This window comes from Oncorhynchus gorbuscha, linkage group LG19 (genome assembly GCF_021184085.1).
Source record: "Oncorhynchus gorbuscha isolate QuinsamMale2020 ecotype Even-year linkage group LG19, OgorEven_v1.0, whole genome shotgun sequence".
NCBI classification, from domain to species: domain Eukaryota; kingdom Metazoa; phylum Chordata; class Actinopteri; order Salmoniformes; family Salmonidae; genus Oncorhynchus; species Oncorhynchus gorbuscha.
The window spans coordinates 33,814,574-33,947,565 of NC_060191.1; the positions used below are offsets into that span (position 1 = coordinate 33,814,574).

At 43.5% G+C, this 132,992-nt stretch overlaps 6 protein-coding genes, 1 long non-coding RNA gene and 1 pseudogene across 12 annotated transcripts; 5 read left to right on the forward strand and 3 right to left on the reverse strand.

Moving 5' to 3' along the window:
* The first annotated feature begins 11,634 nt into the window (after positions 1 to 11,634).
* On the forward strand, positions 11,635 to 16,709 carry LOC124005057. Its single transcript, XR_006833556.1, has 6 exons — positions 11,635 to 11,955; positions 12,069 to 12,214; positions 12,467 to 12,583; positions 14,981 to 15,118; positions 15,265 to 15,319; positions 15,896 to 16,709. It is a non-coding gene; the product is annotated as an uncharacterized LOC124005057 (long non-coding RNA).
* Positions 16,710 to 21,173: 4,464 nt separating this feature from the next.
* Positions 21,174 to 24,843, reverse strand: LOC124004718 (transcobalamin-1-like). Of its 3 annotated transcripts, none has more exons than XR_006833516.1 (5): positions 24,722 to 24,843; positions 22,860 to 22,895; positions 22,634 to 22,778; positions 22,032 to 22,350; positions 21,174 to 21,861 (listed from the first exon to the last, which is right to left on the reverse strand). XR_006833516.1 is itself a non-coding variant. In XM_046313440.1 (5 exons), the coding sequence occupies exons 1-5, from the start codon at positions 24,765 to 24,767 to the stop codon at positions 21,817 to 21,819; spliced, it is 408 nt and encodes a 135-aa protein (XP_046169396.1). In that variant the 5' UTR covers positions 24,768 to 24,843; the 3' UTR covers positions 21,176 to 21,816. The 3 variants fall into 3 exon arrangements, 2 of the variants coding, with proteins under 2 accessions (XP_046169396.1, XP_046169395.1); XM_046313440.1 differs by having other exon boundaries at positions 21,176 to 21,861; positions 22,215 to 22,350; XM_046313439.1 differs by having other exon boundaries at positions 21,187 to 21,861; positions 22,211 to 22,350.
* Positions 24,844 to 45,931: 21,088 nt separating this feature from the next.
* Positions 45,932 to 62,587, reverse strand: hmbsb (hydroxymethylbilane synthase, b). Of its 3 annotated transcripts, none has more exons than XM_046314788.1 (14): positions 62,388 to 62,587; positions 53,915 to 53,968; positions 53,614 to 53,686; positions 53,409 to 53,458; positions 53,192 to 53,247; positions 52,507 to 52,584; positions 52,192 to 52,269; positions 52,008 to 52,083; positions 51,737 to 51,850; positions 50,594 to 50,632; positions 50,296 to 50,415; positions 49,439 to 49,492; positions 49,250 to 49,336; positions 45,932 to 49,124 (listed from the first exon to the last, which is right to left on the reverse strand). In XM_046314788.1, exons 1-14 carry the CDS (start codon positions 62,409 to 62,411, stop codon positions 48,951 to 48,953), a joined length of 1,077 nt encoding a protein of 358 aa, XP_046170744.1. In that variant the 5' UTR covers positions 62,412 to 62,587; the 3' UTR covers positions 45,932 to 48,950. The 3 variants fall into 3 exon arrangements, with proteins under 3 accessions (XP_046170744.1, XP_046170745.1, XP_046170743.1); XM_046314789.1 differs by lacking the exon at positions 62,388 to 62,587 and adding an exon at positions 54,171 to 54,274; XM_046314787.1 differs by lacking the exon at positions 62,388 to 62,587 and adding an exon at positions 54,161 to 54,267.
* Positions 62,588 to 68,389: 5,802 nt separating this feature from the next.
* LOC124006070 (coatomer subunit delta-like) lies at positions 68,390 to 75,722 on the forward strand. Its single transcript, XM_046315825.1, has 10 exons — positions 68,390 to 68,603; positions 69,781 to 70,044; positions 70,316 to 70,495; positions 70,603 to 70,805; positions 71,863 to 72,024; positions 72,194 to 72,359; positions 72,620 to 72,767; positions 72,893 to 73,001; positions 73,623 to 73,827; positions 73,967 to 75,722. The coding sequence occupies exons 1-10, from the start codon at positions 68,601 to 68,603 to the stop codon at positions 74,054 to 74,056; spliced, it is 1,530 nt and encodes a 509-aa protein (XP_046171781.1). The 5' UTR covers positions 68,390 to 68,600; the 3' UTR covers positions 74,057 to 75,722.
* Positions 75,723 to 83,627: 7,905 nt separating this feature from the next.
* lxn (latexin) lies at positions 83,628 to 91,571 on the forward strand. Of its 2 annotated transcripts, none has more exons than XM_046314174.1 (7): positions 83,628 to 84,170; positions 89,206 to 89,367; positions 89,636 to 89,695; positions 89,943 to 90,117; positions 90,264 to 90,400; positions 90,712 to 90,774; positions 90,861 to 91,571. In XM_046314174.1, exons 1-7 carry the CDS (start codon positions 84,018 to 84,020, stop codon positions 90,978 to 90,980), a joined length of 870 nt encoding a protein of 289 aa, XP_046170130.1. In that variant the 5' UTR covers positions 83,628 to 84,017; the 3' UTR covers positions 90,981 to 91,571. The 2 variants fall into 2 exon arrangements, with proteins under 2 accessions (XP_046170130.1, XP_046170132.1); XM_046314176.1 differs by lacking the exon at positions 83,628 to 84,170 and adding an exon at positions 88,840 to 88,977.
* On the reverse strand, positions 86,559 to 98,213 carry gfm1 (G elongation factor, mitochondrial 1). The gene is made up of 18 exons (XM_046314173.1): positions 97,782 to 98,213; positions 97,460 to 97,612; positions 97,167 to 97,299; positions 96,775 to 96,979; positions 96,563 to 96,679; positions 96,257 to 96,407; positions 95,905 to 96,059; positions 95,610 to 95,694; positions 95,324 to 95,461; positions 94,966 to 95,067; positions 94,781 to 94,837; positions 94,500 to 94,637; positions 94,227 to 94,309; positions 88,489 to 88,651; positions 87,741 to 87,885; positions 87,475 to 87,635; positions 87,298 to 87,351; positions 86,559 to 87,113 (listed from the first exon to the last, which is right to left on the reverse strand). The coding sequence occupies exons 1-18, from the start codon at positions 97,854 to 97,856 to the stop codon at positions 86,982 to 86,984; spliced, it is 2,247 nt and encodes a 748-aa protein (XP_046170129.1). The 5' UTR covers positions 97,857 to 98,213; the 3' UTR covers positions 86,559 to 86,981.
* Positions 98,214 to 100,745: 2,532 nt separating this feature from the next.
* On the forward strand, positions 100,746 to 121,317 carry LOC124005092 (annotated as a pseudogene).
* A 4,842-nt stretch (positions 121,318 to 126,159) lies between these two features.
* On the forward strand, positions 126,160 to 128,877 carry LOC124005587 (U1 small nuclear ribonucleoprotein A-like). The gene is made up of 7 exons (XM_046314985.1): positions 126,160 to 126,298; positions 126,657 to 126,732; positions 126,854 to 127,026; positions 127,168 to 127,344; positions 127,517 to 127,684; positions 127,861 to 127,949; positions 128,181 to 128,877. Exons 2-7 carry the CDS (start codon positions 126,660 to 126,662, stop codon positions 128,338 to 128,340), a joined length of 840 nt encoding a protein of 279 aa, XP_046170941.1. The 5' UTR covers positions 126,160 to 126,298; positions 126,657 to 126,659; the 3' UTR covers positions 128,341 to 128,877.
* The last annotated feature ends 4,115 nt before the right edge of the window (positions 128,878 to 132,992 follow it).

Genomic DNA, 132,992 nt, shown 5'->3' on the forward strand with positions numbered 1-132,992 from the left:
GGGAGGAAGTGACTGAGCTTTCTGCTTACTGAACACCTCACCCAACTCGTGATATGTTTCAGGAACCAGGGACAAATCAGGAGGAGCAGACACACTGACCCGACTGGGGACAGCATGAGAACAGGCAGTCCTGAGGCAGTTAGCATGGCACTCAATGCTCCAACTAGTTACCTTACCAGTCACCCAATCGAACGAAGGATTGTGTTCTCTTAGCCAGGGGTATCCAAGAACCAGAGGAACATGGGGGGGGAAGCAAAATGAAAAACGAAATAACCTCAGAATGATTCCCTGACAACAACATCTTAACCGGTTCAGTCCTCATAGTGATCCGTGCCAGACTACTGCCGTTCAGAGTGGTTGCTTCAATGGCTTCCGGTAATTGCTCCTTGGAAAGCCCCAGCTGTTCCACTAAGTCGGCATCAATGAAGCTGTCATCGGCACCTGAATCGATGAAAGCGTTAATCGCTAAACTCTGATTCTTATTTATGAGGGTAGCAGGAAAACGAGGTCTGACGGGGCTCTTGAGAGGTTGAAACTGGCTCGCTAAGAAACCTCCCAAACTTAACGAGCCGAGCAGTTTAACGGGCGCTGAGGACAAACGGAGATGTAATGTCCCGAGCTACCACAGTAGAGGCAGCTGTTGGTCTCACGTCTACGTTGGCGCTCGTCCTTAGTTAACCCGTGCCACCCCACTTGCATAGGTTCAGGATCTGGCGGCAGGACTCCTCCACTAATCCCGTGTGAGGGAAAATTAGCAACCCGTTCTGGTCCACTTCCTGACCCGAATGGTAACCGAGTTGCTGATTGATTGGATGGGCCCCACTGCTTCTCCCTCCTCTCTCGGACTCTATTATCTACCCGAATAGATAAAGTGACCAAGCTGTCTAGGTCACTTGGCTCTGGATAGGATATCAGCTCGTCCTTGAGTTGCTCCGACAACCCCTGGTAAAAAGCCGCTTGTAGTGACTCCTCATTCCAACCACTCTCCACAGACAATGTCCTGAACTCGATCATAAAGTCTGCCACACTGCGAGCTCCTTGGCGAAGAGTGAACAAACGTTTAGCTGCGTCCTTACCTCGGACTGGATGGTCAAAAAGCTTTCTCATCTCTCCCGTGAATTCCTGGTATGAAGCCATGCAGGTCTCCTGTCGTTCCCAAACGGCTGAAGCCCATTCCAGAGCTCTTCCACGCAGCAGTTTAATAACAAAGGCTATCCTAGCCTTGTCAGTGGCGTAAGAATGGGGCTGCAGATCAAACACTAACCCACACTGCATAAGAAATGAACGGCATCTTCCCAAATCCCCTTCATATTTATCAGGCGTCGGTACCTTGGGTTCACGGAAGGAAACCGCACCAGACACGGCAGGTGAGATGGGTGAAACAGGTGGTGAATTAATCGCCGGCAAACTGAGCTGATCCTGGATTTGTGTCAAGCTAGCAGATAAGTTCTGGATTGAACCCGCTATCTCCTGTAGCGCCGTCTTGTGTTGTCCCAATATCTTCCCCTGCTGGGTAATGGCATGGCAAACGGAGTCCAGGTCCGCTGGGTTCATCCTTGGCCGGATCGTTCTGTCACGTTCTTTCAAAATCGAACCCAGAATCAGACCAGGACAAGGAGAGTAGGAAGAAGGTGAGTATTTATTTACAAGTGAATGTGAATGGGTAGATATATCCAGGTGGCGTAGCGGGCAGCGGTGGTGAGTTGATGGGAGTAAATAGGTGGATCCAATGGGGTAGCGGAAACCTCCGACGACCAGGCGGGAATGGGGTAAATGATCCGGGTGACTAACTGAAGACAGAACAAACGGAGATAAGTTCAAGGCAAGCAATACGTAAAAAAACAACAAAACAAATTCTATCCAACTTGAGGCTGATACTATGGCACAACATACTGTTCATGGCTAACGATCCGGCAGGGAATGGATGTCAGGTTAGAACTTTTGAAGGGGAGAGGTGATGATCAGGACAGGTGTGCAGATTAATGATGGGATACAGGTGCGGGTGAACATCGATCTCCCAACAAGCTAATTCGCTCGGCAACCAGACAGGGTGCGTTCCAGGACACCAGAAACACACTCCAGGACAGAAACACAGGCAAACCCAGACTCAGGAAGCGGGATTCGTGACACCACCTTATTTTAAGAATGTGAAATGTCAGAATAATAGTAGAGAGAATGATTAATTTCAGCTTTTATTTCTTTCACATTCCCAGTGGGTCAGAAGTTTACATACCCTCAATTAGTATTTGGTAGCATAGCCTTTAAATTGTTTTACTTGGGTCAAACGTAGCCTTCCACAAGCGTCCCACAATAAGTTGGGTGAATTTTGCCCCATTCCTCCTGACAGCGCTGGTGTAACTGAGTCAGGTTTGTAGGCCTTTCAGGTTATGTCGATATAGGACCCGTTTTACTGTGGATATAGATATTTTTGTACCTGTTTCCTCCAGCATCTTCACAAGGTGCTTTGCTGTTGTTCTGGGATTGATTTGCACTTTTCGAACCAAAATACGTTCATCTCAAGGAGACAGAACTTTTCGCCTCCCTGAGCGGCATGATGGCTGCGTGGTCACATGGTGTTTATACTTGCGTACTATTGTTTGTACAGATGTACGTGATACCTTCAGGCGTTTGGAAATTGCTCCCAAGGATGAACCAGACTTGTGGAGGTCTACAATTTCATTCTGAGGTCTTGGCTGATTTCTTTTGATTTTCCAATTATGTCAAGCAAAGGGGCACTGAGAAGAACTGAAGAGATTGATGGAGGAGTTGGAAGGATTGAAGGAGAAGATGAAGGAGAGTGAGAAAGAGGTAGAGGGTTATAATAATAATAATAATATATGCCATTTAGCAGACGCTTTTATCCAAAGCGACTTACAGTCATGTGTGCATACATTCTACGTAACCATGGACATGGACATGGTTAATGGACATGGAGAGCAGGGTCAAGAAGGAAATGGAGTTGGTGAGAGAGAAGGTGGAGGGAGAAAATGAGAGAGTGAGAGAGATTATGGAAGGAGAGGAGAGACTGAATGAGGAGAAAAAGAAAGATAAGGAACCATACATGGACGCAGTGCTGGAGCTGAAAAAAAGGACTGGAGAATGTAAGATAAAACCTTGAGGGGGGGGGGGTGCGTGATTGTGTGAAGAGGGCCTGAGATGTTCAAATACATAGCAGAAAGAGAGAGCAGATGAAGATGAGCTATGAGTTAGAATCGAGTTACAGGATGAGAGGAGGGAATTGATCCACAGACTAATCAAGAAAAATAAACCGACTGGACAGGTACAGGCACTCCCCATAACAGGTAGTTCACTCAAATGACCTTCTATATATGTCCTGTGTTTCCTTAACTTAATAGTATTCTATGAGAGATTTAGATCCATATACCCAACACTGCACATAGCCAGAGCCATATGAACAGAATAATGATACTATACAGCAGAGGAAGCTCCTCAGAAGAGGAAGGGGAGGACCATCCTTCTCAGTGAATTTCATAAAATAAAAACAGTGAAACATTTAAAAAGTTATTATTTTTAGATAAAACTACAATAAATATATTCACATTTCACCAAATAGATTAAAACACACTGTTTTGCAATGAAGATCTACAGTAGCCTCAGCAGCACTCTGTAGGGTAGCACGATGGTGTAGCTGTAGGACAGCTAGTTTCCATCCTCCTCTTGGTGAATTGACTTCAATACAAAATCGAGGACGCTCGTGGTTGACACCCCCTTCCATAGACTTACACAGTAGTTACATGTATGACCACTTATGCTGCAAATACTACGTCCAAAATAACACCTTTTTTACTGCAGTAATTTTGCAGTGTAACTGCAGTTACAGTGCAGTATAAATGCAGTTCACCTGCAGTACACTGCAGTTATTCTGCAATCACTGCACCCAAAACATCAACTGCAGATACTGCAGCTTCAAAACTTTTTGTAAGGGCATGATTGTAGTGGTTTACTAACATGTTCGTTCTAGTAGCTCTGTTGACTTGTAGTTAGCTTATGTTTACAATGATGTAGGCTGTGTGCAAAAGTTAGCGATCATGATATGAAGGTTTGGCTTGGAATGTTTTTTTCGGGCTTGTCACAGACAGCTGATGTGTTTTGCACTGAAGTACACAAACAAAGGGAAAAGGTGAGAGGAGAGCACCTTGGTGCGAAAAGGAATTGCCGAAAAATCAACTGGGGTCGTACTGTTTGTATGTGGCTGCTATGAAAGCGTTTTAATATGCCACAATAGATGTTGGCAAAATACCTACCTGCACTTCCAAACTGCAAAAGCTGCAGGAGCAGCACTCGGAGGGGATCAACATACAGCCCACACTTCTCTTTACAGACAAGCAAACTAGACAGTTGTGTTATTGAGACCGCACATCAAAGACTCAAAGAGTACAGCATGATTTAGAAACTCTGTGACTGACTGGCATGAAAAAGTTGCTTCCTGGCACCCGAAAATAGGTTCTTCCGATCAACAAAATACTCGGTTCATCATTGTATCCAGAAAATTGCCCATATCCGTTACAATACTCGTTTTGTCCGACTACTCGGCACACCCCTATATGAAAGTGAACTGTGTTTGCGTGTGATCAGGGGTGTATTCATTCAGCCAATTCTGTTGAAAAATATTTATTAGAAGGAAGAAAATAGAATGGGGATAAACACATTTTATTTATTTAACTAGGCAAGTCAGTTAAGAACAAATTCTAATTTACAATGACGGCTTACCCCAGCAAAACCTTAACCTGGAAGATGCTGGGCCAATTGTGCACTGCCCTATGGGACTCCCAATCACCGACAGTTGTGATACAGTCTGGAATCAAACCAGGGTCTGGAGTGACACTTCTAGCACAGAGATGCAGTGCCTTAGACCTCTGAGCCACTCAGGAGCCCAAAAACATACCTGAATTTGTCTAATAGAAACTCTCGTTTGCAACTGGTGGACTAATGATTACACCCTAGATCAGCTAGATGTATGTAATATTGTGAAATGCGGTATTCACTGTGTCAATGTCTGTCAACTTGATTATTCAAATTTCTCTACACCTTTGCACCTGCGTTGTAAACTTTCATTCATAGGCTAGGTTGTGGGAACCTCATGGTGGGTATAGGGAAAAGTCGAGGATCGTGTAGTAGCCTAAACCTGTCAATGTTACATTGAGCTGGGTGAACGGGATATGAATTACATTTACATTACATTTAAGTAATTTAGCAGACGCTCTTATCCAGAGCGACTTACAAATTGGTGCATTCACCTTATGACATCCAGTGGAACAGCCACTTTACAATAGTGCATCTAAATCTTTTAAGGGGGGGGTGAGAAGGATTACTTTATCCTATCCTAGGTATTCCTTAAAGAGGTTGGGTTTCAGGTGTCTCCGGAAGGTGGTGATTGACTCCGCTGTCCTGGCGTCATGAGGGAGTTTGTTCCACCATTGGGGGGCCAGAGCAGCGAACAGTTTTGACTGGGCTGAGCGGGAACTGTACTTCCTCAGTGGTAGGGAGGCGAGCAGGCCCGAGGTGGATGAACGCAGTACCCTTGTTTGGGTGTAGGGCCTGATCAGAGCCTGGAGGTACTGAGGTGCCGTTCCCCTCACAGCTCCGTAGGCAAGCACCATGGTCTTGTAGCGGATGCGAGCTTCAACTGGAAGCCAGTGGAGAGAGCGGAGGAGCGGGGTGACGTGAGAGAACTTGGTAAGGTTGAACACCAGACGGGCTGCGGCGTTCTGGATGAGTTGTAGGGGTTTAATGGCACAGGCAGGGAGCCCAGCCAACAGCGAGTTGCAGTAATCCAGACGGGAGATGACAAGTGCCTGGATTAGGACCTGCGCCGCTTCCTGTGTGAGGCAGGGTCGTACTCTGCGGATGTTGTAGAGCATGAACCTACAGGAACGGGCCACCGCCTTGATGTTAGTTGAGAACGACAGGGTGTTGTCCAGGATCACGCCAAGGTTCTTAGCGCTCTGGGAGGAGGACACAATGGAGTTGTCAAATGTGATGGCGAGATCATGGAACGGGCAGTCCTTCCCCGGGAGGAAGAGCAGCTCCGTCTTGCCGAGGTTCAGCTTGAGGTGGTGATCCGTCATCCACACTGATATGTCTGCCATACATGCAGAGATGCGATTCGCCACCTGGTCATCAGAAGGGGGAAAGGAGAAGATTAATTGTGTGTCATCTGCATAGCAATGATAGGAGAGACCATGTGAGGTTATGACAGAGCCAAGTGACTTGGTGTATAGCGAGAATAGGAGAGGGCCTAGAACAGAGCCCTGGGGGACACCAGTGGTGAGAGCGCATGGTGAGGAGACAGATTCTCGCCACGCCACCTGGTAGGAGCGACCTGTCAGGTAGGACGCAATCCAAGCGTGGGCCGCGCCGGAGATGCCCAACTCGGAGAGGGTGGAGAGGAGGATCTGATGGTTCACAGTATCGAAGGCAGCCGATAGGTCTAGAAGGATGAGAGCAGAGGAGAGAGTGTTAGCTTTAGCAGTGCGGAGCACCTCCGTGATACAGAGAAGAGCAGTCTCAGTTGAATGACTAGTCTTGAAACCTGACTGATTTGGATCAAGAAGGTCATTCTGAGAGAGATAGCGGGAGAGCTGGCCAAGGACGGCACGTTCAAGAGTTTTGGAGAGGAAAGAAAGAAGGGATACTGGTCTGTAGTTGTTGACATGGGAGGGATCGAGTGTAGGTTTTTTCAGAAGGGGTGTAACTCTCGCTCTCTTGAAGACGGAAGGGACGTAGCCAGCGGTCAGGGATGAGTTGATGAGCGAGGTGAGGTAAGGGAGAAGGTCTCCGGAAATGGTCTGAAGAAGAGAGGAGGGGATAGGGTCAAGCGGGCAGGTTGTTGGGCGGCCGGCCGTCACAAGACGCGAGATTTCATCTGGAGAGAGAGGGGAGAAAGAGGTCAGAGCACAGGGTAGGGCAGTGTGAGCAGAACCAGCGGTGTCGTTTGACTTAGCAAACGAGGATCGGATGTCGTCAACCTTCTTTTCAAAATGGTTGACGAAGTCATCTGCAGAGAGGGAGGAGGGGGGGGATTCAGGAGGGAGGAGAAGGTGGCAAAGAGCTTCCTAGGGTTAGAGGCAGATGCTTGGAATTTAGAGTGGTAGAAAGTGGCTTTAGCAGCAGAGACAGAGGAGGAAAATGTAGAGAGGAGGGAGTGAAAGGATGCCAGGTCCACAGGGAGGCGAGTTTTCCTCCATTTCCGCTCGGCTGCCCGGAGCCCTGTTCTGTGAGCTCACAATGAGTCGTCGAGCCACGGAGCGGGAGGGGAGGACCGAGCCGGCCTGGAGGATAGGGGACATAGAGAGTCAAAGGATGCAGAAAGGGAGGAGAGGAGGGTTGGGGAGGCAGAATCAAGAGATAGGTTGGAGAAGGTTTGAGCAGAGGGAAGAGATGATAGGATGGAAGAGGAGAGAGTAGCGAGGGAGAGAGAGCGAAGGTTGGGACGGCGCGATACCATCCGAGTAGGGGCAGTGTGGGAAGTGTTGGATGAGAGCGAGAGGGAAAAGGATACAAGGTAGTGGTCGGAGACTTGGAGGGGAGTTGCAATGAGGTTAGTGGAAGAACAGCATCTAGTAAAGATGAGGTTGAGCGTATTGCCTGCCTTGTGAGTAGGGGGGGAAGGTGAGAGGGTGAGGTCAAAAGAGGAGAGGAGTGGAAAGAAGGAGGCAGAGAGGAATGAGTCAAAGGTAGACGTGGGGAGGTTAAAGTCGCCCAGAACTGTGAGAGGTGAGCCGTCCTCAGGAAAGGAGCTTATCAAGGCATCAAGCTCATTGATGAACTCTCCGAGGGAACCTGGAGGGCGATAAATGATAAGGATGTTAAGCTTGAAAGGGCTGGTAACTGTGACAGCATGGAATTCAAAGGAGGCGATAGACAGATGGGTAAGGGGAGAAAGAGAGAATGACCACTTGGGAGAGATGAGGATCCCGGTGGGGTGTGCGAGAACACGTGGGCGGACGAAGAGAGAGCAGTAGGAGTAGCAGTGTTATCTGTGGTGATCCATGTTTCCGTCAGTGCCAAGAAGTCGAGGGACTGGAGGGAGGCATAGGCTGAGATGAACTCTGCCTTGTTGGCCGCAGATCGGCAGTTCCAGAGGCTACCGGAGACCTGGAACTCCACGTGGGTCGTGCGCGCTGGGACCACCAGATTAGGGTGGCCGCGGCCACGCGGTGTGGAGCGTTTGTATGGTCTGTGCAGAGAGGAGAGAACAGGGATAGACAGACACATAGTTGACAGGCTACAGAAGAGGCTACGCTAATGCAAAGGAGATTGGAAGGACAAGTGGACTACACGTCTCGTATGTTCAGAAAGTTAAGCTTACGTAGCAAGAATCTTATTGACTAAAATGATTAAAATGATACAGTACTGCTGAAGTAGGCTAGCTGGCAGTGGCTGCGTTGTTGACTTTGTAGGCTAGCTGGCAGTGGCTGCGTTGTTGACACTACACTAATCAAGTCGTTCCGTTGAGTGCAATAGTTTCTACAGTGCTGCTATTCGGGGGCTAGCTGGCTAGCTAGCAGTGTTGATTACGTTACGTTGCGTTAAAAGAACGACAATAGCTGGCTAGCTAACCTAGAAAATCGCTCTAGACTACACAATTATCTTTGATACAAAGACGGCTATGTAGCTAGCTATGTAGCTAGCTACGATCAAACACATCAAACCGCTGTGCTGTAATGAAATGAAATGAAAATGTGATACTACCTGTGGAGCGAAGCGGAAGTTCTATTCGGTAGACGTTGGCTAGCTGTTGGCTAGCTAGCAGTGTCTCCTGCGTTAAGGACGACAAATAGCTGGCTAGCTAACCTCGGTAAATTAAGATAATCACTCTAAGACTACACACTCTAAACTACACAATTATCTTGAATACGAAGACAGCAAAGACAACTATGTAGCTAGCTAACACTACACTAATCAAGTCGTTCAGTTGAGTGTAATAGTTTCTACAGTGCTGCTATTCGGTAGACGGTGGACGTTAGCTAGCTGGCTAGCTGCTGGGCAGAAAGCAGTGTAGACTACGTTAGGACGACGAAATACGATAATTACGGCTATGTAGCTAGCTAAGGAGAAATTGCTAAGATTACACAAATCAAACCGTTGTACTATAATGAAATGTAATGAAAAAGTTATACTACCTGCGGACCGACGTGCAGATGCGACCGCTCGCTCCAACCCGGAAGTTCCACGGTTATTATCTATATATATAGTGACTTTAACTATACTTACATGTACAGTACATATTACCTCAATTACCTCAACTAACCTGTGGCACCTGTTCAATTACAAACCTAGTGTCACATCTGCTCCTGCTACGCCCTCTGGTGTTCATCCTGTGTCTTCTTGACCTGCAGTTACTCCCCCTGTACACTCTCTCTCTCTCTCCCTCTCTGTGTGATTGTGTGGTTGGAGACAGGTGTGCTGGAGTCAGAGCAGATCCCTACCAGCTGCAACTCGTTCCATAATCAAGACCTCTACAAATACTCAGTCCTGCCACTTCCACTCTGCCAGATCGTAATCTTTGCTCAGGCAGTTCATGATTCTAGCCATTTATGATTGTTCAAGATCCTGTTACACTGCTGTGCCTGTTTCCCTGCCTGACACCGTTTATCTTCTCATTGCAGTTTACCTCTCTGGCTCCTGTCTCCCGTTCCACATCTCACCACCCAACTACATTGCTCTGGATTTTACTCACCACCACTACCTTGGATTCATCTCAGGACCTGTTTACCCTGTTCTACTCAGCTAATTCCAACCTCAGTCTCCACATCTGGTTTTTCTGCAACTCATCCAAGCTTCTCCGGATATGCACTCCATTTCTCCCTTGGTTCAGTCATCCTGCTTCCTCATCTGAGTCTGCTCTTGGGTTCCCCTGTGTCGCTCCGCTTAACACCTATTTGGTTTAGTCATGGGAAAAGACAGAAACCTTCCCGCTTGCCATGATTGGCCGAGATAATGAGTGGGATGAACATGCCAAGAGATGAGTTCGGATTGATCTGCCATGTAGCACGCTTCTGTCTATAACATGAGCTGCCTCAGTATGTGTTGGTAATCCTTTCTAACGTGGTTCAGTCAGAATGCGCAGTAGTTTTGTGTTTTCCCAACCTTTTCCCCACTTGTTAGATACTATGCACATTGATAGCAAACATCCTCGCCATGTGATTTATCATAGTAGCAGGCAGCAGCAACCTAAATGATCAGACTGAAAACATGAGAGGAAATGTGATCGGGTGAAATTATGAAGCTAGTGGATGGAAAAATACAGCCTCACTCTATCCAATCAGAGCAGCAGAATAAATCAAAGTACACCCCACCCTTCTCTTTACACACAGGCAAACTAGCCAGTTGAGTTATTTAGACCGCACATGACTGACACAAAGACAGTACAGTATGGTTTAGAAACTGTGATTGACTGGCATGACAAATATATTTGCTGGCACCAGAAAATATGTTTTCCTCCAATCACAGATATTACAAAAAATACTCGGATCATCATCGTATCCAGAACATTGCCCATATCCATTAAGATACTTGTTTTGTCCGACTACTCGGCACACCCCAATATGAAAGTGAGTTGTGTTTGCGTGTGATCAGGGGTGTATTCATTCCTCCAACTCTGTTGAAAAACATTTCTTAGAAGGAAGCAAACGGAACGAAACGGGGATACACATACATTCATTTGCCCAATAGAAACTGTCAATTGCAACTGTTGGATTAATGAGTACACCCTAGATAAGCTAGATGCAGGCAATATTGTGGAATACGGTATTCACTTTGGGTGAAACTTGAAGTTACTAGAGTTCAAATTCCTTCTCAAGTGAATACTTAATCAGTAAGGCCCGACTGGGTGTGGTATACGGCCAAAGATTGTTCTTAGGCAAGACGCAACGCGGCGTGCCTGGATACAGCCCTTAGCCGTGGTATATTGGCCATATTCCACAAACCCTTGAGGTGCTTATTGCGATTATAAACTGGTTACCCACGTCATTACATCAGTAGAAATAAATGTTTTGGCAAACCCGTGGTATTTAGTCTGATATATCACAGCTGTCAGCCAATCAGCATAAACCACCCAGTTTATAAAGAAAGCCGACACACTATCTAACATTAAAGTGTTATCCCATCTACTATATTGTCATGTGTATGAATAGCATAAGTTCATATGGAGATATTGTAAAAGGCTGTTAGGTTTGAACATTATTCACATGTTTAATTTAACCAACATGCTCAATTTCCTAATTTAAATATATTATTGAGCGTATCTCGATTGATTTGTAGGCATGTCCTTCTACAGTACTTTACCTTTTTTTGTGGCCCTCAATCTAACTACTAAATGGTGACCCCCGGTGGTGGAACAGTGAAACTGAAGATCCTCTATAGGCATCTCACAATTGACTATTTGGCATTACAATGCCTGACAATGAGTTGGCATGATAGGACTTGTAAACAGATTGGCACTTATGCCACATGCCAGTTCAAAACATGTGTTACACATACATTACACAATAACTTGAGAAAGAGGGAAGAGGAAATACATTTCTTTCCTTGTCAGAAACTCCCCAGATAAGGAGTGGCTACCGGTTCAACATAAAACGTAATGTATGAAATGAGTCCTGGACACTTCCAACAGGACCTGAATACAAGATGAGTATGATCATGGCATCTTTTCTCTCCGCACCTCTGCTGTTGCTGGTTCCTGGGATCCTGACTGAAAGTCATGTAGAATATATATATTTACTTTACGTCTTTGTAATGTCATCTCTATCACCTATACACTACAGTATAGTTGACATTGTAAATGACAATTTAAACAGAGTCTTCCATTGAGTTGGTGGTAGTCAACAACATCTCAAACACACCCAATAAGACCTACAGTACTAATGTCGCATTCAGAGGTGTCCTTATCGGTGCCATGAGAAGACTGCAGGAGACCACTGCAGGATTCAAGTTAGTAGATTATTAAGTTAAATTGGCTCATTGTTAGATTCTCGGCAGTTGGTGTGTCAGTGAATTTATGTTATGTAGTCAGGTGTCATTAGTGAGCCCTGTTGTTTTTGCAGTTTCACCTACACAGAGGACTGCAACTATGGTCCCTTCCTGGTGAGTGTGAATAATGTAGCTGGGAACAATAATGAGAACAATTTCTGGCGAGATTCCTGTTCAAACTGGGGGTAATGGTAAACCAACTACCATTGACCTGATGTGGGTGAGTAATGATAAAAAGTCTCTCTCTGCAAAGCTACAGAATTAAAAACATTTGTTGTTTGTTTGCTGAGGGACAAGTGCAACACATTGACACATTGAACATATTATCGTCCGATTCAAATAAAGGGAAAAACATGCTATTGACCTTAACTTACATTCATAAAATATAACAAGTCCTCTGTCACACAAATGTTGCACATACTGTACAGTATAACTACTCACACATTGACCTATTTGGACATTATTTCTGCAGGTATTGGCTGTTACATCCCTGAACCAAATGACCGCATCATCCTAAAATTTACTGTGTTCATCTTGGGCTCGCACTCCGTGAGTGGCAACGGTCAGAAATTCTGGGAAGCTGACAGAAGTACATAATTATTTTTTTTACTTCTAGTTGAATCGAGTACAGGCTTACATAAATGACAACAGAGACAGAATGCAATATTGACAAATAAATACTCCCCTAGATTCATGCCCAGTGTTTGAAAGAAAGGAAAGTGATTACTGTACGAGTGAGCCCATAGGTTAATCTGCATTGCCTTAGTGTGCCATGCTCATAGGCTAAAGTTAATAGGCGAATGACATTCAGCACACTTGCTAATAGGAAAGGAGGAAGAGAGACGTGAAGCTTAACTGATGAGTTAACATTAGACACTACCAATGATACCTGCTATGCTAAATGAGGTAACATTATAAAGACTACCCTATGAATACTTGCTATGCTGATGAGGTAATGTTATAGATACTACCTGCTATGCTGATGAGTGAGAGAAAGCGATGTGAGTTATGAGTTTACGAGATTCATGAAAAGTGACGGTCCATTCACACCATCCTTGCTGATTGAACTTTGTAACTACAGAACATTTTTACCTCTTTGCAATGTCATCACCACAGTATTGACATTGTTGGCAACATTGTTTTCAACAGCCATGGTTGTCAACAGCCATGTTGACAACCATTTGTGGTAGTCAACAGCATCAAATTAGTAGATTATTAGCTTGTGTCAAATCAAATGTTATTGATCACAAACACATGGTTAGCAGATGTTATTGCGAGTGTAACAAAATTCTTGTGCTTCTAGTTCCGACAATGCAGTAATATCTAACAATTCCACAACAACTACCTAATACACACAAATCCAAGTAAAGGGATGGAATACTAAGATATACATATAAATATATGGATGAGTGATGACCGAGCGCCAAAGACAAGATGCAATAGATGGTATGAAATACAGTATACAGATATGAGATGATTAATGCAAGATATCTAAACATTATTGACTAGTGATCAATTTATTAAAAGTGGCCAATGATTTCAAGTCTGCATGTAGGCAGCAGCTTCTCTGTTTTAGTGATGGCTGTTTAACAGTCTGATGGCCTTGAGATAGAAGCTGTTTTTCAGTCTCTCGGTCCCAGCTTTGATGCACCTGTACTGAACTCGCCATCTGGATGTTAGCGGCGTGAACAGGCTGTGGCTCGGGTGGTTGTTGTCCTTGATGATCTTTTTGGCCTTCCTGTGACATTGGATGCTGTAGGTGTCCTAGAGGGCAGGTAGTTTGCCCCCGGTGATGCGTTGTGCAGACCACACCACCCTCTGGAGAACCTTTGCGGTTGTGGGCGGTGCAGTTGCCGTACCAGGCGGTGATACAGGCGGTGATCTAGGGAGTTTTTCCCAGCCACCGTGCCTCTACATCAGCATTGCTTGCTGTTTGGGGTTTTAGGCTGGGTTTCTGTACAACACTTTGTGACATCAGCTGATGTAAGAAGGGCTTTATAAATACATTTGATTGATTGACAGCCCGACAGGATGCTCTCAATTGTGCATCTGTAAAAGTTTGTGAGGGTTTTAGGTGACAAGACAAATTTCGCTGTTCGCTGTTGTGCCTTCTTCCCCACACTATCCGTGTGGGTGAACTATTTCAGTTTGTCCGTGATGTGTATGCCGAGGAACTTAAAACTTCCCACCTTCTCCACTGCTGTCCCATTTTTGTGGATAGGGGGGTGTTCCCTCTGCTGTTTCCTGAAGTCCACGATCATCTCCTTTGTCTTGTTGACGTAGAGTGAGAGGTTGTTTTCCTGACACCACACTCTGAGTGCCCTCACCTCCTCTGTAGGTTTGATTGAGTTGGAGGCGTGCATGGCCACGCAGTCATGGGTGAACAGGGAGTATAAGAAGGGGCTGAGCACGCACCCTTGTGGGGCCCCAGCATTGAGGATCAGCGGAGTGGAGATGTTGTTTCCTACCTTCACCAACTAGGGGCGGCCCGTCAGGAAGACCAGGACCCAATTGCACAGGGCGGGGTTGAGACCCAGGGTCTCAAGCTTGATGATGAGCTTGGAGGGTACTGTGGTGTTGAATGCTGAGCTGTAATCAATGCACAGCATTCGTACATAGGTATTCCTCTTGTCCAGATGGGATAGGGCAGTGTGGGTGTGATGGCGATTGAACCTATTGGAGCGATTTGCAAATTGAAATTTGGTCTGACAGAAGTGAGTGCTACGGGTGATAATCATTTTTGTCATTGTCAGATGCTGTAGATCGTTAAAAGTGCATTCAAATCATTAATGTTTGAGCAATTGTCTTGTGTAGAACCTTTCAGTGACCATTAACAGACAATATTATGTAGTGCAAGGTGTCATTCATTGCATGGCATAGAGTGATACTGCATTTAGCACCTTCTTCACTGTCGAAAATAATTGTGATATTCTGGCATTTCACATCTCAAATGAAAAATAAATACATTGTTCTGTTGTTTTTGCAGTTTCACCTATACAGAGGACCCCAACTATGGCCCCTTCCTGGTGAATGTGAATGGTGTGGCTGGGAACAATACTGAGAACTTTCTGGGAGATCCTTGTATAGACTGGGAGGAATGGGACCACGATCAGACCTGATGTCGGTGAGTAATGATGTAATGTATTTCGGTCACAGTGAGGAAAATAGCTATTTTCAATAATTCACTTTCACAAAATTTAACAACAACTGTCACAAACATTTTGCACACACTGTATAACTATTCACACCATTTAGACATTATTTTCACAGGTACTGGTTGTTACATCCCAGAATGAAATGACCACATCATCCTGAGATTTACAAGGTACACCCCAAGCTTGCAATTTGTGAGTGGCAGCGATATGAATCACGGCTTGTTGTTGTTTTTGGTGTGTTAGTTTTTTTGTATTATTTATCTAAGCCTAACCCTTGCCTCAGTGACTGCCATACCACACCCTAAGTCCCTAACTAACAGCTAAATTGCTAGCAGGGAGGTTCTCTTGCTTAATATGTGGTTTGGGCTGGTTTCTGAGACAGTGATTTTCAACCAGTTGTAAAAGTTATTTTGTGTGATCATGTTGGAACAGACAGAAGCTCCTGATAAATACAGTTTTGTGATTTGAAAATGTGCCACAGTTTGTGCTACAATTTATGCTTTTTAACAAAAAAACATATGAATTAAATAAGTCTCTCATTGTTTGAATTACACGATACATCCAGGCTATATCACAACCGGCCGTGATTGGGAGTCCCTTAGGGCGGCGCACAATTGGCCCAGCGTCGTCCGGGTTTGGCCGGTGTAGGCCGCCATTGTAATTTGTTCTTAACTGACTTGCCTAGTTAAATAAAGGTTAAATAAATGAAAATATAAAAATAAAAAACATTTCATTTCATGTTGAAGGTTTACCCGGACATCATAGTAAATACGCTGCAAAGGAATGTGCTCCTTGTTCTTTCTTGCTGAAGACTAAGAAGAATGAAGATTGAAGATGAGGATGTAGAAAATGAAAACACCTCTTTGAAGGCAGTTAAACAGATGTGGAACTGCTAGAAATAACAGCGTAACTGACGTTGCCATGACAAAGACCAAAGCCGGCGGGAGTACCGTTGAGGATACTGGTGTCTCTCTATCACAGGTGAGCTCGATGAGTTGAAACAGGACAATGCCAAGATTACAGCAATCTGTAAGTCATTGAAAGAGGACATCAGTGCTGTGCTTGAATCCATGATAACAATGACGGATAAATCATCTCAAGGGATAATCAAGGCGGAATAATGGTTGTGGACGGAATTGCAAAATCTCCATGAGACCGGGACAGAGGCTGAGGACAAAGTGAGCGAAATGATCTCTGATAAATTGAAGATGGACCACAGGAAGATTGAGGTGGAGCGTGCCCATTGGACTGAAAAACCCACCACTGGCCCGGGTGACAAGCCCAGGCCAATAGTGGTCAAGTTCCTGAGGTTCAAGGACAAGGTAGCTGTTCTGGAGAGAGCCAAGAACTTGAAAGGGAAGTATATCATCCTCAACGAGGACTATCCTGAAGCTGTGTGCCAGAAGACGAAAGAATCCCAGCCATGAAAGCAGCCAGAGCGTGTGGGGACATTGCTTACATCCGCTATGACAGGCTCATTGTCCACCCTCCCTCCCAGAAGCCTGGAAGGGATGAGAGAGCAAAGCCTATGGGTTCGTAGCTTCAACCCTGCAGCACACACACACCAATTATTTGGACTTGTCACGCCTTGGTCATTGTATTTTGTGTTTTCGTTATAGATTTGGTCAGGCCAGGGTGTGACATGGGGTTTTGTTGTTGTATTTCGTATTGGGGTTTTTGTATTATTGGGATTGTGAAATATTAGGGGTGTGTCTAGTTAGGCTTGGCTGCCTGAGGCAATTCTCAATCAGAGTCAGGTGATTATCGTTGTCTCGGATTGGGAACCGTATTTAGGTAGACTGAGTTTCACTTTGTATTTTGTGGGTGATTGTTCCTGTCTTTGTGTAGTGTTCACCAGATAGGCTGTAATAGGTTTCTCGTTCCGTTTGTTGTTTTTGTATTTAGTTATTTCATGTATCGTCACTTTTCATTCATTAATGATCATGAGTAACAAACACGCTGCATTTCGGTCCGACTCTCTTCCTTCAACAGACGAACGCCATTACAGGACTGCTGAATGTAAAAATAAATATCTTGCTTTGTTTGTTCTTTTCCATTTTATGTCTATATCTGATGTCGTGACGTTGTTATCGTTAATGTGATGACGTGCTATTTATTGATTAAATTAATACTGTAACCATTAACTCAGTAACCTGGGGCACCACAGAAAAAGTTTGATGAATTACCATTTCCCGAATTGACTCAAAGAATATCAGAATATCGATTTCACAGCAGTCACTAATTAATTCATTTCATCATCAGTCTCATTCTGAACGTCGCATAATTCATACATCTGCACAAACCCGGGACTAGGTAAATCATTCCGTACCACACCAATTGAGTTTATTATTTATTTACTAACAAGATAAATGATAATATAAGATACACATACACAAACAGTCTAGGTTTTTGATTAGAACTTAATACAATGGCAGCAGGTCCCTAGCGGACTAACACAATATGACATGTGTTACACAAGATGGAGATTTAAAGAATGAGAGAGAGAGAGAGAAAGTGCATGAGAGAAAAGCACACTGGGATACATTTGTAAACTATGCTTAGTTTAGCCCTAACACCTTGCCCCGAACTGCTGCACTTATGGGTCAGAATTATTATGAATGCATTTACTTGTTGGGTATCTCTTCGAGGACCAAGGTACGCTTAGTGGGATAAGTTTGGTGAACGCGTCTCCTTCATTGCCGGGTGTAAGTCTCTGATTGTCCACACGATGTCACAATATCCTTTCTCTTGGTTGTCTGTTTCCTTGCACTCGTTCTGTGAGAGTAGTCTTCTTAGGAGGCTAATCAGCCATGTCGACGCTCCCAGCTTGGGTAGGAGGGCCGTGTAGACAACTGATGATCTGAAGAGAATATCTGGTTGGTTCTTTTTGAATTAATCTTCTTAGATACAGTAATCAACCGTAGCCTTGATTGTTAAGAGGTTCCTTTGTCCTCTTCCTCATGTTGCGTTTCAGGGTCACGACTAGTCGTAAACCTCGGCTGCAGCGCGTGGTAAACTTAGACTGCATGTAAATGATTAACTTGCATGTTTTATACCCTTGGGTCACAAAGGGGTGTTTCCGTCTTTATGACATGCTTTCTGGGTTCCCTGGGGTGTTGCTCGTTACACGGCAAGGTATTAGAACTTACCAGAAACTCGTTTAGACAACTCGTTTAGAAAACAGTTCATCTTTACAATTACATTATCTTTGCTCTGGATATTTTCTACACAACGCACAGAATGTTAACGTTATGTACATTTTATGAAAATTCTTCAAGTGTACATTTTCGTTACAAAGTTATAATTGAACTTTTAATAACATATCAAAAACTACATTAATTTTCCTATTCCATCTATCATTGTTACCACCATTTTGGCTGATGAAATATAATGTCCCAAAGTCCATTTATTGTATGTTACCTTTCTGAGGTAGATTCTCCATAAGCCCCACACAGACATTCCAGTCCCAAACACTAACAGGACAAAGGATTTGTCTGCTTCCTTAAGATTTACAATGTGCATGAGGCATCATAAACCCCCTCCATCAATCCCTCTATACCGCTCCTTCTCTGCGGGAGGGAGAGATATCTCTGTAGAACTGTGATCCACGGTAAACTGATCCTCACAGGCCAGTCATGAAACTGATAAGCTACCCAGGAAAGGGCTGAAAATAGCCCATATGAATATATGTAGCCTTCAATTTTTTTTTCATGAAATCAAACTTGCTATCATCAGACAACATTCATACTGTACATTAGCCATTTCTGAGACTTACTTAGATAATTCATTTGATGACACAGCAGTAGCAATACAAGGATATAACATCTATAGAAGAGACAGAAATGCTTATGGGGGAGGTGTTGCTGTATATATTCAGAGCCATATCCCTGTAATGCTTAGAGAAGATTTTATGTCAAGTGTTATTTAAGTGTTGTGGTCGCAGGTTCACTTGGCACATCTAAAGCCTTTTCTTTGGGGTTGTTGCTATAGGCCACCAAGTGCTAACAGTCAGTATCTAAATCATATGTGTGAAATGCTTGATAGTGTATGTGATGTAAACAGAGAGGTCTACTTTCTTGGGGACCTGAATATTGACTGGTTTTCATCAAGCTGTACACTGAAGAGGAAGCTTCTTACTGTAACCAGCACCTGTAATCTAGTTTACGGTTATTAATCAACCTACCAGGGTGTTTACAAACACTACAGGCACTTCAAATGTATGCTTGTGAGTGTCTATATGCATGAGTATTCTTGTATGATGTGCATGAGTTTGTTTGTGTTATAAGATAACTGTTCAACAACTTTCTACGTTTTTGCTACTTTGCAACTACTTAGCATGTTAGCTTTCCCTAACACTTACCTTAACCCTTTTATCAAACCCTTCCCCTAACCTTAACCATTTAACCTAACTCCTAAACTTAACCCTAACCTTGACCCCTAGTTTAGCTAACGTTAGCCACCTAGCTAGAATTCGTAACATATCATACATTTAGATTATTTTTTTCTTTACGTATAGTAAATTTAGCAAATTAGTAACATATTGTATGTCGGGGCTTGATATGTTTTCCAGTTTCTTGAAATACTTTGCAAATGCAACTTATTTTTATGTGAAAAAGGAAATGGTCAAGTCATTCCTCTCACATTTTAGTTGATGCTCGTATCGAGAGCAACTTACAGTAGTGAGTGAATACATTTTTACACGGGGGAATTGAACCCACAACCCTAGCGTTGCAAGCGCCATGCTCTACCAAATGAGCCACATCATCACAATCCACAGGACCAAGGCGCAGCGTACGTAAGAGTTCCTCATCTCTATTACAAAGTGAAACTTCAGCAAAACAAACCAATGAATACCGAAACGTGACTACATGGTGCACATACACAAAACAATATCCCACAAACATAGGTGGGAAAAATGGCTCCCTAAATATGATCCCCAGAGGCAACGATTACCAGCTGCCTCTAATTGGGAACCATACAAAATACCAACATGGAAATATCGAGCTAGAACACCCCCTAGTCACACCCTTACCTACTACACCATCGAGAAACAAGGGCTCTCTGTGGTCAGGGTGTGACAATTATGCATTGTTTTTCTTTGTGGTGATGAAGTCTACAGGTACAAACATATATGACCGGTTTTTAGTTTTGGCTCATAACTTTGCACAACTTGATATAAAATGTTTGAGGACAAGGTTTTGTTCTTTATGGATTCCATTACAATGAAGATTGTAGAGAAAAGGACAGGCTAACAACTTACAATTTCAACTATTGTATCCTTCAAGATGATTCTTAATTATACAACTACCTTTTTTTTGCCAAAGCAGTGATGCTGATTATTTTTTTGCCTGTGCTACAGATGTCAATTATTTTTCAGTGGGTGCTGCAGCACCCTCACCACACCTACTTCCTGCAGCTATGTGAAAAAGGCTGTCCCCATTGGGGCTGGTGTTTTCAGCCAGTCTGGAGTGTGGTTGTTATTTAGGCTGTCTGGTCTATCCGGGCTGGTGATGTGACCTTGCAGCAGAACTTGTAGAGCCAAGTCCCGACAACAGTAGAGATAACCCAATCTATAACACATTTTCATAATCTCCCATCATGTCGTAGTCACCCAGACACATTTCGTAATCTTTGGTCGCTGGACAGTTCTTCTGCGGGGCAGCGGTGGCGCAGAGAACACACAGTGGGTCCAGGTAATTTGAAAAGTAGCAGTCAGTGTCGTATCCCCATGGTGTGCTTCACTTGTCTACAAATCCCTGTTGTGTTTCCATTATCAGATATTGCACCAGTGTTTACAAGCTTTTGTTATGCCACCTCAGAGGCCTGTTCAATCATCTTGTCTCCAGGACCAGCTGGAAATGTATTCCTATGCTTCTACTCTTTGGTATTTTTATACACTATTAGACTTGTTGACATTCCAACAGAGGTGCACAAGCCATAGAGTGGGTGTGCAGAAAATAACACGGGGAAATCACTGTCAATGATTGATAAGACTGATTTAAGCTCATGCATAGTATGTTAAGCCCTTTACTGAACAGTCAAACATAATATTGAAATGTTGCCAGCCATCAGCCAAGGTCACAGGCAAGTCAGCTTGTAACCTTAGTGGACTACTAGTCCTTAAACCACCAAGTGCATTTTGTAAAACAAACTTGGTTTATCAAATAATCAATGCTCCATTTCCATGTAGAACCCTCTGCAGAAAGGGTTCTACGTGGAACCAAAAAGGGTTCTACTATGGGGACAGACAAAAACCCTTTTAGGTTCTAGATAGCAACTTTTTGGGGTGAAAATGTATATATATACACGCCCACACGTGAGTGTAAAGAATATGTACAGTAATTTCTGAAATGATCGTGTGCGCACGTATAGGTATACTGTTGCAGTCATTTTGTTTCCCCGTACAAATGATACTCCAAAGCTACTTTTACTTTATTAACCTTTGACACAGTAATTACAAATGGAATGTTATTTTACAGTAGTTTGGGTATATAACAGTATCCTGGTGAAACTCGATTTTTCATTCTAAACAGTCTAAAGGTTGGTCATTACTACCTTACTTTTTCCTTGTTATGGCACATGTGCAATTTATGACAACAGCACTTTTCCAAATCATGAACCAGTATCAGGCAGGCGCTTCTTCTGACTGTTTACCATTTTGTAAAATTCAGGATGATGTGGTCATTTGGTTCTGGGATGTAACAGCCAATACCTGTGAAAACAAGGTCCAAATCATTCATTTGTGTTAACACTAATGTGCACAATTCATGTGACAAATACATTGTAAATAACACTAGCTTTTCCACTTAATGCTATAGCTTTGCTCTCTGAGAGAGTTCTAAACACAGTCTTAACATTGTGTGTGAGACTACTACTCCTCACCCACATCAGGTCTGATCACAGGTCCATTCTTCCCAGTCGGAACAAGGAGCTCCCAGTAAGTGTGCTCACTTTGTGTTTACAGTATGTGCACAATTAATGTGACAAATAGATTGTTGTAAATAACACTTGCTTTTGCCCTTAATTCTGTAGAAAGAAACATATTCTAAATCATGACTCGCCCACGTCAGGTCTGATCACAGATCCATTCTTCCCAGTCTGAACAAGGAGCTCCCAATAAGTGTGCTCAGCATTGTTCCCGGCAACACCATTCACACTCTCCAGGAAAGGACCATAGTTGAGGTCCTCTGTGTAGGTAAACCTGGAAGAACAATGATCACTGACATAAACATAAAATCTTTGACACACCATCTGCCAATTATAATACACCTTACCCATTCCAAAAGCAAAGAATACCACCATTACTTTAGACATTGAAAACATGAAAATGACGTACCATTCCTTGCCATGCAATAAATCACACATTGAACTACAGAAAATTGTCTGTAAATTGGCATAAACTATTGCTCAAACTGTATCATCGATATTGCATATAAATGAGCTATTCTAGAAAACCAGACAATGGAATCTAAATGTCTACTCACTTGAAGTCTGCATTGGTCTGCTGCAGTCTCCTCATGGCACCGAGTAGGATCCCTCTGAACACAATGTCAGCACTGTAGGTCTCATTGGCTGCATTGCCGATGCTGTTGACTACCGTCAAATTGATGGGGTTTGATCCATGTTCCTCTGTAATAAAATTGTAATTAAAAATGTACACTATAGGTTATAAAGAGAACATTAAAAAGATGTACATATATTCCACATTACTTTCAGTCAGGATCCCAGGAACCAGCAACAGCAGAGCTGTAGAGAGAAAAGTTGCCATGATTAAACTCATCCTGTATTCAGTTGGAAGTGTACAGTGATGCAATCACTCCTTTTTATATTAAAACTTGTAACCACTCCTTTAGTGAGTGCATTTTCTTTATCTTGGCAACATGCTGGCTAGACTGAAAATAATCTGATTTCTTTCCTTTCTCTTGCCGTAGTGCTTGACCTGTACGTTTTGTACTGCCAAACTCAACATTTAGTTTGTCTCATATCTTGTATGTATCACCATCAGTCAACTGTTTCAGGGGACTTTAAAAAGGTCAACTTGACCACAATGACCTTGTATTCAACTTTCATAGTTTACTTATTGTACCGACCTATAGTAGCCTGAGTACCAGTCTCTTTAGTTAACGTTCCACTCCTTGTCATTGCCAATGAGTGCCAATTCCTCTTTTCAGAGGTGCAAACGTTTGTCGGAAGATAAACATTTGACAATCCTACCAGTGTGTCTGAGCTTTTATATTCTAGATCGCACCTTTTTTTTCAAAGAGCTCTACCAAAGTAAAAATCTTGTGCAGTGACTAGCCCAACAGCGAAGGTCCTGAAGTGGGGTGGGGACCCCAACCAAAACTTCCTTATGGTCCTGAAAAGGCTAAGGTCTGTGAACAAAGGATACATTAAACCTTCAGCTTCAGACAACATAGACCGTGAGAATGGATAACATTAAATCAGTAATCTTTGAAAAGTTGAGTCACTGACTATCAACCTTCTTTGTTTTCCTTGTGTTCAAAATATTCACAAAAAACATAACTGTAATAGAAGCTCCATTGTTATTCTCAGAGTCCGTATTCATGTAATAAGGAATTCCCCTCAACCAAAAATTGGGGAAAAAAACATTATATTCCATTGACCCCCATTGTAAGAGCTAACTTCTTCATAGATTTTTTGTTATACAGACATTAGTACCAACTGGTACTTTAAAAAAAAAGTAGATAGCCCTTACACGGGCCTTTGTTTCTACTGCCCTGGGGAGTGTTGAAAGAACCCCCAATACAGTTCCCTTCTTTTTGTTGAAGTCACGTCTCTGCATCTCATTTTGTGCCATCCCGCTCAGGATCGTGTTAGTGAATGGGTATGGTCTTTGACAATTATTTTTAATGGAGGCTATCAAATCATTCGGAATGGTTTTCAACATCACAGAAAAGTGATAGGGTTGCGTCTTTTGAATCCGGTATCAGGAAGAATAAGCCTTTAATTAAATTCAAGCAATAAATGGTAAATGCAATTTTCGTATATACGGGCTCTCTGTCCCACCTCGCAGGGCAAACAGAGAACTGACCAGATGTTCGTAAACAGTTGTTCTTAGACATAATTCCAACCCGTCTGTTGGCCTATCACAGTAGAGGCTGAGCGTGGTTTTAGACTTGCTCAGCCTATCGCAGGCGCTCAGACTAGTCCTAGCCTCTTGGCGCTCCTTGGAGCCAGACATCTGCTATTGTGTAGATTAACTCTGTGTTGGTACCACACTCTAGTTGTAACAGTTGCTCAGTTCCTGCTATTGTGTTGTTCAGTATTTTTCCATCTCAGTTAAACCTTGCGATGACCACCCCTCCCTATACCTGATTAACCACAACTTTAACATGCAGCAAATCACACCATGTGCTCAATAGTCACACAGACAGGCAAGGCAAATGTAGCAAACAGTACACCGCTTTGCAACATGCAAGTCACACCATGTTACTCAGTTCTTGTCACACACACACACAAAAACAGATAAAGACAAAGCAGCTGTTGTTCAAACAATTCAATCTTAAGTAATATGGTAGCGAGTTTAAAATGCATTAATCCTAAATCCTTACAAAAGACATTTGAAAGTTCCAATACTTTCAGCAAGTAAAGCATCATAACGCGCAGTTACCCCTGCAAGCTCCTTGTAGTTGTCCTTGTTAACGGAACTTTCCCTCTCATTGTGTCCTCCTAAAAGCATATTCTTGCATGCCCTGCTTTTGTTGACGCTGAACAATCAATGTTCTTCAGGTCACTGCACCCACCTTTCGACCAAGGCTGACTTACCAAATAGACCAGCAATACAGGCGACCTGATGAAAGGCTCCCTGCTAACCATCTATACTTTTGATTCAAGTTAGTATTGAACGCCCTCAACTTTTCATCAGTCTTCATGAAACTGATCAAGCAGAGGTCGACCCTCGCTTTTAAATTTGCACCTTTTCCGTGTACCCCAGAGAATGAGAGGGTTCAACCAAGAAGTCCACAACATTCGACAGCGTTGGCCATTCTACCATTCTGGTAGAGAACTACACTTGTGCTGGTAGCTAGCAAATAAATTGCACTAACACAAAAATAAAGTTATAAAACCAAGAAAACAATTTATAATATACCTCCGTCTCCTGTAATTTGAAAAAACGACTTTGAATAATATCCCAATAATGCTTAACTATCACTCTTCACTCGTAATCTCTATCCAACAATGTCACCAAGCTTCTCAACACATAGAACCCACATATTGCTCTGTGGCACAATCCCAATACAACTCACTAGGTTTGTTCTCTGATCCTAATTCTATGATTGGATGGACAACATGTCAGTTCATACTGCAAAAGCTTTGATTGGTTGGAGCATGTCCTGCGGGAGTGGTCATAATTACCATCTATGTCCACGGAAGGGGGTGAGGCCTACGAGCCGCCTAGATTTTGCTTTGAAGTCTATGTAGCCAGAGGACAAAAGCTAGCTGTCCTCTGGCTACACCATGGCGTTACCCCAGACAGTGCTGTTGAAGTTACTGTAGACCTTCCTTGCAAAACAGTGTATGTTAAAGCAATTATTTGGTGACATGAATATTTAGTATAGTTTTATCTGAAAAGGATAACTTTAAGGTTTTCACCATTTACATATTTATGACATTTCACTGAGGATGGTCCTCCCCTTCCTCTGAGGAGCCTCCACTGCTGTACACACAATAATTTCAGAAATATCCTTATACCACACACACACACATATATATATGACTCGGTAGTGAATTTAACAATATGTCTCAAGTAAAAGTCTTGGGTGGTGAGTTGGTACAATTCCAAGTCTGGGAAGTTAAAACCACCCTCAGACTTAGAATAAAAAGGAATGTTTTACATCTATGAGTTTTATTTGCCCATATAAAGTCTTATGGCCGAGTATACAATTTTAAAGAATGTCTTCAGTTGGGTAAATGGTATTACCGAGAATAAATATGAAAACTTTGGGAGCCGTGCCATTCTGAAGAGGGAAATTCTACCTGTAAGAGTTTCAGGAATATTCTTCCATTTAAATAGATCTGCTTTCATTATGTTGAGTAATGGGATAAAGTTATTTTTTAATGGTACACTTAAAGAATTGTTGTATATCAAGAGTTATTATTTTTTTACCTATTGCCATTACTTCAGTTTTTCCAAATTCATTTTATATCCTGAGACTTGAGTTCAGATTTATTTATTTGAGAAAATTTAGTTCTCAATATTGGTCAGGTATATCAGGAGATCGTCGGCAAATAAAATGGTATATTTTTACGTTTAGTTTGGTAAACAAAGACCGATACGTGTTACGTTTGGGTTCTGTCTAATTCTTTCTAAGCGGTTTTATTGTCAGTGCAAACAGGAGGGGGAGTGGGGACATCCCTGTATTGTGCCATTTCTAATGCAATTTCTTAAGAAAACATATTTGTTTATATTTTTTCTTGAGGATATTTATATACCATTTGTATTAAATGTATTATTTCAGCTGGAAAGTTCAAGGCTTTCAACGTTTGTATTAGAAAAGGCAATTCAAGACAGTCAAAAGCCTTTTTGGCATTAATACCATTATTGTTAAGTCTATCTTTTTTATGTATTGTATTATAAAGTGTTCTTGTATTTGCTTGTCTATTTTTAATAAACCCTGTTTGATTGATATGTATTAAGTCTTAAGACTTGCAATTCTTTTGCATACACTTTTATATTACTTTGTTGTTGCAATTGATTAGAGTTATGGGTCTTTAATCAGCAGGGGACTCTACAGATGTTAATATAACTGAAATAACTGTTTGATACATGGAACTAGGAAGTACTGAATTGAGTGATACAATACATGAACAAAAGTATGTGGACACCTGATTGTTGAATATCTCATTCCATAATCACGGGCATTAGTCTGGGTTGTACCACTTTGCTGCTATAACAGCCATTCCTGGTGCTTTTCTCTGCGTGAATGTTTTAAGACTGTCTATTTTTGGGTGATCTCTATTTTACCCGATTTGTCTGCTGAGAGTTTTTTTCAGGGTTGTCGATTGAGGCTGTAGGATCGGTCCAACTGTTTAATAATGATTTATATAGATTTCCATACATTTTTTTAAGTTGTTAATCCCGTTGTGGTTTCTAATTAACTAACTTGTATCATCATCTTAAAAAACTGGTTTGAAGTGTATTGATTTTGTGAGGGTTGTGTAAGGGTTTCAGGTTTATTTGCTATTAAGTAGTAATTGTCATGTTTTGTCATTGATTATCATGTCTTGTCTCTGTGCTTCCCTTCTATTCGTTTCCCTCTGCTGGTCTTATTAGGTTCTTTCCCTCTTTCTATCCCTCTCTCTCCCCCTCCCTCTCTCCCTCTCTCGCTCTCTCTCTCTATCGTTCCGTTCCTGCTCCCAGCTGTTCCTCATTCTCCTAACTACCTCATTTACTCTTTCACACCTGTCCCCTATTTTGCCCTCTGATTAGTCCCTATTTCTCCCTCTGTTTTCCGCTTCTGTCCTTGTCGGATCCTTGTTTGATGTTCGCTGTTCTGTGTCCTTGTTCCGCCCTGTCGTGTTTTTGCCTTCTTCAGATGCTGCGTGTGAGCAGGTGTCTATGTCAGCTACGGCCGTTGCCTTCCCGAAGCGACCTGCAGTCTGTGGTCGCGTCTCCAGTCGTTCCTCTCCACTGACGAGTGGATTTCAGTTTTCCTGTTTTGTATTTACCTAAGATAATATCCAGGATTATCGTTTTTGTTTAAGACTGGAATAAAGACTCTGTTTCTGTTAAGTCGCTTTAGGGTCCTCATTCACCAGCATAACAGTAATTTGAGTTTAATCTGTCTTTGGCTTTGTTCAAATGTTAAAGATCATATTCCTGCTTAAAATTGAAATATATATTTTCTTCTATAACTTGAAATAAATAACTATCTTTAAAAAAAAACATAAAATCTTTACTTTAAAAAAAAAAAGATAGTAATTTAGTAACTCAGACTTAACCTTTGAGCCAGTAAATTGTTGAGTGCATTTTGGGAGGAAAAAAAGTACATTCTTGAATAGTTTGTTTTACTTTGAGAAAAAAAGGAGTAGTCTTTTGTAGTTGTGCATAATCTTCAGGTGTCATGCAAATTATTTGTAGATATGACATTTTTTCAGCCTCTCATTGGAGGCTCCTTGAATTTGCCTTTTTTATTGCCATGTCTGTCAAATTCATTGAATGTGTGATTAAGGTCATCTGCTAAAATAAATTTGTCTGGATTTGATAGCTTGAATTCTATCAACAACCCCCCAATAATTGCTGCTGGAGGGATATACAATGAGATCAGTGTATAATTAAGGTACAACTCAACATAAAAAAATTGCCTTTTTAGTCCGCTTTTTGATAGACATACATTTATCTGTACATAGTTTGTGCTCTGTTGCGCTACCATAGCAAACTTGGGTACTAAATCAGCTTACTGCCGGTTCCGAACGCATTCCCAGTACAAGCAATATAAAGAATGGCAACATACAGATGAGCTTCATCTTTCTTACTTACAAGGCTTTGGATAAAGATCCGTCTTTAAGTAGGCACCTTTTGTTTGAGTCACTAGTACATGCTTTCATTAATTCAAGTTGTACTTTCTAGAATAAGTATGTTTTTACCTAGCCTTCATGATGATGCTAAACTAATGTGTGCTAACTAATTGCCATAGAAAATACATTGGGTGTTAGCCTTCATGATGATGCTAAACTAATGTGTGCTAACTAATTGCCATAGAAAATACATTGGGTGTTAGCCTATCTTTGACACGCAACTTCCTGTACTTTATCTGGCTAATGTGCATGCCTAGGAATCTTTCCGTTACAAGATGATACTGTTGTAATTATGTTGTATGCATACATAGTACGCATATTGCTGTTTTAGTCATTTTGTGGCACTTTTCTAGTCAGGTACATTTCTCCTTTCTGCAACGTTATTTTGGCAAGCTAGGCCTATTGACTATCATGAGCTTGTTATAGTTAGTATATTGGGTCAGGATATTCTTTACGTGTATGCAGTTGTGTGAATGTGTGCAGATAATTTTGCAATAATATTTGCTATATTCTGTACTTTACAGTTTTACAAAAAGTAATGTAACTAAAAGATGAAAAACTAAACTAAAGATTAATCCTGCCTCCGGGCTCTTTAATGGGATTTGTCAGCTTTTTGCCAAGCTTTAAATGTACACATATTGTGAGGGCATAACAATACATTTAAAAAAGACTACACAGCAGGACCAGCCAAAGGAAGAGTGGATCCCTTCTACACGTCTCGATCCAACCTCTTTAGCCATCAGACTCCACAGAGTTAACCCAGCTCATTATGAAACAACAAGATTATCAAGGTAACAGACATCCTTCAGCATTCAGACTCAGAGGACAGCACATACACTCTGGGGACCAGGTCATGGTGCTCAAGCTTTAGAGACTAATATATCTGATCTGACATCAGTTAGTCCTGAAGACAGACCTAAGCGCATTAGTTGAGACATTCGAGCCACTAACCTGTCATCAGCTAGTGCTGCAACCACCAGGGCTCCTATGCATAGGCTTCCTATGCAACAAGGGAAGCTGACATGATACGAGAACAGGGCTGCATAAAAGAGCATCATAGGGTTACAGCGGAATTAGCTAGAAGAAAAGCTGAGGTAACGGCACACTTACATATTCTCAAGTAGGAGAAAGCTGCCACAGCAGCCATAGCTGAAGTTCTCGGAGTAGCCGGCGATTATTTAAACAGAGAGACCCGCTGTTTGTTAGAAACCCAGACAGCACACCTCTCAGCGTAACGCACCCGTGAGTATACACTGCTCATCCACCTCATAACACAAAGCCATTGAGACCATCAAAGGTCCAATTAGCAGGGGTCAACTTTGATAGTCAGACTCTACAATACAGAACCAGACCATCAATGCGAAAAAGTCGAGCCTACCTACCCGTCAGTCCTACAGTTCATCCTAAGCGAGCGAAGACGCGCAGCGATCCAAGCCTCACCTTCTTGAAAACAGGCGGCTCCAACTCCACCCGAGAAGCATAACAAAGAACACAGAACACCAGTGTCCATACGGAAGACAGATGTCTCATCTGAGTATGAAGCCAACCAGGCTAGTTTCTCAGGGAAGAAAGTTGTCCTCTGCACAACAAGCCTCATCCGCTGAGAAGATGCTGCAGCTTCAGGAGCAAGACACTAGATTCGTATCTCGAGGACAGCCACGTGTTACAGTTTCAACCAGTCATCTCACAAATGATTGTGAAAAAGTGTTGCTGTGCAAAGAATGCAACAGTGATAGACATCCACCCACGCTGCATCCGGGGCCAGCCTGATGGAGAACAGAGAACTTTGCTACCAAAGAAAATCATGGTTTGCCGCAAAAGGAGAGTGCAACACGTGCAGTAACCTCTAAGTGCACTGAGATCTGTAGAGATGCAGTCAGCTCTAGCTCATGCGTCAAGATATGCTTAATCAAAGTGTATCCTGCTGGCCACAGACTGTACGCTCTCTTAGACAAACAAAGAAACAAGTCTTTAGCAAGAACGCAGCTCACTCTCTCCAGTCTCATAGAATGTGACATGATGCCAGAAGAACGATCAGAGATCCCCTCACCTGAAGTTGCACTTAATCACCCTCATCTGAAGCCAGTTGCAGACAAGATTCCAGCACTGGACTTAGACGCAGCAATCCTCCTCCTGCTTGGAAGAGATACTGAGAATGTGCAAAGTCAGAGAACAGTACAACGGGATGGACTATACACCCTACATGCACCCTGCACCCTACATGATTCCACACTCCAAGACTGCTTCCATCACGTGGACAGGGATATGTTTCGTATTGTGTCAAACAACATTTTGCACGCCCAATTTTTCAGTTTTTGATTTGTTAAAAAAGTTTGAAATATCCAATAAATGTCGTTCCACTTCATGATTGTGTCCCACTTGTTGTTTCTTCACAAAAAAATACAGTTTTATATCTTTATGTTTGAAGCCTGAAATGTGGCAAAAGGTCGCAAAGTTCAAGGGGGCCGAATACTTTCGCAAGGCACTGTAGCCTTTACACTGCCTGGAGGTGTGTTGGGTCATTGTCCTGTTGAAAAACGTATGATAGTCCCACTAAGCCCAAACCAGATGGGATGGCGTATCGCTGCAGAATTCTGTGGTAGCCATGCTGGTTAAGTGTGCCTTGAATTCTAAATAAATCAGTGTCACCAGCAAAGTACCCCCACATCATAACACGTCCTCCTCCATGCTTTACGGTGGGAAATACACATGCAGAGATCATCAGTTCACCAACTCCGCGTCTCACAAAGACACGGCGGTTGGAACCAAAAATCTCCAATTTGGACTCCAGACCAAAGGACAAATTTCTACTGATCTAACGTCCTTTGCTCGTGTTTCTTGGACAAAGCAAGTCTCTTCTTATGATTGGTGTCCTTTAGTAGTGGTTTTGTTGCAGCAATTCGACCGCGAATGCCTGATTCACACGGTCTCCTCTGAACAGTTGATGTTGAGATGTGTCTGTTACTTGAACTCTGTGAAGCATTTATTTGGGCATCAATTTCTGAGGCTGGTAACTCTAATGAACTTATCCTCTGCAGCAGAGGTAACTCTTGGTCTTCCATTCATGTGGCGGTCCTCGTGAGAGCCAGTTTCATCATAGCGCTTGATGGTTTTTGCGACTGATTTGAAGAAACTTTCAAAGTTCTTGAAATGTTCCGTATTGACTGACGTTCATGTCTTAAAGTAATGATGGACTGTCATTTCTCTTTGCTAATTTGAACTGTTCTTGCCATAATATGGACTTGGGCTATCTTCTGTATACTGTGTGTTTTTTTACCTTTATTTAACCAGGCAAGTCAGTTAAGAACAAATTCTTATTTTCAATGACGGCCTGGGAACAGTGGGTTAACTGCCTGTTCAGGGGCAGAACCACAGATTTGTACCTTGTCAGCTCGGGGGTTTGAACTCGCAACCTTCCGGTTACTAGTCCAACACTCTAACCACTAGGCTACGCTGCCACCCCGTCTTCTGTATGTGTCCAGCCTACCGGAGTCCTAGCTAGCTAGTTAGTTAGCACTCAGTCGTCCTTTGCTACCACCTGCTGAACACCTGCCCTTGAAATCGTTAACAGAACTGGGGAAAACAGTGCCCGACAGACGGGGGTGAAGTACACTGTCTATCTGTGTGCTAGCTAGCTACCCATCCCACCTGCTGTGTACTGGAGTCCTAGTTAGCTAGTGTCCTTCACTAACACCTGCTGAACATCTGCCCTCACTGTCAATAACAGAACTGCAGGATAACAGTGCCCAACAGGAGGGGGCGAAGGACATGGTCTACTGTTGTCCTAGCTAGCTAGTGTTGTCACCCTGCCTCTGCTTCTGTGGAGTTTATTAGTGGTTGGCATCCAACGTCATGGAGCATAACCCTGAGAACTTGTTTCACACACAGACTATAGAATGGGAGCATGTCTTCATTTATGTAGTGCTATTTAGCCTTTGTCCTACCTTCATTGGGCAAAAAATGGTCCCTCTGTCACGTTCCTCCTTTGCAATTGCATTCCAAATTTGTGCATATAGCCTGTCTGATAATTGCCCCTTGACTCGCACAGTTTTGCATGCTCTTTAGGGCCATCCACACCAAGGACGATAACTAATGATAAACTATACAGAACTATCCCACTGGGCACAGATGTCAATTCAACATCTAGAGTACCACAGTGTGACTCATAATACCCATAAAACCTAGCAGTCAAACAGGGAAATGGCTCCAATCGTTTTTCCACCATTCATTTTCCCATAGGTGTTTTTAGAAACACTTAAAATAAGGGCTTACCCTGGAGTGAAGTTTTGATAACCATGTAAATCTCTCGGACAAGGTGACTTTATCAATATATCCGCCTGTATTTACCCACCCAAAATAAAATGCAAATTAGCTGCTGATGTGGCTATCATAAAGAACTACAAATGCCATGATTATCTGACAAGACTGACGAATCGAGGAAAGGTAAGAATCTCAGGATTAACTATCTAATACTAGCTAAATGAAGTAATTCATACATTTTCTAGATTTCTTTAAATGGACAATTCTGTGAAGTTTTAAATTTACCCAATATCTGTTAGCTAGAGATGACGTGGAGGAGCTTACAGTGATTTGTAGTCTTGCATGATGTCTACTTTGATGCTAATTGGCATTTTAGAATCTGAGATTAAATAGAGCCGAATATATTGATAAAACTCACCTTGTCTGAGAGATTTACGTCACGCCAGGGCAAGCCTACATGAAATACAGCCCTTATTTTAAGTGTTTCTAAAATCCCATAGGAGAAAAATGAATGGTAAAAAAACTATTTGGAACCATTTCCCTGTTTGACTGCTAGGTTTAATGGGTATTATGACACCTCCACTGTGGGGCTCTATTCCACATCGGTTCAACATCATTTGATTGAAATTATGTTGAAACAACATGTATTCAACCAGTGTGTGCCCAGTGGGATCAGAGTGTATAATACACTGGTGGTGAGCATCCACACTAGATGACAGGACAGGTTATCGTTAATCGATCTTCAGTAGCCCACACATGTAGGCCTATCAATCAACTAATCAACTCATTCTACTGCACGCTAGCCTATACAGTGTTTCCAGACCAATCAGTGCTTTCATGGTGGTCTGTAGACATTTTCTTAACGGCAAGTTATACTGAAATGTACATTAACTGTAATGAAAGTGACACTTTAAACCTTTATGTTGACCTTTAAACAGGCTGCGGGGCCAGACGGATTACCAGGACGTGTGCTCCGGGCATGTGCTGACCAACCAACATGTCCCTGATTGAGTCTGTAATACCAACATGTTTCAAGCAGACCACCATAGTCCCGGTGCCCTAGAACACAAAGACAACCTGCCTAAGCTGACTACAGACCCGTAGCACTCATGTCCGTAGCCATGAAGTGCTTTGAAAGGCTGGTAATGGCTCACATCAACACCATTATCCCAGAAACCCTAGACCCCACTCCAATTTGCATACCGCCCAAACAGATGCTACTGTTATTTTTCACAGTTTTTTTTACTGTTGTTTTTATTTCTTTACTTATCTATTGTTCACCGAATACCTTTTTTGCACTATTGGTTAGAGCCCGCAAGTAAGCATTTCACTGTAAGGTGATTTGATTTAAATGATAAATATAGCAATTCAAGCACAAGCGCCATGTGGCCTGCACATCTTTGTGTCAGCATGTAAAAGTTAATCGTTGCATCGTGCATGCATCTTTGCTCAAGTGGATTGCGATTTCCATTTTTCTAATGGTTGTCAACTCGCCTGGATCTTATCATCAATTTATCATCACCAGCCAATGTGATCAAACCATTGCATGCACACTCTCTCCTTTCAAACTCCCCACCAATTATTTTGGATGCTGTAGACCTATTTTATATTCAGAAAGCAATATTATGCTTGCATCTCTCCTTGAATATGCAATTACTAAAGAAAATGCTCAAAATACACTATATATAGAAAAGTATGTGGATACTCCTTCAAATTAGTGGATTAGTCTATTTCAGTCACACCCGTTGCTGACAGGTGTATAAAATCGGCACACCGCCATGCAATCTCCATAGACAAACATTGGCAGTAGAATGGCTTACTGAAGAGCTCAGTAACTTTCAATGTGGCACTGTCATAGGATGCCATATTTTCAACAAGTCAGTAAATCAAGTTTCTGAAACGCTAGAGCTGCCCCGGTCAACTGTAAGTGCTGTTATTGTGAAGTGGAAATGTATAGGAGCAGCAACAGCTCAGCTGCAAAGTGGTAGGCCACACAAGCTCACAGAACAGGACCGCCAAGTGCTGGAGTGCGTAGCGCATAAAAATTGTCTGGTCTGCAGTTGCAACACTCACTACCGAGTTCCAAATTGCCTCTGGAAGCAACGTCAGCACAATAACTGTTTGTCGGGAGCTTCATGAAATGGGTTTCAATGGCCGAGTAGCCACACACAAGCCTAAGATCACCATGTGCAATGCCAAGAGTCGGCTGGAGTGATGTAAAGCTCGCCGCCATTGGAATCACGCTTCACCATCTGGCAGTCCGACAGACAAATTTGTAGTGCCAACTGTAGAGTTTGGTGGAGGAGGAATAATGGTCTGGGGCTGTTTTTCATGGTTCGGGCTAGGCCCCTTAGTTCCAGTGAAGGGAAATCTTAACGCTACAGCATTCAATGAAATTCTAGAAGATTTTGTGCTTCCAACTTTGTGGCAACAGTTTGGGGAAGAACCTTTCCTGTTTCAGCATGTGTAACAGTATAACTTTAGACCGTCCCCTCGCCCATACCCGGGCGTGAACCAGGGACCCTCGGCACACAACAACAGTCACCCACAAAGCATCGTTACCCATCGATCCATGAAAGCCGCGGCCCTTGCAGAGCAAGGGGAACCTCTACTTCAAGGTCTCAGAGCAAGTGACGTCACCGATTGAAATGCTTTTTAGCGCGCATCACCGCTAACTAGCTAGCCGTTTCACATCCGTTACACATGACAATGCTGTCAGGACCCGATTACGAACCCGGGTCTCCGGAGTGAGAAACAGTCACTAAACCAACTGAGCCACGAATAGTCGGCAGAACCCAGAAGATGAGGCAGACACAGCAGTACTTGAGACGGTGTATTTAATGAAGTAAAAAGTGAAGTCCTTCAGGAAAACATGTAACTCCACAACCTTAAAAGGAATTCCACAAGAACAAAGGTAATCCTCCAAGACAAAAAGGTAAATCCACAAGGTGGTAGGTATAGCATAAAAAAGCCTCAAAAGATACTCAAAAATAAATAAACAAGAACAAAAAACAGAATTCCACAAGAGAGTCCTCCGGGATCAACAAGAGTTCACAGAATACTAGGGCTGGGTGCTAACATACAAACACAGAGCAAAGAACTGAGGAAAACTAAGGGTTTAAACACAATCAGGGGAAACGAGGCACAGGTGCAAATAATAATGGGGATCAAGGGAAAACAAAAGGTCAAAAAGCACAATGGGGGCATCTAGTGACCAAAAACCGGAACAACCCTGGCCAAATCCTGACAAATGCCCCGTCCAGATCAGTCCAGATCAGTGTGGAAGAACTTGACTGGCCTGCATAGAACCCTGATCTCAACACCATTAAACACCTTTGGAAGGAATTGGAACGCCAACTATGAGCCAGGCCTAATCGCCCAACATCAGTGCCTGTCCTCACTAATGGTCTTGTGGCTAAATGGAAGCAAGTCCCCGCAGCAATGTTCCAACATCTAGTGGAAAGCCTTCCCAGAAGAGTGGAGAATGTTGGGGGGCCAACTCCAAATGAATGCCCATGATTTTGGAATGCGATGTTTGACAAGCAGGTGTCCCCATTCTTCTGGTCATATAGTGTAAGTGTCCAACAAGCTATTGCAATTTAGCTTTTCCTGGGACTGCACAAGACCGAAGAGAAATAGCATAGGCAGGCTTGGAGGCCAAGTGCGTAATTGGGCTTAAGAACAGTGAAGACAGACAGGCTAAATATGTGTAGCTTAACTTAGAGTATGCACATTAACCCATCCTTCATTAGCTAAACTCTGCAAAGCTGCTTCTAGAGCACCATTCATCACGTGGAATATATTTACATCTTTGTAATGTTATCGTTATAACCTACACAGTGTAGTTAATTTTTTATTACAATTTTATTACAGAGGCATATGGACCAAACCCCATCGAGTTGACGATAGTCAACAGCATCTCCAATTGCACCCAATGAGACCTACAGTGCTGACATTGTGTTCAGAGGGATCCTACTCGGTGCCATGAGGAGACTGCAGCAGACCAATGCAGACTTCAAGTGAGTAGACATTTAGATTCCATTGTCAGATTGATTTACATTTACATTACATTTAAGTCATTTAGCAGACGCTCTTATCCAGAGCGACTTACAAATTGGTGCATTCACCTTATGACGTCCAGTGGAACAGTCACTTTACAATAGTGCATCTAAATCTTAAAGGGGGGGGGTGAGAAGGATTACTTATCCTATCCTAGGTATTCCTTAAAGAGGTGGGGTTTCAGGTGTCTCCGGAAGGTGGTGATTGACTCCGCTGTCCTGGCGTCGTGAGGGAGTTTGTTCCACCATTGGGGGGCCAGAGCAGCGAACAGTTTTGACTGGGCTGAGCGGGAACTGTACTTCCTCAGTGGTAGGGAGGCGAGCAGGCCAGAGGTGGATGAACGCAGTGCCCTTGTTTGGGTGTAGGGCCTGATCAGAGCCTGGAGGTACTGAGGTGCCGTTCCCCTCACAGCTCCGTAGGCAAGCACCATGGTCTTGTAGCGGATGCGAGCTTCAACTGGAAGCCAGTGGAGAGAGCTGAGGAGCGGGGTGACGTGAGAGAACTTGGGAAGGTTGAACACCAGACGGGCTGCGGCGTTCTGGATGAGTTGTAGGGGTTTAATGGCACAGGCAGGGAGCCCAGCCAATAGCGAGTTGCAGTAATCCAGACGGGAGATGACAAGTGCCTGGATTAGGACCTGCGCCGCTTCCTGTGTGAGGCAGGGTCGTACTCTGCGGATGTTGTAGAGCATGAACCTACAGGAACGGGCCACCGCCTTGATGTTAGTTGAGAACGACAGGGTGTTATCCAGGATCACGCCAAGGTTCTTAGCGCTCTGGGAGGAGGACACAATGGAGTTGTCAACCGTGATGGCGAGATCATGGAACGGGCAATCATTCCCCGGGAGGAAGAGCAGCTCTGTCTTGCCGAGGTTCAGCTTGAGGTGGTGATCCGTCATCCACACTGATATGTCTGCCAGACATGCAGAGATGCGATTCGCCACCTGGTCATCAGAAGGGGGAAAGGAGAAGATTAATTGTGTGTCGTCTGCATAGCAATGATAGGAGAGACCATGTGAGGTTATGACAGAGCCAAGTGACTTGGTGTATAGCGAGAATAGGAGAGGGCCTAGAACAGAGCCCTGGGGGACACCAGTGGTGAGAGCGCGTGGTGAGGAGACAGATTCTCGCCACGCCACCTGGTAGGAGCGACCTGTCAGGTAGGACGCAATCCAAGCGTGGGCCGCGCCGGAGATGCCCAACTCGGAGAGGGTGGAGAGGAGGATCTGATGGTTCACAGTATCGAAGGCAGCCGATAGGTCTAGAAGGATGAGAGCAGAGGAGAGAGAGTTAGCTTTAGCAGTGCGGAGCGTCTCCGTGACACAGAGAAGAGCAGTCTCAGTTGAATGACTAGTCTTGAAACCTGACTGATTTGGATCAAGAAGGTCATTCAGAGAGAGATAGCGGAAGAGCTGGCCAAGGACGGCACGTTCAAGAGTTTTGGAGAGAAAAGAAAGAAGGGATACTGGTCTGTAGTTGTTGACATCGGAGGGATCGAGTGTAGGTTTTTTCAGAAGGGGTGCAACTCTCGCTCTCTTGAAGACGGAAGGGACGTAGCCAGTGGTCAGGGATGAGTTGATGAGCAAGGTGAGGTAAGGGAGAAGGTCTCCGGAAATGGTCTGGAGAAGAGAGGAGGGGATAGGGTCAAGCGGGCAGGTTGTTGGGCGGCCGGCCGTCACAAGACGCGAGATTTCATCTGGAGAGAGAGGGGAGAAAGAGGTCAGAGCACAGGGTAGGGCAGTGTGAGCAGAACCAGCAGTGTCGTTTGACTTAGCAAACGAGGATCAGATGTCGTCGACCTTCTTTTCAAAATGGTTGACGAAGTCATCTGCAGAGAGGGAGGAGGGGGGGGGGGTTCAGGAGGGAGGAGAAGGTGGCAAAGAGCTTCCTAGGGTTAGAGGCAGATGCTTGGAATTTAGAGTGGTAGAAAGTGGCTTTAGCAGCAGAGGGAGTGAAAGGATGCCAGGTCCGCAGGGAGGCGAGTTTTCCTCCATTTCCGCTCGGCTGCCCTGAGCCCTGTTCTGTGAGCTCGCAATGAGTCGTCGAGCCACGGAGCGGGAGGGGAGGACCGAGCCGGCCTGGAGGATAGGGGACAAAGAGAGTCAAAGGATGCAGAAAGGGAGGAGAGGAGGGTTGAGGAGGCAGAATCAGGAGATAGGTTGGAGAAGGTTTGAGCAGAGGGAAGAGATGATAGGATGGAAGAGGAGAGAGTAGCGGGAGAGAGAGAGCGAAGGTTGGGACGGCGCGATACCATCCGAGTAGGGGCAGTGTGGGAAGTGTTGGATGAGAGCGAGAGGGATCAGGATACAAGGTAGTGGTCGGAGACTTGGAGGGGAGTCGCAATGAGGTTAGTGGAAGAACAGCATCTAGTAAAATGAGGTCGAGCGTATTGCCTGCCTTGTGAGTAGGGGGGAAGGTGAGAGGGTGAGGTCAAAAGAGGAGAGGAGTGGAAAGAAGGAGGCAGAGAGGAATGAGTCAAAGGTAGACGTGGGGAGGTTAAAGTCGCCTAGAACTGTGAGAGGTGAGCCGTCCTCAGGAAAGGAGCTTATCAAGGCATCAAGCTCATTGATGAACTCTCCGAGGGAACCTGGAGGGCGATAAATGATAAGGATGTTAAGCTTGAAAGGGCTGGTAACTGTGACAGCATGGAATTCAAAGGAGGCGATAGACAGATGTGTAAGGGGAGAAAGAGAGAATGACCACTTGGGAGAGATGAGGATCCCGGTGCCACCACCCCGCTGACCAGAAGCTCTCGGGGTGTGCGAGAACACGTGGGCGGACGAAGAGAGAGCAGTAGGAGTAGCAGTGTTGTCTGTGGTGATCCATGTTTCCGTCAGTGCCAAGAAGTCGAGGGACTGGAGGGAGGCATAGGCTGAGATGAACTCTGCCTTGCTGGCCGCAGATCGGCAGTTCCAGAGGCTACCGGAGACCTGGAACTCCACGTGGGTCGTGCGCGCTGGGACCACCAGATTAGGGTGGCCGCGGCCACGCGGTGTGGAGCGTTTGTATGGTCTGAGCAGAGAGGAGAGAACAGGGATAGACAGACACATAGTTGACAGGCTACAGAAGAGGCTACGCTAATGCAAAGGAGATTGGAATGACAAGTGGACTACACGTCTCGAATGTTCAGAAAGTTAAGCTTACGTAGCAAGAATCTTATTGACTAAAATGATTAAAATGATACAGTATTGCTGAAGTAGGCTAGCTGGCAGTGGCTGCGTTGTTGACTTTGTAGGCTAGCTGGCAGTGGCTGCGTTGTTGACACTACACTAATCAAGTCGTTCCGTTGAGTGTAATAGTTTCTACAGTGCTGCTATTCGGGGGCTAGCTGGCTAGCTAGCAGTGTTGATTACGTTACGTTGCGTTAAAAGAACGACAATAGCTGGCTAGCTAACCTAGAAAATCGCTCTAGACTACACAATTATCTTTGATACAAAGACGCCTATGTAGCGAGCTATGTAGCTAGCTACGATCAAACAAATCAAACCGTTGTACTGTAATGAAATGAAATGAAAATGTGATACTACCTGTGAATGCGACCGGGTTGTTGAGTTCTATTCGGTAGACGTTGGCTAGCTGTTGGCTAGCTAGCAGAGTCTCCTACGTTAAGGACGACAAATAGCTGGCTAGCTAACCTCGGTAAATTAAGATAATCACTCTAAGACTACACACTCTAAACTACACAATTATCTTGGATACGAAGACAGCAAAGACAGCTATGTAGCTAGCTAACACTACACTAATCAAGTCGTTCAGTTGAGTGTAATAGTTTCTACAGTGCTGCTAATCGGTGGACGTTTGCTAGCTGGCTAGCTGCTGGGCAGAGCAGTGAAGACTACGTTAGGACGACGAAATACGATAATTACGCAATTATCTGTATGGCTAAGGTGTGTCCCTCCTCCCTGTCCCAAGATCGGGAGCATATAGAATAGCTCATATATGCAATACAGATGTTAGTTTGAGAAATCTATTTACATTCTAATTTACAGATACTGTTCTGTAGTTCTATGTGTCAATTCTTGCATGGCATTGAGTGATACAGGATTTTTCTGTTTACAATGTGAAAAAGTAATGGTGGTTTTATTGCTGTTGCAATGGATAAATGGTATTATAATTGGCAGGTGGTGTGCCAGTTATTTTATATTATGTCAGTAGTCAGTGAGCATTGTTCTTCCAGGTTTACCTACACAGAGGACCTCAACTATGGTCCTTTCCTGGAGAGTGTGAATGGTGTTGCCGGGAACAATGCTGAGCACACTTATTGGGAGCTCCTTGTTCAGACTGGGAAGAATGGACCTGTGATCAGACCTGATGTGGGTGAGTCATGATTTAGAATATCTGTCTCTCTCTCTCTTTCTACAGAATTAAGGGCAAAAGCAAGTGTTATTTACAACAATCTATTTGTCACATTAATTGTGCATCTACTGTAAAACACTACTGACCTATTTGGACCTTGTTTTCACAGGTATTGGTTGTTACATCCCAGAACCAAATGACTGCATCAATTCTGAATTTTACAAAATGCTGAACATTCAGAAGCGCCTGACTGATACGGTTTTGTTTTAAAAAGTGCTGTAAAGCAATTTATTATTTTTGTCATGAAAGGAATAACGATTCCAATCATTTGCAGTACACTATTAGAAAAAAGGGTTCCAAAGGGTTCTCCAGCTATTCCCATAGGGGAACCCTTTTTGGTTCCAGGTAGAACTCTTTAGGGTTCCATGTAGAACACTCTGTGGAAAGGTTTTTACATGGAACGCAGAAGGGTTCTACCTGGAACCAAACCAGTTCTACCTGGAACAAAATGTTTTTTTCAAAGGGTTCTCCTATATGAACAGCTGAATAACCCTTTTTGGTTCTAGATAGCTCCTTTTATTTCTAAGGAAGTAATGTTAAGCCCGTTTTTAGAATTGAAATTGAAAGCGTTTCACCCTGACATAATTATGTTATTGTTGTTTTAAAAGAACATTTGGAACAGAAAATAATGGCCAGCTACAGTTTACATCCCTCAGCCTATACCAGAACTATTGTAACATTACATTCTGTATGTAATTACTGTGTAATAGGTTAGTAAAGCACCTGTATCTATGGAGTACAATTTGTGTGTTCACTGATTTATATTTACGTGGGAAACAGATTTACAGCAATAGTGGTATGTGCTAGGGATTAACACCAGGATCCTGGGACTGTCCCGGGACTACTCCCGGGTCCATACATTCCCGAGATAAATGTAATGACAAAACCCAGGAAATTACACGGCACATTATGCAATCATGTTGTCGCATGGGAGCCTTTTGACTAATTATTGTTTATATAGGCCTATGTGTTTGGTTACCTATTATTATTTACGGTTTTGTTTGGGACAGCGGCGTCGCGCTGCTTTTAGACAAGCGTGGGTGACTCTTATAGATAAATCAATAAATGTCAGATTTTTATTTTATTTTCACTGAATCTCCGTTTGGATATTTGGCAATAATTAGCCTGGGGAAGTGCTACTGATCATCTTTATTTAGTTTGGTCATATATTAGCTTATCAAAATATTTTGCTACCATATTATAGGCCTACAAGTGGATTTTGCGCTTCACTTGTGTAAGTAGCCTGTCCTAGGCTACTCCCGACCAAAACCCCGTGACTTGTCTGATAATCAATGTGCTTTTGTTTTACTGAATCTCTGGCTGGACAAGCGGAAGTGGTAGCTCATTTATTCGTTTGCTCATCTACGTATCACTGCAAAGGAAACTTTTAGCGTACACTTGATTTAGTCTACATTATTGCAAAATGTATCTACTGACTCAGGTAGTAGATTTATATCGCCTTGTATAGAGCCTAGGCTATTTCCCTATCGTTCCTGTCCCACTGAAACCCCAAATGACTAACTTTATTCGGTAATCCATAGGTTGCATTATCAAAGCACGTCTCTCGCCTACGCATGTCAAAATACTGCTCGAACGTTCCCCTTGCGCTGTCTCGTATTGCTGCACATATGAGAGCTTCCATAGAGAATGTATGATCAACAAACGGTTTGAGCATATATATCGATTTTGTTTTTACACAGTTGGTCCCGGTTAAGACACTGTACCTTGATATTTTAAAAAATGCCCTCTATTCATCTCCCTGTTATTCATGGGCTGATCTGCTATCTGTATAATCAGCAACTCGAATATGATATATTATGTTGTTCGTTGGAGGTTATCTAGCAGGTATAGCAACTTCGGTAATTTGACATTCGTTTGACTGCGGTTACAAAGTTTGTATGACTCGACACCGCTATAGCCTACTCCGGATGCCTTCTGTGTGGGTCTTGAGTTCGCACTCTTTGTGTCGATAATTAATTGAGCATCATAACTAAGCAAATAATTTATGAACGGCCTGTTTCGCAATTCACAACAGTGTAATTGGCGATCAAAGTTATTATATCATTACTAAATATCTGTTTCACTTGCTGTGAAATATTTACATAGTGGCGCAGGCAATATGGAGCAGCAACAATCTTATTTTGGGAGAACCCTGGCATAATGACCATATCTTTGGAGTAAAGGCTATAAATGGGCACTTCTGATTTTGCGGGATTTCTTGGGACTTTCAGATAAAAATGATTTTTTTCTCGGTATTTAAACTTAGTAGATTTTCTGGTAATTAAATAGCATGTGCTAATAGTTGTACACACACAGCTTTGTTCTTTTTTTTTTCGGAGTAAAAATGTTTGACCATTAAAAATCCTATTTTCCCTAACTCTAACCGTAACTCCCAAACCCATAACCCCACCCCAAAACCTAACCCTTAAACTTAAAATAACATTCAAACAAATTGAGGACATGAAAAAGTCCTGACTGTCAGGACATTTGGGTGAACTGCTAGGACATTGGGTTCCTGATAAGGTAGGAAAACACACACACACAGTCTTGTTCAGCTAACCTTGTGGGGACACACAATTCAGTCCCATTCAAATTCCTATTTTCCCTAAACCTAACCCATACTCTTACTCTCACCCTAACCTTAACCCAAAAACCTAAATCTTTAACCCTAACCCTAAACCTAGCTCCTAACCCTAAACGTAATTCTAACCCTAACACTAACCCCAAAATCCTCTAGAAATAGCATTTGACCTTGTGCGGACTAACAAAATGTCACCAGTTGGTCAAATGTGTGTTTGTTTACTATTCTTTTTTATTTTACCTTTATTTAACCAGGCAAGTCAGTTAAGAACACATTCTTATTTTCAATGACGGTTCTTGTAGGGACTTCTGGTCAAATAACTTCATAAATTAACTTATACAGTACATGGTCATTTAATTTCTATGGTTTAGTTATTTTCCACCCATAATAATTCAGGACATATACCCATGCAAAATAGTGTTACCAAATGGCCAGGTATTAAGATAGACCAAATATATATATATATATTTTTTTAAAGAACAAGCTGCGCTGTTACCCAATTGTTCAATGATCAACTATGAATAATTGACTGTGTATAGCAGTTCCTGACAGTAAACGCAATAGGAACAACATGGGACAGGGTGCAGATTCATTAGGGGAAAACATTCCTGTTCCATTTCTGAAGAACCATTCAGATGAATAATCAACTGATCGAAAGAAATCTACTAATAGCATGATTGTGATAAAACAAGTTTGCATTACATTACATTTACATTTAAGTCATTTAGCAGACGCTCTTATCCAGAGCGACTTACAAATTGGTGCATTCACCTTATGACATCCAGTAGAACAGTCACTTTACAATAGTGCATCTAAATCTTAAAGGGGGGGGGTGAGAAGGATTACTTATCCTATCCTAGGTATTCCTTAAAGAGGTGGGGTTTCAGGTGTCTCCGGAAGGTGGTGATTGACTCCGCTGTCCTGGCGTCGTGCATTACAAAATGCACTTGGTAGTTAAAGCAATAGTTCACTGAACATACAACCTAACACATTTTTTTCTCTGACCTTGGCTACACATAAAAAGAAAAAGATATTGCACAAACGGAATATTACGTTTGGGAGTTCATAAAAGGGCTACAATATACTGCACAAGTCTTATCAATCATTGTGATTTCCCCGTGTCATTTCCTGTGCACCCACTCTGTTTGAATGTCTACAGGTCAAATAGAGTTTAAACTACCAGAGAGTAGAAGCATAGGCATAGCCTACATTTCGAGCTGATCCCGAAGAAAAAGATGATGCAGGCCTCAGAGGTGGAATCACAAAAGTTGCAAACACTAGCGCAAAATCTGATAATGGAAATGTGAGAGGGCTTTGTAGACATTTGGTGGCTCTCATATCCATATTCCTTCTGGTCCTGCTGCCTGGTAGGTATCTTGTCTACAATGTAATGAAGGCTGTAATATATTCACTAATATCACATTCATTCCCATTAGAATGTCATGGCGATTCTTCAGTATGGTTGTATGGTTCGATTCCTGCTGGGGGCTCCCACAAGGGAAAAAAAAAATCACACATGACTGTAAGTTGCTTTGGATAAAGCATCTGCTAAATAGTGTATATTTATATATATATATATATTGAAGAATAGGGGTAGGGTTGTAGAGAATCGAAGGACCATGAATATAACAAATTAACCTTATGTGCTGGCTTAAGGCCGGTAGCAACGGCTACAGAATGTCCGGTCAGAACAAAGATAAGGTGGATGTCCAGGTTAAGGGGAGTTTATTGTAAGAAGATGTCCACATTCACACACACACACACACCTGGTTGACCACTCCTGGTTCAGATTACTGAGAATTATGTCCAGGGAGAACTGACATTGACTATGGTTGTTTAGATGCATGCACAATTAAACAGCCATACAGGGATTCAGTCTGCAGGAAGAAAAGTTCAGCAGGAGGGTAAACTGTGGAAGTGCTCATCAGGATGGGGAACGCTATAAGAGCACAAAGCGAGACCCAAATGCAGACACAGGAGGCAGATGGTAGAGCTCTGATATTTATTATAACAAAGGCAGGCCGGGGACAGGCGATAGTTAATAAACCAGGTCAGAGTCCAAACAGTACCAGACGATAGGCAGTCTCGAGGTCAGGCCAGGCAGGGGTCAGAAACCAGATCCGAGTCCAAAACAGTAAAAGGGGATAGGAAGGCTGGTAGACAGAACAGGCAGAGTGGTCAGGCAGGCGGGTTCGGAGTCAGGACAGGCAAGGGTTGAAACAAGGAGGACTAGAAACAAACAGACTGGGGAAAATAGGAGCAAACAGACTGGGAAAAATAGAAGCCTCGAAGGGAGGCTGGACAATGAGCCTGTCATAGCAGATGTAAGCCATGTTGGAAGGTGAACCTTTGCACCAGTCTGAGGTCCTGAGCTATATATGATTTGAGTCACTTCAAACTGCCAATATGAACAAGCATTTCTATTGTCTGATGGACAGATGGGATGGACCTGCTGTGGTAGAACGACTTCTGTGGAATTTCCACTACGGAGGCCAAAGTTAGCTGAAATTTGTAGTGGCTATTTAAAGAAAACTGAAACATGGATTAGTTTCTCCTAGTCCAGATCGCTTTCAGGGTGAGGAATGAACCATCTAACATTACTTTGTAAACTGAACTTTCCCTTTAAAGCTGTTGAAACAATAACTGTGTTCTCCCCACCCGTTTCAGTAAAAATCTCTCAAATTTATAGACAGAGCTATGGATGCAAGGATTGACCAACCATGATACTACAATTATAGTTTGAACCATATTGAGGCATGTTTGTTTATATTTACTTTGTTTACAAACATAGGAGTGAAAGAAGCTTATAATTTGGGTTCTGATGAGGCACGACAGTTGAACTAAGCTCATGAGGCATTTCTAAGTTATATTCTTCAAGAACCAATGGGAACATTTCCTTAATTCAGAAGTCCCAAAATGGATGAAGCACCCGCAGATTGCCCCCTTTTAAGACCGAGAAGAACGAAGAAAATGAAAACACGGGTGCTCTACCGAACATTGGTTGAGTAATAAACTACGAATCAAATTTTAAAAAATACTAGAGAGTAATAAAAAACTAGAGAGCAACTTGTGGCTTTTATTTGAGGCTGGCTCCTTTTTATGACACAGAACTCATGAAAGTGACAAAGCAAAGTGTGACGCTTCCAGATTGCGTTACATTTCCACATTCTGTCATGTCATGATGATTGCTGCAACAATAAATAGATAGATGGTATAGCAAGTATCATTTGACCAGCATCTTCTTAAAAAATGTCTTGGGCACTGCAGTGGAAAAGCAGAAAGCTGCCAAACAGAAATATGGCACAACCAACCCCTCAAAGTATTGATAGTCAAACAACAAAACACCACGTGATGTAACATAATGCAACATATGTTACATAACGCATTCTGCTAAATATAAGTTGGGAGAGGTCACAATGGGGCGACACTGTAAAACGGAAAAGGCATACGTGTAGTTCAAGGTAATAAGGTTGTATTAGGTTGGAAGCGAAGCTGTACGCACAGCAGCCCCATAGACAACTAAAGTAAGGCACAAAATGATGGTATCTGACAGCATAAGGTTTGTCAACAAAACCCACAAATGATCTAAAAGGTAGCTTATGACATTACATTCAATCATTTCCTCTATTTCTTTCATAATACACACATACAGTTACCGTTGGAGCCATATCTAATGCTATGGTTATGGAATACTTGTTGAAATTCTGAAGTTGTTGAGTAGTAGGCTGGATCATACCAAACCTGTGCCAGTATTCAGAAAGCTTCTCAGGATAGGAGTGCTGATCTAGGATCAGTTTTGCCATAATGAATAAGATGACATGGCCGGGGAGTACCTGGTCAGCTCTCCTACTCTGAGACGCTTTATGAATGGAGGCCGTTTTGAAGTAGGCAGATGGCACTTGTTGGGTGTTATTTTACGCTGCTTCATATTCTTAAAATTGGTATAGCAAAGGCAAGCAAGCAATAAAAATCAAAACACATTGAACTTGTGAACACAGTGAGAGGAAAATGCCACAGGTATCAGACAGTGACTTTAGCTTTTTTGTACTGCATCCAGTGTTCATCATCTGCATTTTATATGCAGTTTTTTCATTATCATCTTGACATGGATCATGGGGAATAGAAAAATAGATATACGCTGAGTAGTAATAATAATAGACGCTCTGGTGTTTTAGACAGGTGGCCTTGGAACTCGGTCTGATAGTACTCATAAGCTAGAGTTTGTCACTGTAGCCTGCCTGCATGTTCCGGGTCTGTTTAACAGACATTGCTAATGTGTCACACGCGTCATTCATCAAACAAGATTATCAGAGCTCTGTTGATGAAAGAGGTAGCATGATCCCCACTGAGAAATGGAGTCCCTCAATGTGTGCACAGGTAACTGCCATAATAAAGTGAACACTATCATAAAGTGTCTCAATACGGTGTTGGGCCACCACGAGCCATGACAACTTCAACGTGCCTCTATTAGCAGGATGCAACACCCTTATTCCACGAGTAATTCCATAATTTGGTGTTTTGCTGATGGAAAATGCTGTCTCAGGCGTGCCGCTTCAGAATCTCCCATAAGTGTTCAATTGGGTTGATATCTGGTGACTGAAACAGCCACGTCATATGGCTTACATTGTTTTCAGGCTCATCAAACCATTGAGTGAACATTCATGCCCTGTGAATGAGGGAATTGTGATCCTATGGCCTGTCCAGCATTTTTATACATGACCCTAAGCATGATGGGATCCTAATTGCTTAATTAACTCAGGAACCAAACCTCTGTGGAAGCTCCATCCTTAATATGCTTTGCATTCTTCATTTACTCAAGCGTTTCCATTATTTTGGCAGTTACCGGTGCGTTAATGTTCTGGCACGTCAAGCAGGCTCAATCAAACTGAACGAAAACGAATACTACTCAAACCCGCGTCTGGTGGTGCTGACAGTGCTATTCTATATCATGAGTACCGGTGAGTGCAGGTTACACCTCCAGGACCCAGCTGGGGGCACAAAGTGAGTTTATCGCGCATCGTTAAGTTGCCTGGCCACGGTAAGGATCTCCTTCGCCCCTTTACTCAGCAGTAGATTGGCCAAGTCTAGACCTAGCTTCTCAGATGCATCCTGGGCCGGGCCTGGCATGTTGTTCGCTGTTACGCCAACACGCTGGACCCGCTCATCCACTCGCTCTTCCACCTACCACAGAGGAAAGACGGCTTAAATAAACCAAATAAATACGCCCTGAGAAGGGAGACCCTTGATGAGCTGATATGTTTAATTGGAAGAGTTGACTGTGGGGGTTGAGAAATCATTAGTCTGACCTTATTGTCTGAAGCAATGCTGGTCTGCATGGTCTCCTTGAGGCTGTCTGAACCATCCAGGCTGTACACTGCTCCCGTCAGGTAGAGCTTTGGTAAACAAAACACAACAGTTACAAAGGCACGCACGCACATAACCACGGGTATGCAACGGCACACACTCACACTTAAGCAAATGTCATAAGCCCTTACCTGAGAGTCCTTAACCTCAGTGTGGACAGCAACCGGTACACTGCAACCCCCCTCCTACAAGAAGCGAAAGTGATTACACTGGAGTTTCAAATATAATGAGACGTGCAGTGGTTAAAAGGGGGTAATCTGAGGTTGCTGCATCCATTTTCTAAATGAATCAAATCAAATCGTATTTGTCACATGCTTCGTAAACAACAGGTGAAGACATTAGTCTTAAGTGACAAACTTAATTACAGGCCCTTCCCAGAAATGCAGAGAAAAAGAAAAGAAAAAAACTACACGTAATAATAAAAGTAATAATAAATACACAATGAGTAACGATAACTTGGCTATCTATATACACGGGGTACAAGTACCGAGTCGATGTGCAGGGGTACGAAGTAATTGAGGTAGATATGGTCAGTCCTTGCATTCATAGCTCTGTCTACAAATTTGTGAGTAGTCACATTTTTCCAGGCTCATCCCTCAGCTTTTTACCAAAATAGAGGTGGGGTAAATGCTTTGTGATCGTTTCAACTCCGTATTGCCCCTTTAAGTACTGTTTATGTGACATAGTTATAAAGCCTATCATTACTTATTTTTCTTTTATTTTTTCTTCTTCTTTCACTTGCAATTGCACCTTAAATGGCCGGTTTCCCAGACATAGATTAAGCCTCGTCCTAGACTAAAAAAAAACTTTCAATGGTGATTCTCCATTGAGCATGATTTTTAGTCCAGGACTAGGCTTCATCTGTGTCTGGAGAAACAAGTCCGTTATGAGTATTTATATTAAGTAGCATTGACAAGCAGCCAACAATTCACAGATATAGTGTTTTGTCCAGTGTAACAAAACATCTACAAGACAGAGTGAGACTTGCCAGTCGTCTGAGGAAAGCTCGCTCTGCTATACAGCGCAGGACAGTGTCGGGGTCGTGCAGAACAGACACCATCTCCAGGATGTCCTCGTCTCTGGCCCGCACCTCAATGGCAAGAGCCCCCTGAAACACAGCCACGCAATGGACCCTCAGTCTGTTAAGACCACACTGAAAATTCTAATCCTCACATACACAGAGCCTTTCAGGGTAAAATATTCAGTTTTAACAACAGTTAGGCACAGGTATGAGAGTTAAAGAGTTAAAGTTGCCCATTTCTCCTTCATAAAATAAATCTACCTACCTGTCCAACAGCGTACATGCAGTCCTCAGGGCCCAGGATCTGCAAATGCAAATACAAAAATGAAAGGTAATTGCCCAATATTTTAGGTAGGTGGCTACATTATGTAGGGCCAGGAGGTTTTCCATGACCATGTGACCGCTTGGAAAAACTCAGGGCCCAAGTTAAAGGCTATATATAGGCTTACATAGTCTAAAAACCACATACAATGAATCTTGATTAATTAAGATGACTCTTGATTTATCTCTATGTTATGGACAAGGTGTTGTGATGTGGAGTGTTGGAAGTTTACATACACTTAGGTTGGAGTCATTAAAACTCGTTTTTCAACCACTCCAAAAATGTATTGTTAACAAACTATAGTTTTGGCAAGTCGGTTAGGACATCTACTTTGTGCATGACAAGTAATTTTTCCAACAATTGTTTACAGACAGATTTCATCACTTATAATTCACTGTATCACAGTTCCAGTGGGTCAGAAGTTAACATACACTAAGTTGACTGTGCCTTTAAATAGCTTGGAAAATTCCAGAAAATGATGTCATGGCTTTAGAAGCTTCTGATAGACTAATTGACATCATTTGTGTCAATTGGAGGTGTAGACCTCCACAAGTCTGGATCATCCTTGGGAGTAATTTCCAAATGCCTGAAGGTACCAACGTTCATGTGTACAAACAATATTAGGCAAGTATAAACACCATTGGACCCTGACCTCAATCCTATAGAACATTTGTGGGCAGAATTGAAAAAGTGTGTGTGAGCAAGGAGGCCTACAAACCGGACTCAGTTACACCAGCTCTGTCAGGAAGAATGGGCCAAAATTCACCCAACTTATTGTTGGAAGCTTGTGGAAGGCTACCCGAAACGTTTGACCCAAGTTAAACAATTTAAAGGCAATGCTACAAAATACTAATTGAGTGTATGTAAACGTCTGACCCACTGGGAATGTGATGAAAGAAATAAAAGCTCAAATAAATCATTCTCTCTACTATTATTCTGACATTTCACATTCTTTAAAAAAAGTGGTGATCCTAACTGACCTAAGACAGGGAATTTTTACTAGGATTAAATGTCAGGAATTGTGAAAAACTGAGTTTAAATGTATTTGGCTAAGGTGTAAAGGTAAATTTTTGACTTTAACTGTACCTGGCTGACTCGGCTATCCCAGCCCATGCGACGGAGTCCAGCTGCAGCCAGTATAATGGCCGAGAAGTCGTCCTTTTCATCCAGCTTCTTCAACCTCGTGTTGAGGTTTCCTCGCTGGAAAAAACGCACTAAGGAAACAAACTCACAACCCTCTACAGATGGTGCTCATTACTGATATGATTTGCATCAGATTTGAAATGAAGATCCTGTTTTAATCCTTCGCTATACTGTGAGTAGCAGTGAGTGAACGTAGCACTGAGAGAAAGGATACAATATCTTTAAACTCCAGGTGGGGGAATCTTTTCTTTAGCTGTGCAGCCCGTCGTAGGGAACTTGTGCCTATCACACTATGAAAAAAAAAAAAAACATCAAGATCAATGTCAAGCCACTCCTTTAAAACAGATTGGAAAAGAATCTTCAAACAATGTCATGAGTAAAATTAAACTGTTTTGTACCTCTTGTCGGGCAGGGTGTCAAGGGATTTTCCCATGTTTTTGGGATGCAAGACCACTGCGTCATGGGGGTTCTCGCGCCTTAAATGAACAGGAAGGAGAAAAAAAAAAATGATTTACCATGAAAATATCGGAGGCTACTTCATTCCACAGTAGTGGTGAAGAGAATCCGACTTCAATAGTAGATATTCAAAAGGTTATACACTGGCGCGCTTGGAGTATTCCAAATAAATGTATATACACATAGCCCAGATGAATAAGGACAGTGTGTTTGATTTCCCTGTGGATCCTTACAGAGGCACTATTGTGCCGACTTACTTTAGCACAGCTCCTATGGTAAAGCCAGGAGGTAGAGTCGTGGGCAAGTCTTTCAAAGAGTGGACCACCAAGTCTACTCTATAGGACACAGCACAACAGAGTCATTTATTTTGCAACACTTCAGAGCAAAGACTGAGGGAGAAAAAAATGGACATTAAACACCTGCACAAATCAAAGTCTTGAAGACATAAATTACATTTTGAAGCTACTCAAAATGCATGCCATTACATTGTAATAAAGAAAGTACCTCGACAGTAGTGGCTTTTCACATTAAAACTAATAGTAATGTACCCTACAGTTTGAATGTACAGTGCCTAGTGAATGGCTTTTCAAGAGGTGTCGATTGTTCATGAGTGGGTCGAGCCTCAGTCCTGACTTGAATTTACTTGCAAATCAGAGACAAGGTTTGAATATTGCTGTCCATCAATAACCCCCACCCAAACTTACTGAGCTTGAACCATTTTGACAAAAAACTATGAATAAATGTTGCCTTAAGAGTTGTGCAAAGTTGATAGAATCTTATTAAAAATGATTTACAGCTGTGATGACTATCAAAGGTGAAGACATACGCAATCAATACATCAACAACTTTTTTTTATTCATTTGGAACATTTTCTATAGTTTTTCTTTAACTTTGAAAATAAGGAGTTGATTGTGTGGATCCAGAAGACAAAATGAGACTTACTCGTTTCGCTCCAGAGCAGTCTCCAGTTCTTTGGTGAAAAGGCTCTTCTCTCCAATCTGCATTTGGAAAGCATATAGGTTACTAACTGTTAACCCCATTACATTTTTAGCTCAGAACTTAAAAGTGTTTTTCGCATACTACTGAGTCAAGTAAAATGAACAATTTGGGCAATAATTGAGTTCTGATGAGAAACGCTTTAGTTTATAAACAGATTTACCTTTGATAACGCTGTGTCAAGGATTTTGTCCCCTGTAGTTGTCATGCCAACTGACACAGAAAGACAAGGACATATACAAAGTGATATAGTCGTTGAATTACTGTATTGTCCATATCTTAATGTGATGCATCTCCATAGTCAAAGGTAGAGAACCATTATAGGTTCTAGATAGCACTTTTTTTTCTACGAGTGTATCTGGACTCACCTATTTCTAAGTGGACATCGGGGTACAGTCTCTTCAGCTTCTCTGCAACGCTGTCCGTCTGAATACGAGCCAGCTGAGGTCAATAAATTAACAGAAATGAATGCAATTTGGATGACAACTTGTGTGTGTGCACACACTTGTGTGTGTGTGCAACTTGTGTGTGTGCACACGCTATAACCTATTCAAACTCCACAGTAGTTTCACTGACACCGGGAAAAATTGTTAAAGTGAAAAATGACATTACCTTAAACCTAAAAATCACATGCGATTTCGTTCCACTCAACCACCAAAGGTATCTTACCTGGCTCTTTCGGGTTCCAATTCTTATGACCCGGCTAACTTTCCCATTAGCATTCTGTTGGAAAAACACAAGCAATACATTGCAACAGCCATTTTTCCAATAACGTAGCTTTTACATTTCTACATGTAGTTGCAGTTCCTGGCAGTGATTCCCTTCGTATTGTCCCAACTTTCACTGTAAGCCACATATAACTGCTCCATATCATAATATAAACATAAAACGCTGCTTGAATTGCTTTCCTCTTACCCTGACGTACTTATAAGGTCCCTCCATAGTTCTCAGGAAACCTTAGCTTCTACACGCAGAGCAGCACTTTGTGTCGTCTGTAGAGCTGTGAAAGCCTGCTGTGTCTATGTGGGGAGCAGTGGCAAGTCATACAGCCTAGCCCTAGAGATACTGAACCATGCCTCAACGTCCTACACCCCCATTTCCCTGGTCCTAGCTGATAAGTCAAGTGTGCCGATTCATTGTGTCAGTTATTATGAGCAGTGAGGGGTAGCGATGGTCTTTTGTAAGATCATTTGCCTATTGGCATTTTCAAAATGGTCATGAAATAGACATGTATGGATGTGGAAAGCACCGATATAAAAAGGATCCCATTCAAAAGTGACAACCTTTAGGTTTTAAAGGACAAGACAAGAGTTGACACATTGGATGTTGTAGGCAATGTTCTCTCATCAACAACAAAAAAATTAATCGACACAGCAAATTTCAGGTCTGCTGAGCACAAACTTGAATGTTGTGAAAATTCTGTGCAACTTCCAGCACGCGTTTACTGTGAACACTGAGGCTGTACCTGCCTTAAGTTACAGTTTTAACAGCGGCCATGTGGGCTACTGTGGCTATTTGATCATAATGTAGGCCTGACAGAGAGGTCTACTATCAAAAACAATGGAGAAAATGCATCCCATAACATTTTAACATGGGAATAGCGGTTATATCATTCAGCCCACAGTAGCAATGTGTGATGTTCAATGTAGGCCTACATTCCATGAGACTTAAAACAAAACATGCAGGGCTTGACATTAACCTGTTTATCCACTTCTCCTTCAGACAAGGAGGTGACTGAAAATGTTGTGTTGTTTGATGCAAGAAACCACTTTACAAAATAAAATGCATTATTATTCCCATACCATTATTACAGGGAATCAGGGAAGTTCTTTACCCGACTCGCTTTTCAAAGATGTCTGTGAATATTTTGTGCTTTTGTAAGAAGCAAACACTGCCCTATTGCTGACTACAAATGATCTATAACTGGGCTAATAACTCACTAACTAGCAAAGGATAAGAACAAAATGTGCAGATGTGGCTAGACGCAGCTCTCGCTTTGATCTCAAAACAAGGCATCTACTCAGAACCGCTCATGCTGTAAACACAGTCCAGTTCAAAGTAAATGGCACAGATACATATATGGCAATGGTCTATTTGCATATGCAGCTCTAATTGTTTATGCCGCACCGGTCTGTGTAAAGTTCGGGCTGAGTAGTGTGTGTCAATTTAATGGAATCCTATGTGTTTTGCCTACAACAAAATCTCTTGCATAGTTCGTTTTGTTTCGGTATGTTGCATTGAAAGTGGCTAATATAGCGTTGATTTGATCCCAATTGCCACAGTGAAGGGAAACGTTGATCGTCTTAACAGGAAAACTCTAGAACAGTGGTCAACAACCTTTTCTGAGTCAAGATCAGTTTTTGAGTAAAAAAACATACACCTGTGCAACATTACCCAATTAAAAATAGTTCTGTAGCAATGAGGTTTGTGCAGTAAGCTATACGGCCCAATACATTTTCACTGCATATTGGCTGTGCATAAATTGCCCTGCCAATGTATTGTTGTTCAGGCCATTTCTTAAAATTATCTATCAAAATTTAAGGTAGGCTATATGATCACACCGGCAATAGATCCATTGTTGTATTACTTGTGAGGCACAACTGAGCGAGCATCTGATGGTCAGTCTCAACTAGAGGTCGACCGATTAATTAGGGCCGATTTCAAGTTTTCATAACAATCGGTAATCTGCCTTTTTGGATGCCGATTATGGCCAATTACATTGCAATCCACGAGGAGACTGCGTGGGAGGCTGACCACCTGTTATGCGAGTGCAGCATCAAAAGGACCTTGTGGCTGCAAGGAGCCATGGTAAGTTTCTAGCTACAGTAGCATTAAACTTAACTTATAAAAAACAATCAATCTTCACATAATCACTAATTAACTACACATGATTGATGATATTACTAAGTGAACTAGCTTGTCCTGTGTTGCATATAATCAAAGTGGTGCCCGTTAATGTATCATCTAATCACAGCCTACTTCAACTTCGCCAAACGGGGGATGATTTAACAAAAGCACATTTGCGAAAAAAAGCACAATCGTTGCACAAATGTACCTAACCATAAACATGAATGCCTTTCTTAAAATCAATACACAGAAGTATATATATATTTTTTAATCTGCATATTTAAGTTAAAAGAAATGCATTTTAGCAGGCGATATTAACTGGGGAAATTGTGTCACTTCTCTTGTGTTCAGTGCAAGCAGAGTCAGGGTATATGCAGCAGTTTTGGCCGCCTGGCTCGTTGCGAACTGTGTGAAGACCATTTCTTCCTAACAAAGACCGTAATTAATTTGCCAGAATTTTACATAATTATGACATAACATTGAAGGTTGTGCAATGTAACAGCAATATTTAGACTTAGGGTTGCCACCCGTTGGATAAAATACAAAACGGTTCTGTATTTCACTGAAAGAATAAACATTTTGTTTTCTAAAATTATAGTTTCCGGATTTTACCATATTAATGACCAAAGGCTCATATTTCTGTGTGTTTATTATAATTAAGTCTATGATTTGATATTTGATAGAGCAGTCTGACTGAGCGGTGGTAGGCAGCAGCAGGCTCGTAAGCATTCATTCAAACAGCACTTTACTGCGTTTGCCAGCAGCTCTTAGCAATGCTTGAGGCACAGCGCCGTTTATGACTTCAAGCCTATGAACTCCCGAGATTAGGCTGGCAATACTAAAGTGCCTATAATAACATCCAATAGTCAAATCTATATGAAATACAAATGGTACAGAAATAAATAGTCAGAAGTCCTATAATAACTACAACCAAAAATGTATTAACTGGGTATATTCATGTTTTATATGTTCTCATGTTCTGAGCAAGGAACTTAAACGTTAGCTTTTTACATGGCACATACTGCACTTTTACTTTCTACTCAAAAACTGTGTATTTGCATTATTTTACCAAATTGAACATGGTTCAATATTTATTTGAGACTAAATTGATTTCATTTATGTATTATATTAAGTTAAAATAAAAAAGTGTTCAATGTTCATTCAGTATTGTTGTAACTGTCATTATTACAGATTCCAAGAACACAGGATGAGATGTTGCTATCCTTTGAGCAAGCACTTCCAAGAGTTAATGAACAGTGAGCCTGGTGAAATTTGGGGAGCGCATCGTCAGTAGTGTACCTTTGGTTCCTAGGGTGTTTCGGCCTTTCACACTATACACCCTCCCCAAAGGCGGCCAGCGACAGGGTGATTAATCCTACGCTTGCGTCCCATTCCCAATTAGTCATAGGAGTTGCCTTGTTGTTGATAGCCAACAATCCCATGGGGCTATGCATGGCAGGGGCGTCCTCCTCCCTGAGTCAAGCATTGTTGACCGCATACTTCCTGGCCCTCTCACTTCGGGGCCCAGCTGTGGTCTTTCCTCTTCATCCAGAGCCACTGACTGCTGCCTTCTGCCACCTCCGATACAGCTTTGATTGCCGAACGCTGGCTCTGGCCCTTAATTCCAAGGTCTCTAAGCAGTCTGGTTGTAGATGTTGCCACAAAACCTCTGCAGCCCACCTCCACTAGTTGGACTTCTGTGTTCCAGCCATGATGCCGTGCTTCGGCAGCTAGATCGGCATAGCGCAGATGTTTTCGCTCATAAGCCTCATCTACTGACTCCTCCCAGGGTACTGTGAGCTCTATGATGAAGACCTTCTTGAGCGAACGGGACCAGAGCACCATGTCAGGTCTTAGGGTGGTGGTTGCGATCTCCGGAGGAAACACAAGTTGCCGGCCAATGTCAACTAGCATTTTCCAGTCGCGGGCCAAGCGCAGCTGGTCTCGCTCTACTGGTGTCGAGCCGCTCTTCGGTGGTTTAGCCCCTTCGCGGACAAAGTTTGTCCGTAAGGTGTGTGATGCTGCTGGGGGTGGTAGGGAGTTGGTGGCAGCTCGCCTGTCCTCCAGGGCGGACGCAAGGTTTTTAAGGACTTGGTTGTGACGCCAAGTGTAGCGTCCTTGGGTGAGACTCGTTTTACACCCTGTGAGAATGTGCCTGAGGTTGGCTGGCATGGAACAGAGGGCACAGTCCGGATCTTCACCATACCATTGGTGAAGATTAACTGGAGTTGGAAGGACGTCATATGTTGCTCTGATGGAAAAGCTCAACCGCCTCGCTTCCATGGCCCACAGATCCTTCCAGCTGATCTTCCTCTTCTCCACACTGTCCCATCAAGTCCACTGTCCCTGTTTGGAAAGAGAGACTGCCTTGGCCCACCTTGCAGCCTCCTCCTGATGGCGTACTTCCTGCACTAACATCTTCCGCCGCTCTGGTGCAGTGGCCTTACTCCAAGCAGCACGGCTAGTTAGCCCAAGGCCTCCTCTCCCTTGCTGAACATGACCCACAATGTCAGCATGTCTGAGGGCTGCTGTTGCCTCCTGGACTGCTTTTCCTGGCCTCCATTTGCACCCAGTTGCCAAGGTCGGCGCGTTGTTGCTCACCACTGGGTCTCGAGATTCATTCAGTGTCATCTGGAGCCTGGTTTTTGAACACTTGAATTCCTCTGTTAGACTGGTGAGGGGCAGCTTGAGGACACCATCTCCAGAGGCCTATGGTGGTAAGGCATCGTGGAACTCCGAGCCACTTCTTTAAGTAGCCTGTGACTCCTCTTTCCATCTTCTCCACTGTTGAGATTGGAACCTCATACACTGCTAAGGGCCACAACACCCGGGGTAGGAGACCAAACTGCAGACACCAGGCCTGTAACTTTCCAGGTAGCTGGGTGTTGTCGATGGACTGTAGGCTACTACTGATGTCTTTGCGCAGCTGTTGCACCTGGTCTTTGTCCTTCAGGCTTGCATCATACCACCTTCCAAGGCTTTTTACCGGCTGCTCAGACACTGTTGGGATTTGGTCATCTCCGATGAAGAATTTCAGGTCAGAGAGTACTCCCTTCACAATCGAGATGCTGGGTGACTTGGATGGTTTAATCTTCATACGGGCCCAGCTGATATTCTCCTCAAGTTTTCTGAGCAGTCTCCTGGTGCATGGGACAGTGGTAGTCAATGTTGTAATGTCGTCCATGTAGGCTCTGAGTGGAGGGAGGCGGAAACCAGAGTCGATTCGCTGTCCACCAGCAACCCATTTTGAGGATCTGATGATAACCTCCATTACCATTATGAATGCCAACGGAGAAATGGTCCTTCTGTAGCTCAGTTGGTAGAGCATGGTGCTTGTAACGCCAAGGTAGTGGGTTCGATCCCCGGGACCACCCATACGTAGAATGTATGCACACATGACTGTAAGTCGCTTTGGATAAAAGCGTCTGCTAAATGGCATATATTATTATTATTATTATTAAATGGTACATCCCGCCATTATACCTACATTCAGACACTGCCATGAGGTGGTGAAGCAGAACTGCAGATCCTGGAAGCACGAATTCACCAGGGTTGTGATGGTGTCCGGTATGTGGAAAAATCTGAAGGCAGACCACAGGAGTTCATGGGGCACAGAGCCAAATGCATTGGCGGGGCCGAGAAAGACTACATGGAGGTCCCTTTTTGCCCTCGACATTCAGTAAGGAGATTGGGCGGAATTGGCTGATGTTCACTGCATCCTTATCCTTAGGGATCAGGACCCCGCCTGCCCTACGCCACACTTTGGGTATTATCTTCTTTTGCCAAGCTGTTCTCATAAGCCTCCAGAGGAACCTCAGGACATCTGGTGCGTTCTTATATACTTTGTACGGGACTCCATTTGGCCCCGGGGCTGATGCTGTTCTTGCCCGTCTAACTGTGTTTTCCACCTCTTTCCATGTCGGAGGGCTGGTCTCAATGTGATGTTCCGGGGGTTCAATGGGTGGGATATCTGATGGGATGGCCAGATGTTCATTTCGCTTTGAGTCAAAGTTTGTTGTTCTCAGGTGCTCCTCTAGGTCTTTCTTTGTTGTTTTTAGAGCTCTACTTTTTTCCTTTGTGAAGAGACTTTTAAGGAACTTGAAGGGATCTTTATAGAATCGAGTTCTAGTTTGTTCTTTCTTCCTTCTGTGAATTCCGTAGGTTCTCTGCTCTACGGAGGGATGCCAACCGGGTTTTGATATCAGCCTGAAGTGCCTCTATGCCCTCCTTTTCCACTTCCGAGGCCTTCTTCCACTGTTTCTTAAGCTGTCGCCTTTCTTGTACGAGGCGCTTGATTTCTTGTTGCCTCCTGGAAACTGGTGGGGTTGGAACCTTTCTCACTCCTTTTGCCTCTTCCACGCCAAATCTTTCTGTCCCGTACTCATAGATGATGTCCCCCATCCTCTCCAACTTCTTCTCCACTGTGCCTCGAAGTTTCTCAAGGGTCAAGGTATAGTCAGTATTCACTGTTTCCCACAACTTCTTGTCACTGGCGCCAGGCCACTTCACATACGGTCTGTGCCCTGGTAGTCTCCTCTCGACTGCAGGTCTGGGAGGCTGGGTGAGTTCCACTTCTGTTGTTGGTTCCACCTCAGTTGTTACAAACATTGTTACCTATGTATCGGCTTTCTTTGGTCCTCCAATAACAGGTATCGGTGTTGAAAAATCCTAATCGGTCGACCTCTAGTCTCAACGGAGGGAGAGAGCAGCAGACTGAGGATGAGACTCAACAGCCCCATGCTCTCCCTTTCCTCCACTGACACTGACCAAAAAGGGTCACTGGCCAAAGAGGGAAATTCATGTTGTTACTTCTATGAACAGAGAAAGTAATTTATTCCTCGATATTAAAAAAGACCCATGCCGCTAATAATATCAACGCAAGCCTATAGATACACTTTCCTACTCATTCATTACCGATGCAGTTCTTGTTGCAGCGCTAAATTGAAATTGCTTATAAAAGTATTGAATACAAAGTGTTATCAGTGCTGAGTAAGAATGTACTCAATCATAAAAACAGCAGCTCTTTGCTATATTCGTTGACAGTCTCTCTAGTCATGGTTTTAAACGTTTTGAAATCTCAGTATCAATTTGGCTGTAGATTTATTGTGCCTGCTACATTAATGCAGACACGGTAATCTGAGCCATCCGATTGGCCAGCAGTAAACCCATAGTGCACTTGATTTGCTCTCTGGGCCCTCCGGGAAGGCAGAGTTTGTACCTTCAGTCATAAGAGAAGGTTCAAAATGGCAACAGTTCGCCTACCTGGCGCGCAGGGCAGCTGAATAGTGTACACCTAACGCCAGCAGCCCAGACGGAAGAAAAATAGAATACAAGGCTCTATCGTTTTTTTCTTTTTACAGAAATGTTTGGCGATCGAGCAGTGGCGGTTCTAGCTTGTATGGCTTCCTGGGAAAACAGCCCCTTCAGCACCCCCGCCAAAAAAAGCACAATTCTGCACTAAATGTAACGTTTATTCAGACATTTGGAACAACACAAATAAATAATCATAGAGAGACCTTCCTATGCAGTCGCCTGCCTAGCTCACAAACTAGAATCAGGGCGCCCACCCCGACAAGGTTCATTGACCCACAGTCCCACATGGTGGCATGATATCATTGACGTGACGTGCAAATAAGCGATAGAAAACCGATTTGTGTTGACACTATTCCGATTTTTCTGTGCGGGTCACCCGTGCCGCCCAGGGCGGCTGCCCATGTCGCCTTTACCTAAATCCGTAACTTGCGATCGAATATGAATGCCTTGGAGATCGACAACTGCCCTAGAAAATGAAGTGAAGTTCAATCTCGTTCTTCTCTCTGTGGGTTGATATTCCTGTGAGGCAGTCCAAGGGGAGCTGCTCGGCAATCTCGGGGCTACTACACAGGCAACATTGGTTGCAGGCATTGTACAGCAGCCATAGAAGCTCTGACAGGCAGGAACATCATATTATACTGTTATTTAATTAATTAACACACATCGTTTTTACTACGGGAACGGCCAATCTGTCATTAGAAAGGGAAAACTAAAACATAACAGTTTCTAATCTACATGTTCAATGATGTAGCTGCTAATGGTGACTGTCGAGGCAGATGTTATTTGTAATGTCAATTATTTGATATATGAGATGTATTCTCCAATGGTAGAGCTCCGAGGTGCAGGAGGGCGCGACAGTAAACCAATCAGCGCGGTCCGGGTTGGCTGTAAAAATGGCGCATGCCTCACTCCGCCAAAGGTTATCACTGAGGTATGAACGTTATGCTATGCAGAGTGCTAGCTAAATAGCCACGTCTCTCACCTGTGAACTCGTCTCTCCCGACATCTCAGTGATACAGTGATGATCAGCGAGTATTGTCTTTGTCAGTTATTCCCGACGTTCAACCCATGAGACTATAGCTAATTCCTTGTAATCAGGGATGAACGGGGCATTTGTAACTAGGGTCAATTCTGCTGACTGCCGGTGCCCTTCCGACGTCACTCCACGGAATGTCATTTCACTTCCGTGTGCATTGGCTGCGTTCACGAACATCTAAAAAAGCTTCATGCAAATGTGTTCTTGGTCACACAGTAACCGTTTGAAAACAGCCCAATTTGTTTTTTTTATTATTGTTTTATCAATTTAAAGTACATTTCACTAGCAAAATGAGCTAAATTAGTAACAATGGCATTTTTTGTACATTGACAATTTATAAGTAACATGTGCGCAGCTGACCACTGTCTTCTAGCTACTATACCCTTGTCATTGAGCTATAAATGAAGGGCCAACCCTGATACTCTTCTCCTAAATGTCAGAGTATCTATCTAGCTAACTTCTAGTTTTTAATTCTCTGTACCAGAACTTGTTCAAGCCATAGAGATAGATAGAGGACTCATCATGGATATTACCTGTTTTAGCATGGACTTTGCCATTGAGGGCTTCCACTATTTAAAAGTAGTCCAACTGAATGGTGATTCCTATAAATTGGGAGCAATCAGCCACTAAAGAACAAGAAAATTGATGACTTTAAAATGGAGATAGCCTCAATGGCACTGCCCTGGATATTGATTAAGGCACCCCCTCGCACCTCTCCAATTCATAGTGGTTGGGTTAAATGCGGAAGACATATTTCGGTTGAATGCAACTGACTAGGTTTCCATGCTATCACAGATGCTATAATGGCACAGATACAAAGATGAGTCCTTTATCGAAGAGGCAGGGAAGGATGGTGATGAGCTGAGATGCGGTAAGATGGCAGACAAGAAAAAGGAAGAAAGTGGAACGTTATGAACAAATATGGAATGGGGGACTGCACAAGCCTTCTGGGAGATCTGGTGAAGGAGAAGATGGTGGAAAAGAAAAAAAGGAGAAAAGTGGAGTATGTTTTGAGTGAATATGGAATGGAGGATCTCATAGAACTTTTGGAAGAGCTTAAGGAGGAAAATGAATGTGACGAGAGTGAGGATGAATTAACTGTTATGGCAGGTGCAGTGAATATCAACTCAAATGTATTTATATAGCCCTTCTTACACCAGCTGATATATCAAAGTGCTGTACAAGAAACCCAGCCTAAAACTCCAAACAGCAAGCAATGTAGGTGTAGAAGCACGGTGACTAGGAAAAACTCCCTAGAAAGGCCAAAACCTAGGAAGAAACCTAGAGAGGAACCAGGCTATGAGGGGTGGCCAGTCCTCTTCTGGCTGTGCCGGGTGGAGATTATAACAGAACATGGCCAAGATGTTTAATTGTTCATAAATGACCAGCATGGTCAAATAATAATAATCACAGTAGTTGTCGAGGGTGCAACAAGTCAGCACCTCAGGAGTAAATGTCAGTTGGCTTTTCATAGCCGATCATTGAGAGTATCTCTACCGCTCCTGCTGTCTCGAGAGAGTTAAAAACAGCAGGTCTGGGACGGGTAGCACGTCCGGTGAACAGGTCAAGGTTCCAAAGCCACAGGCAGAACAGTTGAAACTGAAGCAGCAGCACGGTCAGGTGGACTGGGGACAGCAAGGAGCCATCATGCCAGGTAGTCCTATGTACGGCAGGACCAAATCGGAAAGATAGGTAGGAGCAAGCCCATGTAATGCTTTGTAGGTTAGCAGTAAAACCTTGAAATCAGCCCTTGCCTTAACAGGAAGCCAGTGTAGGGAGGCTAGCACTGGAGTAATATGATCAATTATTTTGGTTCTAGCCAGGATTCTAGCAGCCCTATTTAGCACTAACTGAAGTTTATTTCGTGGTTTATCCGGGTAGCCGGAAAATGTAGAACATTGCAGTAGTCTAACCTAGAAGTAACAAAAGCATGGATTTATTTTTCTGCATAATTTCTGGACAGAAAGTTTCAGATTTTTGCAATGTTATGTAGATGTAAAAAAGCTGTCCTTGAAACAATCTTGATATGTTCGTCAAACGAGAGATCAGGCTTCAGAGTAACGCCGAGGTCCTTCACAGTTTTATTTGAGACGACTGTACAACCATTAAGATTAATTGTCAGATTCAACAGAAGATCTCTTTGTTTCTTTGGACCTAGAACAAGCATCTCTGTTTTGTCCGAGTTTAAAAGTAGAAAGTTTGTAGTCATCCACTTCCTTATGACTGAAACACAGGCTTCTAGCAAGGGCAATTTTGGGGCTTCACCATGATTCATTGAAATGTACAGCTGTGTGTCATCCGCATAGCAGTGAAAGTTAACATTTTATGTTTTCGAATGACATCCCCCAAGAGGTCAAATATATAGTACAAACAATAGTGGTCCTAAAATGGAACCTTGAGGAACACCGAAATGTACAGTTGATTTGTCAGAGGACAAACCATTCACAGAGACAAATTGATATCTTTCCGACAGATAAGATCTAAACCAGGCCAGAACTTGTCCGTGTAGACCAATTTGGGTTTCCAATCTCTCCAAAAGAATGTGGTGATCGATGGTATCAAAAGCAGCACTAAGGTCTAGGAGCACGAGGACAGATGCAGAGCCTCAGTCTTACGCCATTAAAAGGTCATTTACCACCTTCACAAGTGCAGTATCAGTGGAATGGAAGATTTGATACAGGCAGATAGTTTTTTATATTTTCTGGGTCAAGGTTTGGCTTTTTCAAGAGAGGCTTTATTACTGCCACTTTTAGTGAGTTTGGTACACATCCGGTGGAAAGAGAGACATTTATTATGTTCAACATAGGAGGGCCAAGCACAGGAAGCAGCTCTTTCAGGAGTTTAGTTGGAATAGGGTCCTGTATGCAGCTTGAAGGTTTAGAGGCCATGATTATTTTCATCATTGTGTCAAGAGATATAGTACTAAAACACTTGAGTGTCTCCCTTGATCCTAGGTCCTGGCAGAGTTGTGCAGACTCAGGACAACTGAGCTTTGGAGGAATACGCAGATTTAAAAAGGAGTCCGTAATTTGCTTTCTAATGATCATGATCTTTTCCTCAAAGAAGTTCATGAATTTATTACTGCTGAAGTGAAAGCCATCCTCTCTTGGGGAATGTTGCTTTTTAGTTAGCTTTGCGACAGTATCAAAAATATATTTTGGATTGTTCTTATTTTCCTCAATTAAGTTGGAAAAATAGGATGATCGAGCAGCAGTGAGGACTCTTTGATACTGCAAGGTACTGTCTTTCCAAGCTAGTCGGAAGACTTCCAGTTTGGTGTGGTGCCATTTCCGTTCCAATTTTCTGGAAGCTTGCTTCAGAGCTCGGGTACTTTCTGTATACCAGGGAGCTAGTTTCTTATGACAAATGTTTTTAGGGGTGCAACTGCATCTAGGGTATTGCGCAAGGTTAAATTGAGTTCCTCAGTTAGGTGGTTAACTGATTTTGTCCTCTGACTTCCTTGGGTAGGCAGATGGAGTCTGGAAGGGCATCAAGGAATCTTTGGGTTGTCTGAGAATTTATAGCATGACTTTTGATGCTCCTTGGTTGGGGTCTGAGCAGATTATTTGTTGCGATTGCAAACATAATAAAATGGTGGTACGATAGTCCAGGGTTATGAGGATAAACATTAAGATCGACAACATTTATTCCATGGGACAAAACTAGGTCCAGAGTATGACTGTGGCAGTGAGTAGGTCCAGAGACATGTTGGACAAACCCCACTGAGTCGATGATGGCTCCGAAAGACTTTTGGAGTGGGTCTGTGGACTTTTCCATGTGAATATTAAAGCCACCAAAAATTAGAATATTATCTGCTATGTCTACAAGGTCCGATAGGAATTCAGGGAACTCAGTGAGGATTGCTGTATATGGCCCAGGAGGCCTGTAAACAGTAGCTATAAAAAGTGATTGGCTAGGCTGCATAGATTTCATGACTAGAAGCTCAAAAGACGAAAACGTCTTTTTTTTTGTAAATTGAAATGTGCTATCGTAAATGGTAGCAACACATCCGCCTTTGCGGGGTGCACGGGGGATATGGTCACTAGTGTAACCAGGAGGTGAGGCCTCATTTAACACAGTCAATTCATCAGGCTTAAGCCATGTTTCAGTCAGGCCAATCACATCAAGATTATGGTCAGTGATTAGGTCATTGACTATAACTGCCTTTGAAGTGAGGGATCTAACATTAAGTAGCCCTATTTTGAGATGTGAGGTATCACAATCTCTTTCAATAATGGCAGGAATGGAGGAGGTCTTTATTCTAGTGAGATTGCTAAGGCGAACACCGCCATGTTTAGTTTTGCCCAACCTAGGTCGAGGCACAGACACGGTCTCAATGGAGATAGCTGAGCTGACTACACTGACTGTGCTAGTGGCAGAATGTCTAACAGCCTGCTGCCTGGCCTGCACCCTATTTCATTGTGGAGCTAGAGGAGTTAGAGCCCTGTCTATGTTGGTAGATAAGATGTGAGCACCCCTCCAGCTTGGATGGAGTCCATCACTCCTCAACAGGCCAGGCTTGGTCTTGGTCTGGGTGAGTCCCAGAAAGAGGGCCAATTGTCTACAAATTCTTGTGATAGAATTTAAAGCAGTGATGACTGCTTTAAGGAGTTGAGTGTAGAGGGAAGTGGTGTGGTGTGGGAGGTTGGCATCAAGTGCAAAAAGAGGGATATGTGCTCCCGTAGTTCAGAGATGGAAACTAGCGAGAGAGAGGATGAAGTATCTGCGGTGAGGACCGCAGAGTTCGGGCTTTGTCCCGAGGATGATTAGGATGATTCTGGTCCAATGGAGTGAGATTTATAGAGAGAATGGATCCTTGCATTTTGGCTGATCCATATGTGGTGTCAGGTTGGGTGGAGAAGTGGTTGGTGAAGGTAACTTGGAGTGGACTCATGATGATTTATTGTGTTTCGTCCGCCCAGAGTGAGAGGGCGCTCTGGAAAACGCAATTAGGGACAAAAATTGTGACTCGATTTGATCTTCAGGATAGGGTTCTGTTGAAATGAGTGATAAATGAGGGTTACATTAAGTGTTGAGGAGGATCAATTGAAATGGAAGATTCCCTATGTCTGTGACGCCCGCCATTTGATGAGATATAGATCCAGTGGAGAGGATGGGGAAGAGGAGAAGACAGTGTCTGTCATGCTGAGTTTTTGATACATTCTGATACAGTTTATGGGCATGTTGCAGCAGTGTGTAAGGTGGGGGGTTGGGTGCCTAGGTGTGAGAAGTGTGCCGGAGAGCATGAGACGAAGGAATGTGTGGTATTGATGGAGAAAGTTATGTGTGTTAGTTGTGGGTGCCCATGGGGCTGGAGATCAGAGGTGTCCTGTGAGAGAAAGGCAGATTGAAGTTGCCAGGGTAGAGGAGTACAGAAAGTGTTGTATGCCGAAACATTGAATAGAGTCGTAGAGGAAGATGGGTACAGGTTGAGGGATACTGAGAGCATTCCTGTGAGTAGGCAGAGACCAAAAGAGAGAGTGATGGGAATAATTTGTGCTTCAGTAAGGTGGGCTTTTTGGCATTTTATAGCGGGGATTGTAAATTGTACTGCAGAAATGGATTGGAAGTCACAGAAAATAGAGGTTGTGGTGGCAGAGAAGTACTTGGGATTACAAGGATTTACATCTGCAGAACAGCTGCAGGGGTTGTTGAGTGGTAGTGTTATGTCCTCTCAGACTATTGGTCTGGAGTAAGACTGGATATGGTTAAATAGTGAAATGAGTGTTTTTTTTTAGATAGGGCTAATAGTTGGTAGGGCAATTTTCCTTTCCCCCAATTTAGTATTACCACATCAAATAATTTAATTAATGTAGGTTGGCCGTGAATGGCCTCACACACCAGTACAGTAGGTGGCAGTGTATGCGCCTAACAGTTGGATGCGATCCGCCAACCAAATCCCAAAGAAGAGTCCTCTATCTATCTCTATGGATCAAGCACACAGCGCGCAACTTTTGACGGGCTAGTGGTTTATCAAGGAAGCAACTCATCTAGTTGGAGACGTGGCTCTGCCCGGCTGCCATATTGAACACTAGCAGCACACAGCTTAACTAGCAATTCAACTATATTTTCTTTCTAACGGCGCTTTAGAAACACTGGAACTCGACTGAGCAAACACCATCGGGGATTCAAGATCGTTTTCCTAAAGATAAACTAAAAATGGTGAGCATCGTGTCACATGTCAAGGTTTTATCTTTTTCGCTTTAGCTTGATCATAACAACAAACATTAGCTTGCTAACGTTAGCCCCTTGGCACAATGAAATGAAAAGCAAATCAAACTTCACTTGCCAGACAACCACAAAGGTAACGTTAGCCAGTCAACTTTATTAGCTAAGTTAACTATATAACGTGAATACTAATATTATTTAGCAGCTAGTTAATGTAACTTAGCTACCTAATGTCGTTAACTAGCTACTACAAATGTCAGCTCGTTGTTAGTTCAGTTAGCTAACGCTAGCTGGATAACTAACGTTAGTTAAGTAAGTTTACTAGGTAGCTAGCTACAATTTAACAATCGTGATAGATCTTTGTATTGTACAGGTTAGCTGCTACTGTTGGCTGTCAACTGTGCTAAGCTATTTTTACTGATAACGTTCAATACTTGTCCTTGCTAGGCGAGTTAACTAGCTAGCTAGTTATCAATAAATGTCAACCAATGGATCGTGGCTGTATGACATTGTTATTGATTTGCACTCGGTAATCTAGTAAATGAAGTCGCTTGGATCAATGCGTTATCATGCCTTGCTTTGGTCCTGGTATTCTGGGAGGGTAATTGACTGACATACTTTATTTTGTCACTTGTAGTCAATTGTAGCCAGCATATTCTGATCCCATCTTTATACATGTTTACACTGAGTTGCACTGGGGGTCAGAACACAATCATGGTTACATTATGACACCATGGAGCTGGTGTGAGATATGGGTTAGAAAACGTACCTCAATGCAGGGGTAGAATATGCCACCTTACAAATTGTACCTTTCCACACTGATACATAGAGAGAATTGAAATACTGCTATTTTTCCCAGAAAACTGTCCTTTCGTCCTCATGCTAGCTAGGAGCCAGAGCAGTGGCATTCTAAACCCATGTTTTCCGACCCATATCTCATGCCGGCTCCACGGTGTCTTAATGTAACCATGACTGGTTTCAGAAGCCAGTCAGTTCAGTGTAAACAAAAGTATTGGTAGCGTTGGAATCTGAGTAAATTGGCACATAACTACCTTGCTTGGGCGAACAGACTTGTACCACTTATGGTAACCCTGTGTATCACTCTCTCATCATTAATGAAGACATCCCACTTGTGAACGTATGTTTGTGATTCTCTCTGTCCTCCCTGCAGGTGCTTTTGGCAGCGGCGGTGTGCACCAAGGCAGGCAAAGCAATAGTGTCACGGCAGTTTGTGGAGATGACCCGGACGCGCGTCGAGGGCCTTCTGGCTGCCTTCCCCAAGCTCATGGGCATGGGAAAGCAGCACACGTTTGTGGAGACGGAGAGCGTGCGCTACGTCTACCAGCCGTTGGAGAAGCTCTACATGGTGCTGGTCACCACCAAGAACAGCAACATCTTGGAAGATCTGGAGACGCTGCGGCTCTTCTCACGCGTGGTATGATACGATCCAATACATCTTTATTGGTCCATTACGTAGAGACAATGGAAATGTATCATTTTGTGGTCATAGTACTTAGGACCCACACACACACACACAACAGGCTGGGAGCAGCACAGGGGATAACCCAATGCTATAACAGCCCACTGCTGCTTCCGAGTTCAGAATACATCCATCCCACCAATAACTTCAAATGGGATCAGATCCCACTATAAACGTATGACTGTTGGTTTGGTATTGAAGCGTTCAATTGTTTTTCTCTTTTCAGATCCCGGAGTACTGCCGTGTGCTGGAGGAAGGGGAGATCTCAGACCACTGTTTCGACCTGATATTCGCCTTCGACGAGATCGTGGCCCTGGGCTACAGGGAGAACGTCAACCTGGCCCAGATCCGCACCTTCACCGAGATGGACTCTCATGAGGAGAAGGTGTTCCGGGCCGTCAGAGAGGTGAGACACTTGTAGCTAAAGCGCCCATACCATCCAGAGGACGTTTATGTGTGTGGCTTATAGTAACCATGATTTGAACGTTCCTCCTCATCTACTCGGCCCCACAGACCCAGGAGCGAGAGGCCAAGGCAGAGATGCGGAGAAAGGCCAAAGAGCTGCAGCAGATCAGGCGAGATGCCGAGCGCTCTGGGAAGAAGGTGCCGGCCTTCAGCGGTTTTGGCAGCACCGGGATGAGCAGCATGTCCTCGGGGTCAATCATCACAGACACCATCGAATCTGAGAAACCCAAGATGGCTCCCGTCCCAGTCAGGTACGCAAATGATGGAATTTAGGTGTTGAATTTGATTGTGTATAATTGTGATTGGCAGATAGGCCTCAGAGTTTTTCCTGATAACGTGACCAGGGTTGAAAATTAACTTTTTGGTCCAACAGCCACTGGCAGGTAGATGAGAATCTTTAAGCCACTCAGTTTCTTTTTTTACCAGCCCAAATATTTTTGGGACATAATTACACCAAAAATCACAGACGAGTATGCTTTATAATGTTTCTAAAACAAGAAATGTATTACTAGAAAGAAATAATGTGGTATATTGCTCCATTCAATTTAATTTTTGTGACTCAAGTCTTTTATCTAATATCTTCAAATCAATCCTTTAGTTAGAATAGTAAAACAAATAAACATTTCTACAATTAAACATTTTAAGAATCAACAAAGTGCCTGCCCTGTACAAAATGCGAAGTGATATGACTTATTTATTATTATTAGTTCAGGCCTCTAACACTGGCATTTTTTACAAGGGGTACGTAAAGTTGATATTTATGAGAACATATATAAATTGAGGAGCACAATTCAATTATGAGTGACTAAAAGTTTTATGAAAATAATTTGAGTGTTCCATGCTCAAACACAATGTAACCTGAAACATTTTATTCATTCAGTGAGACAAATATTCAGCTGCCTCTTTAAGGGGTGAGCCGTTACTATGGCAACAGCACGGTTTTTCAGAGATGATTGAGAATCTCTGCACTAGCAGCAGACAGTTGCAGCAAACTCAAACTAAAATTGAAAACGACCTAGCATGTGAACAAAACTATGTAACTAGACAAGAAACATGAGGATAGTGTCACACTTGAGTAGCCTTTCGTGAATTCGACCGTCTACATTTTGGCTTTGGATTGAAATAAACTGTTACCAAATGCTGTGTGTAACCATCCGTCAACGTGGCTGGTGAAAGACGTTCTTGCCCACCAATGCCCTTCTACCCGCATTTGGCGGGTGTTAATTTCCCACCCTGAACGTGACCTGACCAGGAAAAACTCTGGGCCACAGATAGAGGCTGGTACTGACGATCATGTGTTTCCCACAGACCAACCGGATCCAGCAAAGCCCTCAAGCTGGGCGCCAGGGGGAAAGAGGTGGACAACTTTGTGGACAAGCTCAGGGGGGAGGGGGAAACCATCATGTCCAACACAGGGAAAATGCCTTCGCCTGCATCCAATGTCCTACCGCCACCAGTTAATGTGGAGAGGTACTTTATTCCTGTTCTTCAAATGTTCATTTTTGATAGTAAGCCAAGGTTTTGCATCGGTCTATATCTTGCAATCAATGTCTGCTTTACTATTGACATAATTCCCGTGTGTGGCGATTAAACCTCAATCTTAACATTGATGACACCTGTGTATGTATGTTTTCCTCAGTGTCCACATGAGAGTTGAGGAGAAGATCAGTCTGACCTGTGGACGTGACGGAGGTCTACAGAACATGGAGCTCCTGGGCATGATCACGCTGAGAGTCACCGACGACAAGGTTGGCCGCATCCGCCTGATGGTCAACAACTACGACAAGAAGGGAGTACAACTGCAGGTGAGTTGTTCCAATCCAGACTGACCCATGACCTTTTGTAAAGGCTCATGGGTGGTGTTCATTAGGGCACAATGTTGTGAAAAATCCAGTGTTCTTATTTGACTAGTAACTCCAGCACCATTCCATTTCAAAATGTTTCTCCCTGTGTGCTCCTACTGAACACGGCCCTATGTATTAGATTTATGTAACAATTCATCCCATATCAGATATATTAATGTATGTCCACTGTTGAAATTGATTGCATCTCCCCTGGTATTTAGACACATCCCAATGTGGATAAGAAGCTCTTCACTTCAGACTCTGTGATTGGTCTGAAGAACCCAGAGAAGTCTTTCCCCCTCAACAATGATGTGGGGGTGCTGAAGTGGAGACTCCAAAGCACAGATGAGGCCCTCATACCTCTAACCAGTGAGTCTCATTCAACCTGTCATCCTGCTGGCACCATCTGTAATCTGCAGTTATTGTGGTATGATTTATTTTATGCTAACTGTAGTACATTTTTAAATGTCATCGCACCTTTGTTTTGTCTGTAGTAAACTGCTGGCCTTCAGAGAGTGCTACTGGCTGCGACGTGAACATTGAATATGAACTGCAAGAGGAGAGCCTTGAACTCAACGATGTAGTTATTGCTATCCCTATACCGTGAGTGCATGGGTGATAAAATGTTAGTTGTATTTTATTGTATTGTTGTGACTGTATAACAACCTTGCTGGGTTCTCTATTGTCTGGTTTCCCAGAGACAGATTTAAGTTAGCCCTGGACTAAGAAGCATGTGTGATGGAGTTCCTCCATTGAGGTGTTTTTTAGTCTTAAGACTATGCTTCATTTGTGTCCGGTAAACCAATCAATCAAATGTATTTATAAAGCCCAATTTACGTCAGCCGGTGTCACAAAGTGCTGTACAGAAACCCAGACTAAAACCCTACCCGGCAAGCAATGCAGATGTAGAAGCACGGTGGCTAGGAAAAACTCCCTAGAAAGGCCAGAACCTTGGAAGAAACCTAGAGGAGCCAAGGCTCTGAGGGGTGGCCAGTCCTCTTCTAGCTGTTCCCGGGTGGAGATTGTAACAGAACATGGCTATGATGTTCAAACATTCATAGATGACCAGCGGGTTCAGATAATAATAATCAGTGGTTGTAGAGGGGGCAACAGGTCAGCACCTCAGGAGTAAATGTCAGTTGGCTTTTCATAGCCGATCATTGAGAGTTAGACAGCCTGAAGTTGATGGATGTGTTTACAGTATATGGGTATATCCTGGTGTAGGTCTGGAGTTGGGGCACCTGTGGTAGGAGATGTGGATGGAGAGTATAAGCACGACAGCAGACGGAACGTTCTAGAGTGGAGCCTACCCGTCATAGATGCCAAAAACAAAAGCGGCAGCCTGGAGTTCAGTATCGCCGGGCAACCCAACGACTTTTTCCCTGTCAACGTGTCCTTCGTATCCATACGCAATTACTGCGACATACAGGCAAGTTCCCCTTCTTACGTTAATGCTTACTAACTATGCACATTTAGGCCTACAGTCAAAGATGGAACACAATGCTCTTGCTGACATTGCTATCCCTGCATTTCACTCATCACATTACCTTTTTCTCCTATTCCCTCAGGTTGCCAAAGTGACTCACGTAGAAGGAGACGCACCTGTAAAATTCTCTTTAGAAACTTCGTTCCTTGTCGACAAATACGAGATCCTGTAAAAAAAACAAAAATCTACCTTCAAGCTCCGGAGAAGACAAAATAAATACTCGCCCGCCTGTGTAACATTTGAGACTACACATCAACTGGACTCAACTCTTCAAAAGCCCCTCTGGCGGCGGAGCGCGGTATTGGTGTATTTATGTTTGTATGAGAGAAGAATCTACTGTGTGTGTGTAATATATATATATATATATATATATATATATATATATATGAAACAAAATGTAACAGGCAGCGAAACATGCTGTTGTCTGCCGAGGAGAGGCGGGAAGTCAAACCATGACTAAATTGGCAGCAGAGGAAGGGGATGGGTGGTGCTCTTGATTATGTGGTGGGGGGGACAGTACTAGCTACAAACAAGCATCAGTGATGTGTTCGTTAGGACGCACAACAGGGAGAGAGAAAATCCCACCGTTTTGCAACAAAAACGTATCCTTTCTCATTTGCGGAAAACTAAAGTGAGCCTTTTCTAATTCTACAAGTCCAAGGTAGTCCCTCCCTGATTCAGTCAGTTTCCTTCTGTTTGGTGCCTAATGAACATGACCCTGGTGGCTGAGGAGCTGGTCAGTATTCAGCTGGTTCATCGCCCTACTTTTGAGGTTGAGAAATTAGTCATCCCCAACCCCAAAGAATCATGCATCCTCTACCAGAGCCATTTAGTCTTTTATACATTGAACATTAAACATTGGACCAGCTTTAAGAAAGCAGGACTAGTCATGTGGTCTTTCATGTTTCTAATCATAACTACATGTTCACCAGAAACCAATTTTAATTTTATTTTAATGCCGCATGTTTACCCACTAAAGGCAGGTTGTTGGTTTTTTTCATTGGATTGGTTGATCTCAATATGTAGCTTCAGGTGTTGGCTGTGGTATTAAGAAACTTAAGATTGAAAAGAGTAAGCATCCAATATGGCTGTGTAGACCTGTCCAGCTAGTCCTCTAGCAGTTGACATTAACCTGTTCTCTCATTGTGTTTTAACTTGTCCCTTTGTGTTCTGTAGACATATCTAGAAATGCAGTAAACATCAGCACTGTAAATGTTTTTTGGCATTTTCTTTCCCACCTTTGAAAATTCTACTCATCTCAAGGATGAACTGTTCATCTCTTCCCAACATAGGCATAGTTATTGAAAACCAGACAAAGACGACCCATGAAAAGAACAGCCAATTCACAAGGCTAACCACTGCATTTGTGGCTATAGGAGTTCTTGAAAAGTAACCAATTGAAAGCTCAATACTATTTACAAACTTATGTTGTTGAAAAGGGAGATCCGATCAGTATACTGTGGTCCATATCAGTTCTGTCTTCTGCCTTCAGTCATCAAACCAACATCAATAGAAGGAATACTTTGGTCCTATTGCAAGGATGATTCTGCTGCCAGTGACACCACCTCCCTCTCATGACTCCAGTCAGTCATTTACTCTCACCATGAGCGAATGGTCTCTTTTTTAAAGTCCACTTCATCATAAGAACAACATGTAGGGGTTTCTTTTTTGTTTTTATGTTTTGTTTATATTCCTGGAATTTCAATGTGGTTGGTTGGATAATGGGTTTTGAAGATGGCTAGATGGGACATTTAACTGTAAAGAAAGAGGGAATCATAACATTCCACTATTTGATGAAAAAGATCTTTAATTGATTAAAGTGTATTCAATTTTGTGGTCATTGTTTTATTTTTGTATATTTTTTTTGAGGGGGGGGGGGTTAGTTTCAATGTTCATTAATACATTTGAATTACGTTATAGACAGGTAGGTTGACGTGCGCGACTATGGGGCAAAGCAGACAGTGTTGGCTGAGGGTGCATTCGTAAATGCAGTGTTTCACTCTTGAGTGTTAAAGCGCACACTGGCTGGGGAGTAGGGTTTATCTGAGCGTTCTGAGCTCCCAATGGCATTTAAACACCCAAGCTAATTGGCTAAAGTTAGCTAGCTAGTTCCAGACAAACGAGAGAACCATTGTACTTGGCCTAGCAGAGCTGGTTATGCTGTTTTCATGTTATCCGGAGAGTTGGTGACTGTAACTGTGTCCCTGGCAACAACTGAAGTTTTTTTGCAGATGTTTACTGACGCCAGCCATATTCGATGGGTGTTGAGCGTTTGTAAATTCATAATTGATTCTGCACTCTGGCACACTCAGACGAGAGCGATCTGAAATCGGCGTAGATCGCCAGGGTGACTACGAACGCGCCCTTAGATTTATGTAAACTATATTAAATATACAGTTGAACAATGAGCTCTTGTCTCAAATACATCATTGCAGTTGTTGGTTAGCCAGCTAGCAAATTTTTTAAACATATCAGTCAAAACACCTCAAAACAAGACATGGTATCAAGAACAAGATAAAACTAGCTGAAATGAGCGATCTACGATACCCCAAATGGCCATTCAGAATGAATCACAACACACAAACTTTTGCCCCAGTGAAGCGTGTGCATCCTTTGTGACTGTCAACTAACCCTTTTTTATACATGACCCTAAAGGCGCCAGCGTACTAGGTTCAGTTTGCTCCTAGCAGAACTCTTAATCGCATACTCCATTAAAAAAGACCTTTGCTAGAAAAACAAAAAAATAGAACTGCGATATTGCTCTTTGTCCCGCTTGAGATGCCGTAGCAACAAAAGCCAGTATAGTATGAATGAATTTAAGATAAATCAATACATTTTTGCCAGGGTGTGCAATTTAGTTGTGCAATTTTACATCTAAGATGTTTGGTGCAGTATTTCTCAAGTCAAAAATTGTGCATGTAAACTAGTCGTCTCTCGTTGAATGACAACCAACACTTTTAAGGAATCCCCACTTCTTTGAGTAAGTTTTATAAAAATATTTATATTTTTATATTACTTTTTGTGATAGGGACAGAAAGTCGTCTGTTGGGAGGCTAGGAGACGTGTTGTATAGTTCGTTTTTTGGGATGTCACCTCTTGCCACTGTTTTGGTCCCGTAGCTACCACGTAGTGGTGTGAAGCACTCCCGTGCACATGAACAGATACTCTGTTTGATTGTATAAGAGCCTTGCATCACGCTCATCTCAATATCTGCGGTGCTGCTAAAAGTAAATCTACCTTTAAATTATAAAATTAATCTCAATGTGACCCACCAGATTCAGAAGCTTAAAAACTCCATTAGATTTTAGCCAAATGTTTTTTTTTACTAAATCTGAATATAATTCATGATGGTTTTATATTTTATTTTGGAATCAAAAGATAATAGTTTCAGTATTGTTTTAGTTAATTATTTTATTTCATTTGAATAAAAAAAATGTTGATGATTAGTTTTATTTTCAGTTTTAGTGAGTGACAACACTCTGAATTTATAAACGCCCAAAGGGCACTCCAGATTGAATGTATGAACACGCTCAAAGTCGTAAAATGTCTTGCTAGTAATTTGTTATGCTAACAAGCTAGCAAGTGATTGCATAGCAACAGCATCAACTTCCGGTAGACAGGCGAAGTGCTAGTACACTCAACTGAAAGGATACCATTCGTTTACAGTATACTAAAATGAACCAATAGTATATAGTATGTACTCATTAAGTATGTAGTATACAGTATGTTAGTATGGGTATTTGAACACAGCTCAGGTGTTATTGAGTTGTTACTATAGAAACCCAATGACATGATTTCCCTGAACCTCCTTTGAAACTCTTGCTACTTGAGTTTCTTGCTGAAACTCTTGCTAGCTAGTTAGCATAACAAATTACTAGTTAGACATTTTATGACTTTGGGTGTGTTCTTAAATTGGAAGCTCGGGCTGAGGAGTAGGGTTGTTTTGAGCGTTCTGACCTTACAACGGCAGTCAATCACCCAAGCTAATGTTGGCTAGCTAGCTAGCTACTTCCAGACACCAATGAGACCACTGACTATTTTACTTCCCCTAGCAGAGCTGGTTAGGCAGTGTTCATGTTATCCAGAGCATTGGTGACTGTAATTGTGCTGCTGGCAACAATTTGCTTTTTTGCTGATGTTTGCAAGTGTTTGCATAGTAACAGCATCAACATCCAGTAGACATGCAAACTGAAAGCATACTGTTAGTTTACAGTATACTAAAATGAACTAATAGTATGTAGTATGTAGTATATACTCATTAAGTATGTAGTATACAGTATGTTAGCATAGGTATTCGAACACAGCTTTGGCCTTCCATGGAATGAGTTTGACACCCCTGCTCTAGAGTCTACATGCAAACTGAAAGCATACTGTTAGTTTACAGTATACTAAAATTAACTAATATTTTAAAGTATGTAGTATATACTCATTAAGTATGTAGTATACAGTATGTTAGTATGGGTATTCGAACACAGCTTTGGCCTTCCATGGAATGAGTTTGACACCCCTGCTCTAGAGTCTAAAGACAATCAAACGTTCTAATTTCAATAGTTCCTTGGTCATGTAAACATACTGGACTCATACCAGTTTCAGAATGTACACTCAGTGGGGCTACACATTCCCCATCCTTTAGTTTGTCCATTTTCATCTCACACGGTTTTACATGAATTTTGTAAACTTTAGAATTTCAATAGCTCCTTGGTCACGTGACCTACTGACCTCAAACAATATTCAGAATGTACACTCAGTGGGCAAGTCAGATCCATAACTTCGGGATAAAGATTGGCTCTAAGGGTTGGGTCGGTCGGGCTGGGGTACAAAGAGGGGCTCGAGCCGCGGCTGGGGGAGCAGTCACTGTGTCGCCCTCCTCTCGCCACCGTAGGATGTTCGTTGTGCTGCCCATCTCGCGGTCTCTCGTGCGTGGTCTCACAAGTGGCTGCGTGCGGGGGTACATTGGGGTGGCATCTATCGGCGGGCCGAAGGCAGACCGGTGGGGGGGTTGGGTCCGGTGGTTGGTGACGGCAACTCTGGATGCATGCCGGGCCCTTCTCACGGATCTCCCCAGCTACGGCGCTAGCAGCTGACGTAGAACTGGTGCGGACCAAGGGAATCCGACTGTTTAATGAATACAAAGCATCGCAAAGGCCCGAGGTGGGTGTTGACACGATGTGATTTCTGCCCAGTGCTCTGAATGTCAAAGTGAAGAAATTCAATGAAATGTAAACAAATCCTGACCTTGACAGGACAACAACACTCATAAGATTTGAGGCAGAGAGTAAACCCATTGGCCCCGCAGTGATAGGTAATTGCATGAATCTAGAGGTATCTCCAGCTTGTCTGGGTAGGGAGGTTGACATCTGATGAATGTCAACTTGATGAAATTCAAAGGAGCATACCCACCTGTCACGGTCTCACTCAAATCACCCCAGCACATTTGGTATATGTGCGAAGCTACTATCTGTGGGATTTTGAATGAACGCCTCGAAGTCAGAATCCCCCCTAAACGTAACGATACCGTAGCACCACGGATCTTCGGTTGGCCCGGGATAGCCTGCCTCAGGTGAGTAGAGCCATTCGTGATGGAGTTGGGGTGCGGCCGGGTGAGTTGCCGCCCCTCTCCTGATGCGCACCGCATGTTTGTGGGGAACCTGGTGCTAAATCATTCATAGACGACCTGATTTTGGGTCAGGGTTTCGTACGTAGCTGAGCAGCTCACTCGCTGCGATTTATTGAAAGTCAGCCCTCGATCCAAGCTTTTGTCTTCCTCCACCATCCTCCTTCTTTACTTAAGGGTTAACAGGTGCACGCAGAAGGGCCAGGGGCCAGACACAGAGTTTGAGAGAGCCCAGGCAGATGGGTAGAAGGCATAAGACATTGACATGGGGCTCTGGATAGGTAGGGGGCTAGGTGGTCGCCCATCCGCCCGGCCCGTAGGGGACTTGCTGTGGAAGTCGAAGGGTCACCAGCTACACAAGGAGACCTCCATCAAGGCGGGGATTACCCAGAGTCCGAGCCGGGGCCGACCGGACACGGGGGCCATGGAAGTTGGAATGGGGACTTTTAATTTAACCTTTATTTAACTAGGCAAGTCAGTTAAGAACAAATTCTTATTTACAATGACGGCCTACCCCGGCCAAATCCGGACGACGCTGGGCCAATTGTGCGCTGCCCTATGGGACTCCCAATCACAGCTGGATGTGATGCAGCCTGGATTCGAACCAGGTACTCCAGTGACACCTCTTGCATTGAGATCAAATCAAATCAAATTTATTTATATAGCCCTTCGTACATCAGCTGATATCTCAAAGTGCTGTACAGAAACCCAGCCTAAAACCTCAAACAGCAAGCAATGCAGGCGTAGAAGAATGCGGTATCTTATACAGCTGTGCCACTCGGGAGCCGACTTAGTCTCTGGTGCTTAAGTGTGGGTGCCCCGGTTCGCCTGGTGGGCAAGGTTATGGAAATGGCTGATTCCCGGCAGGGACGCGGTGATGGGTGATGCCCAGTGAGAGGGGTGTTGAGAGCAGGTGTGGAGGCCTGGAGGTCTGTAGTTCCAGGGAGTAAGCTATACACTCTCAGGCCCAGGGAGAGGGTAGGCAGGTGGGCAGGGAGTGTAGGCCTAGAAGCCTGGAGTCAGAGGTCACCAGGTCAATGGGGCCCTGCTTGGAGGTCAGGAAGGCCCCAGGGAGAAGGCCCAAGTGAATAGGTGTGTTTGACACTGTCCTTCAGGGGAACAGAACAGGAAATTCATGTAAAATCGTGTGAGATGAAAATGGACAAACAAAAGGGTGTGCCATGTATAAGATTGCTTGGATTGCGTCCTACCTGACAGGTCGCTCCTACCAGGTGGCGTGGCGAGAATCTGTCTCCTCACCACGCGCTCTCACCACTGGTGTCCCCCAGGGCTCTGTTCTAGGCCCTCTCCTATTCTCGCTATACACCAAGTCACTTGGCTCTGTCATAACCTCACATGGTCTCTCCTATCATTGCTATGCAGACGACACACAATTAATCTTCTCCTTTCCCCCTTCTGATGACCAGGTGGCGAATCGCATCTCTGCATGTCTGGCAGACATATCAGTGTGGATGACGGATCACCATCTCAAGCTGAACTTCGGCAAGACGGAGCTGCTCTTCCTCCCGGGGAAGGACTGCCCGTTCCATGATCTCGCCATCACGGTTGACAACTCCATTGTGTCCTCCTCCCAGAGCGCTAAGAACCTTGGCGTGATCCTGGACAACACCCTGTCGTTCTCAACTAACATCAAGGCGGTGGCCCGTTCCTGTAGGTTCATGCTCTACAACATCCGCAGAGTACGACCCTGCCTCACACAGGAAGCGGTGCAGGTCCTAATCCAGGCACTTGTCATCTCCCGTCTGGATTACTGCAACTCGCTGTTGGCTGGGCTCCCTGCCTGTGCCATTAAACCCCTACAACTCATCCAGAACGCCGCAGCCCGTCTAGTGTTCAACCTTCCCAAGTTCTCTCACGTCACCCCGCTCCTCCGCTCTCTCCACTGGCTTCCAGTTGAAGCTCGCATCCGCTACAAGACCATGGTGCTTGCCTACGGAGCTGTGAGGGAACGGCACCTCAGTACCTCCAGGCTCTGATCAGGCCCTACACCCAAATAAGGGCACTGCGTTCATCCACCTCTGGCCTGCTCGTCTCCCTACCACTGAGGAAGTACAGTTCCCGCTCAGCCCAGTCAAAACTGTTCGCTGCTCTGGCTCCCCAATGGTGGAACAAACTCCCTCACGACGCCAGGACAGCGGAGTCAATCACCACCTTCCGGAGACACCTGAAACCCCACCTCTTTAAGGAATACTTAGGATAGGATAAAGTAATCCTTCTCACCCCCTCCCCCCTTAAAATATTTAGATGCACTATTGTAAAGTGGCTGTTCCACTGGATGTCATAAGGTGAATGCACCGCACCAATTTGTAAGTCGCTCTGGATAAGAGCGTCTGCTAAATGACTTAAATGTAAATGTAATGTAAATGTATAAGGCTAGTCAGTGGATATTCTGAACCTTGTTTGAGGTCAGTAGATCACATGACCAGGGAACAATTGAAATTAAAAACATTTAAAAATGAATGTAAACCCGTGTGAGATGAAAATGGACAAACTAAAGAGTGTGCAATATAGAAGGGTAGTCGGTGGACATTCTGAACCGTGTTTGAGTCCAGTTGGCCACATGACCAAGGAGCTATTGCCATTTTAAAGTTGACAAAATTCATGTAAAATCGTGTGAGATGAAAATGGACAAACTACAGGGTGTGCAATGTGTAGGCCCACTGAGTGTACATTCTGAACCTGGTTTGAGTCCAGTAGGTCACGTGACCAAGGAGCTATTGACATTTGAAAGTTTGAACAATTAATGTAAAATTGTGTGAGATGAAAATGGACAAACAAAAGTTTGTGCTACATATAAGGCTACTCAGTGGATATTCTGACAGCAGTTTGAGGGTTGTAGGTCACATGACCAAGGAGCTATTGAAATTAGAAACATAAAAAACGTTGAAAATTGATGTAAAATCATGTGAGATGAAAATGGACAAACAAAAGGTTTGCCACATATAAGGCTACTCAGTGGATATTCTGAAAGTAGTTTGAGGGTTGTAGGTCATAAGACTAAGGAGCTATTGAAATTTTAAAGATCTGATGAGATGCAAATGGACAAACAATAGTGTGTCCAATGTGTAGGCCCACTGAGTACATTATGAACCTTGTTTGAGGTGTGTGGGTCACATTACCAAGGCGCTATTGAATTTCCAAAATGTAAATCAATTATTTAAAATAGTGTGAGATGTAAACCAACCAAAATAAAAGTGTGTGCAATGTGTGTCGATGCCATCGGATTAACTCGAACCAGTTTTGAAAGTTTTAGGAGTAATGGTTAAAGAGCTATTGAAATTTGAAAAATGTGATTTGTCACTATGTTGACGGTCCCTAACTGCTGTTGGTGGACGTAAGGAAATCTACAGGCGAATATCCAACTTGAATCTGTTTTACCTCGGTCCAACGTTTTGGATGCAATCATCAGCAAAACGAACAGTAACGCATACAATATCGCACAACAGGTTGAAGTCAAGAGGGGTTTCTTTGTACAATCACCATCTTAAAACGAGTTATATGTAAACAGCAAAGGCTTCCACTCTTTATGTGCATGTGATGCCCAAAAGACGCTGCTGAATAAGGTGGCTAGGTGGAACGGTATTGTTGGCCTATACGCCTACAGGTGGGAGCGGTTGAGGATGGGATGGCTTATTGGTGAGTGTTGCCTACTCAAGTATATTTGCCATTGCTAAAGCAACTTGAGTTGTCCTAATGGTCCTCTCTTTGTAGATGTTTATTTTTTATTTTTTTACTGGTCAAGCCATAACTGAGCGAGCCAAATAAAACATTTTGGTTGTACTCAATCTCTGACACTAGCCCATTCTATTTCAGTCTGAAATAAATCTATTAGCATTTATAGGTTGCGCCTTTGTGTTTCATGGTATGGCGTTGTATATTCCCCACAGGCTTTAAATGGATGTTTTTGACCATATATGGTTCATTAGGGGCGTTTCTACATGCAAACAGCCAAGGTCGTGCACTAGCACTGAGGCTGAGAACAATTGGTATTTATCAATGGTTACCTCCTACTGGTGTGCTTATGACGCTTGTAGGGTTGTTTGTTAAGTTACATTTTCTATGGGTATGACCATTCTAAATTCCGTTTAAGTAGTATTTTAGAATAGTTTCTACTCAATGTTGATATGAAGCGTCCAGGAGTTCTCTTACAAAAAGCTCTTACTTTAAAATAGCATTATTTTCACAACATCAGTGTGGAAATATCTTTAAACTGGAATATCACAGTTCTTACTGAACTGCACCTTTACAGAAATAACTTATCCGGAGGACAGCTCCACTCGGTGTTAAATGTGTAGGCCTATATGAGACTCAGAATTGCAGAAGAGCAGTTTGTTTTGATAAAGACCAAGTAAACAGAACAGGCAGCTGAGTCTGGACAGTCTGTTTCCTCTCACTCCATATCCTTCCTCTTACATAACCCTGAACTGGGATCAGTTTGCATTCCTTAGGACTCCTCAATCCTCTCTGGCATTAGTTTTCAGATCTTACAGTGTGGAGTATGGACTGGACGCTACTTATCCTTCTGGTTGTTCCGACCGTGGTCCATGGGAACCCGACAGTGACTGTCAGAACTGGGTCAGGACCAACAGTGGGGTCTGATCAACACCCAAACAGTGTTCCTCTGAGCGAGGACACACAGACAACTACAGAGGTGAGTGAGCTACAAACCCCTAGAATCCACTACTCAGAGGAGGCACATCAGCATAGGCCTACATAACATGCAGAATGAGTCTCCAGTTTGTTTTGCATGAAAATACTGCTTTGACTTAACCTTGTCCAGCTTCTTGTTGTGATACATATTAGATAGTATTTCACAACCAAGTCGTGCTTTCCTGTCTTCCAGATTATATCAAATTCAGGCAACAAAATTCTAACGTCAACCACACAACCATCTGCTAAATAAATGAACAATGACACCCTGGTGAAACGGTTATTAAAAATACAATATTTTTTATTTTTGTTTAAAAAAAAAAAAATCTTCACATTTTTAAACAGCCCATTTATATTTTTTCAACTGGGCTATACATTTGAGTGCCCTCCCCCATCCCCCCTTGATGAAACCTTCACTCTTGCGCAGACATTTATAAACAAAACATGCCAATTTGAAAAATAAATCAAAGGAGTTTTTTGAGCGAGAATTAAGACGACTTTCGGGTATTAAGACATATATAAAAGCAACAGATACCATTAAGAAAAAAAAAGAAAAAAAGACATCTTATATGGTGAGCTACAGAGTGGCTAGGACAGGCAAGCCCCATACTATTGTGGAGGTCTTCATTCTTCTTGCTGCTGCGGATATGGCTGGGACAATGCTGGGGGAAAGGCCAAGAAAAACTATAAAGACAATGCCTTCATCAAACAACACTGTTTCATGACGCATCAGTGACATGGCAGGAGATGTTGTGAAACAATTACCGCTTCGCATAAAAGCCAGTGAATTCTATGCGTTACAGCTGGATGAGTCAACCGACGTGGCGGGCCTGGCACAGCTCCTGGTATATGTCCATTACGTTTATGGGGGTTCAATTAAGGAAGACATCCTCTTCTGGAAACCAGGAGACAATATTTTTTAAGTACTGGACAGCTTTGTGACATCAAATGGACTTTGGTGGTCAAGAAGTGTTGGTATCTGTACTGATGGTGCAAAAGCCACAACAGGGAGACATAGTAGAGTGGTAACGTGCGTGCAAGCAGTTGCTCTCAATGCCAGTTGGGTACACTGCAGCATCCACCGAGGGGGTCTGGCTGCCAAAGGAATGCCTGACAGCTTGAAAGACATTCTGGACACTACAGTGAAAACGGTTAACTTTTACATTTGTAAGTCGCTCTGGATAAGAGCGTCTGCTAAATGACTTAAATGTAAAATGTAAATGTAAAGCATGGCCCCTGAACTCGTGTATTTTCTGCACTATGCAATGATATGTGCAGCGACCTTGTAACGCTTTTACAACATACAGAAGTGCGCTGGTTATCAAGGGGCAAAGAATTAACACGTTGTTTTTAAATTGAGAGATGAGCTTATAGTTTTCTTTACTGACCATAATTTTCACTTGTCTGACAGCTTGCATGATGTCGAGTTTCTCACAGGACTGGCCTATCTGGCTGATGTTTTTCTCACCTGAATGATCTGAATCTAGGATTACAGGGAATCTCCACAACTATATTCAATGTGGGGGACAAAATTGAGGCTATGATTATGAAATTGGAGGTCTTCTCTGTCTGCATTAACAAGGACAACACATGTCTTTCCATTTTTTTGTGTGCAAATTAACTCAAGCTTACAGACAATGTCGAATGTGATACAGCGAAGCACCTGAGTATGTTGGGTGCGCAATTAAGATACTTTCCCCGAAACGGATGACACAAACAACTGGATTCGTTATGCCTTTCATGCCCCGCCTTCAGTCCACTTACCGATATCTGAACAAGAGATCCTCATCAAAATTGCAACAAGCGGTTCTGGTTTTGTTAAAATGTCATTTAAATCAGAAGCCACTGACAGATTTCTGGATTGGGCTGCACACAGAGTATCCTGCCTTGGCAAATCGCGCTGTTAAGACACTGATGCCCTTTGCAACCACGTACCTATGTGAGAGTGGATTCTCGGCCCTCACTAGCATGAGAACTAAATACAGGCACAGACTGTGTGTGGAAAATGATTTAAGATTGAGACTCTCCAATACAACCCAACATTGCAGTGTTATGTGCACCCTTTCAAGCACACCCTTCTCATTAACCTGTGAGTTAATCACAATTTTCGATGAACAAATAAAGTTTTATTTAAGACAGCAGAATTATTGATTATTTGTGCCCTAGTCCTATAAGCCCACTCTCACTTCCCACGTGCCGGGTTGTGACAACTCCTCACACTCCTCATGTTTAATACATGTATCGTATAGTGTGTGCGTGTGGCAGGCTTGCAATGATGGCAAAAAACAAAATTTGAGAGTGCCCTGACCCTGGTGCTAGAGGGGGTACGCAGCTGGAGGTTGAATGTTTGAAGGTGTAGGGGACTTTAAAAACTTTGGGAACCACTGAATTAGATAAATCTTATTTAATCATCTTCATTATAACAACAACATGCTGTACATAGTACAAAACCAGTTAATATACATGCCCAAGTTGAAGTCCAAACTTCGAGCTCGCCTCAAGTCTTCATAATAACTGCTAGGCAGTGGGGACAAGGCTGTTTGCTGGAGAGCCGAGGCCAAATGAAAATAGATACTTTAGGACGAGAGTATGACGGAAAACGAGGGTGAATCAAGGAAATCACTTGGTCATCTGTCTGACCATTTGTAGCATTTTGAATGCACATACGATATAATACACCCACCTTGGTAAGGCAGGGCCCAGTATGTTTACAGCAGGTTGAGCGCTGTTTGTGTTTGTCGAGCATTCCATTGCAGTACTGCAATGTGTTTACAATTCAGTGATTGTGTGTGTGTGTGGGGGTGGTCCACGCTCAGTTCTTCCACTTCCCCTTCTTGGCAGGCAGCTGTCCTGTTGACTCCAGGTATTTGTTGATGAGCTCCTCCTGAGTGCCAGGCAGACAGGGCTGGTATCTGCTGTACTCCATAGTGTACTCTCCTTTCCCCTGGACACAACACACACCCCCACATCAGTTCTCCAGAAAGGATCATAGTTCATTTCTTTGGACTAAAGTAAGTAGTCTAACAAAAACATTGGAAATACAAACTCAATATCATTGAAAATATATGGCTTCGTGTCCTTTATTTTTATGACGTCTTGACATCCGACTAGAGCAGCCAGTGCCTTACCTCTGTACAGGACCGGAGCTCTGTGGCGTAACCAAACATGTCATTCAGTGGAATCTGGGAAGAGGAAATGGAGATTAACCATCAAATACACAGTGACTGGACAGACGTTTAACCTATTCTGTCTTTCTAGAAATAAAAAGGGCATAGGAAGTATGAGTAGGACAGAGCTGCACTCACATCAGCATACAAAGTAAAGTAGCCCTCCGCCCCATCCTGCCCACTGATGACGCCATGGCGACGGTTGACCCCGGCGATGACAGTCCCTTGGAACTCATCGGGCGCCACAATTTCTACTGACATGATTGGCTCCAGCACGGCAACGTTGGCCTTCTCCATGGCTACCGAGAGAGGAGACATTCAGTAGGTCTGTCAAAAAGCTGAGAAGCATGGAAAAAGTATAGAGGGAGAACAACAAGGGTGCATTCTGGTTGGTTGACACCCACCTTGTTTAAGAGCACCCTCCCCTGCACGGATGAAGGAGATCTCATTCGAGTCCACCATGTGATGCGCTCCGTCTTCCAATAGGAACTTGATACCTGAGATCTTGTGACCAGTCAGAGGGCCTTTCTCACAGGCCTCTCTGAATCCCTGCAGGACAGAGTGATGAGTGAGGAGATGGAGAATGACTGACAGCAGTGGGCAAACTATGGCGGCAGGGTAGCCTAGTGGTTAGAGCGTTGGACTAGTAACCGAAAGGTTGCAAGTTCGAATCCCCGAGCTGACAAGGTACAAATCTGTCGTTCTGCCCCTGAACAGGCAGTTAACCCACTGTTCCTAGGCCGTCATTGAAAATAAAAATTTGTTCTTAACTGACTTGCCTAGTAAAATAAAAGGTAAAAAAAATAAAAAATAAAAAGGCCTGTTCAAGCCGATCCATGGGAGGTTTGAGTTTTAAAAAAGTACAAATTTAGAAAGGATAATGGACCGACATATTTTCAACTGTGTGCAATTTTTGTAGGCCACATTGATTTTGACAAACTAATATGTGCAGCCCTCAATTTCGAAATACCAATGTGGCCCTCGAGCCAAAAAGATTGCCCACCCTTGGGGTATGAGATAAGAGTTCTACTATAATTTCTACCTGAATAAAGCAACAGGATTTAAAAATATATATATATATCTTTTTTTAAATGGGAATTACACTTACTCAAGGGCCTAGGTGATTTTCAGAATACTGCCAGACATGCTTACCTTCTCAACAGCCGGCACAAACTGTTTGGGGATGTTAGTTCCGACAGTCTGGTCTTCAAACTCCACTTTTGTGTAGTTCTCTTGGTCCAGAGGTTCCAGAACTCCTATCACTTTACCGTACTGCCCAGAACCACCAGACTGCTTCTTATGGGTGAAGTCAAACCTGCAGAGACAAGCATATCGTCAAAATCAGTCATTCATTCAGAGGATTTTCATTAAAGCATTGCTAGGTAAATAACTGCTATAGTTGCCCAAACAATCAATACTTGCAAACAAAGTAGCTGTATGGTCATTTGCCATGCTTTTATGTTACAGTAGAGGGGGGAAATGTGTGGCCTGTCTCTTTAAAAAGGGGCGGTCCTAACTGAATTCCTGGCTTGGGAAGAAGCAGGAAGTTTCTACCCCTGCGTGTGGCTGCTCTTCCAGCGGTCTGAGTGTCTGCCAGCAACAGCGTCAACAGGCAGGAAGTTTCAGACTTTCCAGGCACAGGCAAGAACAGTTTCCTCCCTCTTCCTCCGACACTTTCTACGCTCCCCTTACTCACTATGTTTCTCTATAATCTCCCCCTCGGTCGTCTCCTTATCTAGAACCAGACTTCCTGCACCCACAGAGGTCAAAGTCCCATCAGAGCAGACAGACACTCTCCCAACCCTCCTTGCTCTCTCTCATTCCTCCTGTTCGCTCTCATTCCCCTCTCTTCTCTCCGGTGTGGATTAGGTGAGGGAGGTGGTGGAGGAAGTGATGATGACTGGCGTGCTGAACCCAAGTCACTACCCTGCCCGCCGGGCAGCCACGGTGGTCCAACACTACCTGAACACCCGCTACGGCTCACCCTACAGGTGGATATTTCTCAGCAAAGTACACAGTGGCAGCGCAGAGGTAAGAGTGGAGATGGGAAGATCAGCATACCTTGGGGAGTGTGTATGTGTGTGTGGGAGGTGGGGGGAGAGTTAATATTACAAAGCTAGTAAGGATCCTTGAAGAGGATGGATATGGGAGGTCAGTGTGGATAAAAAGTCAGTTATCAACAGCCGGCACATTAACAGACTTGGGTATATCATATCTATGTGCCTTAAGGTTTCCTATTGATTATACGGCTTATTTTGACGACTGTTTTAATTAAGTGGTTCACCTCTCTCTCTCTCAGGATGTGGCAGAGATGAGGAAGTATCAACTGGAGCTCACCATGCAGGAAATTATCAGTAACGTAAGATCCGACACACATTCTCTGAGTGACTCACTATTGCACAGACAACAGCAGTTTGAATAAATACATGGCTACACTGCCACGGTGATAAATACAGCTGTGTTAGACAACCTATATTCCCCTCTCCTGCATCTTCCCCTCTTCTCCTAAAATACTGCAACACCATTCCTTTCCCAAACACTCCTTTCCTATTCTCCATTTTCTCCTCCCCACCACAACCCCTCACCCTTTCCTCTCCCTATAAAAGGTTTCGGGGCAGTGCTCTGCAGAGCTCCTCTTTCCAGGAGGAGAGGGGCAGAGGGCTCCCCAGGTCCAGGCCTCCTGTGAGGGACTGCTTCAAAGCAACACCACGGCTCAGGAAGAGGCCTTCTACCAGCAACACAGAGCCAGCAATAACATGGTGTCAGGAAACGATATACCAGGTAGATATAGAGAGACAAATACACACAACTTCGTCAGCCTTAGCATAATGTCCAAACACGACAACCACTCAAATGACCATTTTTGTTCAGACTGTGGTCCATTTGTAGTCTTTCTGACCATTATGTGTTTGTGGTCTCTTTGACAGACAGCTACGGTCACATGGAGCCCAACATGAAGCCCTTCTGGCACCTTGGGGGTGTGGCCTCCAGTTTCATCATGCTGAGGGAGTCCAATGAGAGCACGCTTTACAACATGGCCCAGGTGGCCAACTTCACACAGCTGGTGAGCAGCCAAGAGATAGGTCGAGTTCCCGCCCGACTAGATACGCAGGCATTGCATTGCATCAACCAATGGTTACGTTCCACTCCATCGACTGTGCAGTCGGCATCAGATTGCTATACCATGTGGTTAGCTGATGGGTTAAATACCTATCCAGGCCTGGTATGCGTCTGCAATGTAGTCGGACAGTAACTCGACTAGTACCTCAGTGTAACCATGGAGACATCTGCCCAATTCCAAATTGACCCATAACTCCCGACCCACACACTTTCTGTCCATCCTTCTCACACTTGGTTCTGTCCATCCCTTAACAGGAGACCGAGAAGGACCAGCTGAGGGTTAACTACCATGTCCTGCTGCATGAAATGATTTCCCAGGTAACTAAAACATTCTGCAACCCGTCTTAACAGAACATCGGACGTCATGTTTATTATTATATGGGAACATTCTTGCGTGTGTGCAGGAGATCATCCACTGGAAGCTGCTAGTCACCTGGTCCCCAGAACAGGGAGTTCAAGTCCTGCAGACTGAGCTGCAGCCAAAGTGCCACAACTGCGAGACTCCTCCAAACACCACCAACTGAGATACACGGCAAAAATACTCCTCAGCCTTACTCAAAGTGCTGCAAAGTACACAAAGTATAGCACATCTTTCTTAGGACTTGAACGAAGGGTAAAAAGCCACTTTCTACCTGCTTTGAAAAGCTGAGCTTTACACATCACACTCGTCTTAGCTTTAGTAATAATGTTTCCCTTCGCCACTACTGCGTCAGAGGAGAGGATAGGGCACACGCCAATGGCCTTACTGCAGCTATGCGAATGCACTGCTTTTACGGCGTCGGCTTGTAAGACGCTTGGTAAGATATAACACGTTTGTAAAAGCGGTTTCTGTTAATATACTCTACTGATGAAGTAAAGGGGTCTAATAAATCCAGGGTCGGCCCTCCGGCGCCCGATTGGCTACTACACCGCCCTCCGGCGCCCCTGATTGGCTACTACAACGCCCTCCGACACCCTGGCCATCAGTTCATAGCGTTGACGCAGTTCTCACCCTCACTCCATTCCCGCTTCTCCCGAAGTTCACTCCCACTATCCTTGGTAGCTGTGGTGATGTGTGTGTTTATATGGGATTATCCAATTGTGAAACATTAATAAAAAATAATCTGCCAAATAAATGATTGTATTTTTTTAAGTTTGTGTGTGACGAAGACAATTAGTGATTAATTAAGGCAGTAGCCTAACCTAGCCTGTTAATGTTAGCTAGCTACTACTAGTGGATATCATTTTAGCGTAAAGTAATCTATAGAGATTTGAAACAATTTGCTACCATGTCTAAAAGACAAACTATCAGGAAGCAAATATATATATATTTTTTAAAGTGGCACTAAACCAAAGGAATTCGCTGGTGAAATTTATCAGTGTGGAGAATGACAAACACACGAGGACAGGCCATTCATTCGCCGAGAACAACGAGCCCCCGTTCGCTGATTCTAGCAGGGAAGAGGGCAAACCGGAGGAGTCCGAGCCATGCACTTCCACCGACGATGACAGCTCTCTGGCTGGACAAGAACAGGTGGTCACACCTCTAAACAATGCCGGCGAAGGCCCTACTATCTTGGACCCAGATTCGTCGCTCCCTGTCCCCGACGACGGTGGTGGTGCTGCTGCTAAATCTGACTCCTAGGCAAAAAACATAAAAGATCCCGGTGAGAGGCCAAAATATATGAATGGATCTTTATACAGATATGTTAGTGCAGGCTGGGCCACATCAGAATAAGGAGGGGAATTTCCCAAGAGACGAGGAGCAACGAAAGTTGTCGGTGGCCCACTACAAGGATGGCAAACGGGGAGAGACCAAGGCTTGTCTATTCCAAACAAAACGATGTAGCCTTCTGTTTTTGATGCAAACTTTTTTCACACGAGTGCAAATCTGCTCTAGTCAGGGAAGGAACCGGGGACTGGAAGAATCAGTGCCACCTTCTCAGCTCGCATGAGAAGTCACATGACCATCTAGATAGTTTTCAGAGGTGGAAGGAGCTGGAGATCAGGCTTGTGTTCAAGCAAACTCAGACGATTTGATTTCAGGACCATGGACAGCTACCGAGAGAGAACATCGCTGACTGCAATGCAGCACCACAGCAAAAGGAAAGAGGCCACTATAGGTGGAGACTAAATAAATAAATGCTGATGTTGGACAATCAAATTCGATATGTAAATAAACTAAATTCGTTAAGGCTGGGTCATTGACATAAAGCTTATTTTATTCCAGCGAAACGAGGCCCGCCATGCATTTATGAAAGCACTTGTTTCCAAAGCTCAAATGATCTCTGTTTTATAGTTCTACATGAATATTAAAAAACATGTTAAATATGTTCTATAAAAGTGTTATTTTAATTGTAACAATTATGGGGTCGTGCCATGTGTGATAACAGGTGGGATATTATTAATAAGAAACTTGTTTTCCTACTATAGGTAGTAGGTTGCATAGTGATAGCGACAATGTAACTCTCCGATGCTGGGGTTAAAGTAAAATTTCCTTCTGCCTGGTAAGGGACATAAGGGCATAAACATAGGCAATTTGAGCTTATTTCTTCATCTTCCAAAAAACAAGTGGTAAGCCTAACTGTTTGACAGACACATTTATCCTATCCATAGATGTTGGCCAAATACTCCAATACTGTCACATGCACTGATTAAATACCTCTGTGTCTGGGAAGGGCTTGGTGTGTTTGACTAAAAACCAGGGCTCCAATTGACTGAGGGTATCACATACCCTTTGTTAAAGAAAAGGGCCAAAAGGATCGTTTGCTTTATATTTTGAAATAAATACTTAAAACGTATCCAGATTATATCAAGCGTTCTATAACAATGCTTAATTCGGTGATACATTGTTAGAAACAAGCTTTAAAATGCTTGTGAAAGATGCATATTATTATTATTTTTTAATTTAACCTTTATTTCACTAGTTAAGTCAGTTAATAACAAATTCTTATTTACAATGATGGCCTACCGGGGAACAGTTAACTGCCTTGTTCAGGGCCCGAACGACAGATTTTGTTTGGGATCGAGCGGGGCAGATTTTTTTTTGACCTTGTCAGCTCGGGGATTCGATCCGCAACCTTTCAGTTACTGGCCCAACACTTTAACCACTAGGCTACCTATGGGGATATATTGATTCTTCTCTATGACAATCTGAAGCTAAACTGCAGGCTATAATACTCGAGGAGATAAAAAAAAGAATTGATTTAGCTATTCTGTCCCTATTAATTGAGCTTTTCTTTTTCTGAAAAGAGTAGATGTTTGTTTAAACCCGGTCAGCTTTTAGGGAAGTACTTCTACTGTTGGGTTATACAATGGACGAGTCGCAAGCAGTTGAAGTTTACAGTTCTCTGCATCAGTAGAGCCTCTGTCTGGGTAACGTTTGAAAGTGCCATGCTTAGATTCATAAGGATGTCTAAGATGTAATTATGCGTCTCACCTCGGGCGGCAGAACGTGCAGGGCATTGGCGATTTTGTCAATGTAATTGAAAATATTAGGCTATGTTATTGACATTGAACTGTTTATATAGCCTATTAACCAGATGTGTTACATTGTTTAATGTGTAGCATAGGCCTATTAATTGGCTGCTGTTATGTGCCTCCGACTTTTAGCTGAGAAAATAATTGGCCCAATACCAAACATATTGGGGGCGGGGCAGATTTTTGTCTTGGCGGCAGAACGTCCAGGACCGGCCCTGACTGAAGCCAACACTGTAAACAATTGAATGCTTCTGAGAGTGGTTCATTTGGACATCGTTGGCGCTTGTGTGTCTGTTAGGAGTGGTACTTACGGTACCGCACTGGTCACGCTCTCCCTGAAGGATACCTTTGGTTTTCCCATCACACAGGGGCAGTTATACTCCCTCTCCATCCTCTACAGAAAGACAGCGAGAAAGTAAAAGGTCAGCTTGATTTACTGCACTGAAATGCCATTAAAGATTCTAGATGTTTGGAAGTCTAATACATTCACGACAACTTAAGCGACTGTAAAAACAGGGTGAAACAAAAACACTGCGGACAGAAGGATCGTCAGATCTCCGGAGAGCTGAGCCCTAGACTTGTACCTGTGAGTAGATCTCCAGGTGCAGCTCTCCCATACCAGAGATGATAGTCTCCTTGCTTTCTGTGTCAAAGTGGACCCTGAACGTGGGGTCTTCTCTGGTGAAGCGGTTGATGCCTTTAGAGAACTTATCCATGTCATTCTGATCCACAGGAAGAGAGTTTATTATTATAGAGAGACGCTAATTACTGATAATACATGCTCATATACTCTACTGAAATAGTATCGAGCCTTAGTATGGTCATTTAGACTCCTCATACTACAATGAATATGAGAGGGACCCACCTTGTTGGACGGCTTCATAGACATGGAGATGACAGCCTCTGGAATGTGGATGGACTCCTGTGGGAGAAACACATGTTGAATGATGCACAAGGTCATAACATTATAACAAATTGAGTCTTTAAATACATGTTAGTGAGTGCTGAATGGTTGTTTATCTAGTCTGGACAATGGCCATAGGGATGTACCATGGAGAGGTTGGCGCTGGTCCGGGAGGTGAAGGTGTCTCCGCTGGCACAATCGATCCCAAAAAGGGCACAGATGTCCCCTGCATACACCTCCTCTACATCCTGACCAAACAGTTTGACGACACCAAATTAAGATTGTTTCAGTTATAAAAATGTATAAATAAAGTTGCTTGTAAATCGTGAGATGTTATCACTAGGATAAATCAGGTAGGGGGATCTGGGTCATTGGTTCTGGGTGGTAGAAACAAACTAAAAAACAAATACGGAACATTACCGTTCTAACCAATCACAGTGCTGTGCCTTACATAGCACTGAATCCGTTGGTCTACTCTATTTACATTCACTTCCTGGTTCTCACCTCCATCTGGTCAGCATGGAGACGCACTAGCCTCTGCACACGGACCTTCTTGCCAGTGCGTGTATTGATGATATACTCTGTCTTCTTCAGACAGCCCTGGTATACACGCACGTACGTCAGCTGACCAAACCGACCCGCCTAGAACAGAGTAAGGGGAAGAGAGGAGAGAAAGGCCACAATCCCCATATACGGTTTATCACACAAATAAAGTGTATACAGTAGAAGTGCCAGATTAGTTGCTGAAGATGGTTTGCCACACAGTGTTTGAGCGCTGTGATGTGTTCACCTCCAGTTTGAAGGCCAGGCCAACGAAGGGCTGCGAGGCGTCTCTGGTGGGATCCATCAGGATCTTAGTACTGTCACTGGACTCCCTGACACAGGGGAAACAGCACAAGGACAGTGGTGAAATCTTCCATTGACATCAATAGATCAATGGCACAAAACGTCAAGTTACGCATGCATTGTTCAAGTTTGTCCCCGAGCCCATACTCTGACCGGATTTTGGCATATCAATTCATCATTCAAAGACGGTCGTGTCATATTGAATGGTGCCACTGTCTAGGCACAGAGGTCATACTCACTCATCGTTGAAGAGGGCGTAGTTGTTGACCTCTGTGGGGTTGGGCAGATAATCCAGCACTGCGTTCAATAGAGGCTGGACCCCCTTGTTCTTCAGGGCAGTTCCCACCAGCACGGGGCTGAAGAGCCGCTGCACTGTGGCCCTGCGTATGGCTGTCTGTGGTAGGAGAGACGGGAGAGGTCAGGCCCCAGGGGGCAGAGTTCTTAGGTCATAGCAGAAAAACATGACTGATGCGGAAGATCAAATTACATAATTTATTGCGATGTCCGAAGACATAATGAACAGAAACACACACACACACACACACACACACACACACACACACACACACACACACACACACACACACACACCTTGAGTTCTGGCACAGTGGGAATCCTCTCCTCCAGGAACATCTCGCCCAGGGTCTCGTCAGCGTTAGCCACACACTCCACCAGCTCCTGTCTCCTGTCTGCAGCCTCCACACGGAACTCCGCCGGGATCTCATCGAACCGAATATTCTGTCTGCAGGAACCACAGAGGACAGGAGGATTCGTCTTTTTTTCGTACATTTTTTCTTCTTCCAGTTAAGAGGGTTGACAGCTATGGAAATGTTTCAGGCCTGAGATGTAAGTAATCTCTAAATGCCTGCCGTTATCACACATTCTCCATTCTCTTACCCGAATGGGCCCTCGAAGTACATGCTGCGCTCCTCTATGAGATCTATGATGCCCTTCATGTTCCCCTCCAGACCGATGGGGATGTTCACAAAGGCTGCGTTGTGGCTCAGCTTGGTCCTGTCAGAGGGAACACAGTCGGACTCAGAACAGAGCTTATGAAAAAACCAGATTAGTCGATCCGTCTACTCCACAGTATCTGTATATCTGCTGACCTCATGGCCTGCAGGGCGCGGCTGGGGTTGGCTCCCATGCGGTCCAGCTTGTTGATGAAGGTGAGGAAGGGAACATTGTAGCGTTTCATCTGTCTGTTCACGGTCAGGGTCTGGCACTGGACCCCTCCAACTGCACATAGGACCAGGATCGCCCCGTCCAAAACACGCAGGGCTCGCTCCACCTCGATGGTGAAGTCCACATGGCCTGGACAGGACAGAGAGGAGGAAACTGGGGTTAAAGCAAAAATACATCCTAAGTTCAACAGCTGTTGGCTACACTAGCATCGATCTGTGACCTATGGTATATCTATCAAAAAAAAAAAAAAAAAATAACCTGGTCATAAGATCTGTGTTGCCACTAATGCAAATCTTTCTGCCAGGTACAACCATACCTGGGGTGTCGATGATGTTGATGTTGTAATCCTTATAGACGGTGTATGTGGCAGCTGACTGGATGGTGATGCCTCTCTGCCTCTCCAGCTCCATCGAGTCCATGGTGGCCCCGACTCCATCCTTTCCCTTTACCTATAGAGTTAGAGGGAACCACAGTATGTATAAATAAACACAAATAATAGTATTAGTCTGTCTGTCTCCCTCTAAAACACGCAGGGAGGCGGGCGCAAATACACACTTCAACTAGCTACTACAATAAATCAGAGCCAGATTATGATCATGATTAACTCACCTCATGGATCTCTGCTATCCTGCCCGTGTAGAAGAGGACGCGCTCCGTGAGTGTGGTCTTCCCCGAGTCGATGTGCGCCGAGATTCCGATGTTGCGGATTCTTTCATTGGGGACGATATCAGAGGAGCACGACCGACAACTGTTCATCAACACCTATAAAATGAAGAATTTATTTTGACATCTTTCAGAATAATTTCTATATTATTAGCTAACGTTATACAACGCGAGACAGGACAGCCAGTGGTTAGATAGCTAACCTAGCGTGTCCATTTCCATCCCTTCTCACCTGTCCTATTCTCAACGGCTTGGGGTATTTTCTTACCTTTTTTAATGTTAGTGTTCCCGGTTTCCTTAAATGTGTCTGACCTAAGGTTAGTCCTGCTTTTAGAAGTCGCATTTTGATGGTAGACAGGACGGGTTTAGCTCCGTTTACACAACCCCCACTGGATGTCAGTCAACCCGTGAAAGTCACCGTACTGCACGCCGGTTCATTGTGAAACATTACTTCCTGGACTACGGCAGGTCTGAGGAGTCAAACTTGGGGGGGATCGACAAAATCCACTTTGCCAAATTTAACAGTGACTCACATTGGCAAGGCGGACAAACGTGTGCTCGTTCATTCCCAAAAATCCAAACGTAGCAACAGACAAAGCCATCTTACACTGAACAAAAATATGAATGCAACATGTAAAGTGTTGGTCCCATGTTTCATAATCTGAAATAAAAGATCCCAGACATTTTCCATACACACAAAAGCATATGTCTCTCAAATTCTGTGTACAAATTTGTTTACATCCCTGTCAGTGAGAATTTCTCCTTTGCCAAGATAATCTGTCCACCAGACAGGTGTGGCATGTCAAGAAGCTGATTAAACAGCATGATCACTACACAGGTGTACCTTGTAATGGGGATAATAAAATGGCACTCTAAAATGTGGAGTTTTGTCACATAACACTATACCACAGATGTCTCAAGAGAACGTGCAATTGGCATGCTGACTCCAGGAATGTCCACCAGAGCTGTTGCCAGATAATTTAATGTTAATTTCTCTACCATAAGTCGCCTCCAACATCGTTTTAGAGAATTTGGCAGTATGTCTAACCGGCCTTACAACCGCCATGTGTAACCTGCCCAGGACCTCCACATCTGGCTTCCTCTCCTGTGGCATTGTCTGAGGGGGTACTGAGGAGTATTTATGTCTGTAATAAAGCCCTTTTGTGGGGGAAAACTAATTCTGATTAGCTGGGCCCTGGTACCTCAGTGGGTGGGCATAGATTCCAAGTGGGTAGGCCTATGCCCTCCCAGGCCCACCCATGGCTGCACCTCTGCCCAGTCATGTGAAATCCATAGATTAGAGCCTAATGAATTTATTTATATTGACTAAATTCCTTATATGAACTGTAACTCAGTCAAATCTTTGAAATTGTTGAATGTTGCATTCATGCTTTTGATCAGTATAAATCATGTTATGTGCTCCTAACTTTTTGAAAGTGGAGAGCACCAGTGCTACCAATTTAAAAAAAAGTTTATTTCGAGCCCTGGATGAAATACAGTACTCCAGCCTACACAGGAAAACATGTATGCTTCTGCTTTTAGAAGATTATTCCGTGAGCTGTTGCAGTGTTCGGTTTATAACATGTCGTGAATATTACTCACCATAATATGTATTTGGTTGAACTGAGTCACACACAGGGCCTATCGTTGGCTATTGTTTGGCTATGACTTGGGCAGAGTTTATTATGAGAGTGGCCTTGGCTTTATCCGTGTCCTTCTTTTCCATGTCATAAAAGGTGTGGCGTGCAGTGAGCAACTTCAACGGAAGGACTCGAGCCTTGGGGACCGGAAGGAAGATGGATCCAGCATGGCCGGACAGAATGGAGATGCTCAACTAGATGCAACTAGAGGACGAGAAGGATGACTGTTTCTGGAGTGGAGGAATATTGAATATGATGGAAGACTGTGATAAAGGAAATGGAGCAAAAGGGGGCTAAAGTTGTAAATGAGCATAGGTTTTTGGTTGGAGTACGATTCACTAGCAATAATATTTTTTGGGAGGGAGATCCATTTTGAAGTATCAAGGATGGTAAAATATGCATTATGAAAGGTGGAGTTGGTCAGAGAGACCAGAAGTGGTTTTGTTTTAACTTCTTCTGTGCCCGAAAGAGCAGAAGGAAAAGGCATTAAGGCTCTATAAAGTATCGACAAATGAAGTGGAGAGTCTCGATTTTTGGAGCAGAGCATCGTTAAAAGGTGTAATCTCTCATGTCGCATTGGATTTTGAGGCCTTGTGGTTTACGGAGGAACACATCAGGAGTCGTTGGAGCACGCTGTCTGAACCGTGCATTGGATTGAAAAAGATGGGAAAGCCTGTTGCTATTATTGATGTTTGACGAAGAGTATCTCCCTTCACATGTGAAGCGGGGATATGTGAGATATGTAGTGAGTGCTTTCATGTCCAAGCCGTGTTTTGCCGAAATTGCAAAAGGTATGGCCACGTATCAAGTGTGTGTCGAAGGAATGAAGAATCTGAGGATGTACGGCGTTGCAATTGTGCTGGAAATCACATTCCCAACTCCCCGGAGTGCCCGGTTAAGGGTAAAGGAGTTTGAACTGGCAAGGGTCAGTCAGGGCTGTACCGCAGGTCTCCTACAAGGAGGTACGCAAAATAGGAGCGAGTGAAACTGAAGATATGGCAGTGGATGCCCCGCAGCCTGAGGAGATTCAGTGTCGTTCGACAGTTGAGGTAAACTGACATGCTGATCGTGAAGATGGATTTTGTGACATTTATTGCACGTGATTAATTGTACTGCCTAAACCAACAAGAAGTCCACGAAGCTGGCCATAATTGTATTTACGGCTGAAAAGTTATTGGGTCTTCAGGACTTCACAGTCGAAACATCGCAAGGAATACTGTCCCAAAGACGCTCTTCCTTTTCAGGCCCCAGAGCCTATAGGGCTCGGAGTTGACCTTTGAATTTGAATGAAGAAGTACATTGATTTTTGCTTTTGTTTCTTTGTCTTTTGTTAGTTATTTGGGAACAATATTAGTATACATTTTTTTTTTAAATCTCGTATACTACCCTGTACAGTGGGTGACAGCTTACACCTCTAACATATGTTTGCGGACCGCCATAATAGCATAGAAGAAGAAGAGCAACTTAAACACTCCATGTTCAGTGAGCAAGTATTTTGACATGTGCTTCCTCTATCACTTTAACCACATGCTCTTACCTCACCATATTGCACATTCACAGCAAACAGATACGCCGCATTGACATCCCTTCCAGATACAGATACAGTAGACATCACACTGAGACTCTACATTCCCAGCCTAACAAGCAAGGAGAAGCGTCATTGGTTTGGCATCACACAACCAGGCTAGGCACTTTTATACAACAAACAGGTTATTGGCAGACACTTGACTGATGGTAAGTTTTCGTTTCAGTTTATGGAGAAAGTCTGATGCTCTTTGGAGAAGTAGTTGTTTTTTCATGGTGCTTTGTAGCCTATTCTATCTCTTATTGATCTTTGTTTCAATTACTGTAACCTATATGTATCTTATAACATTTATTGTGATCATCATAATGTGTTAATCTTAGAGTGACATGCGTCACTTAATTGTAATTAGTTCCATGTGCTTCCTTTGAGTGTAGGGTGGGGTTTTGAGTATAAATGCCCGGTGATCAAGCTTTTTGTGTTGACGTGACATGGCCGCAAGAACTATTTGAACAGTTTGCTACAACAGTGGCTGAAGGATCAGAAGGAGCGTGGAGATTTGGACATTTTTGGAAAGAGAGGAAGAAGGAAAAGGAGTAGAGGGAAGCTGTGTGGTGTGGAAGATTGGCGGTAAGTACCCCCAAAAAATGATGTACTCGGTAGCTCAGAAGTTTAACCTGACGAGAGTGAGGATGAATTACCTGCGGTGGCAGGTGCGGTGAAGACCGGAGTTCGAGCCTCATCCCGATGATGATAAAGATGCTTTTTGGCCCAGTGGGAGGGAGACTTTTTTTGAGAGAATGGATCCTTTCCTTCTGACTGATCCATATGTGGTATTAGGTTGGGTGATGAAGAGGGTGGGGACTGTTGACTCTGTGAAAGTAACTCGAAGTGGACTCGTGATGATTCTTTGTTTCTTCCCTCGAGAGGGAGCAGGCGCTCCGCATCAAGTGCCAAAAAATACGGACTTGCATTGCTCTCCGGAGCAGGGCTCAGTTGAAGGGAGTGATAACTGGGGTGGCGTTAAGGAGGATCAACTAATAATGGAGGATTCCCGGTGTCTGTGACACCCGCCTTTTCGTGTGAAGCAGACCTGGTGGAGAGGGTAGTAAAACAGAGCAGACACTGTCTGTCCTGTGTTTTGATGCCGAATCAAGCTGACAAGGTCAAGTTAGGATGTGTCAGCTATCCCATGAGAGCTTTTGTCCCAAATCCATTACGTTGTTTTAGGTGTCATGTTGCAGCAGTGTGTAAGAGGGATATTTCTAGATGTGAGAAGTGTGTAAGAGGGCACGAGACAAAGGAAGGTGTAGTATAAATGGAATAAGTGTGTTTTAACCCATGGTGCTGGACATCAGAAATGTCCGGTGAGAGAAAGGCAGTTTGAGGTTTGCCAAGATCAGAGTAGTACAGAAGGTGTCATATGCTGAGGCAGTGAAGAGAGTACTACTGCCCTTTTCCCTCCAGATCCTCTCACGGTCTTCCTGAGCATTCCTTCCTCAACTATGTACTTTTCAAAATTTTATTGAATCTAACTATTGGAGAGCTTGATGTTCGAGCGATAGCGCTGAAGATCATGTTTGACATGTGCAATATGTCTTATCATTTCCATGCTCCACCCCTGATGTGAAGAACCTGTGTTTTGTTAATGTTTAGTAGTATATACATTTATCCGAGGACCTCACCTTGTTAAACAAAGTGGCGTAGTGGCTACAACCTTCAACCTGTTACATTAGGCTAACTGGTTGTGTTCATCATTCATCTTTATGACCATACTGGGTTATTTTGTGGTGGCTGTCCGGTTGCTAAATTTATCTCACCATCGGTGATGTGTGTTAATCTCTGGAGTTTCCTCCACACGCAGCAATATGGAATGAACAGTTTCCCTTAAAGGACATTGCAACATCCCTATCCGTGAGGGGTGTGTCAACGCAGCACAGTGTTGTTGTCATCCTTGTGTGATTCACTGCCACTTATTCATTATGTCCGGATCAGTTTGTGTGTGTGTGTGGAGGTTGCATGAGCAAATCTTTCCATTATTTTCCATCCCATCTCATTTCCTGTGCCTAAGCACTCCTTCCTGACTTGACTGTTTCTACTGTCATGCTGCTCTCATTCGGTCTGGACAATCTAGTCAGACCGCATGATTATGAGTCAGTGTATTGTCTTGGCATGATGCATAGGACTATTCAAATCCACATGTGGAAAAACGCAGGTCTCTTTTCTATTGTGGAACCTGGGTCAGCAGGTCACATTGCAACAAACAGTTGATCCATTAATCAAACACCAGCCCGAGAGGCTTGTAGGAAGTCAACAAAAAGGCAGTGACTTTGTCAACTGCTACAGAATCAGCGTTCACAAAATATTATCAATACAACAGTGAATCTTCTGTGTGTCCTTGTACCTCCAGTCTGGTGTCTATCGCTATCAACAGATATGAGTATAATCCATAACTTTTAGCATCAAGTCTAGTGACCATCAATCCGCATCTTGAGTGTCACAAACAGAACACTGGAAATGGTGATTAACAGAAACTCCAAATATGCTAAACATTGTGTTGATCACTACAAACCAAATATGAACTTTAGTCATATTGCATTTCCCTATTACAATGTGTGGTAAAAGACACATCAGTGTTACGAGTCTCAAACTAGAAACTGAACTGACCTCCTTCCAATGTCCTAGATTCTGTCTATTATGTAGGGCAGGGATGGGCAACGGATGAGTTCGGTTTCTTTGTGGTCCCCCCCATCAAGATTGCCCATCCCTACTGTAGGGGATTCAGTGTGACGCAAACTTAGATTCGGTGTGACGCAAACTACTACTTCACCCTCTCTGCTGATTTGATGCTAGGGGAAATTGACAGGTCATCTTTGCCTGTCGGCATTGTTGTTTCGTCTCATTAACTTCCACTTAGAAGCTTTTCATGTTAAAGAAAATAAATGGAACAGTGAAAACCCCTCAGATCTTCCTTATAGTCTAATGGTTTACAGCTTTATTATGCTATGTATCGTGACATTGCAACACGGAAAGGCCACAAAAAACAGATGCGTCCGGTTTTCATGTGAAATCGAAAGAGAGCCTGTGACGTGACTTCCACTTTTGGACATCAACAAGGCGACTTCCAACTTAACTCCTGCTCCAAATCTACTGGATTGGTTGAACAGTGCAGAAGAGAACCTGCCTAAAATGTTTAAGTCAGGACCAGAAAGAGAAACGCCATTATTTTACGCCTGCTCCGTTAAGGTTACCGGAGGGGCAGCAGAAATGTGGGCAGCATTGTAGAAGCAACGATGATGGATAACTTAAGATAGTTCACTCAGGCCGTTTAGCACTGTACAAAATGATAAATTCTGGTCTACTTAACAGGGTGGCTCTCCCATTAAAAACGAATGTGATTAGTTCATTGACTTCCATTGAAAAACAGTGGGATGTCTCACTTCCTTTTCCATCTTTGGTAGAAGGTGATATTAGCTACAGCTGCCTAATTAGGTTCCTGATGCTGCTTACGAAAATCGTCAGATAGATCAATCTAGATTAAGTGAAGTCACATCAACTTGGGCCTGGCTCCTGTGGCCTTGCTGAAGCCAATTTAGCTTGTATTCCAGGAGATCCTCTAGGCAGAGATACTATACTGAACAAAATGTAAACACAACATCAAATCAAATGTATTTATATATAGCCCTTCGTACATCAGCTGACATCTCAAAGTGCTGTGCAGAAACCCAGCCTAGAACCCCAAACAGCAAGCAATGCAGGTGTAGAAGCACGGTGGCTAGGAAAAACTCCCTAGAAAGGCCAAAACGTAGGAAGAAACCTAGAGAGGAACCAGGCTATGTGGGGTGGCCAGTCCTCTTCTGGCTGTGCCGGGTGGAGATTATAACAGAACATGGCCAAGATATTCAAATGTCCATAAATGACCAGCATGGTCAAATAATAATAATCACAGGCAGAACAGTTGAAACTGGAGCAGCAGCACAGTCAGGTGGACTGGGGACAGCAAGGAGTCATCATGAGGCATGGTCCTAGGGCTCAGGTCCTCCGAGAGAGAGAAAGAAAGAGAGAAAGAGAGAATTAGAGAGAGCATACTTAAATTCACACAGGACACCGGATAGGACAGGAGAAGTACTCCAGATATAACAAACTGACCCTAGCCCCCCGACACAAACTACTGCAGCATAAATACTGGAGGCTGAGACAGGAGGGGTCAGGAGACACTGTGGCCCCATCCGAGGACACCCCTGGACAGGGCCAAATAGGACGGATATAACCCCACCCACTTTGCCAAAGCACAGCCCCCACACCACTAAAGGGTTATCTTCAACCACCAACTTACCATCCTGAGACAAGGCCGAGTATAGCCCACAAAGATCTCCGCCACGGCACAACCCAAGGGGGGGGCACCAACCCAGACAGGAAGATCACATCAGTGACTCAACCCACTCAAGTGGCGCACCCCTCCTAGGGACGGTATGAAAGAGCCCTAGTAAGCCAGTGACTCAGCCCCTGTAACAGGGTTAGAGGCAGAGAATCCCAGTGGAGAGAGGGGAACCGACCAGGCAAAGAAAGCAAGGGTGGTTCGTTGCTCCAGAGCCTTTCCGTTCACTTTCACACTCCTGGGCCAGACTACACTCAATCATATGACCCACTGAAGAGATGAGTCTTCAGTAAAGACTTAAAGGTTGAGACCGAGTTTGCGTCTCTCACATGGGTAGGCAGACCATTCCATAAAAATGGAGCTCTATAGGAGAAAGCCCTGCCTCCAGCTGTTTGCTTAGTCATTCTAGGTGATCAGAAACATGCAAAGTGTTGGGTTCATGAGATGAAATAAAAGATCCCACAAATTTTCTATATGCACAAAAAGCTTGTTTCTCAATGTTGTGCACAAATGTGTTTACATCCCACACCTGACAGGCGTGGCATATCAACAAGCTGAATAAACAGCATGATCATTACACAGGTGCACCTTGTGCTGGGGACAATAAAATAACACTCTTAATAAAGTAATGATGTACTTTGAGACATGAAGCTCAATCAATCCGAAAAATCTCAAGAACTTTGAAAGTTTCTTCAAGTGCAGTTGCAAAAACCATCAAGTGCTATGATGAAACTGCCTCTCATGAGGACCGCCACAGGAAAGGAAGAACCAGAGTTACCTCTGCTGCAAAGGATAAGTTCATTAGAGTTACCAGCCTCAGATTGCAGCCCAAATAAATGCTTTAAGTTCAAGTAACAGACACATCTCAACATTAACTGTTGAGAGGAGACTGCATGAATTAGGCCTTCATGGCCACAAACCACTACTAAAGGACACCAATAATAAGAATAAACTTGCTTGGGCCAAGAAACACAAACAATGGACATTGAACTGGTGGAAAACTGTCCTTTGGTCTGATGAGTCCAAATTTGAGATTATCGGTTCCAACCATCGTGTCTTTTTTGAGACGCAGAGTAGGTTGATCTCTGCATGTATGGTTCCCACCATGAAGCATGGAGGAGGAGGTGTGGGAGTGCTTTGTTGGGGACACTGTCAGTGATTTATTTAGAATTCAAGGCACACTTAACCAGCATGGCTACCACAGAATTCTGCAGAGATATGCCAGTCCCACTAAGCGCAAACCAGATGGGATATCATTCCCCCCCCCAACAGAACAATGACCCAAAACACACCTCCAGGCTGGGTAAGGGCTATTTGACCAAGGAGAGTGATGGAGTGCTGCATTGTGTAACTGCCTTAATTTTGCTGGACCCCAGGAAGAGTAGCTAATGCCTTAGCAGCAGCTAATGGGGTAGATCAGTTAAGAACAAATTCTTATTTACAATGAGGGCCTACCGGGGTACAGTGGGTTAACTGCCTAGTTCAGGAGCAGAACTACAGATTTTCTTTACCTTCTCCCATCTCGGGGATTCGATCCAGCAACCTTAACGGTTACTGGTCCAACACTCCAACCACTAGGCTACCTGCCGACCCCATCCATAATAAATACTAAAACATAAGCAAAGCAATATAGCTCAAGTTATTGGCCTCAAAGGGCACAAAAAATAAAGTTTTCCTGTTTTTGTAGCATATTGACATGTTCACCCTTCACACCGAACATCAATTTCACATCTCTTTTAATGAAAGCAAAAATTTGCACCTTGTACCTTTTTTTTATGAGCTTGTTTTAAAGTTGTTTATTGCAATATGACATAGATAAGACCAAATGGAAAGCAGTACAGTAGCTCATGTGAAGTGTTTTGGCAAAATATTCTAAAACTGTTTGTTGTTTTTTCTTGCAGATATGGAATATTCAAACACTTTCAACATTTTCCTATAATTGTCATTTACCATTGGCAACAATGAGTGGAGCACGTGACTCATGTGTTACTTTGTAGCACAGTGAGAATTGTTTCAAATTGGAAACGTCTCGGGAAGGTGTGACTTGTGCGCTACTTACTACCGTGTACAGAATGGGTCAAACGCGTTCTGGTCTCTCGTACTGGAAACCAACTGAGACAGCCAAACGACTCCCTATCTGCAGATTTACCAGCGTGGAGCGAAGGGGTGACCGGTTTTACAGGAATCTGATGAAAACGAAGCAGTTGCCTTCGCCAGGCACAGGTCAACAGGAGGTAGGGCTTGTAATAGGATCTGGAGATTCGGAAACCCTTCGTGGTCACGGGCGAGGAAAGTTGTTTAAAGGCCAGACAGAGTCGGAGGTAGTGGACTACACCACCCCGGTCGCCGAATACCCATCTCGAATTCATTATGAAAATATTCAGGCTCTCGACAGTGACGCTGTGAGCAAGGGAGCGGCCGACTCTTCCTTCGATGCGAAAGGCTTGGATACGCTGGCCAGAGGATTCGAAAGAACCCGCTGCGTGGTTACGCAGCGCAACAGCCCAGAGACAACTGGGGAGGATCATGTCTGGAATGCCCCGGCTTGGGCCATGGAAAACAAGCCATTCGGATTTGATAAACAGGATGGGGTTGCCTCCGAGGTCATGGCGATATCGGGGGCTGTACCACCGGATGGTTCAGTCCATTGGCGCATATCTGGAGAGGATAATTTAAAACTGACCCTGGCATCACTGAGCTTGCGTTTAGACGAGCCTCTGACAAGTGGCGTATCAGAACCGATCGGGTATGATATACCACACACAGAGTTAGAAATGACCAAATCGAACTTTCTCGCTGCTTCTTGTGAGCCCGAAGCTGTCAGGAAAAATGAACAAAGCGGTTGTCCGGTTGAGTCGGGGAACCAGGAGGACCCCTCGATTAACTCTCCAAAACAGCCACACGGACAGGTCCAAAGTCCACTAGGTAGCCAACGTTTCCCTGGTACTATCCCGAAGCTTATTATAACCAGAGATCCAAGCCCCAGTCGGACTCAGGAAACACTAGACCCAAGGACCATGGAACTCGGAGTCGGTGGATCATCCCTGGATCCAAACGCCGACGATGAGTCCCCCTGCTCGGACAGTGGCTGTGGAGGCTCCCCGGCGCTGATGCGCTTTCGCCGAAAGCTCTCCAACTCGTCCTCCGCCGGCTGCGTATCCTCCGCCTCGTCGTTTGAGGAGTCCGAGGATGACTTCACCGGCAGCGACATCGAGTCCAGCCTGTCCCCAGTCATTTGCAACATGCTGGGCAGTCCAGACGAAGGAATGGGGGTGAGTGTGCCATCCTTAATTTGTTTGTGCATAAAATCTGGTGGTGTGCTGACTAGAGGTTTATCTTCTGTATGAAGTTGCATAACAAAAACACCCATTAGTATTATGTTAAACTCTTTGGCTATAATCGATCCTAAATGTTGGCCAGAAGTGCCATGGATGGGCACATACTTAAACACAGCCCTATTGTTTACTTTCTGTACACGAATAAATCAAGAGCATAGCACCTATATAAACTCCCAGTAATTGATTGGGTAAACCACCAACATTTCAGCATTGCTGTTCCCCCTTCAGGGTAAAATGTTGTTGGTTTACCCAATCCGTTTTTATATAAACACTATGTATTTTTTTACAGCTTGCAGTTTATATGGTGTTAGTGAGCACCTCTACACAAAATAATTTCTCTGGGTGTACACCAGCGCATGCTTTTTGTTAGACTACTTTCTGTACACACACTTCCATGGTACATTTGTAGCCTACTGTATGCACTCATGCTATTGATATAAGGCATAGTCTTTTTCCATTTATGCAGAGGAGATGCACTATGATTTGAAATGATGCCCTAATGAGCAGACATTCACTGATGATGCATGTTCCAGAACCACAACTCCATTGTTGACTTACAGATTGCATGTCAATCATACACACACACACACAATACTCTATGTCAGATCAACTCCTAGATCACATATCTGAAACTCAAATGTCTCACACACACAAAGCCACCAAGCCCCTGTGCTCCTACCACAGGGTGTGTGGTGCATATTTAGCCTGAAGGGTTTGGAGCACAATTGTATTTACACATAGATCAGTTGGGTGTAAACAATATGGTGGAAATCAGCTGAGCGAGGTGAACCTGTGGTGTCGCTTACATAATACACCTAAGCCAATAAATAGGTTCACCAATGAAGTCCCTTTCACTCCTAAGTGGCCCTTTACCCATGACTCCCACCACTATGACCCTTAGCTGAGATTGTCACTAATGAGCTCGTCTTGATAAACACGGGGTCATTTGCTGAACCCCAAGATGTTCTTGTTTTGACCCGTGTACGAATCAGCTTTTTACAGTGGTATGTTTCCCTCCCCAGTCAGAGGCCTTTGATGCGCCCTGACCAGAAATGCTTGGAATGACATGAGCTCAAAAACAGGATGTCTTTCCTAGAAATGGACCAAATGAAATGCGGGCAAGCTCTCTCCCTGAACAAGAATGGTGTGAATCCCTGGAAGTCACCACTGTGTGAGAATCCTAGAATGTATACATGTTACATTTCACCAACACACATACTTTCTCTCTCCCTGTTACTTTCTCTCTCTCGGAGTGCATAGTTGTTGTAATCGACGTGTTTTATGAGAGAAACTACTTCAGGAGAACATGTGTTCAGCCTTCATTTCTTCATGTCTCTGAAAGGGAGATGGTCTTCCAAAAAAACACATAATGACTGACCTATTTAGATGACATTGCTGTGAGTGACTCACTCTCACATTGTGTGTGCTCCAGTGGGTTTCTATACTGTGTGTGTGTGTGAGTCAATGTGTGGAGAGAGTGAGCCTTAAAAATAATGTACCCAATCATCCTGAATTCCGATACTTAGCCATAGCTCTCTTTCTACCTACTTTGTCGCTCTCTTTTCCTCCCTCATTTGCTTTCTCTAATTTGCTTTATCTTCTGTGAGTCCAGATATTTCCATATCTGTGTGTGTGTGTGTGTGTGTGTGTGTGTGTGTGTGTGTGTGTGTGTGTGTGTGTGTGTGTGTGTGTGTGTGTGTGTGTGTGTGTGTGTGTGTGTGTGTGTGTGTGTCATTTTTAATGTATGAATATAGTCAGCAGTTCCCATGTTACAGATCCCTCCCACACTACTGTTATGATTGAATATCTGGAACATAGTGAGTGTACTGGATGTCCATTTTGGATCTAGCTGGTGTGATACGGCAGCACTGAGGCGAGTGTTGGTTGTGATCGTATTAGGGCTTTGGTTGTTATTGGCTATTAGTACACTTTCAAAGTGTGGCCAAACCAGTTGTTACACTTTGCTCAATGACGTACATTGTAGATACTTGCCTGCTCACACTGCATATTTAGAGTTGAAGGCACACTCACTCAGGCACTACACACTCTGATGCCATCTCAGAGTGTCATGGAAAATTGGTCTGCAGGCAGTTGTGTTGCTAGGCGACATCATTGCCATATATGGTGCTGTTTCTCTTTTTTCTTTTTTTTTCTTCTCTGGTCTGTATTTTGACTGTAACTTCTTAAATATTACACATTACTTTTGACATATTTTCAGTCTCTTTCTGCCTGCATCATCCCTTCATTTCTCTGACAATACACCCACCCCCCCACCCATTTAGCCTTGCAGCACAGCACAAGGTTTTCCCCTGATGCACAGGCAGTGGAACAGAAGGCAGAGGAAAATATAAATAAGTGGAGGAGGATAAAGTACCCTCCCTACACACACTCTACAATATATCCCACAACACACGTACAGCACATACTCCACATACACACACACACACAAGAACAACTCGTTGATAATCTCACATTATGCAAGTCACGATGGCAAAGTTGCCACACTCGAACATGCATGCACACACACACACACCCACACACACACAAACACTCTTACACGTACTTGTAAGTGTCCAAACAAGCATTAAAACACACATTTGTGTCAGACTTTGTTTTGTTGTGTGTGTTAACTGGGCTGTGGTTGAGCTGTGCTGCTCATGCCACCCAGAGCAGAATGAAGGGGATGTGGTTTACATGTAAACGAGGCCTGGAAAAAGAGCAGCATCACACCTAAGAGTAAGATGTCCTTTTACTCAACTTTTTACTGTGGATAAACGATATCCCAAGATTTACTTAACAAAAGGCACATCTCAATAGCTGGTCCAAGTCAGTTATGCCATGGCACAAGTGGAGAGAGAGGCTTTTCTCTTTTGTTCTCTAATGCTTCTCCGTTGTTCCTCAAGCAAGGGGGAAGGCCGCGACATCACAGATTCCCATCAGACCAACTCCTTCAATGCCCTACTCCTTGAAGTTTGCAGCGGTCTACCAAACATATGCTGAAGATATATTATTTGACCCTTTTAGTGTGGGATATTGCTTTTCAACAGTTTTTTTTATAATTATTTTTTTTATAAAAAAAATCGCTGGAGGATATCTTTTAAAGACTACAGCAGTGACACGCTGGTGTTGTGAGCAGTAAAACAGGGCGTACCCCCTTAATAAATCAAAAGCTATTTACAATAGCCACATGCCTGTGTTTTTCTCTCTCTCTTTCTCTCTGGGCTTATATGTCTGAGGAGTTTCTCTGAGGGACAAAGAGAAACAGGACTGTGGGGGAAGGTTTTAGAGGGAGCCATAGGGGAGTACTCTAGTGGATTTAAATAGTCTTTATTTAGTCAGGATAGCCCACTCTGTAACAAATGCTACTGTTTTCCAAGGAGTCCTGGGTTCCACAGAATCATTTTTTTTAAAGAAAGCGAGCAAAAGTGAGGTTAGTGCTTAGGGGTATTTAGAAATGTTTTCCTCTGAATATCCAATCTAGTAATTCACTTTGGCTCCAGCATGATGACTCCCATAAAACAGAATTGGCTACGTTAGGTCGAAGTCTTTTGCATCATACTCACACTTGAAAGCTGTCTTTGCCCCACAATTTTTTATTTTTTCTGTCTGTCCTAAAATGTTTTGATATTTTGAAATCCTTTAATTTTCAGTTAACAGAGGGGGGTAAAAATGCTGTCTGCTGGTTAAGGTATTTATTTTAGGGACATTGTCTGGGAGAGCCATTGTCTACACGCTATACTACTGGGGGAAGGGGGGGGGGCTAGAGCTACCTCCGGAGCTAGTGTGGGAGACATCTCTCATAGAGAGATCTTGAATCGCTCTGTCTCTCTACACTACAGAAGTACATTTTGTGGGACTAGAGTGTGTCATCAAAGTAGTGCAGAGTAAAGAGGCCCTTTCTCTCTGGGTATTACAGACGTGCCTGTCACTGGGGACCCTGTCTTTCTGAGGACACTGGCCCAGGACGGGCTGATTGGGGGGATTAGAGAGAGACTGCTACTGACTACTATAAACATCTTTCTGATATCAGAAAGACAGTTGGTGTGGTGGGGAAAGAAACATGGAGAGGGGAAAATTGATAAAGGGGGAGACAGAGGTCACCAAACTTTGGGAGAGGGGAAAATGTAGCGCCGAGTGACGGATTAGTGTGAGGGAGAGTGACGAGTTGACGAGCGAGCACGAGACCTGGGAGGGAGAAGTAACACCAGGTAGGGAGACGGTGAGACTGTAAGAGAGGAGTGACAAAATGCTGCATAGAGGCCAGAGATCAGTTGGTGTTAAAGAGAAGGCAGAGAGGGGGGAGGGCTCAGTAGGAAAGGGATTATAATGTAACCTCACACGAGAGGGGATGTTAACCAGACGACACAAGTTAACTAAGCCAGGCAATTGCATTGGTTGACTGCTAATGCTGCAGGGCTAACTGAGGGACAGATGGCCTCTGTAGCATTGAGCTGCAGCCCTTCTAACAGTCATGGGTAGGGATAAATGCTCATGCTAGGCTAACGGGGACATACAGAGAGGGGCAAGGCTAAATGCTAACCCCTCTAGGCTAACTGAGGGATAGTCCGATGGAGCGCCGGATGCTCGTGGCGGTCTCGTTTGGAGAACCTGTACTGATGGCGCGGAGTGTGTGGGACTGGCTACACTCTCACCTCCCCTCTGTGTCTGTGTGTGCCTGTGTCAGTGCCGGTCTGCTGCTCCACTACTGCTCAGTCTGCCAGGTAAGAGATGAGACAAACCGATTAGACATACTAGATTAGATACACTGTTGGGAAGAGTTGAGATTGGAGCTGGATGCCAACAGGTGAGGACAGGTTTACATAAAAAATATTGTATTTTATTTTACCTTTATTTAACCAGGCAAGTCGGTTAAGAACAAATTCTTATTTTCAATGACGGCCTAGGAACAGCGGGTTAACTGCCTGTTCAGGGGCAGAACGACAGATTTGTACCTTGTCAGCTCGGGGGTTTGAACTTGCAACCTTCCGGTTACTAGTCCAACGCTCTAACCACAAGGCTACCCTGCCGCCCCAATATAAACTGTGTGGTGCGAGCCCTGAATGATTGGCTGAAAGCTGTGGTATATCAGCTCGTATACCTCTGGTATGACACAATTGTATTTTTACTCTTCTAATTACATTGGTAACCAGTCTATAATAGCAATAAGGCACCTTGGGGGTTTGGGGTATATGCCATCTGCATTACGCCATGCCTATTGGCTGTATACCACACGCCCTCGGGCTTTATTGCTTAAGTATAGTATAGCGAGGAGTTGAAGTCCGATAACAATAGTCTTCTAGTCATGGATATAATAACCTTTGGTGTGGACAGGTGAAGACTGTCCTTGTGGGCTGGAATGTAGGGACACATTGAACGTTGCAGATAGAAATGCCACAAATAGAGCCGACGTGATTCCTTATTGTACTAGTCAGAGAGGCATGTTTGTTCTACATAGCGCATTGCTAACTGAACATTCCAAAACGTTGCGTCCTGCTGAACGCGCCCCTGGTGTACATCCAGTATGTAAGGCTGTGTTTCTCTCTCTAGGATTAGGTACGAGGTGGGCAGGTACACAGTATCTCCTCTCTCTGTGCTGATCCACATAGGCATGTGTGGAAGTGCTGCTACAAACCCTGTCCTCTCCAGTTGAGGCAGGTCTGGGCAGGTGTTGGTTTCTGTCTGTAGAAGGATTATCTAGCTGCTTTGGCATTAGCTAGTATGGACAGGTAGAAGGAGAGTTGTCTTTGTGTGTCTGTAGGCTGGGTCAGGTGTGTATTGGGTCCATTAAAGTTCAACACACAATTTGATGATTGTATCTTTATTTGAGCAGGTTTAACACCTAGGATCTGTCTTTATTATGAAAAGCTGTTTTTGTCGTGGGTGTTTTAGTAAGGTTCTCTGAGTTGACGTTTGCTTTGTCTCTATCTGGGCTAAGGCGGTGGTAAGCCAGGGAGATTTATGATGACGGCTGCTGTCAGAATAGACACTAGGGCTGTAGGTCAGTAGGGTCACAAGACCTTTAGTTCTTGACCTTGTGGTCAGAACAGAGCTTTTGTGTTCCTCTTGCGGACAACACTGACGTCCAGAATGTCACTACTGATAATGTGTGTGTGTGTGTTTCATGGCTGCTGTCAAGACTGGCTGGAGTCAAGACACATTCCAAGAACGTAGTGTAGAATGAAGGGAAGAAAAGACTGGGCTAAGGATGGAGGGAGGCGGCAGAGGGACAGAGCTCTGCTGTTTTGTAGTGGAGGAGCAGGAGGAAAATAGAGCGGGATTAGGATAACAACAGAGCTCTGCTGTTATATAGTGGAGGAGCAGGAGGAAAATAGAGCGGGATTAGGATAACAACAGAGCTCTGCTGTTTTGTAGTGGAGGAGCAGGAGGAAAATAGAGCGGGATTAGGATAACAACAGAGCCCTGCTGTTATGTAGTGGAGGAGCAGGAGGAAAATAGAGCGGGATTAGGATAACAACAGAGCTCTGCTGTTTTGTAGTGGAGGAGCAGGAGGAAAATAGAGCGGGATTAGGATAACAACAGAGCCCTGCTGTTATGTAGTGGAGGAGCAGGAGGAAAATAGAGCGGATTAGGATAACAACAGAGCCCTGCTGTTATGTAGTGGAGGAGCAGGAGGAAAATAGAGCTGGATTAGGATAACAACAGAGCCCTGCTGTTATGTAGTGGAGGAGCAGGAGGAAAATAGAGCAGGATTAGGATAACAACAGAGCCCTGCTGTTATGTAGTGGAGGAGCAGGAGGAAAATAGAGCTGGATTAGGATAACAACAGAGCCCTGCTGTTATGTAGTGGAGGAGCAGGAGGAAAATAGAGCGGGATTAGGATCACAATAGCGGGAAGCAGTGAGTGAAGGCAGGAGAAAGGGAGTAATACTTTGAGGAAGGGAAAAGGAGAAGTAAAAAGAGAAGGAAGGGAAGATTCTTCTCTCCGGGGTCATTCGGGTCAGGTAATAATGGAGGTGGGAGGAGGCGGTGAAATTGAATAGAGGGAACTGAGTTACATGCCCCCCCGGGCCATTCATTAAACTGTCTGGCCTGAACTGCTGGAGAGAGAGCGAGTGGGAGATAAACGAGTGGATGAGACAGGAGTAAAAGAGCCATTTAGGGGGGGTATAGCCCTGCTTTGACGACCCGTACCTCTCCGGACCCCCTGTAGTGACAGCCAGCACCCAATGCTCAGCTCCGAGAGGGACAGAGGGAAAGAATGATAAAGTGGTTGATTTAGCTGGATTCCCCCTGCAGATTAGTGCTGTGCCACCGTGGAGCTAGCTCATCGTTCACCTGTCACATTGATCTCTGCCTCTTTGCACTTTTCCTTCTGGGCTTTGTCTTCATTTTGCAATGTTTTCAGTCTGGCAGGTATGTGTGTGGATGACTGTACACTTTTGTGTGTTTCTGCTCTGAGGTCAGGGTTATGTTTGGGTTAAGCTGGTAAAGAGCTTTTAGAGCTCGGAAGTCTCTGTTGACATTGACCCGCGACTCAAACTACTAGCCTGCGCTGTCTCTGTTCTTCACCGTGTATTCAGCACATCTTCAGGGGCCGTATCCACAAAGCGTCTCCGATTTTAATAATTAATACGATTATATGGACAGATCCTAGATCAGCACTGCTGCTCAGATATTTAATGAACACGGCCTCTGGCCTGTGTTTCTCCTCTTCCCTCGCTCTGTATTCAGCACAACTTTTCAGCAGTCCAGTGTAAAGAATGCGTGGGTGCGGAGGAGGCAGACAGACAAACATTGGCTGGGGTTGGTTGGTTGGTTGTACTGGGCTGGAGTGTAGTGGGGCATGCGTTCTTTAGCAGTCTGAGGGTTGTAAATGATCATAAATATGGGTTTATGACGCCCTGTCCTTCCACTCAATTACCTCTGATGAACTCTGCCTCCCATCTTCTTTCTCTTCTCTTTTCCTCAAACGTTTTGTCTATGCCCTACCTTTGCTCTCTCCTTGTCTCTCTGTCCCCATCTCTCTCTGTCTCCTTCCAGTGATTTCCCACACAGTATCATTTCCTAATCAGTGGTGTGTGTGTGCAATCGATGCTGTGTGTTCTCCTCTCTGCTTGCTTGCGTCAAACTCTCTTGCATAGTGACCTTGCTATGTTTTTCCAATAAAGATAAACTAACTACACACACACACACATCCGCAGACTCACTCACTTACTCAATCAAACTCGCACATAGTGTTCCTGTGTAGGCCAGGAACGTTATATTTTTGTTACAGCGGAACCAGTGTGACGTTTCTGGTCAATGTTTTTGAATGGGGGGGGGGGGGGGGGGGGCTGTGAAAAATGTTGTGTACCTGGCCTTGGCTCACGTGAGCTGGGACCTCACTCTGTGCCTCCGGTCGAGTGTGAGTGTATGTGTGTGTCTGTCCTTTTAGTTCAACCTCAAATGGTCTTATGACCCACTGATAAGCGACGCTACAATTCTATCCAGTTTACTGCTGTGGCCAAGTAAGAATGAGTCGGGATGACCATATGTAAACCACTAGTTTAGCTGACTGATGGTGTGTAACCCATTTTGTTGCTTCTCTCCTTCCCAGACCAAGCAATGGCAGAAGCTGAAAACTATGGTGCACTGGTCTCCGTTCGTGTCCTTGAACAAGCGTTATCCCTGGGTGCAGCTCGCCGGGCATGCAGGTATACACCACTCCCTTTCACACTCTGTCTCTCTAGGGCTCTAGCTCTCTCTCTCTCTCTTTCTCTCTCTCTCTGTCTCTCTAGTGCTCTAGCTCGCTTTTTCCCTCTAGTGCTCTAGCTCTCTCTAGTGCTCTAGCTTTTTTTCTCTAGTGCTCTAGCTCTTTCTTTCTCTCCTCTCTAGCTCTCTCTCTTTCTCTAGCTCTCTCTCTTTCTCTAGCTCTCTCTTTCTCTAGCTCTCTCTCTTTCTCTAGCTCTCTCTTTCTCTAGCTCTCTAGCGCTCTCTCGCTCTCTAGCGCTCTCTCCTTCTCTAGCTCTCTCTCGCTCTCTAGCGCTCTCTCTCTCTCTAGCTCTCTCGCGTTCTAGCTCTCTCGCGCTCTAGCTCTCTCTCTTTCTCTAGCTTTCTCTAACTCTCTTTTCCTCTGTTACTCACTTGTCCCCTCCCTCTGTCTCGTAGGTAACTTCCAGGCGGGGGAGTATGGGCGTTTGTTGAAGCGCTACTGTGAGTGTGAGCAGCTGTGCCTGTCGAAGCTGATGGGGGACATTCTGCGGCCCTATGTCCCTGGCTACTACGGCGTGGTTCAGAGGGACGAACAGGACTACAACCTAATGGACGACCTCCTGGCTGACTTTGACTCTCCCTCCATCATGGATTGCAAGATGGGCAGCAGGTGAGGCTCTCCATGACCAATGCTGGAGAGGAGATGACTATTGTTGGATAACTCCGCTGTTAGATGATGAACTGGCTCACTAACCCGGTCTTCCCTGTCCTATCAGGACTTACCTGGCAGAGGAGCTACTGAAGGCCAGGGAGCGTCCACGGCTCCGCAGGGACATGTATGAGAAGATGGTGGCCGTGGACCCTGGGGCCCCTACGGATCAGGAGAGGGCCCAACAAGGCATCCTGAAGCCCAGATACATGCAGTGGAGAGAGACCCTCAGCTCCACTGCCACCCTGGGCTTCCGCATCGAGGGCATCAAGGTCAGGGGGCCCACTGGGTTCAACTCGGGGTCTAAATGAGGGGATTGAGAAATGATTTTTAGTGTTTCAAACTTATGGGCAAAATAAATTAACAATGAGACAAGGAAATGGGTGTGATGGGTCAGCACTCAAAAAGATGTCACATAAAGCTTACTTCATTAAAAAAACGAATAATAGTTTCACTTCATCAATAATTACTTTTGTGTATTTTGTTATCTGCAGAGAGCGGATGGGACGTGCAACACAAACTTTAAGAAACCAAACACCGGGAGCAGGTCATGCAGGCCCTGGGAGATTTTGTTGATGGGAACATTCAGATCCTGGTATGCGTTTCTAGAGGGACATTTAGTCGGGTGGTACATAAGAGAACTTGAGTTCTTGGGGGACCTACTCAGTCCCTTCAGATTGACTGTCTATTTGACTGTTTGTCTCCCGTTCTCTCTCTGGTAGAAAGTCTACCTGCAACGTCTGGAGGAGCTGCGATCTGTGCTGGAGAAGTCACAGTTCTTCAGAACACATGAGGTAACCCACACAAACTCACTCACATCCTATACTACTTCCCACTTCTCTGTACCCATAGTACTCTGCTTTACTTGAAGACGATATTTATAGTAAAGTTTGGCATGAGTACTTTCCCTCAACAAACTTGTTTGCTGGATTATGATTAAATGTGATTGATATGAACATGATTCAAATTCCTTATTAAACCTGCAATATGTTACTTTTTGGGCTGCTGGACCAAATTGAAATAGAAATAGTTATAGATCTGTCATCCTCATTGAAAGCAAGTAGATCGGTAGATCTGTTCTATGTGCTCTATTTCGATGCGTCCCATTCTTAAATTTCGTTTTTTACTTTCAGTTTTGTACACCAGCTTAAAATACAATATTTTTTTGGCAATAGACAATATATTTCAGTGGTTTAGATGCTACAATGATTCTCTACACTATACATGCTTGTTTTGTCTCACAAACTGAAATGAATTAAGGGAAAGGCAGATACCTAGTTAGTTGTACAACTGAATGCATTCAATGTGTCTTCCAAATTAAGCGAACTATTAGAATTTTAGTAACCAGGACATGGCGGAGCGATTTCTGCGTAGTGCAGCTTTAAATCACAAACAAACACTCTCACTGACAGACTGAACTCAAATGTCCTGTTTTCTCCCAGGTGGTGGGCAGCTCCCTGCTGTTTGTGCACGATGCGTCAGGCCAGGCCCGTGTGTGGATGATAGACTTTGGGAAAACGGTGCCCCTGCCTGCCCCCCTCACCTTGGACCACCGGACCCCCTGGATCGAGGGCAACTGTGAGGATGGCTACCTGTGGGGTCTGGACAACCTCATAGACATTCTCAGTACCATGCTCCCCCCCAGCCGCTGAGAAAGAGCGGGCCGTGTGAGAGAGCACAAAGGGATGGCCTGGAAGAAAGAGAGGAGGAGGATGGAGAGAACACTCATCCTAGTTACAGATGGAGAATGAAAGTGGGAAAGAACAAATGGAACGGGTTACCCAAACTAGATGTGAGACTGGTGAGATGGAGGGGAAAGGAAAGAAGGATGACATTGAAAGAGGCAAACGGAGGAACGCACAGAACATGGTGGACGCTCTTTAGCCAGTGAGGAAACCTCATCAACCGTCATCCCTCATCAACCTCTCTCATTATTATAAGAGCTATGACGTCAACTATCACAGCAGCACGCACACGCGGACACACACACGGACACACTACTGTTCCTTCATATTATCACGAGTATGATGATAATGTACTGAACCTTTCCAATGGGATATATCCTCCTCAAGTGACCAATGGAGAACATTTTTATTTTCATTATGGACCGCTTGACTTTATGCTTTAAAAAAAAACTATTTTATATATTTGTCAACACTATAAACACTGGAAAAAAAGCGGTATATGTAAACTTTATCTGGTACTTCGCCTTTTAATGTAAATACAGTTTTATTTCATCTGTTTCCCTTCACGAGTAGCCTCTTTATACTTTGTACTTTTTCTGTGCCTAGATTTTGTGATTGGAGGCAGATATTTTTTTTTATATATCATTCCAAAGTTTGCTGGAGAGTTGACCCAAAGTCTGTAACAATTTGTTTTTTGTAAGTTGGATTGACACCTGGTGAAAACTGGAGGCTGTTGATTGGCTCTGTCTGACCCCGTGTGGTGTCTGTTTTGGCAGAGTTGACCCAGCAGATAAACTAACAGTGGTTCCCAACCAGGGTTACTAGGACCCCTGGGGGTACTTGGTCGATCCACAGGGGGGGTACTTGAGAATATTTAATGAGACCATAGGCTTACTGGTAAAAAGTACATGAGGGGGTACTCTGGGCAGAGCAAAATTCAGCTGTTGCTATAGTAACCACACATGATTGGGAACCACTGGACTAATGGATCTTATTAATGTTTTTTTCTTTATTTTCTCTCCTAGTGGGCACATGACTTGGTGGTCATGGCTAACTAGACTGTATTGCACAAATGGGTTCCTCACAAAAGCCATTGAACAAAGCTAGCCCTGCCTCTGTCTCTGAATATGGATTCACTCTGGTGTCCAAGGTTCTTATAAGCAAACCATTTTCTGGTGAATGGAAGTTGATCAATCTGCAGAGTTGTGACCATTTTATTCCTTCAGTTCGGTTCATACATTTTTCTGGAATGGGCAACGATTGGCCTGACAACTGAAATGACTATTTGAACAAGTCACCAGAAACTGGAATGAATGACCTACTGTTTGTTATGACATGTTCATCCACACGTCAGACTTGTCACTGGATTTGTAGATCTGCCAGCCAACATTCCCATCCAAGTCTTCCTACATAGACAACACTGTTTGTGTATTTGTGGTGTGTGTGTGTGTGTAGATTTCTATGTCTAGAAAATGGAGGTGCTCTGTGTGTGACTGTCAGCATTGACATCATGGAATTATGTTTCTTCTGTTGACATCTCACACCATAAAAACACATTCTGGAACAATATATTGTTTACAAAGTATTATATCTTACGTACCATGTATCCTCTTCTTCATCTTAACCTGATAGTTACTGGCTTTCTGACTGTTTGGGTTGTTTGTGTGTGGCTGAGCGCTGGACTGTAATAGGGTTGGGAAAGCCTAAGATGTTATATAGTTTGGATAAGCCTTTCCTCTGTGCTGTACTTCAGGAGACAGTGCATTGCAAGAGCACAAATACGAATGTTCAGAGGATTGAGACTGGTCCCTGCTCTCTGTCTAGAATACCATTAATTGCAATAAACTGGAACTAAGAGCTCAAGTCTTTCTAATCTGAAACCCTGTGTCGTCTCATTCAATACCAAACATCAGAAGTATGAATCATATTGATAAATGTTTTTACACTCCCCTACAAAAGTTTGGACACATCGACTCATTCGAGTGTTTATTTATTTTTTACATTGTAGACTAATAGTGACGACATCAAAACTATGAAATAACACGTGGATTCATGTAGTAGCCAAAAAAGTGTTAAATCAAAATCTATTTTAGATTCTTCAAAGTAGCCACCCTTTGCCTTGATAGCTTTGCACACTCTTGGCATTCTCTCAACCAGCTTCATGAGGTAGTCACCTGGAATGCATTTCCATTACAGGTGTGCCTTAAGTCAATTTGTGGAATTTCTTTCCTTAATGCGTTGAGCCAATCAGTTGTGCTGTGACAAGGTAGGGGTGGTATACAAAATATGGTATTTTACCAAATAGGGCTAAGTCCATATTATGACAAGAACAGCTCAAATAAGCAAAGAGAAGCAGTCCATTACTTTAAGACATGATGCTCAGTCAATCCAGAAAGTTTCTACAAGAGCAGTCGCAAAAACAATCAGCGCTGTGATGAAAATGGCTCTCACGAGGACCGCCACAGGAAAGGTAGACCCAGAGATACCTCTGCTGCAGAGGACAAGTTCCTTAGAGTTCACTGCATCTAATATTGCAGCCCAAATAAATGCTTCAGAGTTCAAGTAACAGACACATGTCAACATCAACTGTTTAAAGGAGACTGTGTGAATCAAGCATTCATGGTTGGATTGCTGCAAAGAAACCACTACTAAAGAACACTAATAAGAGACTTGCTTCTGCCAAGAAACACAAGCAATGGACATTGGACCAGTGGAAATATGCCCTTTGGTCTGATGAGTCCAAATTTGAGATTTTTGGTTCCAACTGCCGTGTCTTTGAGACGCAGAGTAGATGAAAGAATGATCTCTGCCTGTATGGTTCCCACCATGAAGCATGGAGGAGGAGGTGTGGGAGTGATTTGCTGGTGACACTGTCAGTGATTTATTTAGAATTCAAGACACACTTAGCCAGACTGGCTACCACAGCATTCTGCAGCGATACACCGTCCAATCTGGTTTGCGCTTAGTGGGATGAGCATTAGTTTTTCAACAGGATAATGTTGAAAAATAATTACACACCTCCAGCCTGTCTAAGGCCTATTTGACCAAGAAGGAAAGTGATGGAGTGCTGCATCAGATGACCTAGTCTCTACAATCACCCGACCTCAACCCAATTGAGATGGTTTGGGATGAGATGGACCGCAGAGTGAAGGAAACGCAGCCAACAAGCGCTCAGCATGTTCTTGTGGTCCGCCCACACAATGAACGGATGTTTCGCCACCCCCTCCAACCAGTGTCTCCACTCCTCCAACACCATCTTCACCACGAGATGCTCACAATTCCCCACATCGTAGTTCCTCTCCTGGCATTTAGGGGACGGGAGAAGCCACAGGGATGTAACTTGGGGTCCAGGGCAAAATCCTGGGACAGGTCAGCCCCCACTCCCGAAGCATCGGCCTCCACCATGAACTGACTTTTAAGATCCGGATTAACCAATATGGGAGCAGTGGTGAAGCGGAGCTTGAGGTCACAGAATGCCCAGTCAGCAGCTGGGGACCAAGTGAACGGAACCTTGGACGAGTTGAGTGCAGACAGGGGGGGAAGCCAGGGTGCTGTAACCCCGGATAAAGCACACACACTAGCCTCACTAATACAGTACAGCTCTGCGGTTGTTCGGTGTATGCAGCACAGATGGCTAAAGCATTACCTGAGAACATCTCCTCCTGTACTGTGTAGCCCCTGTCCATCGCTGTCTGGACTATGGTCTCCATGGAAACACTGAGGGGGCTGTGGTAGGTGATCTGCCATCCATAGATCCACCAGACCACATCTACACGTAAAAACACACACCTCAGACAGGGGTATGTACCTTAGGAAGTATAACATCACATTTAATGACAAAACTACCAACAAAAGTCATCAAGAAAGATTAATTCACACGTATTAGATCAGTGATTCCTTCAATGGAGGAATGCTACATTTTGACAAGCCGAAATCAAGCTTTACGTGACTTAATGTGGGCTGTCTTGGATGAGGGAAGGCACATACTTGTTGAACAGCATCCACTGCAGGTCTTTCCTGAAACTACATCAACCAGCAAACAATCAGCCACACCACAAAACAGATTTTCTTACTGCCAGCTGGTAACAAATGAGTTATTGAACAATGGATATATCACAGTAGTCTGTAGCTTGGTCTTGATGGGATAGCTCAGAGCGTCATCTCTTTTCTTGCATTTGTGTTCTATTTGTAGTGGCAACTCCCACATGATCACAACAGTGCTGCTTTCATGGACAGAAACTGTTCTAAACTGAACGCCCAGGTGCAGAACACCCCCACCCCAGTGCATTGACTATAAAGGTGGAGAGTGTTACAGGAGCAATTACAGATTAAGTGCCTTACTCAAGGACACATAGACATATTTTCTCACCTAGTCAGCTTTGGAATTCCAACCAGCAACCTTTCGGTTACTGGCCCAAAGCTCTTAACCATTAGGCTACCTGCAGAACTCTTCCAGTGGTTTTCCAACCTCCATGATGCAGATCTTAAATAGCTTTAATCTGCAACGCTTGTCTGATAACTTATTTTTATGTAGACAGTGAGCCTCACCTGCTCTCCCTCTGAGCAGCACTGGGCCTCTGAGTGATCCCCCTCGGCAGAGGTCTTTCCTGCCGCTATGGCCTTGTACAGCTTCTTCTTGCTTGGCCCGAGGCAGCTGTAGGTGCTCCATTGAAATACCTGTCAATGCAGTGCAATTCTGGGTGATAAGAGACAGAAGGGAATTGACAAGGGCTCCACTCCATGACAGGAAGCTATTGAAATGACATGTGATCCACTGATGGAATAAAGTTGCATTACTGATTAAGTGAAATTTGCTTAATTTGTGTACATAAAAAAATAAAACATTACTGTGTAGGAGGCCTATTAATTGAGCTCCTTATTGCTTAACTTACTGTCAGAGCTTCTACATCTAATGTCTAGATACAGTGCATCCAGAAAGTATTCAGACCCTTTACTCAGTACTTTCTTGAAGCACATTTGGCAGCAATTACAGTCCAGAGTCTTCTTGGGTATGACATTACAAACTTGGCACACCTGTATTTGGAGAGTTTCTCTCATTCTTCTCTGCAGATCCTTTCAAACACGGTCAGGTTTGATGGGGAGCATTGCTGCATAGCTATTTTCAAGTCTCTCCAGAGATGTTTGATCGGGTTCAAGTCAGGGCTCTAGCTGGGCTACTCACTCCTGCGTTGTCCTGTTGGAAGGTGAACCTTACAAAAAAACAACATTTTCCTCAACCTGACTAGTCTTCCAGTCTCTGCCGCTGAAAAACATCCCCACAGCATGATGCTGCCACCACCATGCTTCACCGTAGGGATGGTGCAAGGGAGTTCAATCTTGGTTTCACCAGACCAGAGAACCTTGTTTCTCATGGTCTGAGAGTCCTTTAGGTGCCTTTTGCAAACTGCAAGAGTGCTGTCATGTGCCTTTTATTGAGGAGTGGCTTCCGTCGGGCCACTCTACCATAAAAGCCTGATTGGAGGAGTGCTGAAGAGATGGTTATCCTTCTGGAAGGTTCACCCCCCCAGAGGAACTCTGGCACTCTGTCAGAGTGACCATCGGGTTTTTGGTCACCTCCCTGACCAAGGCCATTCTCCCCCGAATGCTCAGTTTGGCCAGGTGGGCAGCTTTAGGAAGAGTCTTGTTGGTTCCAAACTTCTTCCAATTAAAAATGATGGAAGCCACTGTGTTCTTGGGGACCTTCAATACTGCAGAAATGTTTTGGTACCCTTTCCAGATCTGTGCCTCAACACAATCCTGTGTGCCTTTCCAAATCATGTCCAATCAGTCTAATTTACCACAGGTGAACTCCAATCAAGTTGTAGAAACATCTCAAGGATGATCAATGGAAACAGGATGCACCTAAGCCCATTTTCGAGTCTCATAGCAAAGGGTCTGAATACTTATGTAAATAAGGTGTTTCTGTTTTTAAAAACTTTTTTTTTGCTTAGTCACTATGGGTTATTGTGTGTAGATTGATGACGGAAAATAATAATCAACTTTAGAATGAGGAGTAACGTAATGTGTAAAATGGAAGGGGTCTGAATACTTTCCGAATGTACTGTATGTTACATCATGACTAAAGTTGCAAAAAACGTTACTGAAATATGTGCATATGACATGCAGTTTGATTAACATTGACTTTATTGCATGTCTGTTTTAGTTGAGTTTAGTAATGAGACGACTTCAAGTGCAGACCTGAGAGCTATTTTCAAGTTGTTACATGTTAGGACTAGTAGCTGCTAGCTAGGTAGCTGAATTAAAGCCATGTTTGGTAACAAACACGACTTTCATTGAAAGCGGCTACAATGTGGCATTTTCTACAGTAAGTTTACAGAACAGAAGAACTACTTAGCTAGCTAGCTATCAATAACAAAATAACTGAAAAGTAGTTCATCTTTTGAACCGAATAATAGCTGTTTGAAACATACGGATGGCTCTCAAACGCAGTAGATTGCACGATGATAATATCATAAGGATATGTTAAAGCCTATTTCTTTGGATGTGTAAAAGAAAATCAATATGATTTTCAGATTTGAGCATCTGCGCAGCATCTTGCTTAGGTTGACTCGTGAATGAGCAGCAACGTTAACAATGGGCGGGAGCGTCTGAAATTTAGCACATCATATCCAATGATGTTAACGGGGTGGCTAAAATAATCCAATGAAAAGCTATTCTGGACAGGATCCGGAAATTACACCAGCCAATCAAAAATAGTTGGCATTGTTAGCTATTAAGGCTTTATACGTATACGATGTTAGCTAGTAGCAAGTTCCAGCAGAAATAAAAAGTGGGTTGTCGGGTACTCGTTTCATTCATTTCTTTCGAGGCCGATTATATTGTGCATCTCAGTACTGAAAGGTAAATACAACGTCTCAATTATTTATTTATTTATTCTAATATGCAAGTCACCAGTTTGGGAAAATGAGTGGACGTTGATGGCGTGCGTCTGCCAAATAACGTTAACTTATCTGTAGTAGCTAATTTAGCCAGCAGCTAACATTAACAAATGGTAACTAGCTAGTTATCTTTTTTAGTTAACTGTCTACTTTTTAATTGTAAAACACGTGGTTAATGGTTAAAACTAGCTATCGTTAGCTCCCACCTTAATGTACATGTAGCTACGTAAGTTAGCTAGCTACTTTAAGGAGGTTATAGGGCGCTAAAAGTATCGTTAGTTGACATGTGTTCTAAATGACCCATTTGTTTCATTTCACAGAAGATGGCTGCTCCGGATATGCGTCTCAACCACACCATATACATCAACAACCTCAACGAGAAGATTAAAAAAGATGGTTAGATCTGGCTACCCCCCATTTTTGTTACTATTTTGCCCTGATGTCTATTTGTTTACCCATCAACCATGCCAACGGCTCCTTGCATAAACATGTCTTGTTTGTACCCTTTGTCCCCCAGAACTGAAGAAGTCGTTGTACGCCATTTTCTCTCAGTTTGGTCAAATCCTTGACATTTTGGTTGCCCGCTCCCTGAAGATGAGGGGTCAGGCCTTTGTCATCTTCAAGGAGGTCAACAGCGCCTCCAATGCCCTGCGTTCCATGCAGGGGTTCCCATTCTATGACAAACCTATGGTGAGCTACTGCCAATACACATGGTACACATCAGTTAGCTTTTGCCTGACACATGTTTTATCTAGAGAATGATGGTTCTCCAGTATGCAGCCCTGTCCTTTAAATAGTCCTGTCATCAACTATACCTCTTTCTCGTCACAGCGTATTGGGTACGCCAAAGGGGATTCTGACATCATCGCTAAAATGAAGGGCACCTATGTGGAGCGCGACCGCAAGAAGGAGAAGAGGGTCAAGGGCCCAGAGGCTGCAGGGGCCAAGAAGGGTGTGCCAGGAACCCCTGTAGTACCCATGGGGCCTGGAGTTCAAACACCCATGCCTGTAAGTGTTCTACTGTGAGACAGAACCACCTTTTGTAGCCACTGATAGCCATGCGCTTAACATGTTTTCTTAAAGACATGTCTATCTAAAATGGCAGATTGTGTTATTCCATGTGTATTGCTAATTGATAATGCGGCTGAGTTCATTGAACATGATTAAATTTTTTCTGAAGGGAATGCCACCCATGAGTGGGGCTCCTCGTATGATGCAAATGCCAGGGCAGCCCCCTTACATGCCCCCGCCAGGGATGATGCCACCTCCTGGGATGGGCCCTGGGGGGATGCCCCCTGGTGCTATGCTTCCGGGTGGGATGATGCCAGGGCAAATGCCCCACGCCCAGGTATGGATCACGTGTGTTTATCAGTGTTAGTTTATATCTTGTCAGCGCCCTTTTTATTAACTAAACAGTGGGTCTGTTTAGTGGAATGCTGTAATCATGAGTTTGTTTGAAGTTCGTCTTACTGTATAATCTCACTAACTCATTACATTGATAAATGTGATCTTCTTTACCTCCAGGTTGCAGAAAACCCTCCCAACCACATCCTTTTCCTCACCAACCTCCCAGAGGAGACCAATGAGCTCATGCTGTCTATGCTCTTCAACCAGTTAGTACCTCTTCATTGTATTCCCCCCTGTTCATGTACTCCTTGGTGCAGTGTGAAAATGTCATGTTTATTTTTCCATGTTCCGTAGTATCTGTTCTGTTTTCAGTTTCCAATATTGTGGTTATCTACTAGTGTTTGTGTATGTTGACAAGTATAGACCCTTGATGGGTGTGTCTCTTTAACAAGTCTGCCTGAAGTTCTGTCCTGATGTTGACTGTTTTCCCACTTCAGGTTCCCTGGGTTCAAAGAGGTGCGTCTGGTACCTGGTCGCCACGACATCGCCTTTGTAGAGTTTGATAATGACGTGCAGGCTGGAGCGGCCAGGGAGGCACTACAGGGCTTCAAGATCACCCAGACCAACGCCATGAAGATCTCATTCGCCAAGAAATAACACACCAGATATCTCTTAAATGGTTTACAATCTCACACACACACCAGAGAGACCTCCTCACCGTACACTATACCAGCACAGAGCTGACTACTAACCTGTCCTTTGCCAAGAAGGCGCAATGCGTTACTTGTCCACACACACACACACACAGAATAACTGGAGATGACTTGCCTTGTGTCTGATTGTAGGGTACCGACGGTTTAGAGCACAGGTGTAGACAGGTCAGCATTTTGATGATTGCAATGCTGGCGCTAGGCTCAAATGATAACTTGTAAGGAGAATATTGGTATAGTGATTTGGTGTTAACAGGACAGTTAGCTGACATTTGCGTATCCATAGCTCTGGTTGAGATTTTTTTTTAATTTAGTCAGTTTCTGCACCCATTCTTTGAGGATAATAGCTGGTGTTGGTATGTAAGTATATTTACATTTTTACTGTTTGTATGTTGTAAAAGCATTGCACCCGGGGTCTGTTTCACCCAGACATTGTACCTGGAGCGTTTCTGTTTGATTAAAACATGCCTTTTCTAATGACTAATCCTGTGGGTGATTTCTGCTTTTATGTCTGGGGAGACGACAGGGGCTGTATTGTAAACAAAACTATAGAGCAAACCGGGCCGGGTTGGCTTAGATTGACAACTATATATTGTGTCAATGTTTATTGAAAACAAATACATTTTGCTCAATGAGCACTTCTCGCAAATACGTTGTTGGTGAACTAGCAAATGTTGTATATTATAAAGCCTCCAAACCAACTGAAATGAGCCACCTACGATTCCCTACATGGCAGCGTCTCATTGTTGCTAGCTGACTGTTCAAAATCATAACCATGTCTGCCGGCTCCAACGCACGCATCTTTTTTGTAATGTCAGCCAACTTGTCTTGTGATTTAAGCCTTTCCTTCCCGAGCACAATTTAATATTACATGGAGAAGAGGGACCTGGGCCGCTATCCACAAAAGCATCTGGGTAGGAGTGCTGATCTGGAGGTTTTCCTTCTCGATCATGAATATGATTATATGGACCGATCCTAGATCAGCACTCCTACTCTAATATGCTTTGTGGATACAGTCCCTGGTCTTAGTTCCGAACACTTATTCTGAGATGTTTGTTACACATGGCCCCAGATATGGGTTCTTGCACAGTAATGTCTCTAGATGATACTGATGTAATTATATATATAGTTATTTCAAACGGCCTACTGTAACTTCATGAACATCTTTCACTGAACCATTGTTTCAGTATCAAAACCACAACTATTGCTGCAATGATGATTAACACCCTGATGAGGGCAGTGTTTATCAGAGTTTTCCATGGCGTGTCTGTAACCACATTGAATGATGGACTCTCGTGCCAAAAGCCAGTTTCAGCATGGGCAGTGCCATTGAGGTCTTTCACCATTTTTGTAGTGAACTGGGTGGGCCTTCCTATGGGTTAAGGAAGGATAACATTTTATCCAGGTTATCAGGAGGGATCAGCCTATAGAGAATAATCAAGGCCTCTAGTGCCATTGAAGGCTTCCACCATTTGAATGTAGTCAACTGGGTGGGACTTCCAACTTCATTGGCTGATTGACTACTTCAAAATGGAGATAGGATATGTGCAGCGCCTTTCAGGCTGTCACAGACACTACAATGGCACAGATAATAATAATATAATGAGGCCTCTTTCCATCTCTATGGATCAGCCAATGAATTATACTTGTGAGCAAACCTTCCGTAATTGCAGGTGGCAGTAAATTGCCAACCGTGGCTTCATACCTGTTCAAACATCCCACTCCAGCTGGCAATATGTACCCTTTCAGTTTGTTTACCATCTCATAGAAGTAGTAGTAGAAGAAGATAGACTACATCAAAATGTCGATGCCCATGTTCTCACAGACACTATAATGGGACAGATACAATGTTGTGTCCTCTGTGTGTCTAACTAACTAATGCAGTGAGAAATATTATGCTTTTCCCAACATGTTGCAGTAGGCGGACTGGTGGGACTGTAGTCCAAACTTTGATTTGACCTCTTGTCTACACTTTTGCAAGAACTTGAGTTTGTGCACTCCCCTTGATAATTCTGCTATCAATTAAAACAATTTGGGATAACGTTTCCATTTGATTATTATAACCTATAAAGTAATGCGATTTCTTTCTGGAGCGTTGTGTCATAATCAAATGGCTCTGTGCTACCACGCAAATCATCATTGCTGACTCACTCTCTGCCCTTTCTTGCCTCAGCCACTGCAGTTTCATCTAATTCCGAGCATGAATCGGACAGGAATGCCTGGATGGCCCATTTCATCAATGCTATTTTCCCTTTGTGCTCACTTCGTTTGAAGACGTTTTGGAGATTTAATTTAAGACGTTTCCTCTTTGAATGTCTTTAGCATTGATTGTGTCTGTGAGTTGGTGGGATTGTGAGCCGATAAATCAGCACAAACTACTTTTTCATTTTTTCAAATTGCCGCTGTCTTGGAGTTAGAATTGGGAACATGTACACTGTGCTAATGCCAATATAAAATAAATAAAAAAGAGTAACTGAGAGCATTGTACACTACGGCAAACTTAGCAAATTAGGCATTTGTGGTAAATACATGGGAGCTGCCAACTTTATGCACCTTCGCAGATGAAGTCAGATGAACTTATGGATACCATTTTTATGTTTGAAGGAAGTTGAAGGTCGCTTCTAGAGCTACTGCTAGCTGTTCTTGTAGACTTCCAGTAGTGTGCTAACACTATTAGCCTTGGCTCCAGAAACGACCTTCAACTTTCTACAAACTAGCATTCAGTGACATAAAAATGATTGATGGGAGTTTATTACACAATTAAAAGCAGTAGACTTCCAGCCAGAGACAACATTACACACGTTTAAACATTATCGAGGATAAAAACACAATGAAGCCCAGAGAATTATTTCCATTGTGGTCCTCATCAAGTTCATTTGACTCTGGGTATGTCGAAAAAATGTCTTAGTTGCCAAAACGTCGTATTATGCCTTTAATGACCGCTGATCTGAAAGGTCTTGATAAGAAGAAAGCAATGATTTGGGTTCACAGGATGACAGAAAGGACAGAAGAACAGTTGGATAACAAAGAAAACACTTTATCACGTACGAACCTTCTTCCTGTACGTGCAATGAGTGAAAGCATGACCGTGTTTATCTCAATTCTACAAGGACAACACATATGCATTTTAGTCCAGTGCTGTAGGTTGGTTATCTTTGAACGCCGCAGGTAATCTTCTAAACGCATATACATATGTTTTACACTCCAAATGTCATGGCCTCATGTCCATCGGTTCACCCCTTATAGCCCTATATGGTGCTACCTTGTGGTGTGCCGTGGCCAAATTTGAATGCAACAACTAATCATTCTCAATTCAGTTTATATACTACATCTGGAGTCAATCTGATTTATGGGTCATGAGAATAAAAAATAAAACAGTTATTTTAGCATTAGCATAAAATAACTGCAGTCATGTTTGAGTGCAGCAAAAAATATATAAACCATTAAAGACTGATGTAATGAGTTTAAATACAACATCTGGAGTGGATCTGAAGTATGGTTCATGAGGAGAAGATGATTGCAGATGATTTTGACCATTAGCGTTACATATGCAAAGAATGAGTTGTTAATAGTTTCCCCTTTTTTTATATCAATACCTTTATTCAGGGTGGTTCATCGTGCTAGTGATTGCAAGTTTCAAGTTGATATAGGGCCCTGGGAAGTGGATTTACAGTGGTTTCAATGGACATGTGAAATCTGATTTTTGATTTGTCATTAACTCAGCCATCTTTTGACCAATCCCTTAGTTTTTCTCAAACTAAGTTAAGACATGTACCTTGGGCCTACATTTCAATTTGGTGTTATTTGGGTCAGGAGAATAAGTATTTTAAAGTATTTTATTTTAGCATTTTAGCATATGTGCTAATATGCATCTACTAAAATATTCAGACCTCTTGACTTTTTCCACATTTTCTTACGTTACAGCCTTATTATAAAATTGATTAAGTTGTTTTTTTCCCTCATCAATCTACACATCAATCTATACCCCATAATGACAAAGCAAAAACAGGTTTAAAAAAATGCTTGCTAGTTTATAAAAAAATAACATTTACCAAAGTATTCAGACCCTTTACTCAGTACTTTGTTGAAGCACCGTTGGCACCATACAGCCTCAATGCTACAAGCCTGGCACACCTGTATTTGGGGAGTTTCTCCCATTCTTCTCTGTCAGCTTGGATGGGGAGCGTTGCTGCACAGCTATTTTCAGGTCTCTCCAGAGATGTTCGATCAGGTTCAAGGCTCTGGCTCAACCACTCAAGGACATATATTATATATATATACAGTACCAGTCAAAAGTTTGGACATCAAAACTGAAATAACACATATGTAATCATGTAGTAACCAAAATAGTGTTAAACAAATCAAAATATATTTTATATTTGAGATTCTTCAAAGTAGCCACTATTTCCCTTGATGGCAGCTTTGCACACTCTTGGCATTCTCTCAACCAGCTTCATGAGGTATTCATTCACCTGGAATACATTTGAATTAACAGGTGTGCCTTATTAAAAGTTTATTTGTGGAATTTATTTCCTTCTTAATGTGTTTTAGTCAATCTGTTGTGTTGTGACAAGGTAGGGTTGGTATACAGAAGATAGA

Excerpts from the sequence above, each read along its gene's own strand:
- LOC124004718 (XM_046313439.1), bottom strand. The coding sequence starts at position 24,767 with ATGATGCTTTACTTGCTGAAAGTATTGGAACTTTCAAATGTCTTTT. Across the intron at positions 22,896-24,721 it reads GGAACTTTCAAATGTCTTTT|CTCTGCTGTTGCTGGTTCCT; the intron begins GTAAGGATTTAG and ends TTCTCTCTACAG. Across the intron at positions 21,862-22,210 it reads TGTGATCAGACCTGACGTGG|GTATTGGCTGTTACATCCCA; the intron begins GCGAGTCATGAT and ends TTGTTTTCACAG.
- hmbsb (XM_046314787.1), bottom strand. The coding sequence starts at position 54,187 with ATGGAGGGACCTTATAAGTACGTCAGG. Across the intron at positions 53,248-53,408 it reads TTGACACAGCGTTATCAAAG|ATTGGAGAGAAGAGCCTTTT; the intron begins GTAAATCTGTTT and ends TTCCAAATGCAG. Across the intron at positions 52,585-53,191 it reads ACTGCTCTGGAGCGAAACGA|AGTAGACTTGGTGGTCCACT; the intron begins GTAAGTCTCATT and ends TGTGTCCTATAG.
- LOC124006070 (XM_046315825.1), top strand. Across the intron at positions 70,496-70,602 it reads TGTTCCGGGCCGTCAGAGAG|ACCCAGGAGCGAGAGGCCAA; the intron begins GTGAGACACTTG and ends TCGGCCCCACAG. Across the intron at positions 72,768-72,892 it reads GGCCCTCATACCTCTAACCA|TAAACTGCTGGCCTTCAGAG; the intron begins GTGAGTCTCATT and ends TTTTGTCTGTAG.
- lxn (XM_046314174.1), top strand. The coding sequence starts at position 84,018 with ATGGACTGGACGCTACTTATCCTTCTGGTTGTTCCGACCGTGGTCCAT. Across the intron at positions 89,368-89,635 it reads TACACAGTGGCAGCGCAGAG|GATGTGGCAGAGATGAGGAA; the intron begins GTAAGAGTGGAG and ends TCTCTCTCTCAG. Across the intron at positions 89,696-89,942 it reads TGCAGGAAATTATCAGTAAC|GTTTCGGGGCAGTGCTCTGC; the intron begins GTAAGATCCGAC and ends TCCCTATAAAAG.
- gfm1 (XM_046314173.1), bottom strand. The coding sequence starts at position 97,856 with ATGCGACTTCTAAAAGCAGGACTAACCTTAGGTCAGACACATTTAAGG. Across the intron at positions 97,300-97,459 it reads GGATAGCAGAGATCCATGAG|GTAAAGGGAAAGGATGGAGT; the intron begins GTGAGTTAATCA and ends CTAACTCTATAG. Across the intron at positions 87,886-88,488 it reads TTGTGCCGGCTGTTGAGAAG|GGATTCAGAGAGGCCTGTGA; the intron begins GTAAGCATGTCT and ends TCTGTCCTGCAG.
- LOC124005587 (XM_046314985.1), top strand. The coding sequence starts at position 126,660 with ATGGCTGCTCCGGATATGCGTCTCAACCACACCATATACATCAACAAC. Across the intron at positions 127,027-127,167 it reads CATTCTATGACAAACCTATG|CGTATTGGGTACGCCAAAGG; the intron begins GTGAGCTACTGC and ends TTCTCGTCACAG. Across the intron at positions 127,950-128,180 it reads CTGTCTATGCTCTTCAACCA|GTTCCCTGGGTTCAAAGAGG; the intron begins GTTAGTACCTCT and ends TTCCCACTTCAG.